Here is a 144,179-nt window from a genome sequence, read left to right on the forward strand (position 1 = left end):
AGTCTGCTTTATAATAGGTTTCTGAAGATCAGTGTTGTTTATTTTTTTTCCCCAATAGATTTTCTGCTGGCTAAAGAAAAAAGTAATTGCTCCCAAGCTTTTCAGTCTCTACCACTTCATTGTTTTGAATTTGATCTTCTAGGTCTGGACAGCATGACTCTGCAATCTACCTTCAACTGCTTCAAAAATTTCCCATAAGAACAAGTTGTGGAATAAATCTGTTACCTTCTCATCTAGTGATCTTTTTAAATACAAAAGGCTTCCACAGAAATGTTTACTTTTTTTTTCCATTATCTAAAGTTAAACCCAGGTTCTCTTATGGGTGGTAGTGGAATGCTGGCTGCCTCCACATCCTCACCCCTGCCCACTTGTAATTTCTGTGTCTTGTCCAAGTACTCTGTGTTCACTGACTGTGGTTTCTTGTAAACTTTGCTTCTGCAGAGTCTCATTCCAGTAGGTGCAACTCTAAAGTCAGGACAAGACTGTAGCCTCAAGTATTTAGAATATAACTTGTGACAGGAGCAGGTACAGTTTCAGAGATGGGCTTTAAAATTGGAGATTGAAGGGAAAGTTAACTTAAAGATGGTTTTGGTTTTGACGTGTTCACCTAACAGTTGGGCTCACAGAGTTATTCACAATGTGCAGATGTTTAATTGGTGCCAGTTATCCCTTTGCATTGTTTAAGCTACAGCTTTAATCTAACTCATGTTTCAGGTTGCATGATAAAAGCTTAAGGCTTTTATATAATTATTTTATAGTCCCATTGATACAAGAAAAATTGCAAGTGTATATCCTAATCTCACAAAACCAAGCCGCTGAAAAATGTATAAAAAGTGGTAATTGCCTGATGTTTCTCCTGTGATGTTTCTTAACCCCATTTGCTTGACAGGACTTTTTCCTGCTGCTGTGTGTTAGTGGCTCAGTGAGGAGCAGCAGTGGTGCAAGTATCAGGCCAAAGAGATGTGCTAATGAGGAGGTTTTTATACACAGCTTTCAAAGCAGGAGCTGCACTGGGCTTCAGCAGTGCTGGTTGTGCAGTAGCATGACAAAGACAAGTGTTGCAAAGCTGGCGGTGTGTGCCTCAGCAGCAGAGCTGCCTTGCCATGTGGGAGAAGGGAGGTTAGTGGGGTGTGTCTCCTCTCAAAACCTGTAATGTTGTGATGGCTCCTTTGACCACATCTGCATTGCTGTGACTGCAGAGTTGCTCAAGGGTGTCTTTGATCTTGTCCTCTTCTATTTCTTGTCTCAGATCACCTGAATGGGAAATGAAATGATGACTTTTGGTTATCTGCCATGGCCTAGTGGCTCCCAACAATTGTTGCAAGATAAAAGTTTGGAGTACTTGCTGTTCGTAATAAGCTGCTTCAATTAAAACATTTGTTTCAATAGATACCCTTTCAGCCATTGGAAGTATTGGCCAGATTAAGGTTTTTTCCTCTTACTTGACTTCTAAGAACTAATTGACAGAAAATAAAAGGAGATTTTGAAATTCTAATACAGGACAATTTCTGGCACTTTTTTGCCTGTCTGCTTTTTGCTACCATTCCATGTTAGTTAGACTCAGCTCTTAGCCTTACAGTTAGTCTATAAAATGCTAAGTATATACATCTCTAGGAAAAAGTCTTATAGATTGTATCTGTTATGTCAATACTTCATAGTAGCACTGGAAGCTACAAGTTCTTTATCCCTATTCCAGTATCTGTGTGGCTACAGGGATAAAATAGAGAATACTGCAAAATGCAGCTTGTCTGTCAATACAGGATTTAAAAGGCAGCTCACCTTGTGATCCATCCTTGCCCAACTACAGTTGTTATTTTCAATTTATGTAATTTTTTTTTGTTAAGATGTGAGAAACTGCCACAAGATTTTTGGACTCCTGTTTTCAAGGTGATTGTTTTCATTTAGTAGTACATATCTGGGATAGTCCCATCCTGCTGGAAGCATTTGAAGTCTTCCCTGACCATGGAGTGAAACTGAACTGGTGCCTTTCACATGCTTTACTCAGTCACTGTGTGAAGGCAGCATTGCTAAAATGGCAGCTTTATCTCAGCTTCTGCTTTGCTCACAGCGCAGGCAGAACAAATGTCTGCTCGCCTATGAGCATGGTACAGACTTTTTCTTGGGACACAAAAATGCTCTGGGACTGCCAGGCATTTGTGCATGGTGAAGTTGGACAAAGATGCTTTTACTCCAGGACTCTAGTTTTGCTATTTTGAGACTTGGTAATGCCACTGACTCACTGGAATGAAGCCTTCCTCTCTTTATTTTATTCAACTAAAGGTTAATCACAGAGAAGGAAACTACTTGACTCTGATTTTTGGTGATCAATACAGAATGAACCTCTAATATCCTTTACTCATTCACTAGAGCATTGCAGGAAGCATATTTTGGTAACAAAAACCACTTTTCTTCACATTTATCCTTCTGTCACAGACAATTTAAAATGAGGTTACCTGAATTAAGAAGTCTGCACAAAAGGCCCATTGAATTGTATTTCACCTCAGGACTTGTGTTATCATCTCGTAGAAGTTTGTGTAAGCTCTGAACTAGCTGTGATTCTTTAAAAGGTTCTTCAAGAGTTTCTGAAAAATAAGCAAAGAAATGGTAACCCTGAGCTGTTATCTGAAAAGAAACTATAAAGTGAATATGTTTCCTTTTTTAAAGAAAATTCTGCACTGGCTTCATTTCAAACTGGCTATACAGGGATGTCTTGAGCATCTCTCTTCTGCACTGAAGAATTTCTGTGCTCTTTTCTGTACAGAATTTCTTTACTGGCCTTATTCTTGAAGACAGGACCAGTCTACTATTGACTGTATATAATTAACCTTGTAGTAAATTAAAACCTGCAATGTTCAGTGCTAGAAAGGTTGCCTAAATGAGTTGGAGAGTTTTAATGGTAGACAAGCAGTAAAATGGGCTCTTCAGTCTTATGTGTTGGTAAAGAAAATTACAAATTTCAAGTGTATTTTTCTTTTCAGTTTACCTTTTGAGGTACATAGGTCTCTGTGGTGTCTCTTTATTGTAATAAATTCAGACCTATTTTCAAGTTATACAGGAAAAGTCTGAAAACATTTGTACCAAAGTCTGAAAACATTTGTACCTAACTCTGAAAATTAGCTCAGGAAAAGTAGTTTGAATCTTGACCGTTTTCTCACTTGTTTTATTTGCAGCTTCTACAATGCCTTTTTATTTATGCTTCTGCTTTATTCTTTCTTCACGTTTGTTTGAAGATTATTTCTGCTACTTAGTCTTCATTGTCCGTTTGGGTGTATTATTTGTCCTTCATTTAGCTTTTGTCATATTTTTTTATCTCCATCACCTTCACTTCCCTCTTTTTTTTGTAGGTTTCTACCATCATATTGTGCTACTCAAATAGTGCCTGTCCACACAGCATGATAATTTGACTGTATCCTAAATTAAAAAAATCCTTCAGACCATTCCCAAAGCCTATTGATTTTATCATCTGAATGATGACAACCTTTATTTCATTTTGAAGAGCTAAATCTAGACACGAAACATGCTTTTTTGTACATGTTACCTAGAATTAACAGCATGACAGTATTTCTTAATAATTGAGGATCTTACACAGATAAACGCTTTTAGGAGGAAAATACCTAAATCGATGGCAGATGCTATTGCCAAGGCATTCAGAGCCTCATTCTGCATGGCAGCTTGTTCACTTGTTGTCATGGAAACCAGATGCTTCACTCCTTGTGCTGCCTGGATGGCTTTGACCACTTCCTGTGAAAGCAAAGGTAAAACAGATGGAAATCTAATATAGGAATGCAATAGAATGAAGAGGGAAATGAGATTGCACCCTTCAGCTTCTGAATAGAGTGAAATTTTGTTTGCTGCAGTGCAAACTGACAATATTCAAAGACTAGGGATAACATTGCTTTTGGCATTGATTATACATGTCTGCTTGGGGCTGGTCTAACATACCTGGAATATCAATACTTAGAATTAACTATAGATGCAAATCTGTAAGACAAATATATATTTTGTCTTGTTTCAATTTGTCCTTATTCCACTCTTCATTTCAAGCCATCAAACTAGCAAGGATTAATTTTGCTTTATCAAAGCCTGTGCAGAGAGTATCTACTTTTTTAGTCACTACCTCATAGTAAAGCACGGCTGGGATGCTTGTGTGTAATAGCACAATTTACAAAAACCAGAAGCCTGTTTGAAAATGCCAGCATGTAAAGATCATGCCAGATTTGTCCATCATGGATAAGTGGGCTCTTTGGAGTTTCCAGAGGACTGACATTTAGGACAGCTCTGGATTATTACTTTTACCATTTTAATTTGAAACATATTTATTGCCATAGAAAAGCTTTACCTGCTCATTACCATTTGTCAAGCCTTACTAGAGCAGGGTCAGTGTTGGCAAGTGACAGTAAGGGACCATGGTGCTGGTTTCTGTGAGGTGTCTGTGCTTATGGAGTGCACAGGTCTCCCCCTTAGTGGTATTGAGGCAGACCAGAGAGGTTCTCACTGTGAGCCTTCCTGGTTTTCATTATAGAGCTGCATGTGCTGTTTAATCCCTAGCTCTGTCTACAAGCTTTAAAAGTACTTGAGAAGGATGGAGTAGAAAGGTGTCAGAGCAGGGTTCTGGTACCTGGGATCTGTTGTGGTGCAGGATGGATGCCAGCAGCCGGTTGGCCTCTCCGCAGATGCCACTGTGGTTGCTCCCACTGCACCACTGCACCAGCCTGTCGAGCAGCAGCGGGTCCTGGCCCAGGAGTTCAGCTGCATCAGCTGAAGAGAAGAGCATCACCAAGAGGCATTCAAAATCAGACCCCTCAGTCTGTCTGCCACAGGAATGCCAATGTAGAAGTAACTGGCATGGTGGACCTGTGTTCAGCAACCTCCAAGAACTCTAATTGAAGCACTGAGCTTCTTTTAAAAGATCTTGGAAATATTTTCCAAAGGAATTGTGCAGGGGAAGGACAAAATAAGCTGTGTCAATAGATCTATTGTTTTAAAGGGGCTGCTGAAGTAGGGCTTAAAATAAGCAGCTTTCTGTCTTTGAAAACAAGTATTCTGTTGTGATACTTCAGGAGACCCATCCCTTTCCCACTTGGCTTTTGGCACTTGCACTTTGAGCCCTGCACAAATGTAAGTGTGGGCTCTGGGTGTGACAGTGGTCACTGGGGTCTTATGTTGAAGGAAGAGATGAGAATTTTGACTGTATGTTCAGAAGGCTTGATTTATTATTATAGATATTGCACTAAAACTATACTAAAAAGAATAGAAGGCAAAGGTTTCATCTCAGAAGGTTAGCTAAGCTAAGAATAGAAAAGACAAGAATGACAACAAAGGCAGCTGCCTCAGACTCTCTGAGCTAGCTATGCTGTGGTTGGCTATTAATTACAAACAAGCACATGAGACTAATCACAGATGGACTTGTTGCATTCCACAGCAGCAGATAACCATTGTTTACATTTTGTTCCTGAAGCCTCTCAGCTTCTCAGGAAGAAAAAATCTCAAGAAAAAGATTTTCACAAAAAGATGTCTGCAACACTCTGGGGAGCCTATTCATACTGTTTCGGTGATAATTCATTTTGGTGATAATTCATTACTGTTGGTAGTGTGGGAAGCCAAGGCTTAGTACAGAATGGCAGCATGTCAGTAATTGGATGGCCTGAGTCTGAAGAATGTGTGTTGAACCATGTATAAGGCATTATCAGAAATTCCCCTTACTGTGTAAGAGCCTTTTAATTTGCATTCCCCTGCATTTCAGGAACCCTATCTCAAGACTTGCTAGAAATATTTGTGTCTGTGGTTGACATTTGAAAAAAACCTCACTAGATAACTTGTCCTAGGAAGTGGAACTCTAATTATGTGAACATCTGTAAGTGAAGGGTTACAGATAGATTTGATAGAAGCACCACCCTGCTCCTGTTCCTTTACCTGTCCCTTTCTCTGTACACTGCATTTCTTTTGAGATAGGCTGGAAGAATCAGATGGAGCATGTACTAGAAGGTCCATGTCAATAAACCCATGATGACTCTGGATATTTTCCAGAAGCTGTAAGTCAGCCCATGCTCTGTCTGTTTTGGGGGAGGGAGGTGGGGAAGTGTCCACACTTGCTTTTTAATTTGTCCAGTATGCTAAGGAACAATCCACATTTCAAAATCCCACCAGGAATCTGGGAGCTTATAGCCTAGATGGCATACTTTGTTTTGAGACAAGAGTTACTGGGTATTGCAGAGCTACCTTCATGTTATCTCCTGTAACACAAAACTTGTTTCTAGTCAGATGTTCCTTGTTAGTCTGTAGAGATCACAGTAATCCAGTTTAGTACAGGATGTTGAATTAAGAGGCTGGAGGATGGAACCAGTTTGAGATTTGTGGCAGAGGCAGTTTCTTTACTCAGTTTGACAGGCAGTAGAGCTCTTTGAGATAAACTCCACTTAGTTACTCTTAACAGGAAGATCTTTTAACTTATAATTTATTCAAATTTGTCATTTTATAAGGTTGAACTTTCAGTTGTGCTGAAAGTCCTTTGGCTACTGAAGTGCACAAATTATTCTGCTCCTCTGAGGCCGAATGGTGGGAGAGCCAGGAGTTCACATCTCTTTAGAGTAATGAAGCTGACGGATCTGCCTGCAGTTTTCTGTGGTTAGCAAGAAACCTGCCTCTTCTAGTCTGTGAGCCTCAGCATGCCTGCTGATAGTCAGAGTAATGAATTTATACTAGATAAGGCAATTAACTAATTTAGTGTGGACTTCTTAGTAGATATGTGTTCATAAGAGTTTCAGGCTGAGTTAATTAAAGGCAATGTTAGCTCATGGGTAAACAGAAGAGAAGGTAAATACAAGTGGGAGAATTGTGTGTTCATAAGTGGGAATGGATAAACATTGAGTCTCCTACATATTTTATTCTACTTTGCAGTTTGATAATTAATTTGTTTCAGATTCAGAAGTTGTACCTTCTGCCAAATTCTAACTTTGTATTAGGGCTGGTAAATAACATTTTGAAAGATAATTTAGTGTTTGATAATTTAGATCTATGTTACTGCAATGTCTCAATTTTAAATGTTTATTGCCTTGTCACAATTGAGATATGACTTTGGAGAAATGACCTTACAATGACTTCTTCAAAGCCTCAGAACAAGAAGATGCTAGGTTTCTATGTGTCTTCCAATGTTTAATTCCTACCACAGTGAAATGTAAGTGCTTTTCACTGGATTGGAAGTAGTGCAAATTAATAGGACTAGATCTAAATTTTCTATCATGCATGTTAATTTGATGAAAGATGCAAATAGTTCTCATATTAAGTGGTGTCTGCAGTAGTGCAATGGAGTGTAGCAGAGTGAGGTTTTATCCTCTTCCAAATAACTAATGAAGTATGTCTGTAATTGTCCTACATCAGTTATCACTTCCCATCACAAAATGGTCATAACTATTCTAGTTTTAACTTATGTTATTCCTGCATATCAAGGAATCAGTACTGATTAGTGCTGTAGAGCAGCTGCTCTGGCAATGTGAAAGACCATACCAAACCACACCCTTGTTTTGTGTCACTGTCTGGTAAGAGCTAAGTAAGCCCAAGGATAAATTAAGATATTGAAGTATATCTTAATGTAATTCCAATGTTGTATTTTGAGAAACATGCACAATGATGTGCATGGAAAGATTATTGTTGCTTTTGCATACCCCCCTCTGTGTTAAACTGAATGAAGTTCAAGTAGATAATCCAATACATTAACATGAAAAGTAAGTTCAACATTTGAGCCACATCAGCAAGATAAAACGGGCAACATTTATAGAAAGGCTGGTAGAAATTAATTTCTCCTGCCTTGTTCCTCCCCAGCTTCCTTTATTCCTTTTGTGTTCTCTAGTTCTTTATTGATTTGCTGTCCTGTGATTTGACATTAAAATCTATCTCTTTTTCATCAGACTCCTGCCTTGCTGCTGCATCTGGTGAAAAACATCTTCTTTTTAGGCCTTTGCCCGTTTTCACTGACTGCTACAGATTTGTTCCATGTGGTTTGTTTCTCAACCACCTCTGAGGCTAACTGGGGCAGTCTGGAAAGCGTGCAGCCTCTGGCAATAATCTCTGCTGGAAGCTCTCCAGATGGAGTGGAATTGGGTTAGCAGGACACTCAGCCTGTAGCCTAGCACAGCCTGTTTTGCAGGGGGAGGGAGGAGGGGAGCTCAGGGCTGATGTCAGTGAGCACTGGCAGGTGCCTACCTTGACCATCTGCTAGTGTCCGTAATGTCCCCAGGAGTCTGAACTGCACAGGAGGGCTCTCTGACCTTAGCAGCGCCTCGATCCGCTCGGCAACACCTTCCTCCAACATCTGACCCTTGCTGACAACTACAAAATGGGAAAGAGGGGTTGATGTGAGGCTCAGTAATGGCACAAACATCTGAAAATGTAGATATGACGCAACTGTTGTGAATTGTGTGCTGTGTTAGGCTTCTAGTGAAAAGTCCAACTTGTTAGTGAGCTCAGAAATTAAATCAGGGCTACCTGATTGCTTAGACTTGTTTTTTGGGCTAAAGCTTTCATAGGAACTGCTCTTGGGTAGTTTTGGTCACTTTTGGTCTTAGCCCTGCCCAGAACAAAGTACATAAACCACAGCATTGTTGGTTGTTTCTCTTCCTTTTTCTAGTTGTAATAGATTGTCCACCCACTTGGGCAGTTGCTGGAAGAAGCCTGTTCTGTGCTAGCTCACTTTAACTGAACTGGGGGCAGAAGTGATTTACTCAGCCATATTTCTTGGGAATCGATTTTCTTTTTGTATTTGAGCTCACTGATTCCCTGTTGTTCAAGCCTTTGTTTCTGTGCTTTCCTCTCCTCGTTTTTGTGTCTTTGCTCCAGTGGTTGGTGCAGTAAATCCCTTGTAATAATCAGAAGCTTGTCTGCAAGGAGTCTTAATACTGCTTAACTGTGCTACCAAAAGCTGCTTCCTCCAGAGCAATTTTTTTCTATCTTCTGCATATATGATTGGGGGAGTGGTGAGGAAGACTGGACAGTGAAATGAGGGAATTAACTGTTATATCCCTCATCCTTTTATTGGGCAAATGGAGAAGCACAGTCTATTAGGTAACTTGCTCTTAATGTTCTTGTTCTTCAGTGGCACAGACTGACTCCTTTTACTAGATCATAATGACTTCTTAATTTTTTATAAGCATCTGTTATCTTTTAAGATCAATGCTTGAACTGAAGAGTTTTCTATGTCTATTTCCAAGTGTTCACCCAAATTTAATTCATGTCTATGGATTTGCACTCAGTGTCTCTCATTTTTCTTTTTCAGGTAGCAGATTATATTGTTCAAAGGGATAGAGTTTGTGTTTCTAGAAGTGTTTTTGTTAGAGAATACCTAACAGGTATTACAGATAAATTACAGATATTTTTATGAATTGATAACGAAAAGTATATTGTAGGAATAGCATTTTAAGTGTCCACACACTTGGACACATCTAAAATGGTTTGTAATAATAACTTGAACAGAAGAGATAATCAAAATGCTGTATATTGGTGTAGCCAGATTTCTTCTCACAGAGAAAAGCAAGGCAATCTTCCCAAGAATATTTCTGAGATTCACATTCTCTGAACCTCAGGGAAAGGAAAAACAATTCTTATCTCATTTGCTGTGCCTGTATTTGTGCAAATGTAGAATGCAATATGGAGATTGTTTACCCAGAGTGATGGTGTTTTGTTTCCTTGGCCTATCGGGGCCAAGCGTGTGTGTGTGTGTGTGTTGGGCCTGTCGGTCAGCAGACACAAGATGCTGTGCAGTGGAGTGCAGTTGAGTGCTTGGCAGATTCAGTTTAGATGTAATCTAATATAGTATAGAATAATATAGCATAATAAAGTAATTAATTAGCCTTCTGATAAGATGGAGTCAGATGCATCATTCTCTCCCTGCATCACTCTCGGGGGTGAAAATATCCACTATATATTGGTATTTTACAACTGAGTTGAGCTTTTTAAAATCCAACTTTAAAGAACAATAAGATTTACTAATTCTGTGTAAATGAATATTAGCTTTATAGAAGAGAAAGTTAGACATCCTTACCAGGTGTCTCCACCCCATTCTCTGTATTTTAAGCTAGGAACCCTGTTCTGATTTTTTTTTCATCTTGAGCTGCTGTGTGCTATTAATATGAAAGTACATCAGCAGCTGGTAATGAGATTACACTTTATGATATTTAAACTCTTTATGTACATGAGGAATTGTGGTGGTGTTCACAGGGGTCCCAGGAAAAGGGAAGAGATAAGGATCTGACTCCATGTTTCAGAAGGCTGGTTTATTATTTTATGATATATATATATTATATTAAAACTATACTAAAATAATAGAAGAAATAATTTAATCAGAAGGCTTGCAAAGAATAGAAGTAGAATGGAACGATAACAAAAGCTTGTGACTCAGAGTCTGAGCCAGCTGTGATTGGCCATTAGTTAGAAACAACCACATGAGACCAATCACAGATGCACCTGTTGCATTCCACAGCAGCAGATAATCATTGTTTACATTTTGTTCCTGAGGCCTCTCGGCTTCTCAGGAGAAAAAATCCAAAGGAAAGGATTTTTCGTAAAATGTGTCTATGGCAAGGAATTCCTGGTGAATTATTCAAATATATGTTTCTGCAGGGGAGGGGGGAAAGGTTGATTGCCCCTCAAACCACAAGGGCCTGGCCCTGATGATGGGACAGGGCTGCAGGGATGCCCCGTGTGTACAGAGGATGGCAGTAGGGCGAGTCAGGGGTGTCCAGCTGTGCACCTGGAACAGCGAGGCTCTGCAGGGCGCTGAGCGCAGCCTGTTGGACAGAGGTGTCCCTGCTCCGCACGTGCTTCTCCAGCAGGTCCAGGAGCTGGTGGATCACCCCCAGCTGGAACAGCCGCAGGCAGTTCCCATCTGGAGAGAGGCAGAACCAAGCAGGTGAGAGAGGTAAGAAACAATGATGCAAATTCAGTCTTTGCCTTGACTGTTTTCATGTCTTGCTAAGATCAAGACTATGGCTTTTGCATTGTTTATTGCAACCTTCAGCTCTTTAGAGAGAAGTGAGCATCAGCTACCTGTAAACTGATGCTGACACAGACTCCAGTGGAGCTTAGCTTGAGAGAGCTTTCAAGGGACAATCACAATTTGTCAAATTCAAAACTATAGGTTCCCCAGTCCCTTTTTTTTCCCTCAGTGCTGCTGCATTTTCTACTATACGTGTAGAATACCAGTGGCATTTTCCATTTCTCACCAGGACAGTTTTAATGCTTCTTTAATTTTGCTATTCTACTGGTTTAACACTATTGTGAAACCAGGGATCTTACCCACCAATGGTAAATCTGATTACTAGTTCTGTACTGCTGTTATTTGTTTTTCATGAGATAAGTTGTCATTAATGACTCCTTGAAAGAATTAGAGCTAGATTTTTCTTGCCTCTTGAGAAACCCATTTTCTGAAATGAGAAGTCTATTTGTTTTGCACTCACATGAAGCTCAGAAAATGAGTTGACCTGGAGAGATCTGGTTTATTAAATCCCAGTGAAAGAGCAGATTTGTACATTCCAAAAAAACGACCACTTTTGCCCAGCAATGCTCTGCAGTATTTTGTCATTGCATGTCTGGATCTCTCCTCTTGTCTTTGAGGTGGCAGCTTTGTTTTCAGAACCTGTTCAGCTCACCTTGTTAGGAAATGAGAAGGTTCTGCCAAAGAGCAAAAGGAAGCCTCCTATGCTACAGATTGCATCCTTTCTGAAAGAAGTCTTTTGAAGATGCCATTTGGAAAATAACTTTATTTTGCTTTATGCAGTTTCTTATGCCTCAAGAGAAGTATATGCCTGACACACATGAACATCTCCTTATTGTGTGCTTTTACCTTGTGAAAGCTGTATTTTAAAAATGGCAAAACAGTGTGAACACTAAATAGAAAGACATATTCACCTGGAATAAAGAGTTATCCGTGGAACTGTACACACCTCATGCAAATACATGGTCTGGCCAAAAGTAGCTCTAGTACTTTGCTGCAGTAATAAGCAGATGGGACTCAGTTTCTTCATGCAGAAAAGCCAAATGTTACAGCTCATTTTGGTACAGTTTTCAAGAGCTCATGTCTAACTCTAATTGGTTCATGACTTTCTTTCCCCTCAATTAATTAGTTAGAAAATGCCTGTGTGTGTATGTGTAAGACTCTCTCTTTACCCAGGTGTTTACATATTTTCTTTGTGGATTCTCATGGGATAGACTCTTTGTTTTTTGCAGGTGCAAATGGTTCTCTTACCAGAATAGTTAGTTTTGCTAACAGCTTCACATTCCTCCAATTCTTTCTTATGGGAGCTTAGAGGCTTATCTGATAATTCAGCAGAGCAAGGCCTGATTTTATAAGGCCTTTCTTTTGTAATTTCTCTACCTGTATGCAACAGTACTTCTCATGGTTCTAACTGAATTTACAGACTGAGGTGTACAGACTTCTAATTTTTGTATGTATAGCATGTTAAAAGGGCCTCAGTAGTTTTAACACTTTTGGTTTGGATGTTATTTCCACCTCAAAGTCATAGACATTTCTGTTGTCTTTTGAATGAGTGCCTATTATTTTTTTCATCTCTTAACATTTCACTTACTAGCCTGCTTTTCCTCTGTATTCTTATATATGTTAGATCAGAATTTGTCAAATGCTTGTAAAACATAGTTGGATATTTTCATGAGAGAACTGTCAGTCTGTGAAATAGTTAGGATTCTACTCACACAGAAATCTTTTGATACCATTTTATGCATACATTCTGATGGGTTTGCTTGTCATTCTTCAAGTGTTCTCTTGCCTAGTTCTAATCTTTGGAGATCAGAATATGTGAGGAAAATTGCCCAGTCCTCTTTAAAAGCAGGTTCCATAGAAATAGGTCACCTCTTTTGGTCAGATAAAATTCTACAGGGGAAATATTTTCATCTTCATATAGACTAACCTTAATTGAACTTAATTTTTCTCCTCCCCCACCTCTCAAACTGAAGAATGTCAGAACATTTTTTTTTTTTCCCCTCATGTAGTAAAGTGCAAATAGGCAGAGCCCATTAGTGGTTACCTTGCTTTGATTGTCACAGAACTCCAAATTGCTTTTTTCTCCTATGGAGTTTTTGCTTGGATAGCAGCAGAACATTCAATTTAATGGCTCATAGTTAAAGTCTGATAGGAACAGCTACTTTTCATAGCTGCAAAAGCTGTCTGTCATCTTTTTCACTGCCTGGAAGTCATTTGATGCTGAGAACAGATTTCCATAGGATTTTTTTTCTCTCAGATTAAAAACTGTGCATACATCAGTGGCACACACTGAGGCATGAGAGGGATTATTCACTTCTTCCACATGAAATATCTCATGCTGTTGTGGGGAAGATGGGGGGAGAAGAGTGAGTGACAAAGCAAGCCATTGAGCTGAGTAAATTGAAATAGCCAGTTCAAGGCACTGGGGGCACTTGTGTGGCCTTTGGAGAGCCCTGATGCACAATGGCTGATTCAGAGCAAGGTTAAGAGGCAAGGAAGAAAGGGACTCCAGAAAGGTTGTGAGGTGGAGGTGAAGAGATGTGTGGGTGATAGGTTGATTTAAAAAAAAAACAAAACAACATTCAGATGTGAGGGATTTTTTTTCTAGTAATTAAGCACCTATTAATGCAGAAAGTTGAGCAATTTTGTTAATTGAGTTTGAAGCCAACACAGTAGCTATCAGTGAGATAGGACAGGAAGTGTGGGGTGGGGGCATATCTTTGGCTGACTGATAGAGCACAGCATGCTTTCCAGGAGTCTGCTCAGAAGAATATCTCTTTCTCTCTGCAGAGTATAAAGGCTCATTGCTTTTTATAATAGGAAATGAAAGATAAAATGGCTTATCTTGAGATTTCTTCCCATCTCAATGTCTGAGTAACCCTCCCTTCCTAAAAGTGATTTAAAATATAAAACAGCAGTAACTTTGTGGATTTTTTTGTTTGGGCTTTTTGTTTGTTTGGGGGGTTTTCTGTGTGTTTTTGGTGGTTTTTGGTGTGTGAGGTTTTTTTGGCATCTGTTTGGTTTTTTATTTCTAGCAAATATATTTGCCCTTAAGTATTTCCAGAGTCTCCTCTCTAATAAAGTGTGGCTTAGAAAAAAAATTGCAAAGGCTTGCATACTTGATCATCCTTTTTTTTTTACAATTATGCCCCCCACATTATTTTAGTATCAGTAGCATCTGTAACTTAAAAGTATGCAAGTCTCTAGTCTGCAGAACAGAAAGTAACTATTTCAGAACCAGGGAGTAGTGAAATCTGGTGGTGTTGGTTTCTCTGCACTCACAAACAGTAGCTTTGCATCTTTGAAAGGTAGAGAATAACCAACCTTACCATCTCTTTTGTAAAATTAGCAATAAGCCTTGCCCAGTCTTGGTACCTGCAAGTGTCTAGATGTGGTGCAAGTAGCTGTGTTCTAAGAGATGATGCCTTAGCCCTTAGCAAAATAGAGAATATCTCATATCTGATTATAAGTAACCCCCAAACTGAACTGTTCTATCAGTCAGTGATGACTTAGTTTGATGTTAAGGTTAATAACCTTATAGACCTTTATATTGTTGATTGCTTTGGGGTTGAGGGTGGTGGCATGCAGTCTAAGTGGCCAGTTCTTGATATTTTATTTTTTAATTCATATTGCCCAAAATACGGGATAGCTGTTATATAAACTAAGTTACTGCTAGGCACAAGCACTGGGCTATAGGCTATAGAAATGAAAAGTGTCATGCCTGAGAAGAATTCCTGCAAGGATGATAAAAGGGATTGTGAATAGGTCTCTGTTTAAGTAAAAGAAACCAACAGAAATGGAAACTCTTCTGCTAAAGAGACTTTTGGATGTTGATTCTTTATGTACCTGGCCTGTAATATTCCCCTTTTTACCTCCAAGGAGCAGAGAGACAATGAGATCTGATGCAGCCTTCACAATGCATGTATCTTCAGCCTGGGAACTGCCTTGGAGCCTCAGCAGGATCTCAGACAGCACCTCTGGCACACCTGCATCCACCAACTGCACTTTCAGAGCATCTGTAGAGGTCACAGTAAAAGCACATTAAAAGCTGCTTATCTCTTTGTGGAAGCATTTCAAGCAAGAAAGCTAAATCCTTGAACTTTAGCCAGTTGTTTTTCAGGTGCAGTCACTGTTACGGTTTTGTTTGTAACAGCTTTCTGGAGCAAGGATGACACTTAGGCAGAATGAGCAAAGCTTTCTGCATTGGTCTTTGACATGTCTTGTGTTGCCAGTCATGAACATTCATGTTTTTAAAATCTGTGCCAGATATCTAGATATTTTTAGTGGAACAGTGTCAGTGCTTGTTGCACTGCTGCTAAGATTATCCATCTTCACAGAGTCACAGAATATTCTGAGCTGGAAGAGATCCACAAGGAGCAGCGAGTCCAACAGTTACGTAAGTGGCCCAAACAGGGATTGAACTGGTACCCGGTTGTTCTGATCTTTAAAATGAAAAAAATCATCTGTGTTGCTGCTTTCCTCTTACCCACCATGGAGAGTAAGTGTGAATCTGCTGTCTTTTGGATCTACTGAAGTGCAGTGGAATGGTTCTCTCTCCTTCCTTTCTTTGTTTTCTCACATGTTTGGGCCAGGTTCTCGCATGTTCTAGGGGCTTATTTCTCCTGAAAGCATTGCTGGTTCTGTTAGCAGGATCCCATGGCAAACTTGGAACCCAGAGCTTAAACCATTACAATACCCAGTCTCCCCCTGTTCCACCCAGACCAAAAGGAGCCTTACCATTTTCTGCAAGTGCTTGCAGGACTTCAAAGACAATTTCTAACCTCTCATGGCTCTCTGCTCTCCTCAGCTGTTTCACCAGTTGTTCTGCAACTTTTGTCATGCTTAGAGCTTCCTTGGCTGAATCTGTGTTTGTGATAAAGTCAGGATTTTGAATTTTTATTTGATTAAATGTTTAAAGATATCTCCCTATGATCTGAAGTGATTAGACACTGTCTTTGAAGGCTTTTTCTGTTTCTGTAGACTCTTGTTTCTTTGGACAGCACAGAGACAGCAAAACTCTATCGCTTCTCCCCCACAAGTTCTTTAACTCTTTCTCTGTAATTTCTGTAGACCTCACAGGTGTCAAATTAATCCTGGCTAAATTTCACTGACTCGTAGAAGTCCATCTGTAGTTTGATTATTTAATATAACAATTGGCACATGTCAGTTTGCTGTAGCAGTATATTTTTTGCCTTGATTAGGTGCTTCTAGTCTTGCTGCCATCCTAAGCATCTGCAAGATGTATGTTAGCAAAGCTTGCCACTCTTTGACATAAAATACATTTCAATTAAATATGGTATTAAAAAGTATAACAGATATAACAAGGACAGATTTCCTTAGGGAATGTGACAGTGTGATATCCTGTCCCCTTCCATGCATATACCCCTAAATGCAGGAAGCAGTAGATGAAATTTTAGCCAGACCATATATAGAGAGTAGTAATAACTTTGTACTTGGTCTTTTTCTTCCATTACTACTCACAACTTGTGTAAAGTAGGGCAAATATATTTTAAATTAGTGGAGATGCTTTTGCTTTGAAAATTGTGTAAATGAAGATGGAAGGTGTTTTAGTAAGGTATAGAAACTTAATTATTAAATAGAAATTAAATTTTAATAAACAAGCTTTAAATCTGAAGTAGTTGAAACTGTCAATTTATCATGTGAAGTTATGCCATCTCTTCATTTGGGGTCAAAAGCTGGCTGTTAAACTTAATTGTTTTGATGTAGTATAAATGATTGCTGATACTCCATAAAAGAAATAACTCCATAGTTAGTTCTCCAATCCAGATACTGTGGCCAGTTCCTGATTAGACATCAGCAGTGTTTTAAAAACAAAGCCCAGACACCAGCCCTACCCCATCCCAGAAACAAAGCAGGAAACAAACAAAGCCCACAAAGCTGTGGGCATGGAAAGGCAGTGACAGTGTGGAGATATTTTGCTCTAAGATGCAGAAACCTAAAAAAAAAACTTTAAAAAAGACCTTACTTACCAAGGTCTGCCAGATTGTACAAGGCCAATAGAGCAACGTGGACAAGTGGTTCACTCTCTGCATAGTCAGTTAATATTCGAACCAGTGATGGGATCACTCCAACCTTCACCAGCTCTTCCTGAAGGCTGCCTGGTCAATGGAGCAAAGGTGTTAGAGGTGGTTAAATCAGGAACTGATGAAATCAGTGGAAAGGGTCCAACTGAGATGCTTAGCACCAAGGTACTCTGGTTCTTTCTCACACTGTTAGAACTTGTAAAGCTTTTGGTGGTGACTCCAGGCTAATATGAGTGGAGGAAATGCAAGTTTGGGACAGGTTTTGCTAAACCTCCTGGTTTGACTTTGACTTAAGGTATCAAGCCACTGTCTTCATCCACATGTACTTGTTGAGGAAAACCCTGATAACTGTTTTCTTTCTGTTTGCAGTTTGTTTTGTAGTGAATGAAAGCTTAATATCTGAAGATTTTGAGGGTGCCGAGAACTGTAAGATACAAAGTTGGTCAGTGATGGTCGCTTAACAGCACAATGGCACTGCTTTTGCAGCAGTGTCTTGCTGAGAGCTGGGCTGCTGCTTGGGCGACAGAGTGCATGGCAGACACCAGGAAGGCTCTGGGGCTATTGTAGCACAGGCAGTTGGAATTCAAACAGGGAATTGGTGAAGTTAATTTTTCTTCTCTTTGATGCATTTATTACTGTGTTAGCAATAGGATTTATTAAAGCATGTCACAGTTGTCTCGGCAAATCTGTGCTGAGTCTGTGCTCTGCCAGAAGGGAAGCAGATGTGCAGGATGGCCATATGCTGCAGCAGTGCTGTGTACAGGAGTTACATGAGCTGGGAATGTAACTTTAGGGAACAGCTTTTTTAAACTATTGTGTAATTCCCTGACAAATACATGTAACTCGCAGGGAGCTTAGTGGAATCTATACCAGGTACCTATCATGCTTGGATTTCATAAGAACAGTGAAGGAGGCATACCCACAGATTTCTAAGTAAAGTTGTGCAGATCCACACTAGAAGGATTAGAGAAGATAGGCTGAAGGCAGAGATATGAGATACTGGGTGAAAATTTCCATGTTACTTTCAGTATACAGTAAATATTTTGGGCAGTCTGGGAGTTAAAGGTAAAAAAAATCTTAAACTGTTTTGGGCAAGTAAATGAAAATTGTTTAACTTTTGAGCCTAGCTAGTAAGCTGGTATCCAGGGAATTTGGAACACCAAGATCTCCTGCATGCAAGCAGTGGTGCTCAGAGAAGGCTATTCGTTGCATAGATAAATATCTCAGTGTGTTAGGAAAAAAGAGATTAAAAAATACTTTTTAAACAAGTGCTTTGCTTTTTAGATGTTCTTATTACTTTGGAAGAAGACCAAGCTATTCGGGATTTGGACCCAAGGCAACTCTGCAAAATTGGTTAAGATATGTGTGATGCTCTGCTCCTCTTGTGCTTTCAAAGCAGTTCTGACAGAGATGTGCCACTTGAAGTCAAAAATGTAGGGGGGAATCCCAGAGTTCAGGCAGTGCTTGGGGTGCATTCAGCCCAGTGTCTGTGAGCTCTGTGAATTGCATACCTAATTGGAGGCTGAGGTGCATGATATGCTCAGGACTCATAAAGTTATTATGAGTTCCAGGTTGCAATGCCTTTTAAAATAAAGCCCTTTAAAGTAATGCCTCAGAGGCAGGGAAGAGCAGATTGCCTCCAGAGGATACCTACGGTTATCGTAGCAGATGCGGCCAATGGCCCTCCCAGCGTGCAGCAGCATTTCTTGGTCTGTGCTCTCCAGCAAAGGTATCAGTGCTAGAACCAAATCTGCTTCAATACATGGTATCTTCATTTCCTCTGTGTAGATAAGAGAGGGAATGAAACAATTGCAATAGCAAGAGCTGGTAGCTGTGAAACAAAGTTCAAGAGTGAAAAGATGAAGCTGATGTGCTGTAAGATGCCTTGCAGTAATATTTGAGCATGACTTACCATTTTTGGCTATCTCTGAGAGCATGTGGGCTGCTTTCACTGCACATCGTGGATTGCCCTTCAGGATTTTTGCCAAAGTTGGGAAGATCCCACTCCCTCTGAGTAGGTGGAAGGACCTCTGCTCTGCAGTGATAAGAGTGTTAGCAGTACCTGCAGTAGGATTGCAGCTGTTTTATTCACATGTTTCTTTGTTTCCTAGAGTTCTTAGTGGGTATCTGTGGGATCCAAGCTTCCAATTTAACAAGGTCCTTAAAGGCTGTCTGAGTCTGAATGTATGGGCACAGTCATCTGTTTCAATTGCAGCAAGTGTGGTTCCAGCTGATTACTCTGCTTCATGCTGAATTGAAGCAGGGGGTGGCCAGGCAAAGAAGAAAACAGTTTCATCTTCTCTGACTATAAAAGGATGCCTGCATAAGGCATGGGAAGTCAGGGATTAAGATGCTATTCCTGAGGCATGGCCTAGCAATTAATTCTGTAGGTAGGCACAATATCTTTTATTAGACTAGCAATTAGAACAGACAATTCCCTTAGCCTTTTTTCATCAAAAATATGGCCAGCTGGCCTGAAGATGGTAAATCACCATCTGCCAGGAGACTCAAATAAATGCAGGTTGATGTCATTTTAGGAGAATGTGCAAAGGCTTAAGGGACTCTTGAATGAGTAGACTAGAAACTACTTTTAAAATGCCTGACCTGATAGGGTCACCCTAAATTAATCCTAGGAGTTTGTAATAAATAGAATATTAAACCTGGAACTTCCCTGGAGCTTTTGGTATTTTAGTGATCAGAAACTTTATCTGGTCACAGGTAATTTTGTGAGTTTTATACAGAGAGAAAAGAAAGCAACACATCCTGAGGACAGCTATAGTTCCAGCAGCAATCACTTCTTGGAATAGAGATTATCACAATAAACAAAACCTGCCATGAATTTTCTTTTGAATTGTGCAAATGGTTAATAGGTGATCCAGAGTGATACTTAACTATCTTCAGTAATAGCCAGGAGAATCCCATTCAAACTTTCAAGGATCTGATCTTCAGCTTCTGTGTCATCTCCACAAAGCCCAAGGTATTCCAGGTGCTTATTCAGGGTTTCTAAACAGAATGGGATAGAAAACTTTGGTGAGCCAGCATGGAAAATATTGAGTTCCTTGTGGTAGTTCTTTTCAGTACTAATGTCTTAATATAAAATAATTTCCTGATGGTTCAAGATCTAAATATGCTCATTTATTCCAAGAGCATGAGGTCAAAGGTGGGGTCACTTCTCAGCACACAGCTCTTGTGCAGGCATAAACATGCAGGGATAAATTCTATCTGGAAACAGAAATTAACAAATAATAACTGTGGCAGAGTTTGAGGTGGGGAGGAGAGAGGAGTGATTACAGGACCCACATCAGGCCTGTCATTTCTAAATACCTGTTTATCATAAAGAAAATACTTGCAACTCAACAATTTACTGTGGCAGTGGCCAGTAGCAGCCCCTGAAAGGATGCAAGAAACAGATGGGCTAAAATACTTCTCCCTTTGTTTCTGGCAACTTTGGCCTTTAGAAACATATTAAGTAAATACTTAATATTTACACCAATATATATCTAATACATGTTGATCAACTTTTATTTGGATTTTTTTTCCCTATATAAATGAATTCATAATTTTAATCTCCACATCACAAAGTTTTACTGTTGTAAGTGGAAGATAGTTCCCTTTGTTTTAAAATATTTACCAAAAAGGTCAAAGTTAATGGCCTTTGAGTTGCTGTCATAAGAGAAGGGAATTATCCTTCACTATTAGCTCTTCCATGTCTGTCATAATCAGATGGATTTTGATTATTGTCCTCTTTTGTAATTACTCTGTCAATATGCTTAGTATTTACAGAAAATCTGCTATTTCTAGGTCATTTATGAATATATTGAATTGCACAGGTTCCACCAAAGGTAACCTCTAATAATTTTGCCTTTCTATTGTAAATGCAGCCTTTATTCAGCTCTTCAGACTTCATCAGATAATCATCTCTCATATCCCAAGATAACTTAGATAAAGGTTATTGAAAGGTTTGTAGAAATTGAAATGCATTAACAGTATCTCCTTTATTGACCTTCTTACTGGCTGCTAAAAAATATGTTCAGAGACAGGTTGAAAGAGGTAGTGGAGGTGAACCTCCACAAAAGTCAGAGAGACTAACCTTTTTCCTCATGTCTGTGTTTAGCATCTCTGTGCTTTACTATAATCCTACAATTGACTTGTGCAGAGATCAGACTTCTGCATGTTAATTTCCCACATTCCTTGCAACTGTTTTTGTAAACTCATCCCATTCTTACTGCTTCCAACTTGATTAATGCTGTTGTTGATCTCAGTGCTGTTCTGCATGTCACAGTTAATGATGTAATCAATCATCTTTTAATCTCTAATAAACTCTGTAGTATCAGAACCAATTCTGACAGTTGGTTACCATTTATTTTATTGTTTTGTTAGGAATTTTCTGTCCTTTTAATATGAAGATTCCTCCATCTGCTTTCTAGAACAAAAAGACCTCAAGTGGCTGCAATTAATGTAAGAAATATTGCTGGAAATCTGATGTCTTAAGCAGTTAATCTTTAGGATATAATGTAGAATGTTACCAAAACTGTAGTAAAATAGCATTTCTGCTTTACAAATGGTATCATTGAAAATGCTGGCTCATGAATCATGCCTCAGAAATTATTTTATGAGGATTAATAATTGATCACTTATTTTTGTTTGGTGAACTCGCTATATTCTCTGTCCCTAATGTATCCATTAATTAATGTGAGATTTTTTTTAAAATGAAAACCCACAAATTCAGTGCATACAGGAATTTACCTCTGAGGAACAGAAGTGTCCTGAGCTGTTTTGAAAAGAGTATGAGGTAAAGGGAGTTGAAGTAGAACATAATTGAAAGCTGTTACTACCTATTAGGAAGAAAAATTATTTGGCTTAAAAAATTAAAACCATGTACTTAAAAACAGATTTGCTTTTGTTCTTTAAAGAAGCTGCCATCTCCAGAAAAATAGCTGAATTCATCAGGTCCAGTTCTCTTGCCAAAATTTGCTGAATAAATAATTTTGTGTAAATGAAGTACAGTAGAATGCAGCTTTTTTACACAAAAACAGAAAAAAACCCAAACCACCTGAGCCACCTGACAGTTGAATCAGGTTTGATCTTAAAGATCGAGTGGGAGTGGGCAGAAGGCTACAGCTGCTGGTTGAGCAACATGAAATAAATTAGAAGCCTGTGAGACTGAATTATCTACTGAATTCTGCTATCATCTTATCAAGACCCAGAGTGTGTTGGCATTTGACTTCTAGCACTGTGCTCTCTAATTAGAGCAATAGTGATGTTTGCAAATACATTGCTAAAATATTTCTAATGAGGATCTATAAAGCTATGGAAAGGCAGGATTTCTTAAGATGGAGGAGGTTGTTTTACAAATAACAGGGGACAGTCTATACTGGTCAGTACAGTGGTAACTAGAAATCTGGATGCTTTGTCATTTCTCCAGAAAACAGATAATAGAATAGCACCATATGCATGATGACAGACAAAGTCCTTGTACAACACCCCTCTGGTTTTGGTCTTTGGTATTTTGCAATGAGTAGTATGAGTGGTGGCTGACTGAACAGTTACTTCTAAAAGCCTCACAGAAAGCAGCATTTAACTATAAGAGTATTAAAATACTGAACCTTTTTCTCAGGGATTCAGAATTTTATCATGCTTGTTATTCATAAAAACTTGATTAGCATAACCAGCTTGGGACTGGTTCCTCAATACTCCTTGTGTTTAAGGCCATGCTTCTGCAGGGGCAGTGAAGCAGACACTTAAGACAGTTATTTATGTGAAAAAGCAGTACAACATATACAGATTGTGACTAAAACTAACCAGAAAACGGAATTTATATCTGCTTTGTGAAAAATTCTGTGGTGCTGACATCTTGTTTCATCCCATGCTGGAATAGATTGTTGGCACAGTGGAGCTAGAGGCAAACCAGAAGGATGTGTTTCAGGTTTTTTGCAGCAGTGGTTCTTGGCCAGCCGGGGCTGCGTGGCGGGAAGCCAGGCTGGAAGGGTGCCAGCCAGGCCAGCCAGCTGCTCACACAGCAGGGACTGCCCGCCCCCCTGGCCTCTGAGGAGGCTTTTAGCAGAATAAACATGTTCTGAAGGAATACTATTCGTTCTCTTGAATCAGCATTTTTGCTAGAATATCACTCACCAGCTTTAGTGATTCACCGTAGAAGAGAGGGAAATGGGCACTCATTGCCTGCAGGGCCTGAGTTTAGAAATCTCTTGAGACTGAGGTACAAAAGGACTTTTTCTTGAGCCGAAGGCATAGATTATTAATTCATACATAAATCTCTACATAAGATACTGAGTAAGAGACAGAGGAACTGGGCTTTTGCTGTGGGAGTTGGCTTTTGACCATCCTAATGAGAGCAGAGACAATAGTGCAGAAACGTGCTGTAGCACAGCAACTTCATCAGGCTTCTGGAGTGGGGAAAGAGCCATGAGGAGTGAGCTCTTTGGATCCCTTGAACCACTGCTGTGTCAATTCTCAGTGCTAGTTTTTCACCTATCAAGTCCTCAGGGAGTGAGAGAATCCCATACATCTCCCTCTTTCAGCAACTGATTTTGCCCCTTCTAAAGCAGCAATGGCTTCTGATTTTTTTTTCTTTTTATAGCCACTCCCATGTGTAGAAATGATTTTCTCTTTTTTTTTTCTAGAGGAAGTATAGATTCTATACTTGAATATAAATGCTTCTCATGGTATTACTTATTGTTATTTGGGTCTTGAGCAGTGTGAGGTCAGTATAAGCCAATTTGAGGGCTTGAAAGAACTTAATCCAGTCAAATGCCTTGTGTTTTGCTGCCTCATCCTTCAGTAATTTCACATACTGAACTTATTCTTCTGTCACTTAGTATATTTTAGAAGGTTCTTCCATGGGTTATTATAATCAGCATTATTCAAAGCAGAAAAACAAGATAATGTGTTTTTCCAGAGTATAAAGATGAGGTAGTTACAATAGAGGTCTATTTAGCTTTGTGTAGTGTCTCTGGTAATAGATGATTAAAGAACGGTACAAGCAGACACTATATATCCTTTCCCAGGTATGTTTTCTTAACTTAGTCATCAATTCCACAGGGATCATCTTTGGTGGAAGTTTCATGTTGTTTAAATGCACTTAAATTCATTAAAGTATTTATGTTAAATTTGTTTGTAATTTAGCTTGCAGAACATGGACTACAGATAAGTGCCACAAAATAACTTGGATTGAGAGAGAAAATAACTAACTATTGTTTTTTTCTTGTTTAAATTGTCATTTCTTGAATGTAGTTTTTGGTAAATTTATTGTCTCACCAGGGCAGGAAACCTAAGTCTCTATTTTGAGGTATCCTGTGTAACAGCTGAGGGATGAAGATTAGGACTGAGAAACTCCTAGAGTTCTGCAGCTCAAGAATAGCTGAAAAGCCTAAGATGTAGCCTGAAGAAACTAAAATTTCAACTCATAATACTGCAAAATAGCTGATAGGTCTGTCTAGCAATATAATTAAAACAAAGCAAAAGTAATAGTTGACCGGCATTCATGTTAGGGTGGCAGCCTGCAAAATCATGTAGCTGCAAGTCTCCATCTTCTCACAGCATTTTTTTAATGCTCTTGCCTGAAATAGATAAAATAATTCCTGGTTTGTTGTGGCATGTCTTAAATGAACCTATGGTAATAAATGTACCTGTGTGCTGAGTAGAAGTATTACTGTATAGTAGTCAAAATAAAGCTCCAGGTCTCCTTGCCTGGGAATATGATATTGAATTTGTTTCATATGAGACATAAAGGTGTAAACTGGGGATGGAGAAGTCCAGGAGGGCTGATGAGTGTATGTGTGTTCAGAGCAAATAAGGCCTGTAAGGTCAAGCACATTGCTGCTGGCTGTGAGTGCTGCAGCTCCATGATTGTAGCATTTTGCTGTAACCAAGGGTAGCAAAAGCTGCTGCTTTTGATTTTGTTACCAGGGAGGGGAGGAGAAAGATACAATTCAATCCAAGGAAGGATTTTTTTTTTTTTTTTTAATTTCTCCAGTGGTGAATTATTGTATTTCATCTCTAGAAAGTCATGCAACTGTTTTGGGACTGGGCTGACTTACATTCTTTCTAATAGAGCTATCTTATCTTGGTACATGAAGTAGAGTACTGGAGGAACAGATCCTCCATCTCTTCAGGCTTTCAAACCCATGGCAAGGAAATTGTCCTATAAATCAGATAAGCTATTATCTCTGTCTCCATGGAAAGCCACTTATGGCCATGTTAAAAGATACATTTTGTGTCTTTGTCACTGCACTCAGGGGTGATGAGATGTAGGAGAAAAATCACGAGATTAAACAGGACCTGGGGAGAGAATTTAAAACTAATATCCTGAGGATGAAAGGGATATAATTATGAACAACTCCTGACCTGGCTGGTTTTTAACTCTTGTTCCTCTGCATTCTTCAGCAACTCTCTTCAAGGAGGAAAGGAGTAGGAATGTATGAGTATAGCTTTTCCTAGGAAGCTGGAGCCCTGTCATTACCTGGGAATTGAAGTACCTCCTTCCATCTACTTTCAGAATCTGAAAAGGCCCATATTTTCCCCAATATTCTTTTCTTCTGGTCTAGACCATAGGTAATTTTTCTCCATGTTAATGGCAAAATACTTAAGTGTGCACTAAAAATACCTCTTGCCTAGAACTGGAAAACAGGGGAAAGCCCACTGTGTTGTCCCCAAAATCTGACCTTGGCTCATTGCTTTTGCAGCCTTTCTGGACTGCATTGGCCCATCCTGAGCTCTTTAAAATATTCAAAGCCTATGATACTGTGGGCTGGATCTTTGAATGTTTTACTATTCAAAGAACATGAGAAAGCAGCAGATTTTAAAGGAGATTTTCACTGTTTAGCCTGAGCCATAGGTGGAATGGCTGATGAAGACAGGAATTTAAGCCTGACTGGCTAGTACTTACTGTAATGTTCTCTATTAATCACAAGGATTTAAAAAACTTTGTATAATCCATGTCTAAAATTCTCTTAATTGCCACAAATCAGGTAGGACAGCCACAAAAGCTCTCTTTGATGTGGTGTCCTGCATGGCTTTTTTTCTTAATTTGAAAATGAGGTAAAGAAATCACTTAGCAGTAAAGTAGAAAAAGAAACTGAGATGGACAGAAGAAGTTTTCAGAAAACTAGTTGAGAAATGCAGACTCAGAAGCCCTGGTAAAAGGAGATACTGATATTCTTGTGGTAACCAAAATTGATAGATTGTTGTGGTGAGAAAAAAATGGCAATTGATTGTGAAACTGAGATTGTTTGGGAGGCGGGAAGCAACTTATCTTTTTATTATTTTTAGCTTTATTCTTGGGTAATTGAATTCCACCGAGGAGGTAGTACAGTAAAAAGTGTGTGTGGGGAAAGCAGATCCTCTTGGCTTGTGGCTGATGTTATGCCCTGTGGAGTCAACAAGAAAAATGGCTGCAAAACCCTGACTGAAAGCAGATAAGAGGAAAAATATGATAACCTAAAACAGGCCAGTGAGATAAGTCAAAATAAAGCCAGCCCAGTGCAGTCAGGGAGAACATGTGTGCCAAAGAGCATGAAAAGCTGCTTAATTGTATTCCATTAAACTTGTTCCTTTTCTGAGGGATGGAGAATAGGGGTAAAATTCACTTCAGTGTAAAGGTATCACAATGTTGTAAACGTGTGTACCAGTATGTGCCTTTTTACCTGCCAGATAATTTAACTGACTTAGTGCTTAGGGGATAGGTCAGTTGGACATAGCCCAGCTTCATAGGCTAATGCTGAGCCTGAGCTCCCAGATACTCCAATTTATTGTGCAAGATAAGGAAATTGTAGATCCAAAGGCTGGAAGTCATGCTTGCAGGAATAGCCACAAGTGTGCTGTGGTCAAAAGCAATGAGTACAACACCATCAGCACAATTTGTGTTTGGGTAATATTTTCAGGTAGGCTTTTTTTTTTAATAAAAAAGGGGGCAGGAAACTTGATGGTTTAAATCAAAGTTCAGCTTCTTTCACAGTTGTTTGGTTCCAGGAGGTGCTGGTTTCATCATGTATTGTGAAAGAGGAGTAAATTGTCAGTGCAGCAAAGCTACATGTGAACAGATAAGCAGTCAGACAAATTGTGACAGCTGGGGATAAATTGGATTCATTCATGGAAATGAATGAAATTTCTGTCTTGCTTACTGGAGATCTAGCTTTCTGCATTTGTTGAGTGATGTTGGTCTCTAAAGATACCTTTGATCACGCAGTTAATATACATGTTAAGTTTTGCAGCATACAGTGAATTAAAGGAACCCTTCCCTATGGTTATCATGTGTATATGGGAAGTGGACCATAGTCTCAGCCAAATAACATTCAGTGTAATTTTCCTGGCTCCCTAAATTTAGCTTGAAGAGCTATCAGTGGAGAAAAAAACAATTAGACTCCATGGCAGAGAAAACACTAATTTCCTTTGGCTGACAACTCCTACAAGGGGCTTTTTGGCCAAGCAAAAGAACAGCTGTGAAAAAGCAGAAGCCTTTTTGCTGCTATGAAAGCATCAGGCCAGCCCTCAGCTCTGCCTGCTAAACCATCTCCTGGGAGTGGAGGTGGATGTTGGACACGGCTGGCAGAGCAAGGAGGCCCCACCAGGGAGCCAGGGGCAGGAGACCTATGTGGAGGGATGGCAAATAACAAAGCAAATGCAATTATTGGCCTTTTGTGCCTTGACTCCACCTAAACAGGCACAGCACAAAGGTTCCACTGTCCAGATTAAAATTCCTGAACTTGTAGGGTTTAATTAATGATGGCTTCTCTGCAAGTAAACTCATAGGCCTGAGCATTTGTTCTGCTTGTGTGTGACAAATGTTGTTTAAAGAGCTACAGTACAAAGATACATTGTAGGCCTGGAAAGGGCATTCATTTCTCTTTTGCTTCTCTGGTACAATGCCAAAGAAGTGTATTTTGTCTGCAACTTGTCCTCTACCTGCACCTGTCTTGTTCTTGCTAATTGCTTGTATGACTCCAGTCAAGATCTGGAAAAAGCCATTGAGAGAGGAAGATTTTGTTCCTGAAATGTTGAAGATAAGGGTATTGCATGACCTATGGAATGAGGTACCTTATTAATCACAGAGATCTCCAGAATAAAGTAGACAGTAGTGGGAATTTGCCTAAATTCTGTTAAATGTAAAATTTTTTTGTGGCACTGTCTGAAATTTTGTAGTGCTGAGTATTATGATTTTGATCCTGACACGTGCATTTGACCTATTTTATAATGAGAGAGATGTGAAGAGGGTCCTTGGAAGACAGGATTGAAGTTGGTTGCATAATGGACGTGTCAGGAATATCTTTTCTTGCTTAGTGGGTGTGTGTGTTTGGACATTTTTATGCAGTATAAGAGACTTTGTACCATAAAAAAAGATCATTTTCAGTTCTGAAACACATTTTAAAAGCTATGGCCTTATGAGCTCTGTGGTGCTTAATGCAAGTAACACACTGCTGTAAGATGTGACCTACCATTTAGAGCTCTGCTCCAAACCCAAGTTGCTCAGCAGAATCTGCTTACTTGTGCATCCCTTTTTCAATACCTATAAAGTGTTACTTTTATGCTTGTTTCCAGCAGAGCAAGAAGGATCAGATTTTAGGTATGCAGGTGGACACAGATGCCTTAGCATCTTTAAAAATTGCCTTAGCAATTTTGAAAATTCGATTTTTTTTTTTTCCTCCTGACTAATTTCTTGTTTGTTTTAACTTAATGATGTTGACCTGGTTACTTTTGCTGTGTGAGTAGGTTTGGTGTTGCCTGGGCATTGAAGGTTGCAATAAGATTTTCCTGGATAAATTCATCTTTATGTAATGCTGTGCAAGCTTCTTTGACATTACCCAGAACTATCTGGTTCAAAAATCTTGGCAGGTTTCTCTCAATTTTACTTGTCTGGAAGAAATGCTTGCAATCATTAGAAATTATCTAAATAATTTTATTAATATCAAAATTATTGAAGTGGGTGGGAGGGGCTTTTCAGAAAAAGAAACATTTAATAAGGGGAAGGAGGGACTGTCTCTGAGCAAGTCCTAAGATTCTTTTGCTGTGCTGAGCTTGTCTTGGCTGAATTTCTTTGTGGCTAGATTTCTTCCAATTGTTCTTCTTTTTTTGCACATAAAAGTTAAAGAATGATAAAATTATTTAGATAAAATACTTTTGGGATGTTAGATTCAACATCTGCATTAAACAGCACTGATTCCAAATACTTCTGATATTTCTACTAGTCTTAAAATATTCTCTAATTTGTAACGTGGGGTAATTTCTTTTAAATGGATATTTGTTTTTCTTGTCTGGAATTGGTGTTTTTGAAGGAGTTTCTACAGATCTTTCAGTGAAGCTGAGCTGCTTTTATTCCCAAATGTTTTTAGACTTGACAGGATATAGTTTTGTACTCTTAACTACAAAAGACCATAGCAAAGTCCCCATTCCAGTTTATAAACAGCAATATACTGTCACTGTCCTTCCCTGGACTGGGCCCTCAGTGAAGTACTTTTTCTGTATAGATTTAATTTAAATTGTATCTCCATTATAAAACAGCTCCCCTTGAAAATTTGATTTTGATATTAGAATAGTGAAAAGATAATTTAGCTCTTTCCAAGCAGCACTGTATTTTACTTACTTAATTTAGGGTTTTTTTAAGCATGTGGAGAGATCCCAAAGCACAAGAATGATAAGTTTAGGCAAATGGATATTAAGCTACTTGGGTTGCAACAGAGCAAGAAGACAGGGATTGTTTTTTCTTCTTTTTTTTTTCCAGATTGTTGGAGACTGTGATACAAACAAGTCCTTAGAAACAGAAAAGATGGACATGTACCAGGTCTGAGCCTTCAGACACAATCTCATCCTTCTTCAAGTGCAAGAGCTTTGTTTTACAAAGCACCTCAGAAATGAGGCTGAGAGCCTTTGAGGAGTTGGTTCAAAACTGCTTTTGGGACCCTGTCTCGCCTCCTGCAGCCTGTGCAGGTCAGGATGGCTTTATTGCCTTTGGTGCAGTCTATTTCTAGTTCTAAAGAAGAGTAGCTGAATTTTCATTTGGTTCTAGACAGCAATAAGTTTGCTGACTCTGATTTATTTAAGCGCATCTGATAAAATGCTTTAAAATCAAGAAGGAAAAGCAACTTGTATTAAAAGCAGCAGCTGTGGGATTTCCCTATGGTATTGATGTATTATGGGTTTATAATGCTGTTCAAGCAAATGGCAAGGTGCTGGGGAATGCTGAAAACTTCACACACAAGGAATTTGTAATATTTTCCAGGCTGACTTTTAGTATTTTTAGCTGTAAGGAAGGTAATATATCCTACATCTAAAAATTATCTGAATTGTTTTATGATTTTAAAGGAATGAATGGTTTTGGTTTTTTTTTTTAAGTTTGACAAACCTGTACCTAGAAGTGTGTGGGTTTCTGTTTGTCATTTCTGATTATCCTGCCCAGAGTTTTGTACTTGGGCAGCAGAAACAGTGCTGTGTGAGTAAAATCAGGCTGGAAAGAGTGGGAACAAAAGTGGGCATAAAAACTTTGAGCCACAACCAGCAAATAGATCAAAAGGATAAACCTTCTGAGCAGAACATTCAGAAAGTAGGACAGGTACACATAAATGATGTAGGAGTAGAAGAAACAATCCACTAAGTTCAGCTGTCTCCACCTGAATTGCAATAGGAAGTCAGTCCTATAGAAATTACCTGTGCAGTAGAGGTAGTTTAGCCAGAAGCAATACCTGTCTAATACTAGTTTAGTCCACTTATGTTTTGTGTCCATCTCTCTGACTGTTTAAAGTGCTTTTAAGTTAAATTTTGACCTGCTTTTTTTATCCGTGTCCCAAAACTACTGAAATGTTTAACCTTACTTGAATAATCATTTAATTGACTAGGAAGGTAATTACTGTAAATGGCATCTCAGTTGTCATACTGCTCTTAGAGAGAGATTATTTCACCCTTAAACATATTGAGTATTACTAAGATTAGTTCTGCTGATGTCATGAGATCCAACTGTGACGTGAGTTCATCACATGAATGAAAGTGGAAGGCTGAGCCCTTTGATCCAGTTAGGCAATACCTTGGAATGATCTGGAAACTAATGGAAATTGAAGTCTCAAAGGTATATTTTAAATCCAGTATGAAAGATATTCCTTTCACGTGGAAAGGTCAGAGCTAAGGGCTTGTACTCCAGCTTTCCCTGTGCTGAGGGTTGAGTCATAAATAATTGTATTCAAAATCTGGACCACCTAAATGCAGCTCCAGTCCTTCCAGTAGTGCTTGGCAATGTGCAGCACCTATGCAGAGGCACATGTGAGCATATTTGCTTTGATGGATGTTGTACTGTCAATAGAGAGGAATGAATTTCAGCTTGCTTTCAAATGCTTAAATTTCATAAGAACTCATCATTTTCCAGTGCTTTAAGTTCCCTTTTCATTGCCATTCTTATAATTTACTAGTTTTCTTTAAACCAGCCTTAATTTTCATGTGACTTTAAGTGTTAAGTATTATTTGAAATAGAAGAAACAAGAATTTTAGGTCACCTATAGTATTGCATTTATCATAGAACTACACTTGTATATTTAAACGAGCTTAAATTAGTTTTCTATTTCTGTCACATACATCTGCAATTTGTAGATGAGAGAAAATTAAGCACAGACTAGAGATGGTATCTATCTATAGTTAACAAGAGCTTTACTTACCCATAAAAGCTGTATCTCTCCAGAATGGGGACAATAAAGAACAGCTGATCTGTGCTGTGAGTCTGTGTCCTTTACAGCTACCACGCTGTGAGTAAGGGGGAATATTTTATAGCTTTCAAGCTGATGAGCAGCCCACAGCATGCTCACTCTTTCCTCCTCCTGCCTTTTTCTGTGACCCTGCTCTTCAAATGCATCTAATACTCCATAATTACTTAATCCTCCGCCACTACTTTTGTTTCCAGTTCTTAGATGTCATTAACAGAAATGGAAACATGGTAATTATCACACTGGGAGAGATACTTTCAGATCTCCAAAACAGTTTTTAGTGAATTTCCTTTTGCCGTCATTCAGAAGAGTGATTATTGAATCTAATAAGGGACAGAGCTCCAAGAGAAACTAGATTAGGATTGGCATCTACTTGCAGACAGATTTAAGAGTGTTCCTAAAAGCTGATTCTAAAGTCTAGCCAAATTTTATCCATACCTGGGCCTCACCTGGGAGGTGCTAAGTGCTTGAGAAATGGTCTAAGCCCTTTACACTCATCTTTCAAGTCTGTGGCTAAAATATAAAAGAGGATTTTTTTTTCCTGTAAAGGAATCTTTAGAGTCTGAAGGTACCATCTCTGGTTTACTGTTTTTGATCAAGTAGAATGCTTTTAGAAATGTTCTCAATTATTACTTTATAATGGTTATTAAAAAAACATGGCTTTTCCAAAAAAATGGTTATCAAAAAATTGCTGGGTTTGAAGCAATATTTTGAACATAATGGTTTGAATAATAATAGAGTTGTTTTTTTTCTTCCTGTTGCCTTTCCAATCCCACTTTAGGGGAGTTGAGTCTCTAATAAATAAGAGCCAGTTATAGGACAGCTTACGAAGCATGTGCTGTGTTCTATTTGGGATGCATTACAACCCCCTAGTGTTGCTGCAGCCTGAGCTGGAGGAAATGCTGTCTGCCAGCTAATACTATTTAAAGATTGTTCCAGTAAGCAGATTGAGCTTCCCAGTGTGGTGCTGCTTGGTGGGGGCTGTGTGGTGCAGTCTGTGGTTGTAACACTGGCTCCAAGTCTGTAGTGACCTAAAACTTCACTGCACCATGGAATTATAATCACTGTGGTGATTATAACGCTGGAGGGAGTTTCATTTGCTGACTCTTAAAAAGCAATCTGATAATGAGTTTGGAGCCTGAGGATCCTGTGAAGGACGTGGAGATGTTTTACTGATGCTCGGAGCCTGAGGATCCTGTGAAGGAGGTGGAGATGTTTTACTGATGCTCTTGCTGGATAATTAAAACGCCAGTCCCTTTGGCTGGCCTTACGGAGAGGGAGGATGAGTTGAATTCTTTCTGGCATAATTTGTTTTTTCCAATTGAAACGACTTGTCCTGCAAAGATGCAGGAAAATAAAAGTCCTAAGGTAAAGATTGTTACCTTACATCCTGTAATGGGGAAAATTCTTGTGTGTATTGCATTATGTTTGCATGGTCACATCCAGGAAAAAAATGCTCTTTACAGGTGATGGAGAAGTAGAGCATGTATGCTTCACTGTTTAAAAGGGACCAAGATCAGTCATGGATGAAGCTGCATGTCACAAAATGATGAGACCCTCCTGCTGGTTCAGAGATTGACAAGATGAGCTGGTTCTTGTTGGCTTTTGGGTATCAAAGGTACCACTGTTTATTGAGGTCAGAGTGCAGGCTGAGGCTTAGGCAGGAGTGCCACATGCTGCCAGCATGGCCAGAGGTTGGGATATTTCTGAAATGCAAGCAAGGAGGGTAAATGTTAATGTTTTATTGGCAGAGCTGATAAAGTGTGAAGCCCCAAAACAGACAAGAACCAGAGAGGATGAGTAGGTGGTGTTACTGCAGCATTAGGCATGCCAGACACATTCATCCTCCATAGAGGCCAGTTCCAGTGTGTTCTGAAGTCAATAGGAATTTTTTCAAAGAAGCTGGATATGCAGAAAGTGGTAATCATGAAAAAAAAAATTAACAGTTTTCCTAGGTAAAAGACTGAAGACAACAAAGGAAACAAAATGAGGTATATAGTAAATGGGTGAAGACAAGTAAGAAATTACATCAGATAAACACATCTTCAGTGTCGTTCATCATCTTGCTGCAGTGAATACTAATGGGGGAACAGAGGTTCATAACACTGCACAAAGCACTGACAAGCAGCCAGGTATGGAAATCCTGTGCCAAATGAACTGTGATTTTATATGCAAACTAATCTGTTTCAAAGATTGACAAAATAAGATGGTTTGGGAATCCAAATTTATAGAACAGCACTGTCAAGCTAAAATGCTCTTTCTGTTTGCATATAATCCTGGAAATCTGTTGTAAGAGACACTGCACAAGGTTCTTACCATCATCAGGTACTGACTGAGCTGGGTGCTGTACAAATGCACAGGGAGCAATTTTTGCACTGGAAAAGTTTACACTAAACTGGAAAATCAAAAGATATCTCATCAGTAACTTAGTAGAGGGTCAGTGGCAGAGGCAGTGAGAGGAACTTGCAGTGTCCCTGCTCCTCAGGTGAGAAAGAAGCTCAGTTCTGGTGAAGCATTAACTGGTCAGCACTGCTGAGAGGGACAATGTGCTCAGGTCTCAGGCAGGCCCTGTGCCTCTACAGCTTCTGAGGTAAAGCTGGACTCCACTTGGGGGTCCTGAGTTGTATTTATGCCTCCTCTTGGAGGCACATGCCAGGACTGATAGGCAAGCAGAAATTATTTTCTCTGCAGATACCAATGAAAAACCTTCCTTTCCACAAAAGAAATTATCTAGAATAAATGGATGAGTCTTTCTTCCTTTCTTAGTTGATGGATTGCTTTAAGTTAATCTAATATTCTGCTGTGTGATGTATCTCTCATCTGCAGTTTAATTTTCTGCTTTAATTTTTTACAAGGTGGAAATGTGATTCATTTGATAGTGGCTTCAAGTAAACTGTCCTCTTCCCGGGGAAAAAAAAAGTGGACAGTGTGTATCTGTGTTGATTTGAGCAGTAAAATACCAGAAAAAGACTTATTGGAAAGGAATTTCTGCACTGGGGAAGATAATCTGATTTATATAGCACTGTTTATCTTCTCTGCCTTTGAATACTAGTGAAAGGGTATTTTGGTCTGGTTCACAGGTCTGGTAGATGCAGTTATTTTGGGAAACATCAAAAGATTTTTAGAAAAGGAACTATCATTTTACTTGCTCAGCACGAAACTTCTGTAACTGTGATGAAAATAAACCTAACAGAACAGAAGGGAGAGTGGAGGAGTTAGAGCAGAGGGTGAACATATCTGAGAGGAGAAGCAAGCTGGAGCCTGTGGTCGTGCTTCAGTGAACTGCTTTGGGGAAAGAACTGGGAATAGGCTGATCTACAGCAGCACATTAGGATGCACAGCAAGTGCCATCCTTTTCATGGGGACACATCACCACACAGGGAGCAGTGCCCAACATCACAGCGCTCCAAAAGATGGGACTGCACCTCCCTGCATGCTGCTCCAGCTGTGTGCAGGGCATCAGAGATGTATTGCTCTCTGTAATTCAGATTTCTCTGAAGTACTTTGATGGGGAATCCATGTTAGCAAATACCATTATTGAGTTTAGAGGTACATGTCTGATTTATTATGAAAATCGTTATGTATTCTTATAGGTAAAAACATGTAATTACACCTACCAGAGTTCTGTCCAAGATTTCCTGAAAAGAAGCACACATCTCTATTGTGCACTGGATTTACTCTGCATGTTCTTGTGCATGTTGGATTTGATCTGAGCATGCTGTTTCTCTTGTATTTCTTGGTGTTTTATATTTCTCTTGTAACTCCAGGCCTGAGTAGGCTGCAGATATCACCAAATCCAGGACAAATTGCCACTATGAACATGTAGTGCTCTGGTCCCTATGTACTCACTGGAGACAGAATTTATGCATATCCAGGGACCATGTTTGGAGTTCTGGCAGTTTGGTCAGGGTTTTTTAAATGGGATATACCTAATGGCCATATTCCCGAATGGAACATTTCCTGATGGTGAAAAAAGACTTATTGAACAAGTCTATGAATTGCTACTGTCACTCTTTCACTTTCAGACTGACTTAGCTCGGTATTCTTAAATAATTAAAAGCAGTAACATTTATAGTGACACTCACTTCAGGTGTCCTTTTCTGTAAATCCATAAAGTATCCTGTAAATCTATTTATTTTTCAATAGTTCTGTCTGTCTCTGCTCTCCCCTACTGCAACTTTTATGCACCAGTTCTTGCTTTCTGTTTTGTTTGGTGCTGGTGCATTAAAAATATACGTACACCCACAGATTTTTATGCTTTTTAGTACAGAATAAAAATACTAAATGGAAATCATCAGATGCCTGTCAGCCTGAGTATCTTCAGCTGAGGAAAAAACTACCACCATATCCTGCCTTTCCCTTGACTCACATTTCAAAGAAGCTTATCTGGAGATCCTTGTAATGGTCAGAGACTTGATGAAATTGAAGTCTGTGATTTTAGGAATGAGAAAGAAGCTACCCTTTATAAGAAAAGGGGGAAGGTAGAAAAGATGTCATTTCAGTCCTCATTATGAAGAGATGCTTCTGGAAAGCAAGAAAGGACTAACAGGAATAGATGTGATAATTTATGATCCTGGCAGAATTTAGATTTAGTCTGGAAGCTTGCATGTGAAGATTCAAGTTGTTAGTAAGGCTGCAATGCTCTGGTTTCTACTCTGTGTGAGTCACTTTTATGAGTCCCACATGCTAATGTTTCTCAGAGTTTTCAAAACACTATTCTTAATTTTGTTTAGTGCTGGAACAGTGTCATGGAAGAAGGTCAGGTTAGCTCCAAGGCATGAGCACCATTAGTCTCAGGAGGATGGCCAAATCACTCTGTGCTGAGGAATAAGAGTTCTCTGTGCAATGGATTTGGATTGACTATCCTTCACTTCTGCAACATTTTAAGGGGTGCTGTTGGGACAAGTGGTTTCTGTGAGCTCAGTCCAGGTCATTCACCTTCTTGAGTTTCACTTCTACTTTGCCAGTCTTGCACTTCAGACCTAGTGGGACAATACCCACCTGTGTTGTGATGCAGGCTGCTGCTGCTGTGTGTTTGTGGCAGTCGGGTGGCTTTGTGCAGAGGCTGCTGCTGTGTGTTTGTGGCAGTCGGGTGGCTTTGTGCAGAGGCTGCTGCTGTGTGTTTGTGGCAGTCGGGTGGCTTTGTGCAGAGGCTGCTGCTGTGTGCTTGTGGCAGTCGGGTGGCTTTGTGCAGAGGCTGCTGCTGCTGTGTGCTTGTGGCAGTCGGGTGGGTTTGTGCAGAGGCTGCTGCCCACAGAAGTCCTCAGGCTGCTTGAGAGGCTGTGGCACAGACTTGCACAGATGCAGCTGTGTCTGAAGGCTATGTGTGAAGATTTACTCTGTAGGTTTTTGTTAAAGGGGTTAAAGCAGGGCTAATACTTCCCTTTCTCCCTGGAGCACTGAGGCCTTAGTAATTAGGTAGTGAGTCTTTGTGGTGAATTAGAAATCTGTGAATTGCATGGAGGCATTAAAGCCTAAGCAATCACAGAATTTCACATTCCTGAGCTCTGCTCTGTGGGGCAGGAGCTGGGGATCTGTGTGACCAAAGGACAGTATAATTACAAACCATTGCCACTCTCTTTTACCTGGGAAGCCTTTATTATCATGAGTACAGGCCAGTTTTCCATTCCTTGGTTCTCTCACTGTAATGTTTAGCATAGTAGAAATCCTAGCCTGTCAGAGGTTAACTCTCTTGTGAAAAAAGAAAGGGGGGAAAAAAAAGCAAGAGAACTTTTCTATGGGTTCCCTAGTTTTGTTGAGGTTCAGAGATGTCATGTCCTTTCATGTAACTTACTTTCAAATTGTTTTTTTTTTTCGTCAGGACCTTGGTAAGAAACTTTGTGAAAGAAAATTAATGAACTTTTTTTAGACACTAAGCCATGGTTAAGGGAGTATCAATGATGATCTGGAGGGCAAATGAGCGAATCCCTTGTTTAGGAGAACTGTTCTGCCACTATGCATTTGGAAAATATTTTAGATACTGTGTGGAGCAGGCAGATTTTAAATTAGCTATAGATTTTTCATTCTTCCTGTCTGGTTCAGTAAAAAGATAATTTGCTTCATAACATGTGTCCCAATAGAGGCTGGCTACACAACAGAAACTTGGTTTCAGAAAAGTTTTTTGATGTTTTGACATTTCATTTTCTTCTACATTGGAAGATTTCAGCTTCATTTTTTATGCTTCCACAACCAGACCTGGGCTGGGGTATCATCTCTGGAATTGAAACCTTGGTATTTCAATTAGAAGGCTGCAGAGATACCCAGCTAGGCTCACAAAGCTGGTTTGGGAATGGGCTATGATGCACACACCTCTGTTCTGCCTACTGTCTGCAGAGTGTAGGTTTAGATGAGAATTCATTCAGGTACATCCAGGATTTTAGTATTAGGGCCAGAGCAATAAGAATGTCTCACTGGCATAGACAGACCTAGCCCCAACCAGCCTTTCTTAATGAAATGTTTATTGATATATCTCCAAAATACTTAGGCTTTCACTGAACTTTTTTGAGCCAAAACTCTTCTGATAAATGCTAATTATTTCCATCCATGTGTGACAACATGTTGAGCACAAAAGGAAAGCTAGATCCTGCTTTCTGCAATTAGTACATTTATTGCTCAGGGATAAGGCTTAGAAGCAGCTATTAGATTCAGTTATTTGTGCTTTATCTCTGTCAGGCTCAGAGAACTCGTGTATTTGACTGCAAAATTCAAACAACACTGCAAGAACTAACATCAGTGAAATATTCACTATCTTCTATGCCACTTTTTAATTACCTATTGTTATATAAATCCTGCTGTTCTTTTTCAGTTTATAATGGAAATCAGAGGAATTTCACTGCTGAGATTAATTTTTGGTGTCAGTTCTTTCTAAGGCCCTCTGAGTATTTGAAGGTTTGCTTCCAATAGTTTTCATTAATAGCTAGAGGTTTTTTTAGGCTAGTTCTCCTTTAGTTGCACATGCTGAGGCTCAAGAGACAGATTCAAAGCCCAGTGAATGAATTCTGACTTGAGCTGCTCTATTTCCAGCTCTCTGTCTCCTGAGGCACTGAAAATTATAATATCAAGAGAAAGAGGCATGTAGGTCCTACAGCTCAGCTGTATAAAAAATGACCAGAGTCCTCACCTAGGGATATTGGAAGATCATTCCAGCTGACCTTTGGAGGGACTCTAGAACATATAGAGAACCCAACCATGCTTGTTCCTTGTGAAAGATTCCTGAAATGAAATAGTCTTTTTCATAATTTGAGTGGAAAATTCCCTGTTCTGAAGAGCAGCAAAGCAATCCAGCACCCTCGTTCAGAGAAAAGGGTTTGTGCATTTTGCTCGTGGTATTCTAAAATTGCTTGGGAGGTAAAAAAATGGCTTCCTTTTTTTTTTTTTTTCCGAAGAAAACCAGAAATTATTAAAACTACCTGAAATTCTGAATTTGTAGGGCATAGAAGAGCCTGTAAAATCCACAAAAAAAGACTTGTTGCTGATGCACACGAACTTAGAAAGAGAAATGACAAGGGAAGGAAATGTGCAAGTATTTATGGTGCTCAGAACTGAGTGTGTTCTTCTGAAATTCTTGTGAATTTTCTTCATCTCATCCACTTTGGTGATGACAATATATAATTAGATATAGAAAGTGATGAAATTAGGATTGTTCTTTTGAGTGGAGTTACATATATAATTTTTTACAATTCTTGTGGGATAAAGCAGTGTGTAAATACAGAAACATATCCTTCTATATGATTTTTGTTTCCCCTTGGCATGCCTGTTGTAGCTGCAGTGTGCCTGGAGCTCTGCACAAGTTTTTGGACAGTGGCCATGGCACAGAGAGCTGGGCCTTGGGCTGCACTGACAGCGGCCATGGCATGGAGAGCCTCAGGCTGCACTGACAGCGGCCATGGCATGGAGAGCCTCAGGCTGCACTGACAGCGGCCATGGCACAGAGAGCTGGGCCTCAGGCTGCACTGACAGCGGCCATGGCATGGAGAGCCTCAGGCTGCACTGACAGCGGCCGTGGCACGGAGAGCTGGGCCTCAGGCTGCACTGACAGCGGCCATGGCACAGAGAGCTGGGCCTCAGGCTGCACTGACAGCGGCCGTGGCACAGAGAGCTGGGCCTCAGGCTGCCCTGACAGCGGCCATGGCACAGAGAGCTGGGCCTTGGGCTGCACTGACAGCGGCCATGGCACGGAGAGCCTCAGGCTGCACTGACAGCGGCCGTGGCACAGAGAGCTGGGCCTCAGGCTGCACTGACAGCGGCCATGGCACGGAGAGCTGGGCCTCAGGCTGCACTGACAGCGGCCATGGCATGGTGTGCCAGCCTGGCTTTGGGCATGTGAGGAGAGCACTGAGAGGAGGTTGAGGATGAAAGAGCAGTGAGCTGCTCTGGAGTTTGGAGCAGAGCAGTGCTCAAGGCTTCTGCAGGGTGTGCTGGTGTGACAGGAGCAGGGCTTGCAGCTCTTGGGTTGTGCAGTTGGGCCGAGGGCTCTGTGGAAGAGATGACAGGGCCTGTCTGGAAGGCAGCTGCTAGAGAGGAGTGTGGTGATTAAAGCTTGGTACGAGACAGCAGAACCCTAAAATAAGACAGGAACTGAATCAGGGCTATGCTAACAAACTTCAAGGATATTCCAGCTGTGATAGAAGTGGATCTATGGGCAGCTGCAGCCACTTGGGAGTGGCTTTCAGCTGGAAACTCTAACCATTACAGGCCTGTGACTGGAGTGTACTTTGGTGGCTGGATCTGAACCCTATTGCAGATTTCTGAGGGCAGCTACCAGCAGGTTCTGTCTTCCAATGCTTTGCAGGGAATGGAAGAGATCCCCACTGCTGATGATCCATATGGTTAACAATAAGAGAGTAGAAAAATACAAAACAGTAGTAGGGATACATCACCTGTCCCCTGGGCAGCTCGCTCATTGCACCATGGTTAAATAAGGAGGTACTTAGAGAATTCTAAGATGAGCACATGTATGTGATGCTTGTTTGTCAATTAGAAATCATATTTTTTTTTTAAACTGAGGGCATGAATGTAGCTTAAGATGACTTACTAAAGGGATAGAAAGACCTGGAGCAGTAGCCATAACCTGCTTGAATCCATTGCCACTCAGGAGGGGCTAGAATATTTACCCAGCTCATGTAATGTCTCTTTGCATGAACTAGCTTGCATGGTACAGTGTCAGTTACAGCAAAGCAAGAGTTTCTGTAGGAAGAAATTCCTCAATCAGCTCTGAGTATTTAGTCATAAATATTTATATTTAGTCATTTTGTGGTCATACTGTACAATATATTTAATATAATGGAGTTTATTACCTCTGCATATTTGGGTCTCAGGGATTGTAGAGGGGCTCATCTTCCTGTTGGGAGAGGGAAAAGTTGGGATGCCATGAAAACACTGCAGTCCTCTGTTGCAATGAGTGGAGCAGGGATAAAATTGCTTGAGCTGGTCATCCTTCTCAGGCAGGAGCTGCTGATAGTGGGCAAAGGCTTAGTGCAGGAAGCAACATAGAAATATAAAAAGAAGAAACTTAGAAAATAAAAGCCCGGAGAAGTGCAGTGCATGGTACTGTTGGAAAAGAATCAGGAGGTGACTCTCATGACTGAGGATATGACAAGGGCAGAGAGAATGAAATAGAGCTGCTCTTACTTCATAAGTCTGCCATAAGGGATTGATAGGGACATATTCCTATTGTGAAACTTGGATCTGTCATAATTTTGCAAATAGCTTTGAAAATGGTGTTTTCTGTCAGGTGAATAGAGCACAGACATGAATGCCAAAGCTATGCAGGCTTGTATTGTGAAAATGAGCCAGTAGGCTTAATCCAGGTTTTGTGGTTTGAAACTGTGAAGATGATTTAAGTTAAAAAAAAAAATCAAGTAAGTTTCAGGAATGTCCTGAGCTACTCTTTGTTCTATGGTATATGACAGCAGTGGAGAAGCTCTTAATAAGACTTCAAGTAAAAGGGAAGGATTTTCAAAATCCTTTAGGTGCTGCTTTTTAAACTTTTGAACAGCACCTCAGTGTCAGGACATGGAAAGTGCTGAATGTGATCTGCAGCAGCAAGTTAGGCACTTTTTTGCAGCAGAGGTTTTGCTACCTTAGGAGAGGGGCAGCAAGTGAAGCTGAAAATAAAAGAACAATATAATAGAACAATATATAGAACAATATAAATGTTTGTGGATTTTTCCATCTGACCCTTGAAAACAAAGAAAAGGCTGGCTTCTTATGGTGAGTGAAATGTTACAATTAAAAAAAAGAACAACAGAACAAAAACAGACCCACAAAAACTCCCATCAGAATCAAAACTACTTTTGTCTAGCTGGATTTTTATTAGGTCTTGCAAACAGGAGCCTGATAGTCAAAAGAAATCCTTTACAGTCAACATTCAGTTTATGCTCTGCCTTTTGTAAATCTGTAGGACTGTACTGCAAAGATGACAAGAATAAGAAGTAGCTTAAAATGCTATGGCCTGACAGTAAGTCACTTGCATGGTGCCACTAAAGCAAGATATTTTGTATATAAAGCTGATGAATCACTTAAATGATTAAAACTTTTCCTATTGGTGCCCTTCAATTGCACAAGCAATCAATTCAGCTGCCATAATGAAGTGTCTGATATGATGTGAAGTTGATATGCTACAACTGCTGCATTATGTAAAATGCAGCTGAATGGTACCAGGGTGTATATTAAAGAAAATTAGCTCTTACACGATATGTTCTGATGCACTTATGGTGAGATGGAAAAAAGTGAACTTACTGAGCATTTTCATTAGTTAATATATATTTGAGAGGAGAAACTTGCATAATGCAGAGCATGATATCTCTTGGGTAGCTCATTGTAATGAAGTTCACTGAAAACATACCAAATGCTGGAATAATTTCATGTAGCAATTAGGTCATGGAATTCAAAGGTCTCTATGGGCTTTGTGGATACACAAATCAAGTAATTCATATGGAGGAGAATGCTGAATTCCTGCTTGAAGATAAGTGTGTTGTTGCTATGCAGACAGCTGGGTCTGGAAAGGTGTGTGCTGAGGGGCAGGGAAAGAAGAGCAGACCACAGCAATATTCTTCAGGCAGCTGTCTGCACTTAGAGTTTCCTCCTTGGTTAACAGATCATTATAAAGATCAGATAAAGGTAAATCAATAAAAAGAAAAGGTGTATAGACCCTTAAGAAAAGCCTATCACTCCAGGGTTGAAAGGAAACCATTTCTGCTTTGAAGGGTCACGGATGGCCTCCTTCAGTCTCCATTGGAGACTTCTGCTGAGAAACAGATGGGCTGATGTGTTTTGTACTTAGCCAGCACAAAGCTGGCCTGCAGTGTGCAGTGTAAGCACAGGCTGTGTTCCATACAGTGCAATATAATGTCCTGATGTGAGCAAGGAAGTGTAAATAGAGCAGGAGGCAGTGCATTCTGCATATTGTTTTGAACAAAGGAAGTTTTTGGAGGCTGTTAGCAGTGTGCCTTTTAATCTGACAAGGTTAGATCCTGCAGACACTTGGTGAGCTGTAATTGCTTCCCAGGTTGAGCCTGCTGCCTGCCAACCAAGTATACCCCGTTTGTAGCTGAGAGCCCAACCTGAAGAGCTTGATTACTGTTTTGTCAATGAAATACACTCCAATTGAATCAGACAGCACAATCCCAGGGAGAGGATGGTGAAGTACCAAGAACTCTGTTCTAGTTAACTGCAGTGTGTGGGAGTGTTCTGTCATCATCTTCTGCCCTTCCTCTGCAAAGTCTCTCTCTTCAGTGGCTGGCTTAGGGAACACTGGTTGTACCCTTTTTACCATGTTTTCTCAGATCAACTCTGCCAAGGAACCTTGGCTTTTTTTTCTGTTTGGTTTACTTTAATCACTATCGTTCTGAATTATTTTAATAGTGGATGCTTTATTCTCCATTTAAAAAATTATGATGGGACTTGTCAGCTCTTTGTTGTGTCTTGCTATTGTTAGTGTATTAGTAGCAATAAACATAAAGTATATATTGTTCTACATACTTGTCAGACCTTTGTAATGCAGTTCAGAATTTGGAATATCTATTATAAAATTGAAGAAAAATCAAAGGGCTGTCCTTTCCACTTAGGTCCCCAAATCCCTAATAAATTGTGCTGAACCTTGAAGGCATCACAGGCCCCCGTGTAATTGTGTGTGTGACAGCTGTGGCACGGAACACAAAGGGTTAGCCCTAAAGTAATCGTGCTGGGTAGGATTGCCACGGTGCCAGGCAAAAATAATCACTGATGGGACTTCTTCTGAAGGGCAGGTAGTGTTGCAGAGTACAAAACTAACCTTGGGAGACCGGAGTAATGACAGATGGCTCTGCTCTCTGCAGCCCTGGACTGCAAATACTGCTTTCCCTGGGTTAGTGCCCATCCCTTTGCTTTCCCTACTGTAGGTTCTCTCTATAACTGTGATTGTCTGATTTCTGTGTGGAACTGAGGAATAACAGATTTGAATTAAAATAAAACCAAGACAAAACCCATCTATCTGATGAGACTCCTGCCACTGTAAATCTTCATTGCACTATTAAAATGCCCAGTTAGCATTGTTTCACTTGCAGCTGTAAGACTGACAGTATAAGATGTATTTTCTCGTGGATTGGTTTGTAGCTCTCTTGCTGCATTTCATTTCATTAAGATGTGGTTTTAATCTATCTATTTAATTCTTATTTTGCTATGCATATCTTAGTTTTTTTAATTTTCCTTTTCTTTGTCGTTAACACAGTGCCTTGCAGAAATAGCAATCTTTAATGAGTACAGAGAGGATGATGAGCATGCAAAGCCTGCCCATGTTCCAAAACACGCTGCAGTCTGATTTACTGATGTTACAGCTCTATTGAAAAGGAAGGTCTGGAAAAACATACCCTCATTTTTGCTTTATGTGGTGCTTTGTAATGGAATAGCAGCTTCAGGGAAACAATCATTCTGACTCAGCTGCAGATTGTGCTGCTGAGAAACACATTTCAGCCCTTAGAGGGAGCCACAGACTTGACTATGGAAACGGAGTAAAATCAGGCAGGTTTTGTTGTGCCCATCTGTGATAGAGGAGGTGGGGAAGAGATGGTTCTCAATTGGTTTTTGTTTTTTTCTAGCTTTTAATTAATAGCAGCTTCAAATCAGACATAAGGCTAGTTCGTGGGGAATGCCAAAGCACATTTGCTTTTGTAGTGACAGATTTGTAGGGTTTTGGAGACCTCAACCAAATGTTAATTTTACCTTTCCCCTTTACATGGTCAGCTCCCTCCTGCACCATTCGGCTCCAGGTTCTACCGTTCTTCTTTTGATGCTGACACAGCAGGACTTGAAAAATTAAGATACTGCATGCTCCTTCCTCTTAAAAAATGAAAAATATTAAGACACAAACCACAAGAAATTGATTAAGACCATGGAGTTCAGAGTCTGAAAAACATGATTGCCACATTTTTTTCTTTGCTGGGTTTTTTCTTAATAATTTTTTCTTTACTGGGTTTTTTTTTCTTAATCCTATTAAGAATTTTTTTTATTAATATTTTCTTAATCATATAAATCTTTAAGGAGAGAGATGCATTACAGCCCTCTCTTCCCCTGTAATGTGTAGGTTATAGCACAATATTTTAATGTAAATTATATGACTAGAGTAGATTATATGGCTGTGTCATAAAACACAAATGCTGCCCTCCTGGCTCAGTAATAATCAGCATTGCCAGTGAGCTGTTCAGTTCAGGGAATGGAAGGTGCACATGTGTGACAGTGTTCACAGGGGTTCTCGGATGAGGGAAGAGATGAGAATGTTGACTCCATGTTTCAGAAGGCTTGATTTATTATTTTATGATATATATATTACATTATAACTGTACTAAAAGAAATAGAAGGAAAGGTTTCATCTGAGAAGGCTAGCTAAGCTAAGAATAGAATAGAAAAGAATGATAACAAAAGCAGCTGGCTGGGACAGAGAGCGAGAGCCATCTCTGCCGTGACTGGTCACTAAATCCAAACATCCACATGAGGCCAGTCACAGATCCACCTGTTGCATTCCACAGCAGCAGATAATCACTGTTTACATTTTGTTCCTCGAGCCTCTCAGTTTCTAAGGAAGAAAAAATCCTAAGAAAAGGATTTTAATGAAAAGATGTCTGCAACACACATGCTCAGAGGAAAATGGATGAAGAGATTTGCAGCCCTTAGTCAATAAAGGACTTCCCCTTAAAAAATGAAATGAAAATGTTTTTCTGTACCTTTTCCTCTCCCTCCCTTCCCTTCCCCCAGCAGATGATTCTAGTGTCAGCATTGAGGAGTGCTTAGCCAGATGCTACACCAGAGGTAGGGCAGAATGTGTCTAGTCCCAGAAGATGCCATTTAAGACTAAAGGAAACTCCAAGCTTAAATTTTAAACACCTCTGGGCTTCTTGCGGAGACTGCTACTAATTAGAGCATCAAATTTTGTGGCAATTATTGTAAGGTTATAACTGCCAACAAAGAACTCCATTAATAGCCATTTTTATTTTGTGCCTAGGCTGTTGAGTTGTAATGTTTCTGTAATGATTTTAGCTTGGACTATGGAACTAGGGTCAAACAAGGTGGAAAAACAATGGGAGAGTTCATTGTCCCCCTAAACTATTCAAAATACTTCTCAGAAGGGTGGAAAGATGATGGATGGCCAAAATCAGGAAGCAGGCATCCTTAATACAAATTTCACTGCTCTTCTCAGTCTTTAATTTATCTATATATTAATTTGACCTGGGACAGGAAGGGGAGAGAGAATAATTATTTTGCAATAAAATTTTATTTTTTTGTTTTGCCTGAGTTATTTCCTATTCCTGAGTTTTCTGACTCTACATTGGTTAGAGATGCAAAGCTCATCACTTTACAAAATATGAGCTACTCCTAGAAATAGCAAGATTATAGTAGGTTTGGTGTTTCTTCAAGGTTATTTTGGATTTCATAGATTTGCTTAATTTTCTGAGAAGTCAGGAGAGATCATGAGAATTTTTTTGTGATAATTCCATCTATATATTTGGAATATTTGTGGAAACATGAACTGCAATGAGAATCAGTGTATAATAGGTTAAAAATTAATGGCAAAATTTATGATGTTTGTTTCTACTTCTGTTGGATGTTGGCTTATATCAAGTGGGATGTTTCTTTATCTTTCTTCTCCTCTGTATTTCCAGTTTTTTATTTTGGGATTGCTGCATCCCAAAGAGAATCTACAACAAGGAAATTGATTGGATTGGCTGCTGTGATTAGATGATAACTCTTCCACATGTGACCTTTTACTTTGTTAAAGAAAAAAAAAATTCTCACACAGATGATTTCCACTTGATCATTTGGTTACCATCCTCAAACATTTTTGTTGAATAATCTTCAGGCAATGGGTTGTTTGTGAAGTGTCATTCCATCTATTTGCTCTTGCTGTTTTTCTTGTGTGGTTGCTCATTGAACATTATGAGTAGTTGCCCGAATATTTGTTTGCATTCTGTCTTGTGTCTTGTATCTCCATCCTGAGCTGCTTCTGCAGCTGAATGCTGCTCAGAGATGGTGCTACTTGTCATGCTCAAATACACATAATCCATGATGAAGAGTTTGTTCTCTGCACCGTGATAGCTTCTGATCAGGATTTAATTTCTGGTCTGTGAAGTCAAGCAAAATAAGATAAAGAATGATGACAAATGAGTAAAACAGTGAAACTGCTTGCCCTGAAGCATTTGCAAGGGTGAGTCTTTTTCAATTAGTGCCAAAATGTGGAGGCACAGCTCTAATATAATTGAATAGAAGCAGAGAAATAAGAGCCAACCCCCTCAGGGTCTCCCCTTTCTATACCTGACTAAGTAAAATAGAAGAGCATAACAAAATCTTTCTTACTCTAGGTTTTTTCTTGCCAAGCTGTATTTCTTAAAAAATAATAGTAATAATAAAAGCATTTTGTTGTAGGAGACAAAATGTGAACATAAGACCAATCCTGAATGGCAGAGTAGCATGTGGATTACACTTGCTACAGCCCATACATGATGGGTTCTAAAATCCTGTTTCAGCTGAAAGCATCATTCCAGCATCTTTGGCATTGTGTTTCCAGGTGATAAAATATCTTCATCAGAATTTTGGTTTACATCAGTTTGATTTTCCATCTAAATTAGGGCAATAGTATTTTATATTCCTCAAAAGAAGGACATATAGGTGCATTAGCAAAATGTTTTCGAATATGAGGTCTTGGAAGTCATACAGGGCTTTGATAGCTCCTTATCTATAAAGCAGGTTTCTCATGAGGAAATATGGGCCTGGTCTTTCTCTTCCTTCTTGTGTAAAAATCAAGCAGTGGGATGTGGTTCAGCCTGCTGGTGTGATCTGTGTGTTGTTGTGCCTCTGAGTGGCCACACTTTGGTTTGTCTCACAATCCAGCCCCCTCCCATAGAGTTCCCTCACTCCCCAGAGGAGCTGAGCCCCTGCCCAGTGAAAATAGGCTCCTGAATCCAGAGGGTTTGTTTTTTAGTGTGTTTGCTTTAGTTTGGTTTGGGTTTTTACATAATTAAGTGGCTGTTGTCCCTAGTGCTGAAATATTATTTTTGCTGTTTTTGATAAAACTGCTACATAGTAAAGACTATAATCTCCTGGAAGAGCAGCATTAGAGCAGCAGTAACTTTCTCCAGTCACCAAGTGGAAAGTGAATTAACATCAGGGCTTGCATAGCCTGCGTGAATTGCTGAGAACTTAGTCTTGTTTAATTCATATTGATTTATTTATAAAGTGATAAAAAGATTCTTGTGGCTTTTGTAACATCTGCTTTTAATTTTCAAAGCATTTTAGTCAATTTACTGCATGACAGTATTTGTCAACACCAGGTAACTATGACCTCTAACATGCCTTACTCTGTTGAGACTAGTTAACAGGCTAGACTGAGAAATAATATGCAAACTCCTCTCTTATCAGGGGAGATCAATTCCCAAAGTGACATGGATATTGTGGGTGTAGGTGATACCTTTAACCATGACATCACTTTAAACCCCTGGGCAACGCTCACGCCCTTGGGAGTATACTGCTGCTGAAGGGAACTGCTTGACCTGAAACTCTGAGACTCTCTATGTTGAATTTCCTACTGCTCAAGGGAGCAAAGCTGCTGGGTTCAATCAAGAATCCCTTATTTTTACCGGCTTGCAGTCAGGAGCACTCAAGTGCCTTTTACTTTTTTCCCAGCCTTTTCATTTTATGTTTTTTCCCTAGCCTTTTCTGTTCATTTTTCTCACATTCACTTGACACCTGTCCCTACATTTGGAGGATGAGATAAGAAAAGAACTTTGTCCCTGTCAAGACAAGGAGCAGAATATGCCTGCACAAAAAGGGCCAGAGCAGGAATCAAGCCTCTCCTGGGCAGGCAGGTGTGGGAGAGCTCCTTTGCTGCAGTTTGCTTTCTGGAGTGCCATCAGTGGGCTTTTGTCACTGTAGTGGGTATAATTGGAAGCAGGTTTCTCTCTCTTTTGTTTTTCCTTATCTTTTTTATTTTTATTTTTTTGGAGTCATCATGCTGCAGCAAATTTTGCGTGATATGTATATTGACCCTGAGCTCCTGGCAGAGCTGAACGAAGAGCAGAAGCAGATCTTATTCTACAAGATGAGAGAAGAGCAGCTGAGGCGCTGGAGGGAAAGGGAAGAAAAAGCCCGAATGGAGGAGGCTGTGCTGAGAAAGACAGCAAGGCGCAACCAGAGTAAGATTTCTGACCCCCTTCTATGCTTCAGAGCTGGGGATGGTGGGCTTGCAACTGGCTGTGGTGCTGCAGGCATCTGGAAGAGATTGCGAGGCTGAGTGCCAGCTGTCCCCATGGGCAAAATGACAGGGACTGGAAAAGCAACATGTTCCTGCTCCTTGTATCTCCAGGCTAGTCCTTTGTTTTGGGACTATCTTAGTGATTGAGTAAGGGGAATTCTTTTGAAGTGCCTGTTTCAGTCGGGAGTCACTGCTGATGTTGTCGGTGGTAACTGATGTATCATGACCAAGTTTCTCCTCTACTCCTAAGGCTTTTTTTTTTTTGTCACCTGACATCCTCATTCTAGGTCAGACAAAAGCCTATGCTGTTGCAGTTTCATGACTTGGCCTTAAATATTTCCATCTGGCTGTAGAAGAAATAATTTTATGAATTTGAGCTTGCTATGAAAGGCTCTTTGTGAATAAATGTAACACCAAAAGAGCCATACTATATGAGACTAAATTTCCAACTGCATTGGTAAATAGTCTCCAAGAGATTGTTTAGGGAATAGGACAATAGTGTGGCAAGCCAACAACCAAAACCAAAGAGAAGAATCCAGAAATGTGTTTGCATGCAATATGTAGTTAAAATATGGAGCTCCACCCAGAGGCTGCTATGAATGCTGAATGTGTGTGTTGACTTGAAAAGCAAATAGGGCAGTGATGGAAGAAACATCAGAAAATAACTTCTTCAAATGTCTTTTCCAACTTTGGCCTTGGGTCCAAGTGGTTTCAAGTAAACAGAAATACTTAATTTCTTGCTCTTTTCTCTGAGTTAGTGCCTTTCCAGCTCTTTCCTCCATTCATAAGATGAAGCTGTTAGGCTGGTGTAACATAGAAAACCTTTTCATCTTGGAAATGTAACTGCAGTGATTCCTCACTCAACAAGGAGATGTCACAGAGATATGTAAACCACTCATTTCCCTGCCAAAGATCTTATCATATCTTTAAATCTAGTAAAGCTTGAATATTCAAAGTTTCTTATAACTTCTGGTAGCTGATTTTGAGAAAGCTCTATAATGGTTATGAGACTGCAATCCCATTTCAAATGTTGCTTGTTTGAAGACACCCATGGTAGAAACACCTCAATACAGAGACATTGCTGGATTCAGTTCTCAGACTTGAAATATCTAGAGCTTCTGAACCTTACAAAGTGCCCCTTAGATAGTTATCAATTCCAAGACTATTATTAGAAAAAGTGCTTCAAAGCAAAACGATTTTCCAAGACTCACTTTAAGCACAGACCTGCATGGAATGACTGGACTAAGTTACAACAGTAGCCTTAAAATGAGGGGGGAATGACCAGAACACCCTAGCTGGCCATAGAAGAGTTGAAAATGACCCTCAGAGATGGCAAGGTGGATGTTGGAAAACGTCATTCTGTTAAATTTTTAGTTTTTTCACGTTAGTGCTCTCACTGCGAATGGCCCTCTTGAGAAGGATGGCATCAGAACAGCTTCTCTCATACAGCACAAAAGCCTTGTTCATTTTGATTGATTTGTAGCTGAGAAAAAATTAAAAATGCAGTTCAGCTCCACATACCAAAACATCACATCATTGAGATAATCTGTATCATACTCATTCTTTGAGGGAGACAGATAGAGAAAACTCTAACTGCAAAAAATATTTATCTGATGAATTGTCAGTGTTGACACCTACATTTCCATATATAAATTATACATTAAACCTTCAGCTTCCTACTACAGGAGACCATTTTCTGGGTAAGTAATTTTCTGATTAGTAAGTAATAGGAGAAAGGAGAGCAGCAGAGTACCCTATAGATTATATTTGCTCTGACAAAGGTAGTCACAAATAGGCATTGAGTTAAATTTCAGAAAAACCCATTTCCATTTTACCTTCTTAAATTGCCAATTAAAGGTATTGCTTAGGTTTGACTTTTACCCACTGTTAGGAAATTTCTACTTTCTTCAGAACTGTAGTGAAGAACTATTGGAATCAGATTTGCAAGTCAGACATCTGGTTCTGCTGGAAATATTTTTTTACTTTCATGAACTGATGTGCACCAGAGTTGGAAAATATAACTCCTTTCAGGTGTGCTGATCATTAAATGTACAGATACTTGTAACTGATTTCTACTGCACAGCTCCACAATGTGATGTTAAATGGTCTCTCAGTGAAGATGGTTTCTTGTTTAAAACAAAAAAGATGAAAAAGCCAACTGCAAATTATGGATATAAAATAGTAATTACTGTGCACTAGTCTTGCCTATAGACTCAAGGGGTCAGAGTAGATGACAATAATATTTTTTTTATCTTAAGATATTTTTTTCCTTGAAGACAATTGACATCAGCATTTTTTGGACCTTGACGCTGCTTAATTTTAAGTTGCCCTTAATATATAAGTGAATTTCCAGACCTTCTTTCCATGCTACACAGTGTAGACTGTAGAGTGGTTTTATTCCTGTTTTAAATTAGTGGCTACCAAGAAATGCAAAGCTACCCCAATTACATGTTCTTTATTCCCTTGAAACTGAGGGATAAGAGTTTTCTCACCTGTAGGTTTGGTTTTGACTCTGCTGCATGACATGTTTTATGTTCTTGCTACTTTTTTTAGGCCAAGAGTTGCTCTGAGTTTGTAGATATCTTTGTAGCCTGAAAGAGTGGAATAGATGTGAGACTTCAATATTGCTAATGTTGTGCTGAGTTTCTGAAAACATGGATGTTGTTTGAGAATACAACATAGCATTTATATAAAATAATTTTATACTAATTTAACTGGAATTATCTTTATAGCACTGCCTTTCAAATCCTTCTGCTTTCCTCAATGTTTGAATAGCCACATATGAAAACTTCTTCCCATCTCTTTGGGATGGATATGATGAGATTGAACAAAAGCTGTTAATGGGCACTTCTCTAATTAAAATGCTCTGAAAAGTGCCTTCTGCTTGATCTAGAGTTCTATACCCCAGCTGCTGCAATTCCCCATGGATTCAGGAGCTTAGCTACAGTGGGATGTGTGCACCCAGCAGCACAGAAAAAGGATTACATTTTTCAAAACAAAGCAGTGATTGTGAGTTCAATTTTGATTTCCTATGGTGACTTAAGGATGAAGTGTTCTTGTGTTTTAAGTGTGCTGTCTTACTGAAACCACTAGTGCAGAGCTGGGGGCAAAAGGATTGGCATTTGCAGGTCAGAAAGGCCTTGTGATAGAGTTAAAATCATCCTCAGACTTAAGGAATGCTCATTAACATGATCATTCTTAATTGTTTGGAAACTAACTAACAAAGGCCCCAAATCTGCATTTTTAAAGCAGTGCCACTGAATGCAGGTTGTCCATAAATGTCCTATTCAGTACTATGAAATTTGCCATTTAGAAAACAAGTCCAAACCATGAAAAAAGATGTTAAGTTGTTGAGAGTGTTTAGCAAGCCAAATAGTGCACCCATCTAAGTAGTCTTATTCCTAATTTCTAAAAAAATATTAGTCACCTGCAAAATGTAATGCTAAATGGTGCTTGCTTCTTTATTTGGATTGTTTGGTTCCTTGTGTCTTGAGGAAAAATTAAAATTGAAATTAGTATCAGAATGAGTCAGTGTTGAAGGAATTATTTCACTTTGAGGGTGAATGAAATGTGTTCAGATTATTCAATGGTTTTAATTTCTTTGCCAATTAAAAAACACAGATTGATGTCTAAAGGGAAGCAATGCATAAACATCACTTCAGAATGAAGTATTTCCTTTATATTTATTCCTATACTGAATAAATTGTTCCCATTTTTTTTTTTTTTGCTTTTTGTACCTTGCCTAAAATTATTAGTAGAATTTGGGCATTATATGGGTCCCACCAAAATGACAGCATTTAGTGAGCTTATTCAAAGTATAGGAAACCTTTTGTAGTTTTAATTGAATAATGACTGCTGGCTGGTGCTGGAATAGCATCACAGGTGAGCTGAATTCTAGGAGGTCCACCTTCAATTCACTTACAAATTGTTCCTGGGCAGATGTTTCAGGAACATATCTTCATTGTAATTAAACAGTTTGCTTGTTCCTACTGTGCTAAAATCACTGAGAGAATTCTCCTCAAAATTTCAAGATCCTTTGGGATATTCTGAGATTTGACTGACAGGCAGCTTTGCAATTTGCACAGAAACATATTTGTGTGATTAGGCAGGAGCTCTTTAGCCACTACAGCTGAGCTGGGAGGAAGTGGAGGGCCCTGCCAATTTCGGTTTTGACACTGATGCAGTATCCAGAACTGTCAGCATTCCCAAAATGAGATCTCAAAAACTATTGAGCATTAGGTAGCTGAAGGACAGTCATGTGGGAGGGGAGACAATGCTGGCCTGCTGCAGTTATTTCTGCCATTTATTCATTGTGAACTGCAGCTTGTGGTGCTCAGATGGGAGCTATTTGTAAATGCTCTTATTTACCTGTCCTTAACAAGAGAAGCTAGGAGAAAATAGGGTAGGCTTATCACAGCATGGCTAGAAAATAATTTATCTATCTAAATGACATTTGTGTTAGAAAGGTCATTAGAGAATAGATGATGCTGTTTGCAAGCAAGTATCTCAAATATACCAAGGGGATGGCTGGAGAATACATCAGTGTCAGAGGAAGGCCAGTGAGTGAGCATGTGTTTCAGTGGGTGGACATGCAGTGACATTTTTCTGACTTTGAACTTGGAAATGTATTCCTTATTTATGCTCAGGCCTCTACAGACCCTGGAAATACTTAGCTAAGATTTTATCTCCTGTGGAGACAAGCTCCTGTCAGTGTTCAGTGTCTCTTTCTCTGTATCACTGGATATGGATCTAACCAGGGACATCAGACCTCAGTATTTCTGAAATTACTGGCATTATGTGATCTTGAATTCTGAACAGTCCTGTCCTTTGTTTCCAATTCAGATATAGATGGAAAGGTAACAAGAGAACAGGAGCAAGAACATTAAAACCATTTTTGTTAGGGTACTGAGCCACCTAATTTGAAGTCATTGGACAAGTTTTAATGTAACACTCACAATGTAGAGCAGCTTGAGATAGGCTGCAGCTTTGTTATGCTCTGTACCTTAGGCCAGAACTGAGCTGCTCAGGGCCTGTGCCTGGTGTGGCTGAGTGCCGAGGTAGGGTTAGAGAACAGCTTCTGAACTCAGTTCTCTGAACCTGGGGCTATCAAGAGACCTCTAGCTGCTGGATGACCTAGGTGTGCACCAGATGGAACAAATCCAGAGGGACTTCACTCATGTCCTATGATCAGCAATAAGTCTGTGCTTTTCCATTTTCTGTCTTGTCCTGCAGCTGATTTCTCTGTTTTGCAGAAAAGTGACAACAGAATATTGCTGCCTACCTGAGGCCTTCTCCTGTAGACATGCAATCCTCAGTGCTCCTGTTCCCTGAGACATCTGACATCAGGCATTCTCTGAGAGAGGCTGCTGGCTTAGTGAGCCTCTGGCATGGAAGGCATTGCTGTGTTTCTCTGCAGTGTCGTGTTCCTCTGCCTGTCTGGACGCAGCAGTGTTGGACTTTCTCCCACATACCGTGCCTCAGTAATGATATGAGGTGGTGACTGTCTGCAAACTCATGAATACTTGATATGGAAAGAGGGCAGAATTGTGGCCAAGGGGAGAATAGGATATGCCCAAGCTAATTCAATATTTTCTTGCTGATTCTGCCATTTTTTTACATAAATGACTAAAACATTCAAGGACAAAGGAACCAGGTTTTGAGAGCAGGATTTGGAAGGTACAGGAAAACTCAATGTGTTCAAGTCAGCAGTGGATTTAGCCAGACACTGATGGCAGTTCAATAACCTTTGAGTCCACTTGTTTGCTGTGGTGCCAAAAAGCCTCACTGCAGGGTATAGTTCTCCCTGCTTCCATGGTCCTGTGTGCCTGACAAAGGGGTGAGTGCAAACCTGGCACGCTGCATTAATCAGGAGAGCCTGGTACAGAAAATGATCCATAGCTCCCTGTTCATTCTGTGACACAGAACCCTTATCCTCCTGCTTTGAGTTTCCATCAGACCATGAAGCTGCCATGCAGACTTGGTTTTATTTTATTCTCAAAGGGAAAACCTGGAAGCTTTGTGATAGGTCTGTGAGAGAAACTAAACCTTCTATATAGCTTTTACACTTTACAAGATTCAGTTTGGATGAAGAATCAGAAAATATGGTGCTATGTTCTTGAAATTTTTTAATGAAGAAAAGAAATCTCAAATGAGCAATACTCATGGGAATGATTTTAAAACCTTCAGTTTTCCTCTGATGCTTACCTATATTTTTATGTTGTTTACAGTGAGAGGGTCAGCCATTAAATGGACAGACAAGATTGTACAAGGAGTTAGAAAAATGTCTTTAAAGAAAGAGTTTTGAATGTTACCTCCTGGGTAACAATTTTGGCCCCAAAATTGGGCCAAAATTGTTACATGTAACAGTGTGCCTTGGCCAGGGAGACACAAAGTTGTTTGGAACATACTGGGCAGATGCAGCTTAAATGGTATTTTATTTCTGTGTCTCTTTTTTCTTCTTCTTTTTGGTTTTTAACATGCAAACCCCTGTGTGTGTGTTACATATATACCTACCATGTCCTCATGCAAACCCACTTACCTTCGAGTGTTGTGTACAGAATCCCTGCTACATTTGTTAATTACCAGAGTCCTATGTGAGTAAATGCTTCCTCCCTTAATATTTGCTCTCTTCAGTCACTCTTCCTTTATTTGATGCTGCAGGGGTTTATTGCAGCATAATTATTTCCATGGTAACAGGCTGTAATTCCATAAACAGAAGATTGAGTTTGTTATATGATCAGGAAGCAGCTGGAGAGCCATAAAAGGCTGATTTTTCAGCAATGCTGAAATCCTGAAACCCTCATTGATATATTAATGTCATCAGCTGAATTTCTTTCTGCCTTTGCAAATCCTCCCCTCAATGGAAAGGCACATAACACAGTATTGAAATTCAAAGGTGTGTAAATTGAAATGTCAGGGGCAGAATTTCCCCCCATTCTTCTAAGAATTGAAATGAAGGGGTTTTTTGAAGGTGTTTTGGGAAGAGAGAAATTCTATGCTCCCTAGCATAGAATTAGCACAGGCAGAGCACAAATTAATTGTAGATCTTCAGTTTATTGTGGGATGATGTTATTTTCATTACTTTCCTCATTACCATCTAGTTCTTCTCTGTATATTTTAATGGATTTACAGCAGTTATTGTTTTGAGAAGCGCATTCTGTCCTTTGAATAGTCTCTCAAAAACATTCACAGTAATTTCCTAGGTTTTCTCCTTAGAAAGAAGTGAAATTCTGTTTGTGTGTTAGTAAAAAAAAGAAAAGAAACATAATTCAATACTTATATTGGCTAAGCTCAAGGAATTGAGAACAGTCTAAAGCTCACATCCTCATTTTCATCCTAATCAATGAGCTTCTAACACATGTCCTCTAGCTAAATGAAACTGTGAATGGAACCTCATCTACCCTGCAGACTAGCAAAATTCAAGCCTCTACTTGAAAGAAGCCATAAAAAATAATTTGCTTGGAAAGCCAAGAAATCTCAAGTAAAGGACATTGTGCTTAGACCAGAGTATACCAGATATTTGAATTGCAGAAGAACAAAAACCCTACAAACACAGCAAACTCCATGAGCTATGGTTTAGCTCTCCATGGCAAAAGTAGATCAGGCTGATCAGCTTTTAATGCACATGCAGCCTGTTTCAAATGCCTAAGAAATTTCAGGAGTTTTTTCTAGCCCAGAGAGAATAAAGAATAGAGATGTTTTCTGTAGAGAGTCAAAAGATACTTGTGTGACTGCAAAGCTTCCCAGCGGCTGAGGGAGGACAGTCAATTGCTATTGCAGAGATTTGTAGCTTCCAAGCAGGAGAATTATGGTGGGAAGCCCAGAGAAACAAGGCTGTTCATGGAAATAGCAGATTCTTTAGTACAACATTCAGCAGAATTTGAATGCTGTCCTGTGGTTGTGAGAGTATAAATCAGTGATCACAAAATTTTCTGAATTTATGCCCTGTGGTGTTTCCTACCACAGAGAGGCAGGAGGGTGCTTGGTGCTCTCTGTCATTTTACTGGACTAAGCAGGCAGGCTGGGTGATGGAAATCCTGGCACCAAATCCTGGCACCAAATCAGGCCTCTAGCCCCTTGGAATAGCTCCTGTGTAAACACTGGGGATGGACACAAATGGGGGCTGCTGGGGATTCTCTAACTGTTAAAGCAATGGTGACCAAGCTTGGAGAAAGGAAGCTGACTCCAGTAGTATTCTATTTGCTCTAATTGCCATTATTTCCAAAGCACTTTTATTTAGAGATGTAAAAAAGGAGGCCAAGAACCCATGAAACTCCTACACCCAGTGAGTGGTCAGCTCCTCTGTTCCAGCTGGCAGAGGCAGTGTGGAGCTCTGGTCTCCAGAGCTGTGTATGGAGTGTGTCTGTGTTTGTTCCATGACTCAGATACAGCGTGGAGGTCTGAGCTGATATGGTTGGAACCCAGTGTGCCTGAGCTGGGCTTCCCTGTCCTGGTGCTTGTCTCTGTCCCCAGGTATCCAGGCAGTGTTGGTGCTCCCTGGCAATGTCATGGCACTGACAAGGTGACAATGCCCTGCTGGCCCTGGGGCAGCTCAGAAGCCAGAGCAGCCTGTGGTGCCCCATGGCTCAGCTCTGATAGCACTCCAGCACTCTGTGGGTGGGATCAGGAGTGCTGCTGGCAGAGCCTCGTTGTTCTTATAGGTGAGAGCTCGAGTTTCCAATTGCTCTCTAGGGCATTGTTTTAAACTTTCATTGCTGTTACAGAATTGGCTGTGCAAATAACAGACAAATAGAAAACATGATTTGGTCTTATTTTTGATTGTATGCATTTATATGTACAAATTGAGTTGCTATTGTTCTGGCTTTAGGTCTCCGAGAAAGTTTTTGCTGTGATCCCTTTGTGCTGCAAATTTGAGAGACCTGGTTTTGCATTTTCTGACCTGGCATTTGTCTGGAGTAAGGAGCCAGAAGCCAGTTTACTGGCCTCAAAGCACTATGGGTGTAGATTTAGAGGCACTCCATGTGAGTTACTAATTCATGGATGAGCTTCAGGTGAAAAGAACATGTTGTCTTCTTTTGGGGCTACAAAGTTGTTTTAGGTGAAAAATGGTGGGAGAGTAGGGATGGCAAAGACCTAGTAAATTATTCAGTAGGTTTTCCTAATAAAGCATTGCTTGTTTCTAAAGTACTTCCACTTCTACTGTCCAATCCAGACTAACTTTGATGTCCACTGCTTCCTTAAGGTTATTATTTGCAGCCTGTCACAGTCTCTCCAAGAAGAACAAAGTACTTTTGTGGTCAAGGCACAAGACTGGGGCTCAAGAGTTTTAATTTTTGTTTCTTGACTCTGCATTAGGCTTTGTGACTGGGCTCAGAAGCCTACTGCTGACCAGTAAACATGAGGCTCTCTTGCCTCCTTCTTATCTACATTTCAAATTTGTTTAGTCAGGACTTGTCTCTTCCTTTTACATTTAGCTGAATTTTTCTTTTTTTGTATGTTTTTCTCTTTCATTTGGAAGTAGTGTATTAACAAAACATCTTATTTTGCAGAAAAAATTTAATACTTGACAGGCATTTTAAAGCAGGAATTATTTTGTAATAATCAGCCCTAAATAGTAGTAATTCTCTGCTTGCAAAGCAGACAACACCAGTTTCCTAAAAGTACTAGGGGAAATAATTTTCTGGACTTTCTTGATCTTGCCATAGGTTCTGCAGTTTAAAATATCATTAGCCTAGGAAAGCTGACTCTCTCACTGTGAATGTGATTCTGCAGGCCGCAGAGGCTTTTTGTATGGCAGAAATTCTGCTTTCACAGTGCCGGATTTTCTCTCTGAGGTGTTCTTTTTTTTTCCTGCACACTCATTTTTGATGTTATTATTTGTTAAGAATCTGAGTTTTATGATCAGATTGTACAGTAAAGCCCAGCTGCAGCTTTATAGGAGCAGAGGTTTAAGGAAGGTTTGCATGGGAGTCATTTCTTGAAGTAAATTCAGTCGTTGGATGTGAAAAGGCTTTCTTTTCTTCTAGAGAAAAATCTGAATTAAGGCATCTGTGCTCAAGCCGAATAATTTAAAAACTATATATATATATGAGGGGCTATCTGTTTAATGCTGAAGGTTAAAATTGCCACATTGTTTAATACACAAATCTTTCAGCTTTGACTGTATTTGAACATGTACTTTATGCATATACAGTAGTATGTGTATAGTGCTGAACCAACAATACTGATGGTTTCAAAGGAGTTTATTCATCTACTGGCTAGAACTTTATAAAAAAGATCCATTGTTTTAAAAGAAGAAAGAACAATTTCTCAAGACACATCGACAAATCAGCTATTTGTTTTATTGGGCTGGGTTGCAATGGGTTAGTTGTGCCTCTGAGAAACACATTAATAACCCTTTGGCACAGAAAACCTTGAGAGAAGCAAAGATAAAATTTGTCTGCTTACCTGAAAAGTTATATTTTTTTTTTTTCATTCCTGGTTCCCTCTGGTAAGCTCATAAATGAATAGAAATAGTGAAATTGTCTCAGAACTGGACTAGTATTTTGTATCCACCAGTTATGGTACAGATCAATTAATGGAACGGGTGTTGTTTGTAACATTTTCTTTAATGTACTAAATAAAGGAGAGAAACTAGGATATTCAGATTCCTCACAAGAAAGAAGACATGTTGTGCTTTTAAAACAAAACCTGCCTTTGGTTTTATGGAATTAGTGTTCCTGGGAGTACTCATTCCATACTCCTCAAGGTACTTTACTAGGAACTGTAGTAGGAGAAAACCTTGCAGGCAAGTAGTGATATGGCCAGTCAGGTCTCAGCAGATGGTATTCTAATGATGTATCCAAAAAATACAAGTTCAAAATAAATGTTGTGTTGACAGGAACACAATGTACAGAATAAGAACCACAATGAAATACATTCACAGTTACAACCTGAGACATAATCTGATAGACTGTGAAAAAGCAAATGCTTTTGAGAGTTATTGAAGGAAAACGCTATTAGCTTAAATTTCCACCCCTCTTTGAAGTTAGTACCATTAGGCTGGGGATTCGTATAAATTACATTTTCAAATTTGATATAGAATATCAGCTTTCGTGGTGAGATCTGATCCATTCATTGCCTTCAGTCTGGATTGTCAACACTTGTGAGTGTGGGCTGGTGCTGACATTGCTGCTGTCAACAGCCCCACTCCGCTGCCTCCTGCAGTTTTCTGCCTTCAGCCTGGGATGTCAGAAACACTTCATTGATTGTGCATTGGGAAACTTAATCCGGTTAAATGGATATGTCCTCACACAGAACAAGTGGTAGCTGAAGGTGAGAGTAGCTAAGCTGATGGTGCTAGAGAGAGATGGAGGAAAAGTGGAAGCGAAGCCTGCCTGTTCAAATAGGATGGGTTTCTTTTAACTCTTATGGGAACACTGGAAAAAAAATCCTTAGGAAAATGGTACTCTGTCCATTTCACCATGTTTTCAAATGAGACAAGATTTCTTTTAGAAGATAAAGATTTAGAAGTTTCCTTTTGTGATGCACAATTTTCTCATATCAATGTTTGTGTGAGAGGTTGAAATCTAGGGGACCGTAATATACAGGGAATGACGCAAACTGCTGACCCTTTAAGGCCTTGTAGTCTGAATTCTTTGAAATAAATGCAGTGTTAATTTGGCAATGGTCTTTATTGCAGAATTTCCTTTTGTGGAGGACAATTTTGCAAGAAATTTGCAAGAAATTAAACATAAAAATTGATGCATAAGAGGTGTTTCTACAAATTCCTTATTATGAATCTCCAAAATGCTTATAATATTTGACAGTTGTATTTATAAAAGCAGAAGGAAAAGACCAAACCACACGAAGTCAGGTAATCTAAATAACTATTAAAATGGATTCAGGTAGGATCTAATCTAGTGTCCTTTGTAGTCCTACAGTTGGTTCTTGTACTTGATGGCTCACCAAATGCAGTCTATTTTGTAAAGAGGTCTCAGGCCTTTTGTGGTGCTCTTAAAATCACTCTGTCAACACATTAACCATAGATTTTTGTGTAGTTTGTGTCATGAAAACTGAACCAGAAATTTAATCCCTTTCAATTGCCTCTGTGAGCAAGAATAGGCTCTGAAGCACTGAGTGGTATGCTCTGAGCATGCAGACTCCCTGAAACTCCTGCTTCACACAGTGTGAGCAGGAAATTCCTGAATTCTTTGAAGGTTTTCCCTTGAAGTTTCTCTAATTCAACACTGGACTGTGCTTTGTGCACAAAGCATTTTTAGTCACATAATATCACTGGTTATTGGTTTTGCCCCATCTCTTTTTCCACACTCTTCGTTCATCTGTTGTTGAGTGAAATGAGCAGATATAGCAATTAAAAAGGGATTATAATACTGGAATTCTGGGAAATGCATGCCTGAATTAATAATTTTTATTTTTGTAGGAGAATGAGTCTTTGAAGATTGCGTAATCCTCAGCATGAAAACCTTTTAATTTTTTTCCCTAGCATTTGACATGATTTGGTCAGATCTGAAGATTTCTTTGGACCTCTGAGCGATGTTTTCTTCCAAATTGTAAATGGCAAGCTTAATGTTTTCTAAGTTGCAGGTTTCCCACCCTTTCATGTCTGTCTGTGCAGGATTGGAGGCGGCGTTTACGTTGTGGTGTGCTCTCGGTGGTGTTGCAGGTAACGGCAAGCGCGTGCAGTGGCTGCGGGGCCAGGACGGTGAGGTCTGGGTCTGGGTGATGGGAGAAGCCCCGGGGGACAAACCCTACGAGCAGATCTCGGAGGAGCTCATAGCAGAGCGGGCCAGGCTGCAGGCACAGAAGGAGGCAGAAGAGCTATGGTGAGGATTTAAGAGTCTGAGTTCAGGGTCCACTTGGCATAATGGGAGGCATGACCTTGTGGAAAGGTGGGAGGTAATGGTGGGTAAAACTGGTAAGTATGTTTTGTGAACATTTGCTTTCACTTGCTTTGTCAGGTTTTCAGCTTGTTAAAAATGTCATTTTGCTTTTATTGAATATTGAAAGCCAAAAACCCTATTGGCAAAAAAAGTGGTGCCAACCTTTTTCTCTCTTGGGAATTTAGATAAAGCAATTAACCAGCCTGCAAATAAAGAAAAATGAAGCAGTCTGGTTTTGAGATGATTAAATTAGATATGTTTGTTATATCACAGTTCAGAGCCCACAATGGGGGCTTAGTACACAAAATCCTTTTGGAAATTGGTTTTATTTGCAATTTGCTTGTATTAATTTTTATTCCAGCAGTTCAAAACTCATTATACAAAGTGCCATGCGGCTGTTTCTAGTAGGGTCTCTTCCAGGTTTGGGGGAGATTCAAAAGTGTTTTGATGATTGATATTGTTAGAAATTAGGCCACCTGCCTCACACACTTCCCTTTGTAGTGCAGCACTGAAAAGTGACTCTTTAATATCAGGTTATTCTATGTTATCCTTTTTCATATGAGATTATTCTTGCTTTGAGTGCTTGCATACTTAAGCAGGGATTGAAACCTTCAACCTGTCCTCTGAATTCCTTTTACATTGTCAGTATGAATAAACAGTCTAGCATAAGAATTTGGGAGACATTTTTACTGGTATTTGAAAGACAGTAAATTCCCAACCAAGCTTTGCTAGACTAATAGAAAAATATAAGGTATGACTTCAAGACATCCAAGAAGTACTTGTCTAACTTAGAAGTGCCATTTTAATTAATAATTTATCAGAAATTGTAAATTGTCTGCTTTCTGCATGGTTTATTCAAATATGATTTGTGCTAGGTCTCTTGTTAAATACATTTTAATTCTTTGCTTGCATCTTTCCATGAAGTCTTATGCTAATTATTTATTGCAACCAGTGAGTAAGCATTGATCCTCAATTTAAGAAAATTAGTGCATTAAATTTTTGTTTTCACATCCTTTTCTGAAGGAGACAAAAGGAAGCTGAAATAACAAAGAAATTCCGTGATGCTATGGCTCAAGAAAAAGCCAGAATAGTGGCAGAAAAATGGAAAATAGAAATGGAGGATCGGAAAGCAGCCAAACTGGAGGAAGAAAAAATTCAGGAGGAACTGAAGGTTTGCATAGAGAAATTTAGGGGTTTTTTTATAGTGTTTTCATATAGATTCACAGTTTTTGTCACCTTCAGTGCATGCTTATTAATAAGCTTTAAAATCCAGAGTTGTAATTTTTCATTCTGGAATATACAGATAGTTACATGGTGTTCAGCAGAACAGCTGGGTGAGCGATGAGAAAAAATTACAGGTCTCATTCAGAAGTGCCAGAACAATCAAACTGGTTATTCAGCTCACACATTAACAGAATTGTTCAGTCAGCTGTGCTGGATGAATCATCTGGGGGAAAAAAATGTACAATTGGGAAAGATCTCATTTTAAGTTAGTTTGCTTGAATGTATTCTGTGTATTTTGGATGAGTTTGTTCACATAATGAACTTTAAAACTGTGTCACTACTTCCTTCAAAATAATAAGGGGTGGATCCTTCCCCTACTCAACATATGGGAAAAGTCCAGTTGGCTTTTCTGGGAGAAGTTAATTTGCTTGATTTTTTTACTTTACAATGAACTTTTTATGAGCTCAGTTATGATATTTTAATGTTTGTTTGGAATAATAATTTTTTCACATTTTTTAGTTGAAAATAGCAATTTCAAAACAAAATAGGAAACACATCTGTCCACTCTTTTCATATTACTTGATAAAGATAAAAAGTTGTTTAAAAATGAGAAAGTGAAATATAATGGGTTCATGTAGAGAAGTCAGGACAGTCCTCTGAGACTGGGATGTGCATGCTGGGACTGCATACAATTGGTGAGGCTGAGTTTCCATGGAGAAAGCTTTAGAAAATCTGACTCTGAGGATCCAGTAACTTCCATCCACCTTCCTCTCCCCTGCTGACAGCTTGCTATGTCTCTTCTTCCTTTCCTGGTGCAGTGATTTAAGGTATGGAAAGAGTGGATAGACTTCTCCCATTGCCCCTTGGTGATGGGAGGAATGCTGAAAACTTAATGTTAAGTTTGTGGTTTGATTGCAAATAGCAAATTTCTTGTCACTCTGCAGACTATGGGCCTGGGAGTTGAGGTGGTTGTGGAGCACAAAGCCAGGGCAGTTCCTGCAGAGGAGGTGGATTTACCTTTGCACAATTAATTTGAATTCACAGGAGAGAATGGGGCCTTTGAAATATGAAGTCAATGAGTAATGAAAGTATACCTTTCTGCTTTATTAATGTATGAATCATGAGCAGAGCAACTAATTAAACACTCTTTCCTCTGCTCTCTGGAAAGTAAAGCCCTCTTGAACAAAGGCTGACAGTGTTCACTCATGCCTATGTGGCTGACTCACAGGACACTTGATGGGGAAAATATCCACAAGCTCACTGTTACTGTTCTGTTTCAAAGAGTAGAGTGAGCAACTTCTGAGACTTTCAGTGGCCAGTATTCATAGCTTTCTATTAAGGGAAACTAGTTGTTCAGTTGTTGATAAAATGAAAAGAAATGGCACTAAATTCTGTTCATGTTCATATTGATGGAAAGGTAATGTCACAGTGATCTGTGTTTCCACTGTTTCCCAGGACATGAGCAGGTGTCCTCCATCCAGCTGTGTGCCTGGTAGGAGCACTGCTGGAAGTGAGATGAGATTATGGTTCAGTTTTACTTTGAAATTCAAATACTTAACTTTGTCTGGGATTTCTCTATCTCTCTTCCTAAAGTTGCCAACATATTTGTTCTGCTAAGGAAGATAGAAACCCTTTCTTTCCCAATGATTTCTCTTAAATCAAGCATTTGAAGAAAGACTTTGCAAAAATGTAAGTAAACGGACCAAAGTTTTCAAGACAAGACCCAGCAACTCCTGACTTAAAGAATTAGTTTGGAAACCAGATATGATGCAGTGATTGTTTTTTTAAATGCCCTTTATCAAGTGTTCCCCATAACTTCCGGTATTAATCCAATAACAGAGTGAGTCTTATTCCACTTTCAGCATAGGCTCTTCAATTAGGTCTATAATCTGAGATCTGCTGGGAGAGACGTGGTCTGGCATGGGGTTCCACCAGCAGAAATCCAAATGCAGTATTGATTCCTGGTACTTGGACACCACTCCTTTGCTACTCAGAAAAAGCAGCTTATCTGTTACACACTCTTGAAAGATCAGATCTTCTACGTTGTGCATGGTGCATAGACAGGGAAAGAAAGTTGTGTTTCCGGCATCCACGTCCAACTAGAAGGAAGGAATACAACTAAGGTTCAGGGAAAAAGATGAATTAATGAATCTACTGATATATGACAGAAGTAATTGATAGAATGAAGAAAAGGATGTGGAATTTGATGTAGATCTGTAGGCAAGCTTGCTTCAACAGATTTAAAATATTTAACACACTGGTAATCATCCTTCTGGGATGATGACCAGACCATGTTTAAAGATGTCTCCAGACTGAGGTATGGAAAGTCCACTCTCTGCTAATGCTTCATCCTCTTGAAGCACTTTGACTTGGGAAATTGAAACTGTCTCCTTTCTGCTGGCATGTTAATTTCTGACCATATTGTGTCACAAAAACTCCTTTCTAAGAAGCTTTTATTCCTCTTGACCAATCATGGGACGTCAGGGCTGTCTGCACTAGATAAATGACATCTTACATATCAAAGTGAGTAATGGTGCCTATTTCCTTTTCCAACACTATTCCAAAGGTATTGCTTTCCTTGGTGATTTTAAGTAGCATTGTCTTTAATTTATGATGCTAGAATATAAACTTTGACTACTCTATTTTTGCAGTTTAAGGACAGCTATACTTTTATGCACCTATTGCAAAGGACAAATAAGAGAGCCAATTACTATCATTAATCTTTTTGCTAATTCACAAAGGCTAGGAGCTCATAGGCATAATTTTCTATGGTTATCAGTAGCTGTCATTAAGAGTCTGAACAATGTGCAGAGCTAAGGCAAATTGAAGATGTGAGTGTCATCCAGCCAGGGGTTGTGTATCCTTCAGCTACATTTAGAAATAAGAGATCTCTCAGTTCAGTTTTCATGTGGTCTACATAAAGCAGGAGAATATTAATAGTAAAGTACTCTCCTTATGACAACATCAGATACGTGCCAAATTTAATAATATAAGCACAGTTGACAGCAGAGCTGGATTGCTTCTTAAAAATTCCCTGGGAGATGAAATGTGTCTCATCAAAGAAGATAGGTTCAGAGAACAGAACAATTAGTGCTTCTGTTCAGGAAATATCTAATTAACCTTATGCTCAGTAGAAAGAATACACTTTTTATTGAGCTTGGATAAGATTTCAACGCATGCCTGAATGCTTTACTGTGCCCCCAAGGGCTGTGGACCTTATTCTTCAGAAAATTGCTGCCAGATGTAGAGTTTAGGAATACAGTGAACTGTCACCATTGCCATTTGGAGTACTGGGGCTTCTTATGATAGAGCAGTGAGCATTCTGTCTTGATCTGAAAAAAACTCTTGTCTCCAAGTAAACGTCAAGCACAGTTATCTCCAAGTGCAAATAATCTGTAAGTTCAGCTCTGTGCTTTGCTGTGCCAAGGAAACATTGAACTCTTTCCCAAAGAGAGCATATTTATAATCTAGGAATATGACAACAGCTTCTTGCTGGGGTTCAGCACCCAGTTCATTCTGAAAGTGCCTTAGTTTTGTTATTTCAATGGCAATTACAGTAATTCATTTTGCTTCCTTTTGGGTCACTACAATTCAGTAATTCTTTTTTCCCCCAATGCTGTTGTCTCTTGAACAATGTTGTAAATGAGGAAACTGTTAGTTTTGGTTGGGAACTGGGTGTTCAGGTTTTCTCTATCCTACTTGTAACTGTTATTAATTTTAAAGGAAATTATCTTCCTCAGTGACATCAGTAATGATTGTGCTTCTGAAGCCACTGTCTTCAGTCTGGATTGCTGATAAAAACTAGCAAAGCTCAGGTGTTTTCTATGCGTAAATGGCAAAATCTGAGCCACTAATGAGGGTAGCTTACATGTTAGGAATTCAAGCTGTGAAGAGTCTCTATGCTTCAGAGACAAATTTTAAGTAGATGGTCACTGGATCTATGGCAAATTACATAAGCAGAGCCTGTTCCAGCATGTGCAGCAAATGTCAGATATCTCCCAACCAGGAACAGTTCTTAGCTTTGCTTTCCATCTTATGGAACACAGGGTCTTTGTGATCAGAGTAAGTTGGTACCTCCTTGCATGAGATGTGTGAATAGCATGTCCCGGGACACACCTATGGCAGGGATCTCATAGCTTCTGAATAAAGCATGAGTGCAGTTCATATGTTTGTCTCTGTGCAAATACATTCACAGTGAAGGGATGCAAAGCCTGTGTTCCTTTTGAGACACTGGTAGTGGAGCAAAATAATGCCTCTGCAAACACTTTCTTTTCTGATGCAAGTGAGAGAATTTTCTCAGAACAAGTCTGGGAAGGAGTTGGACATATTTCTGCCTTTACTCAGAGCTCTGTTGGCACCTGTCAGATGTGTCTGGAGAGACGTCTGAGCTCTGAACTCAGCTGGCTGTGTCAGCCTTGCTGAGAGCAGCCTGTGCTGCAGCTGGTGACCCTGGGGTTTCCAGATTTCCTTCCTCAGAGCAGAGAGTCCCTGAGGGCTCTCAGCTGTGTTTTTGGAGCCCTGACTCTCTTGCCTGGCCCAGGTGGTTGCTGAGCGGGCTCAGGAGGTTCAATGCAACTGTAGTGCATCCAGCTGGCTGCAGCTTTCAGGGCTGCCAAGGACACTTCCTGCCAGCCTGAAGCCCTCAGAGCATCCCAGGTAGCATTTGCTTCAGAGAGGGCTGTTGTAACAAGCACACCTTGGGTTGGGTTTTGCCCTGAGCAGCAGGAGAGTGGTCATTCAGCTGCCCTGCAACCTGTAAGACTCCCCAGAAAGACCCCAAGAGCTGTGGCAGCCAGAAGCCCAGTTGTCCTCTGTAAAAAACCCCACTGCTCTATTTTACCTTTTCCTCAGTGTATTTTTAAAATCTTTCTGCAGCAAAAACTAAATGATGACCTAATTTCCTCTCATCTGCCTTGGACTAAAACATTAAAACTTAACCATGGCTAATATTAAATATTATTTAGAGCTGCTCATAGTAAAGCTGTCAAACATAGTGAGATACACATAGACAGAAACAAGTTGGTGGTCAATTCTCAACTGCCAGAGGATATATAAGATCATTTAGCATGTTCAAATTCTGCAGTGGAGTAAAGGCTGGAGAGGATTACTGCTGCCTGTCGAATTGCCAGTGTGATTTGTTTCAGCAGCTTGGTATTTCTCAACAATTTGCAACTCTGAACTGAATTGTCACTTGCTAATTATTTTGGCAGAGCTAAAAGGGTCAGGCAAAGAGTACAATCTCTCTCAACTGTCAGGCAGAAGATGGTGTTTGTAGGTATTACAGCTCTTCACTCCCAGCTCTGATGTGCCGGATTAGATTCCTGGGGAGAAGCAGACAAACTGCTTGCTGTATTCTTCCAGTGGAGTAAATTAATTCAATTGTTGTTAATTTTAAATTTAAACAAACACTGTTTACCGTACTTGACTAAAGGATGACTGTTCTTTTCCTGTGTCATACCAGCAAGGATTGTTTCTTCTCACACACACCTTGAGGGAGTTGGGCAATATACCTGCACATCTCTGCACTAATTTAATAAATATAAGTTAAATCTCCTCTTTCTATAAAAAGGAAATCTCCTCTTTATGTGAAAAATTTTTGGTGAATTCAGAATCAAGTGCTCATGTTAAGCTTTTGTTATCTGTTCTTTGACTTAAATCTCCTTTGCAGTTAAAAAGAAAGGATTTTCTTAGTTGGCATTGTTGCCTTCCATTAAGAACGCAAACTCTACCTGAATTCTAGTTTTTGGTGTTCTGTGGGGGTGCTTTTTGTTTGTTTTCTTAGACCCTTCCATCTTTTTACTAGAAATGTTTCGACAACAGCTACATTAAAAAACAAGCCCAAACTTCCAAAAAAACTCTGGTGTGATTCAGGGAAACTGCAGTGAGATTGATTTCCCCCTCTCCTCTATTTTAAGTTTACCTTGTGGTTTAAGATGTTGAATAGAAAATATTCTGATAACCCAGGATTGCTTCTGTGTCTGTCCATCTTCCTGAAGGATAGACTGAATGTATTGAATTTTTTTAGGTAGTGAAGCTAAGTGAATAAATGTCCTCCTCACAAGAATAAAGAACAGTTGATCTCATATTTTTTTCAAGAAGAGAATAGAACTATTTACTTGCAGCTAAAATGTGCAATCCTTAATTCTACAGAGATACTAAAAAAGATAATTATTTTTTCTGAGGAAGCTGCTTGGCTTTGAAATTAGCATTGTCTGAAAGCATTGACTTCTCAAAATTACTGAACTGTCCACTCAGCTCATGTTTTTAGGAGCCAGGAAATAACAATGGAAGGATGATGCTAAAAATAATCCAAGATAGCAGCATTAGAATCCACTGAAGAACAATACTAGGCTTTTATTTCTTAGAGATATTAAGAGCAGTCTAATGTATTGTTCACAGACACATATAACATTAAGGGCTGGACCCTTAACCTTCACCCTAGAAATTTCATAGGATTAACGTTTTGCAACAATCTGCTTGGGTTTCCTGTACTTACAGTTTAGGTCAGGTAACTAGGACAGTAATTCAGGGTGATTTTACTCAGGGATTTATAAAATAATTCTTAACTGTGTGTTTGTTAGCCATAAGGGTATAGTGCTGGTTCCATTATAAAATTAAATAAAAACTGTTTTTATTTGTAGTTCAAGTTATTTCAATAATATGATTAACACTTTATGAAGTTCAGTTTTGAGGTTTTTGGGCTTCAATTAAACTATATGATATAAATCTGCTTCTTCACTACCTAAGGGATTTGGGAAAACTCATTGGAAAACAGATAGAGATTCCTAGTTCTGCATTAATTGAGCTCCTATGTTATTGAAAATGTGAGGGAGGCCAACTGAAGAAGCAATCTTTCTCAATTTCCATCTCTTTTAAGGCTTTCTTGGAAGGGAAATTTTTTGGCTTGCTACTCTTAGCTACATTTTACAAAGTGACTGTTTTGTGTTCAAGGATCTGCCTTTTAATCCAGAATATAGTGATCTTAATTTTTGGAAAATATTCTTCCCTTTATTGGTTATGATGACACACTGGGACAGTTGCTAAACCAAGAGCAACAATAAATCAGTTGCTGAATTCTAAGGTTCTGTGGATGATGTGTGTAGTGCTCAAAGGCAGCAATATCTTCAATGGGGGTACACATGGACTAAAACCAAGCTTTGCTTACAGACTGGAGAATAGCACAGGCTTTGGGGCCACGTGATAAAATGTTTTCTGTATAGTTTTCCAATCTTAGATGCTTACGTGTTCCTCATTCCTTTGATACCTGTGGTCTCAAAATGTACCCTCCTCAGGAATTCCTAGGAGGTGGGAAAGTTCAGTGATGGCACTTGTGAGAGGTGAGAAGCCCAAAGCTGGAAGAGAGAGTGATTTGTCCAGGGTAATGCAGCTTCTCTGAGATAAGGAGCAACTGAAGCAATGTCTCAACTTTTGGCACATTCTTCCTCTTTAGTCACTTCTGGCTTCATTTTCTCTAGAAAAGAGAAGAAGAGGAAAGACAGAAAGGTGAGGAGCTAATCAGGCAGCAGGAAGAAATCCGGGCAAAGGAGCTGTACCTGAGCCTGAAGCAAGCTCAGCAGCACAGTCAGCACAGCGATGATGACCAGGAGTGGGAAGAACAGTGTGAGTAAAATTACCTTCACAGCAATCATGCATTTCTGAAAGCAGATAAAAGGACACTTGCAGAATGGAGACGGTGTGGCCAAAAAATCTTCTACCTAGAGCAATACAAAGTGATGTATTATATTGGTGGAAATTGCCAGCTTAAAATTACAAACAGGAGTTTTGGATTTCTTCCTGAATGTGTGTCAATGCCTTATAGAAAAGTTTTTGTGTACAATGACTGAGATCATTAAATTCTGTCTAATGTACTTAATAAACAGTTTTGGCTTAGTAATAATAACTCAGGGCATAGTTATTTTGACAGCTTGTCCTCAGCTATCTTTGAAGAGATAGAATCTGTCTTCATCAGTATTTTAATTGCTTCCATATGGTAGTAGGGTGAAGCTATGATATCAATGCTGAAACTCACTTCATTCCAAAAGATTACAGTAAATCATACTTAGATTGTTACTCTTAAAAACACCTGATGATGATGATCTCATTCTATGGAAGTACTGTTCCTTTTTAGATACCCTGAAATTCTTCATGACTATCATAATTGTAATTAATTTCATTTTTTGGTGATTTTAAAATGTGTATAAGGAACAAAACAACTGTAATATTATATGGATGTATACACTAATACTGTAGATAAATAATGGCCCACATTATGAATAAATTTCAAAATATACAATTAGTTTATTTTATGGCTTTAGTCATCACTTCATTAATTCCTGAGGACTAATTACTGTAGTGCTATTACCTGGAATTGATCTGATAATGAATCATTCTGTACAAGATGAATTAAATCTATATGATACACTGGTGCCATTTTCCAAGCTCATAACAGAGTATGTTAATTTTGACCAACAAAACCTCTGCATATCACCCTGTCAATAAAGATAATTATTTTCTGGAGAATTATCCAAATCCAGGTGTACATGTTTATATGGAAAGGAAAACTAACTTTCTGTATTTTGGGTATGTGAGAGTAAAGTGAGTTCAGGAAAAAGTTGCCCTTTAGGTCTGCAGAAAATCAGCATCAGCTGGCAACCCAGCATAGAGGTTGGTGTCATGTACTTAAGGATTTCTTTCGTACTATATAAGGAAAGAAAATACATTTCAATCATAATGTTAGAAGAAAAAAAGTAATCCAGGTTACCTTTGCATTGAAATAAAACAAAATACTACAAACACTACTAAAACTAGGTATCATTTTCTTACTATTGCATTAATGAAGTAGCTGATATTTTAAATTGTTGCCTCTGTTTTCTTGAGGAATGCTGTTTGTGCAGGGATAGACATCAAAAATGCAGTGGAATAATTCAAAAAATGCAGTAGAATAATTATGGGAGAAGGGAGGGAGGAAAAGGAATAAGCTATGGAAAGTTTTGACCAGGAGTTCTGTAATGGCATTTTTGGTCTGTTAAAACACTTGTGACTGCATCACATGCTGGAGGAGATGTTCTGCCACCAGTACTTTTTCTTGTGGAAGCTCTGGGGTATTCTGTATGCTCTGGAGGAATTCTATCACCTCCAGTCTGTGTGCCTCAGTACCTGCAGGCCTGTCCCTTAGCCAGAGGTGACTGAGACCAGCTCAGGTGGCTCAGAGCTGCTGAGCCTGGTCACCAGCAGCTGCTCTGCCTCAGCACCTTCTCTCCTGCTGCTGGGTTTGCAGCCTGCTATAAATTCTGTGCTGCCAGAGTTATGCTGTTAGCAGTAATTGATTTAGCATTAAACTAACTGCAGACTAATGACTGGAGTGTTCCATATCCTTGTTTATCCTCTTATGCTTATCTCAGACTCTCAATTTATCCCTGTTGGTTTGAGGGATCAGAACTGTGCTCCATTAGCAAATGGGTGCAACAACTGAAGATAGGAAGATGCAGTGTTCATGCCTTCTCTGAGACCAGTTGCTGTCTGGTTTAGACTGTGCTATCAAACTTTGCACTGAGTTTCTTCAGGTGTATTAACATCTTCCATTTCCTTAACTTTACTGCAGGAGCCAAAATGTGCAGCAGATAGCAACAAATATTTGGAAGTGGGAACATCTAAAATTGCTATGAAATTAGGTAGTACCTCAGGCTCACCAGATTTTTCATTTTTTATTTCCAGATATATTTTTCTTTTTATGATAATCCTTCAATTTTGTCTGCAATATTCCTTTGGGACACTGAGAGGAAATGTAGTGAAGTTAGGCAAAGCTGTCCATGAGTCAGCTTTTCTAAGCAATAAATAAATGCATGAATGCATGAGAGAATTACAAGTAGATGTAGTATTTACATTTTTTGCCACTGCAAACCTGCAGTGGAGACCATATTGTCTATTAGGAACAAGGCCAGGCTCCTTTGGCTCTTACCTCCTTGAAGTGAGCCCTGTCCTGTTCCACAGAGCTGGGCTCAGTGGAACAGTAGTGCTAGAGAAGGTATTGGGGACAGGAATGTAGCAATTATATTGATGACACTACTAATTTGTTTAGTAGATGGAATTCAGAATGTGATGGGGATTCATCTCTCCTCATCACATTATCCCTCAGCTGTTTATTGCCAAGGCAATAAGCAAAGTGGTGCTAATATTAGTTTCTGTTGTTCAGTTCAGTTTGCTTCTGCTGTTTGCCAGAGAACAATAATGGCCCATAGAACTACTGTGTTAACTGAAATACATGATTTTAGGGCTTTTCATATATGAAATAACAAGTGTAGAACAATTTGGGAAATCAGTGCTAAAAGGGAAAAATTATGTTGTAAGAGCAATTACACACTTTGATTTCATATAAAAGATTTATATTGGGGCATTTTAGAGGGCAGTTGTAAGTTAGTAAGTTGAGCAGGGATATTGGTTGGCAAGTGAAAAGATGACTTGTGGAAGATTTATTCAAAGAGTCTGCTGTTCAAAACTCTTATTTTTAAAACTGAAACACAAAACTAAACTTGGATAGCAGAGGATACATATTCTACATATTCTCATTAGTTTTGGACATTTCTAGTGTGCTGTCTCATTTTCAGGTTTCTAGTTTAAGTGTGATCTCTCTTTGAGAAAGCAAAAAAAGAATCTGTGAAACATGATAGGAAAATCTGTAGCACAAATATTCATCTGATTGAATATTGTAAAAGGCATTCTGTTAATACACTTACAAAGCCCTGCAAACTGCATCAGGTAGGGAAGTGCTCAGATGCCATCTGACCAGCTTTATTCATCTCCAGAAAAAAATTATTCCAGTAGAAATGAAGACAGAGATGAGTGAGTTGATCTATTCTTTTGCCTTTCCCTGAGTACCTACTTTTGGTCTCTCTTGGAAGAAGGATACGAGGCTGACTCATTATAGCTTCTTTTATATTGTTGTATTTTTATGTTCTTCTATGAATGTGTCTATGGATTTGTTTTTGCCTGGCTTTTAAAGAAATTCATTGGGTATTTATGTTCCCCAAAAGTTCAAGTGAGTTTACCGCAGGAACAGTGATAAAATGCTGAATTTTAAAGTGAGTGGTCCCCAGTTCAGCTATGCATTAACTAAGCAAGTGCTCAACCTTACATATACATGTGCCCTCTGAACTCCAATAGGTCTCGCAGTGCATTGTTGAATAGGAATGAGAATATTCATGTGCTTTTAGATAAGATTACTGAACTGAAGCCATATTGCAGAGTATTTGTGGGAAGTTATATTTTCCACTTAGGAAAGGGAAAAAAACACTGAGTGATTTGTATGTGCACTCAGAAAATCTGAAGATTGAATTTTATCTATTAGTTAGTCAATTTGAACAGCTCATAAACAAGCTTCCAAGAATTTTTAACAAGGGGAAAGCTTAGACAAAAAAAACCTTAAAATTACAATGGATATTCATAGCATATGTTTGGGTTTTTTTCACGCTTTCACATATCTGACTGTAAATCAAAAATAGATTGATTTAGAAAATAGATTATAAAAAATGGAGAGGTCTTAGTCTTTGACAAACTATTTGATCAAGTTCAGCAGCAGCGTAGTATGAATTAATATTCATCTATATCAAAATATTTGGTATTAGAACTTTGCCAGGACTGCTAATAGGGATTTCCCGAAGAAAATATAGAAGACAAAAGGCACCTTAGGTTAGCATAGAGAAAGAACAGATTCTCATAAACTGTTCATGGAAAACAAGGTGATCCCAAGCCAACCCCTCCAGGACCCAAAGAGCCCCTGCATACCCAGCTTTGTGGTTTGCTCTTTGTTGGTAAGAGGATGTTCACACTGCATTTCACAGAGACGTCTCTGAGCTGGCTTTTTACTAGAACTGTTCATTTCTAGTATTGACAACCAGACAATGGTGGCAGCATGGTCCAGTCTTGGATGTATTCACCAGTTTTCCAGGAGGGCTTGGTCACCCATTTTTGGCCTGCTGTGCTGGGGCTGCAGTCACAGTGGTACGCACCTCTCTGAGCAGCTCAGGCATTTCTACACAAGTTCCAGTTCCAGAAGGGCCAAAATTTCTTCATTTTATGAGCACCAGAGGATGTACCTGTAGTTGGTACCACCAACACCAGAAGAGAAAACTGGTCTTGGAGCTGGTCTTACAGGGCCTGCTGAACTGTAAATCTCCCATGGGCTTGACAAATTCCTAATTTCCCCACCTTGTCAGTCCTTGCATTATTCCATGAAATAAAAGAAATATGTAATTATAGATTATTATTTGTAGTAATTCTTTATGCTATATATATGGATCTGTTATGGTGATCAGAGCTTTTAGGTTTTTTTCCAGATATCTAATCTCCCCACTGAGAATACTGACTGACTACACTACTAGTGTTTTTCACTGGGGTCATGCCAGAAGTAAATTTACTGTAAAGGGACAGCCAGCTAAGAAAATGAATCTGTTTCTACTTAAGTCAGTACTAGAAGTCCTGAATACTTTTGCTTTCTTGTTACTGGAAAGGTTATGATATGTCTAAGAATAAAAGTAATGTAGAATTTTGGCTTCTTCTATCTTAAAATATTTGTGCTAGACTTGATCCAGATGTAAAGTTCTCCCTCCTAGTGAGATGGTTCTAAGCCATAAAGAAAAATATGAATAGTAATGAAATTCTATTGTAAGAAAAACCTTCTACAAAAATATACCCAGATTTATCTTCAGAGTCTAAATGACTTTCTCAAGATACATAAATTTGTGGGAAGTGTCAGTATGGGAGGATGGTTCATGTGGTATATATCATTTTGTCTGGGGTGTAGTGATAAACTTTTCTGTAGATTCCTGACTGTGATGGCTTTATTCCCAATACTACTTCTAGTCACCAAATATGGTGGTTATTGATACCAGTGACTGTCATTATTTGCTCAAAAAGCCCCTTGACCAATCAGAGATTAAAAGAAACTTAGGACAACCTAGGAACACAGGTCCACAGTTGAAGCTGTACTAGACAACATCTAAAGGTAGAGGAAAGAGAAGGATGTTTTTGGGAGTAACTACAAGGAGGGGGAGAGGGAGAAAATCAAGAGTCCAGTAATGAGAAAAATGGATTAAGAGATCCTATGTATCCCTATGGTTAATGATACAATTCAGATACCTCCACTGGCAAATTTCAATAAAAATTCTTCATAACATGAAAGAGATGATTTTGTATATAAAATCTCAGTATCTATATGCAGCCTTCCCTATCCTTATGTGTACACAGACACATACACACATGTATGAGCATGTACATAAATTTAAACACACATACATACATGTCTGCATAGAGAGGGCTACATGTCACACTTTCACAAGGTTTTCTGAATATTGATATTTAACAGTTGCTATTGATATTTAAGTATGCTACCTCATGTCATACATTTTGTGATAAGAAGTACTAAAGTTTGGTAGTTTGGGAAAATATAGTCTGGGTCACTGACTTCTGATGGTACAGATTTGTTGGCTGGCAAAAATACAATAGGAATGACTATTGAAAAGAGTGCCTATTATTGAGGAAAGAGGGACATGATATCTTACCTTTCTCATTGCCAGGCAGCCTGTACATCAGTGGAAAAGAGTTCCAGAAAGCTCCAGACATTCTGCCCTCAAAGTGAATATTGTGATGGTGGCAAACAGTGGAGGGTTTCTAGATGTCTTGCAAAGTTGCATAACACTCATCTTCCTTGCAGTCTCTCCTTGTGCTGCAAGTACAAAGTTCATCTTTAAAGTGACCGTTATGAGTGGCTTTATAAGGGATAAATCACAGAAATACTGGAGCCATTGAAGCACTATATGTAAATGACATTATCTACCCTTAAAAATAATGATCTCTAAGAGAAAATAGTAGTCTGTTACTTATGTTTCCTGTGCTGTGCATTTGTTTGTTACTGTGTTTAGCCAAAACTGCAGGGTATGTAGTTAAGTGAAACTGGAATCCTGCCAGTTGTATACACATGAAGCATCTATGACTCGTTTATTATGCTATCTTGATGAGCTTTTAGTCCTGCAAATCTTCCTGCTTATATTATTATATAATTCTCAGCTTAATATTATTATATAATTCTCAGCTTAAAGGTCTTTTCACTTTCCCTCATTTGCCCGCAAGGTTTTATTTCATTTCATTTGGCTTTAAGTGCTTTTATTTCTTGATTCCATTAAACCTTCTTAGAATTTGGGAGTTAAATCCAGTTATACTTCTGCTTGCTTTAAACTGGGAGTGTAAACCAGAGAGATGCAAGCAGACTAATGAAATGCAGCTGTCTGGTATTATATCATGCATTCCTAGTCAAAGGTACAGTCACAGGGGAGTAGGAAATGGAGTGTTCACTTTATGAACTGGGTATGATCTGAGCCAGGATAGTCATGGTAAGATTGATAATTGCTACTGGAGGCCATAGCTAGCTTCTTTAATATTTGCTTCACTGCATGTTAAAGGTTTGTTTTGCACTGCAATAATTTGCCTGCCTGCAGTTATTTGTTCAAAAACATCATCCAAATAGGGCTTGAGGCACCAGAAAAGAGCTGATAGATGACGAATATTTGCAGTAGAATTCTTGGTGCGTTTAAGTTATACCATGTCAAAGACAGGATTGTTGGAACATTAAAATGAAGAAGCTTTAGTGAAAGATGCCTGAGCCACAGTGGCCAGAACAGCAGTCTCATTGCAGGTTACAGAAATGGGTAGCTCCCTGGTCAGTGCCATGGTTAGGTGTGTATTAAACCTTCCAGTACAAGTTCTGGCTCTCCATATGCAATTTCAGAGACTGAAATGTGAGGCAGCCCCATCCATAGCATTAACATGCCCTTTCCAATGGCTGTTAATTTATCCATTGTTACTGAAACCATTTTTAGACTGCAAATTTCAAGTTGGAAATGTCTGTGACTATAAGTACCATGACAAAGATAGCATAGGCCTTTCAGAAAGCAAACAGCACTGACAAAGTGCAACCTACATGTCAGTTTTTATAATGGTAAATTTTGGGAGTTGACTCTTCAATTCTAGTTATGTTCATAGTGGCCAAGAACACTGTTAGACACAGACTTAATTTAAAGCAGTGATTAACATCCTTTCTTGAAACATAGAACTTGGTGCACTTCCAGGGGAAAAGATATCCCCAAGCAGAATTTCTCTTACGGCCAAAAGAAGTGTCAGATTTAATCACAACATGTAGAAGCTCAGTAATTGCCAGCAGTGGTCAGATCATTGATAATTTGAGACTCCTTCTAGAGGTGGGCCTGTGTTTGAAGCATCAGGGAAGCCATCCAGTTAACTGCCTTCTGTAATGCGTTGTAATTTATACACTCTTAAAACCAGCTCATGTAGGAATAAGGGCACTAAGCTGCTCTGTAAGCAGAGGGCTCCATGGCTGTTGGTAATCCTCAATCTCTCCTCCCATTCATTCCACCCAGTGCGCCGCTCCAAGGCTGCCGACGAGGAGAGGAGCCACAAAGCGCGCAGGGCGCGGGACGAGTACCGACGGCAGTCCCTGCGCGCCATCCAGAAGGGAAGGGTGGCTGGCCTGAGTCATTTGTTCCAGGGGACAAACCTGAGCAATGATCAGGACATCAAAATGAACAACAACAGTGCGAGTCCTTTGCTGTCTCCTGCAGCGTCCAGGTTGGTTTGTGCTGGAGTGGTTTTGAAACAGTTTTCTCTTGGATTGCTCCCTCTCCAATCCCTACCATTTCAACAAGCTGTTCTTCTGGTTTTGGGAGTCCTCAGTCTTGCTATTTCCTTGTGATCAGAAAAAAGAATGTTTAAAAGAAAAGAAAAACGTATTTGATGCAAACTAAATGTCATTTATCTTCAGGCTGATTTCTTAGAATTCACACAGAGATGACTCCTTGAGAAGACAGTATGAGATCAGTATGTGAGGCTGAAGTCAAATGGACAAATGTCTTAAGCCTCAAGCCTAAAACTGCCTGCTGCTTAACAGCTTTTTTTTTCTTTCTTTCTTTTTTTTTTTTTTTTTTTTTACAGACAGCAGTCCTAAGTTTCAGAGGCTTTTAGTTTTTTGTGGTATTTTTTCAGGCAAAACCAAGTATCTTTGGTATTTTTTAATCTTTCATTTGGCTGTTTAGGGAGCACAATTAATTGCAGGAGAGGAGAAGAATTAAACTGGAGGATGATTCCTACTAACTAAAACACATAGAAAGTAGTAGAAAGAGTAAGGCAGACTGTCAAGCAGAGAATGCAAAGGAAACATAAAAGTTTAAACTAAACATTCCCTCTATTGCATTTACTGCTTCCTGTTTGGAGACACAGTGTATTATAGCTGATAGTGATTTAGATTTTTTTGCCAGTAAAAAGGAATATACTCAAGAAAAAAGAGTTGCTTGTCAATATTTACATTGGAATAAAAATGAGCTGGAAAAGGAAAGCTGACTGAAATGTCCATTGTAGAAAATTGTTTTTTCAGTTTAAGTTCTGTAAGAAAATGTTTTTATGGAAACCACAGTAGAAACACTACTGTGGTTTCCATAAAAACACAAAGTAAATTTAATAAATTTTAGAAAGTTATTCAGTGAGTTGTACTGAGCAGAAGTTACACTGACCATTTTGCAGCTGTATGCTTTATCAATATATAAAAGAGACTATTATTTATGCTGTCCCTTGTTTTCCCACCCTGCTGTACTCTCTGTGCAGTAACATCTGGGAGCGCCCTGCTCGGCCCTTCTCCCGAGACGTCATCATCCGCTGGTTCAAGGAGGAGCAGATTCCTCGGCGGGCTGGCTTTGAGAGGAGCACCAACAGGATTGCTCAGTGGTTCCATGGTAATTCCTTCATCTCTCATTTTGTGTATAACAGGGCTGTGAGCATCTGCTTGGGAAATTAATCTTGCCAGCTTCCATCCCAAAAAAAAAAAGGTTACTGATAAGGTGAAACCAAGTGCCTGTTAAAACAAGACTTTTGCATCTTTCCTACTATTAGCATACAGTTTTCCTGTTTTATATTTACTAATTAAGTAGACTAATGTGGGACTCATATCACCAAAGTTTTATTCAGGAATATTTGGGCCAAAATATACTTGCTGCAAAATAGCAAGTCAAGCGAGAGTACTGAAACCAAGATAGGGTGAGAAGAGCTCCAAAATTAACTGGAAAATACTGCAATGATGTGGTAGGTAGATGACTGAGGTTCAAGCTCTTGCAAGATTTGCAAAGAATGACTTGAGCTCATATCTTTTTAATCATTGTTTTACTTTATAAACAGGGGGAGTATTTTTTGTTTCTTGCTTTCTTTTCAAAACAAATTTTTTTATTCCTCAAAAATAATTGATAGTGTATAATTTTAGGCAGTTTTCCTGAAATGGGACATATGCAGATCCAAAATTTGCTGTCTTATCTGCTGGAGTTGCTAGCATCTCTGAGACTTTTGCTTTGTATAATGTTAGCAATGCAGCTGAATCTTTGATATCAAATTCACAGGTAAGATGTCTTATTTTCATAGGTATTAGCAATGATCTTTATATTCAGTATTCTTAGACATGAAAAAAAAGTTCTGGTTTAATAGCTGACATAATTGAAGGACCAGCAAGACTTTAAAGTTAAATCTGTTTTTTTTTCATTGCTGCTTTTGATGAGTCTATTGCTTTGTTCAAAGCACTGAGCTGACCCTCATCTCATTCATGATTCTCTTAAGGCTAGGATGATGATGTGTGGGTGTTCTGAAGTGAGTCAGGCAAGGAAGATTTTTGAATAAGTGTAGTGTTTCATGTATTTCAGATTTCTGTTTATGATACACAAAACCTTATGTGTTAAAAGACATCAACAAGCTACTATTTTCATTGGCTCAATTGGTCAAAGACACTGAAGTCAGTCATGTACAGCTTGTAAATTCTAAATACTTTCATTTCTTACAAACAGTGATGCAGACAGTGTTGTGTGTTTCCTTAGGGAAGATATTAGGTATGGTTGCTTTCTGAAAGACAAACTGATTAAAATTTCATTTGTGGACATTTGCCAGACGTGCTTCCAACCAGGATGTTTCTGTAAAAGGAGGTATCTAGGCTTGAGCCAATGCATGTGCAGTCTTTCTACTAATTTTGGTGGCTTTTGGATTAGTTTGTTAATCACTGAAAGGATTTAGACATTCTTGATCATTTATTAATTTCCCAGATCATGCTCTTCATATCTTGAGAAACTGAATGCAATGACTTATAAAAGTGAGCAAAGTACCTAATTTTTCCTTCTCTCATTCAAAGAGCCAGACAAAGACAGTCAAGTTACACTCCCAGCCTAAAGCTCAGTTGTTTTCTTTGCAGGGACTCCTGTATGTGCTGTTTTGGTACCTATTTGCTGCATGAGTTGTTCCGGCTTTTGCAGCTCTGGTCAGATTAATTGTAACAATTGTAAATTGTGAGCAACTCAGCCGCCTTGTAACTCTACTGCAGTGGTGGAATCTAAAGAGGCTCTTACACGTGCAATAATTAGTGTTTGGTAGTGTTAGCTGCTGTCTGTGTTACTGTTTGTAATGGACAAAAAATCTGAGGAAAGCCAAACAAACACAATCACGGATCCTGCTGAGTTGGAAGGGACCCACAAGGATCATCGAGTCTGAATCCTGGGCCTCTTGTTATTCTGTATTGTATTCAGGGAATCAGGATACATTATGAATTATTTTTGTCTATGAGCAAATATGCAGCAGAATATATTTGACTCGTATAAGAAATTGGCAGTACAAATGAAAGCCATTCTGCAAAGCCCAGAATTACAGCTGACAACGCGATTCACTGGTTCACCTCAAGCATCTCTCACAGCAGGTATAATCAGGTCCTTCACATCCTTGAGCAACTTCTGTATTTTCTTATATCTCAGTTTTGGACCACAAAATGGGAGTTTAATATTCTGCCTCACGTTAAGGGTTTTTTGAATGCAATGCACTAAGAGAGCTATTACAGCAGTACTGAAAAAGTAGATACCAGTTTATTACAGAATTACATGTTTTGGCCAGGGTCAGTGGAGCTTGGCTTGCCTGCTTTGACTGTCAGGCTGTTCAGCTTTTTAGCTGAAGTTAAGCATTAGCTGATTCACTGTCTTCAAATTGTGCTGTGGACATATAACTTATTCTAGTTATGCAGAGATGAAGCTTTGAGACAGATGTATGTAGCTAAAGTAGCAAAGTACAAATCATAATGCAAATGTCTTTATCCTCATATATTTGGCTTATTTTCCACTTTAAGTCATCAAACCAATCTGGATTCTGTTTAAAAATACACATTGTCTGAGGCATTTTCATGGTACATGAAACACGGTAACATATGGCTTGCTTAATGTACCTGAAGTTTTCCTTTTGTCTTCATTTGAAGAATCACTATAAAATGTTTCATTTGAAGCAGGGTAGTAAAATCTGTAGTAACAAAAGCTCTTTCAAATCAGAACATTTCTTTCTTTATTCACAAGAAGTTCTTAAATAAATATCAGCTTCAACTTCATCCATCTCTATTTGTCTCTTGAAATCATCATCAGTTATCTAAATTTCAGCAGATGTTTTTTAGCTCATTTGAAATAGGCTTTACTGTTTTCTTCATTAAAAAAATTGATGTTAAGGATACAAATTGTAACATACAGCTGAATTCTGGATGTAAACTCAGTTATTTTTTCCTCTGTTTGAATAATAGATCCCTGCCAAAACCCAGTTCATTTGCCCTTCTAATCTAGAATGATTTTCTTAAGTTTACAAAGAAAAAAAAGTATCTATTTTCAAATGTTTTATATAAATTAAACTCAACTTGAATTCTGTCCTAAATCATAAAATTATCTTTACTTCATTTGGGTTGTGAAGCAATGAACTTTTTTTTAAGTAGCTTATGCCCACTTTGTGGCCACAGTGCTCAATGCTCAATTCTCAAACGATTAAAACCAAGAAGAATTGGAGCCAGTGATTAAGGTGTCACCAGGACTATCTTGGGATTGAATCTAATCAGTGACTATTTATTTTGTATTGTCTAATAGTTTCCTTAGGTTTAAGTGAAAAGAAATATTTAATTGTTTGACTACGAAAGCTAAGAAATTGGTCTGAATTTAATTAAAGGTAAATTCTGTACAATGTGATAACCAGAAAATTAATAATTGTATTCTGATTTCCTACCTGCTAATTGATGACTATAAGCATATTAATCAAACTTATATGGGCATCCTAATGTTGTATCAAGTTGTATGAAAGGTTTTTTTTCATTTAAATTAAGAGCATTCTTCGCCAAGATTGCAGTTGCTGATATGCTTTGAAAGCAGGGAAATAAATTGGGGTTTAGGATGGGAGAGCTGTCTCTCAAACAGGCTGGAAAGGGGGACACATTCCTTGTTTTTCTAAGTTTAGCTTTGAACAGGATTTTTCTTTTCAAACTCCTCTGGGACCCATGCTGAGTAAAGGGAAAGATATCAGTCTTCCCTATACAGTCTTCCCCTTCTACCTGTTGAAGAGTTTTGCCAAAGTATCACAGACATTAGCAAACTGTGGTTTTCAGTTTACTGCAGGCACAAGACACTTGGGATAGAATTCCATAGGGCAGCAAATCTCAAGACTCTTCCTCCCCTAAGTATTTGACAAAATGTTGCTGGTAGCTGAAGTGTGCATTATTTCCATATTTGCTCTTCCATTTGTCTTTCAACCTTTCTCTTATGCTTGCAATCTTCTTCTGAACTTTTTTTTCCCGTTCCAATTAGTTTGTCAGCTGTTACTTTTGACAGTTTTAATATTTTTAACTTCAGATGTTAGACTGTTCACCCTCACATACTTTGTTCTGTGTTTGGTTATTTTCTATTCAGAATATAGGGGTGCTGGTCTTTGCAGAGGGTGTTGATTGCAAAATATTTCCCCAGGTTTAGTTGAGAGCAATATTTTATGATTGTTGCTGTTTATACACAATATAACAGGGATCTCTCAGGTGTGTTGTGAGCACAGTACAGATTTTATTCACTGCCTGTCTGTGGGTGGCTGTGGGCTTGCTTGCCAAGCATCTGCTGCAGTACTATCAGATCTCCACTTGCCTTCAGGTTGAAAGGAAAGTTCAGAGGCTGATATCACAGATCTGGAAACATGAGGTAGTTGCTCTAAAGGCTGTACCTTTAAAATGTAATTGCAGGAGCATGGGTGCTATTGTGGAGAACCATTTCACCAGGGGAAGTCAGGAGGAGTTGATCAGAGCAGATCAAAGGATGGATTGAAAGAATTCTGAGAGATGCAGGAGCTGAATAATCTCTGAGGTCACGGGAGCCAGGGAAGAAAATTTTCAGTTTATCAGGAATGTGTTGCAAACGTTTACAGAACAAGGTTTAACCCAGATGGCTAATGCTGTTTTCAGGAAGAAACTTGTTTCAAGAGGAAAATCTAGCACACCAAAAGAGTGATAATGGTTCTGCAAATCAGGTGTTCTCAATAAAGGAAAGTCTAATTATTCTGAGTCCTTGAACAACAGCGAGAGCACTCAGAATATTCATATAGCTGAATATTTCATATAGTGGGAAATATAACATGTAGTCTGTGTTGTAATATTTTTAAAAGACACAGAAATGGCAGTGGTTTGTTTGAAAAACACTAACAGTGAATAAAGTTTGCTGCTTTGAGCACAAAAGCATGCTTTTTCTTCTGCTCTTGAAGAGGAGCTTGTCAGTTTTTCAATAAATGCATTTTAGGAAGATGTAAAGCAAGTGTTGTAAATCTAGCAGAAGTATTGCCTTCTTGATATTAATGATCTATTTTCTAATTCACTGTTTTATCATTATCTAGGTTTTTCCATCTATTTGAGAAAGCGTGCACATAGACTATCTGCTTAAGTAAACTGAGCCCTAGGGGTCTGGGATTTTTTTTTTCTCTTCTAGAATTGTAGCTGATGATAAAAAGATACAAAGTTTGTTAAAAATCTCCTGAATTCACTGAGAGCTTTTCACTGTCTTCCACAGGAATTAAAGGATGCAAAAAAAAAATAGCTATATGCAAGGCTTGGTATCTAAAACATTCTGTGCCTGGGAAACATCTGGAATGGAATCAGAGAATTCCTGACTCAAATGAAAATTGTGAATATCAATGCACCTGTTGCATACATTTGCAGGACAGATCCAGTTCTCTAATTTAGGCAAGTAATGAAGAAGGGAAAGTTAGATTTAAAAAAGGGGTTACAGAAGTAAAAAATTATTTTGAACCATTGTCTGGGAAAGATTAAAAAAAAGGATTCTTTCAAGATGATTGATTTAGAAGAGATTATGTCTTACTTCCTTTATTAAAAAGAGAGTTCTCTCTTCTCTGCCAGTCATTTCTGAGAGAGGATGGACACAGTTGTGATCAGCAGTTCAAATATCTGTAGGCTTTGTGGCTTGTGGTTGCTGCAGGGATACAGCCAGGTCAACACAGGCTGCCAGATATTGCCACCTGGTTGATTTTGTGTAAAACAAGTAATGCCACACTCAATTAGTATCAATCAGCATCCCAAATCTGTGTGGTTTTCTCAGAAAAATTAGGTAGGGATGGAAGTCACCTTTATTGGGAATCTTGGCAGGAAGAATAGACATGGAATAAGTTTGGACACCAAATTACACTCTCATCACATAAACCTACATTAGAAAGTGTGTTGAGAAGTAGTTAGGCCTGAGTGGGAAGGCAGGCTCAGCTGTCACCTCTGCTGTCCCCATCCTGTGGTTACACAGAGCACAGGAGATTCCGAGGCTGCTTAGTCCTGTGCTTTCCCCCACTGCTGAATTGAGGCACAGGATGATATTCCTGTCACAGTGGTGCTACAGGATGAATGAGAGCCCTCTGGTGTATTATACAGAGGGGTTGCTAAACCCTCTGTGAGGCTGGAAAATCTGTCTTGCATTTCAAGGACTGAGGATTGGCTCAAGCTGGGTTTGTACCATTGCCTTTAAATAGTAACACTATTGTAATTTTAATTCAGAATTATTATAAAGCAGTAATTTTTATAACCTACACATACAGGTTTTAATGCAGCGCCAGACATGAGCCAGTTTGTCCTTGTAGTTTTATATATATTCTTTACATGGGTGGATATGAGCATGAGCTGTTATTAGAGTCATGATAATTTTTACTTCTTTTGCTTCCTGTGAGATGGAACATTCTTTTTCTGTATTTCCTGAACATATTCTTATCAAACATTTATCAAAAATATTCTGATAATATTTTTCAAAGATCACACAGTACTTGGAGTTAAGTGTTGAAGTCCTATGGTGGATTCTGGTACTTGATTATTTTTGTCCTCAGTCAGACCCATAACACGAAAAAACTCAAATGCTTCCTCAGCTTCAATTCAGCTCTTGGCTTCTTTTTTAAGAAATGAGAGGTGTTTTTCTGTTTTCTGAGAAATAAGTTGATCCTTCACACACTAATTCATTCCACTTAGGTCATAATGATTGTTTCAGTCTGTCAGTTCTTTTGAAGGCTTTGGAATTGTTTTTCTTACACCATTAGAGTTCCAAAGTGTCTACGCAGACAGGTTATTAGCAAACAAAATAAATGTTTTAGACTCATGGCTCCTCTTGAAAGGGAGCAAAGTATCAAAGTGAGGTAATGTGAGCTGTAACAGGCCGCAAGGAGAAAGGAAGCACAAAAGAACAGCAGGGAAATTGTAGAATGAGGCAGTTGAATAATTAATGTAAATAGGCTAATTGCTAATGTGAAATGAGCTTTCTTATTCTTTTACAATACATTGTCCTTCTTGACTGCTTTTTAACTGGAAGCTATATTCTAAAGATTTGGCATGTTCTGAAGATAGAAGGCAGCAATTTTTCTTGGCAGATATGGCAGACATTTAGAATGAGAGATAATAAAGAACACGTGAGCACAAAGGGGAAACAGGTGTGGTGTGCTAACAGTTTCACTGACACAAACAGGTCAGGTACAGAGCCCAGACAGTGCAGGGTTAGTTAAAAATAATAATTTTTTAAAAGAGGCTTTTCAAGTTTGTCACAGAGTTCTTTGCATAAGTGAAGAATATTGAGCAACTTTTTCAGAGAGTTTACTCCCAAGTGAATTTACTGAAAAAATATTGAAAATCAAATTACTCTACATTTTGAAGACATCTTCCCCTTTCACTTAAAACACTTTTAAGATTTTCTTCTCCATCTGCTATGGTTAGAGCATGCCATTGTAAGCAATTATGATCTTGCTCAGTAAGCCATCAGGGCAGCTTACAGTATTTACCTGTATTTTTTCATTACAGTTCTGTCTCCATTTTGAGCTGGTCTGGGTGTGAGTACATTTCTCTGTTACTGCAGCTCCTTCAGGCTTTATCACATTGCATGAAACAAAGAGAGGTGTGTCTGGACAGAAAGCTCTGCTGTTAGTGCTTAGATATGAAGAATCATTTATAAAAACCACGTGATATAAGAGCAAGATTTATTTGGAAGAAAACATATGTAAAGATATAAAGTCCCATTTTACACAAAATAGGGAGTGTTACACACAAGTAAAAATCCCAAAGGTTGCTTATAGTAAGACTGAAAGGAATTCTGATTATTTGATGGTGACCAAAACAAATGCAGAAGGCCTTATTCATCTGTCCAGCAGCCTGAATCTGAGCAGTGGCACCCTTTCCAGGTACTGTAGTCTGGTTCTTACCTGCTGGATCATGCTTTCTCATTCCAGTGGCATTGTGGATGCGTCTGTTGGAGTTTATCTATGCACAAAGCACCTTAAGATATCAGACACTACCAGCACAAGACATTCAGCTCATACTGTGCACCTTTAAGTGCTGTGTCTGTTTGTTTCCTGATCACCCCCTCTAGCATACCCCAGGTATCCTGTGCAGAACCTTGTTAGTCCTGGATGAATTGCTCATATCCTGCTTATTGTTATCTATATCTAAGTGTCCATCAGCCATGCCTGCAGCTCTTGTTCCTTTGCCTGCATGCTTACAAGAATGTGCTTTCTCTTTCACAGGCTTCTGTATATTTTTTCATCAGCTTACAACAGACTGAGTTATATTTATTATTTTATCTATTTAAAGCCCAGCAAAGACTTGCAGACCTGAGGTCAGTAAATTTCCCTGATTTCCCAGAAGCTGGATGCCTTATTGGTCCTTCTTCTTGCTCTGCTAAGCATTGAACCTGCAGTCCTATTGATCTAGCCTCAAGGGAAAAGATTACAAGTTATTAGTTTGACAGCTCCTCTGAAGTAATACTATTTTCCTGCTAAGCAAAGACAACTCTCTCAAACAGAGTACCAGCAGGTATTATGTGTAGCCATGCAGGGGGGAAAGCATGAGGCTGAGAGAAAATATGTTGCTGGTTTAGCTTAATCCCAGTTCACCCAGTTAGAAGCAGATCATGACACTTGAACTGCTTTCCTTGCAGGAGATAAACAGTAGGAGATGGTAGAGAAAGGAAGAGATTTCTGTGACTGAGGCAACCAACCTGCGTGTGTCACTGCACGGTGTGCTGCTGGCATGGAGGCAGAATGGGGTGGAGTGAGGGAGACAGAAATTTGCCCTTCCCTTGCAAATATTAAGGGAATGACAGCTTCCTTCCCTTTTCAATTTCAGAAAGGTCAGTTCTTCCCTCTTTTCCTGGCCTTTCGGTGAATAGAATAGTCAAATCACAAACTCATGACTCTCTTGAAAAGCTTCAAAAGAGCCATGCAAGTTGGCACACTGATTGGCATTGGTTCTGACTGCTTCAAACCCTAGCTCTCTATCCAAGATTAACATCCATAATAAAATACACAAGAATTTTTAATCCACAGTGGAGAGGATTGAAATCTAAATTATATGTAATTCCATGGCCATTCTGCCAGTGCTGCTACCACTGCTTCTCACAATTAAACACAGCATGGATCTTTCATGAGTGCATGTGGCTATTATAAATTCATTCTAATATGCTTCTTTTTGACTTGAGGTGTGCTATAAACATTTATAGATACTCAATCCAAAGTAAAAGAAAGTAGTAGCTCATTAGTCATGGGACAGAATTCCCTCTCCTATTTTCTCTCTTAACCATGCTACAAATACCCTGTTTACAGGGTGTTGACAGAAATTTTGAGAACCTAGATAGTGGGAGGAACAAATTGTTCTGCACTGTTGCTGTATGAGTGGAGTTCCTTTATCATGTTTCATTAATGAAATTTACTGTAGATGAAAGACACTGGATTAATTAACACAATTAATTCCAGACTTTGGATTCAAAAAGTAAGTAAAAATTTGTGCCTGCTTCTGTTTATAACTTTTTGGAACTTGAGATGAAGCTGGTTCCTCCATTGAAGTAATTTCTGTTTCTGAGTAGTGGCTTCAAACCCCTCATTCAGATTATCCTGCTGTGAGTTTGAGCCTAGCTGCTAACTCACTCACCTTAGCTCTACTGCTGGTAGGAAATGAGGCAATTTAGTGCCTGGTTTTGGGTGGCTTAACTGAGAACTGTGTCAGACCCCAGGGGATGTCCAGAACTGGGTCACTGGCAGAGCTGCACATGGGTACTACACTGCCACTTGTTAGGTGTGAAGTTTTTACTATCCCAATGTTGTTCTCATTTGACTTTCAACGGTGCTTCAGTGTCTGGCTCACTTTATTGAGTGATTAAAGGTAACTTTTCCCCCTGAGGAACAGTACAAGAAATCAATGCTCAAGAATGCTGCAAGCAGCTAGAAAGCAGTGTAATTTACAAAGCTAGCCTAAGGTTCCCAAATCTAGCCAAGTGTGTGAGAAGAAAAATTAGTTATCAATATTATGCCTACATTTACTTTTCTTTGAGCTAGATAAAGAAGTACAGTTTCTTAAGCAGTTACAGAAAATGCTTTGTAGAAATCTATCTGGACCTGCTGTTTTAATTTGAATATGGGAAATTACTCCAGATGTACCATGATTTAAATTTGTACCCCTTTTAGCGATAAAGGTTCTAATAATTACTTGATTAAAAAAAACATGTAGAATGATTTCTTATGAGATCAGTGATGTCATCTGGAAGCTTCTCACAGATAAAAATAGAATTGAGATTTCAGATTGCTAATGTACCTATAAAATAAATTCATTCTTAAACTTTACACAAAGGGAATATATTTAAGGAAAAAACCATTTTCCTTTACCTGAGAGAAAAGCATGTAAAGTAAAGAACACAGTATATTTTCTGCCTAGTTATCTGTTGAAACATTCAGCTGTAAAATTTGAATTTTCCAGGGCTCCGTGTCAACTGTGGCTTTTGTTTTTCTCCTCCTTTTGAGTGAGCTCTGCTGACACTTTGATTTACTAGTACACTTGTCATTTAAGTTTATGGAAAATGTGTCTTGACAGCTTCTTCAACACCCTTGAGATTATAGCATTCTAGGTGAGCTGTAAGATATATGTGCTTTTAAAGACCATTGTGAGCATGTGTTTGTGGTTATATAATCAGGATTTTGTACTTTTTGGATCTATTAATTTAAGTATAGAAAGGAGAAGGGCTCATCTGTAATTTTTGATTGTGGGCTATATTTTTTCTTTAAAACTGAGGGCTTCCTTATTAGATAAAAGCAAACTGAGAATGCATTCCACTACTTTTCTTCTGTCTAATTAATGGCCAAGAAGGGTATCAGTAAAGCCTCCTGGAAAGCTTCCTTGCCTTGTACTCACACATTGCTGTGGTGCCTGCAGAGCCAGTTGCACCATGTGACTGCCTTTATCAGCTGGTATCTGCTCAGGGTGTTCATGAGAGGCTATAAACTGTGGGCCAAATCTGTGGCACTAGTCTAGGTTCTTCCTGAAATTCAGAGTTTCACCTGGGAGCATGCAGCAACCCTCAGCTGTGTCATGAAGCACATGGAAAGACAATACATTGAGAAATGGCCCCAGGATCTAAAAGCCACCCCTTGCTTCTTGAAGTTAAACTACAGGTCTGAAGAATTCTGTTGGATGCAAGAAGAATCCAAACCTACCTTCCATATAGTCAGATAAAAAGCATAGATACATCAATACAAATCAGTATCAATATGTAAGGGCTAGTGGAAGACATTAGCAACTCTTGCAAGTTAGCAGCTTGTCAGAGGCTGTAGTGTAATATTTTGTTTACTACCACGTAACTCAATTATCTTCTAGACATTTCAGTGTTTGTTCATTGGGCAAATGTTTTTACAGTGAGACCACTGAATTAATGAAGTTTAATTCATAATGCATTCCCTGTGTACTGAATAGCAAATCAATATTAGCATAAATAAAGCATTTAAGCTAGCAATGTAGCAGGAAGGCTCCCAAAGAAGGCTGAACATTCATAATGCTCAAAAAAATGACCAGCCTAGGTATCACCTCTCTGTTAGCAATCAGTAGAGTTACAAAACCTTTCCTACCCAGGTGTATTTTGTGTTACACTATTGAAGACATTTGTTCACAGCAATTTGACATGTGAATAAACCTTACTAAGCATGGGTGTCTGTGGAGAGCTTTGGGTTTCAGTTTACACACAAGCAGATTTTGAATATCTAAGAATCATTACTCTTGTCAACATTTTACTTCGCTCTTTCATTGAAGTCATTATGAAGCTTGTAGGTTTTAGGTAGAACAGCAGATTAATTGACTGTATGGAAAGTAATTCAAGAATTCATTTAGAGATGCATCATACAGAAAATTATTTGAATCCATCTGCCAGTCTAAAGCCAATGCAGTTGTTTTCGTCCTGATAAACACTAACATGGTAACTTTTCTTCAGTGTTTTAAAATGTGCTTTCATTCAGTGCATCTCATTTATTTTAAGACTTTTCCTAAATAGGACTAAGATATATTTCCTGTTTGCCTGAAGCTATAGTCTATATTTTGGTTCTGTTGTTACATCCAAGTAAAACATGTGAAACCTCTGATAAAGACAGTGAGTTCAGTTTCTAAGTCCGAATTTGAAGTGTTGGGATTTATCTTAATTCAACAAAATCATGAAAAACTGGAATATGTATTGAAAAGATTCTTAAGCATTCTTTGTTTTCATAATGAAACATTCTATTGCTTTTATACAAGACATTGAAAAGCTTTATAACAATGTGAAGAAGGAAAGAATGCCTGAGAATGACCTTTTTCTAAAATTATTTTCCTATTTTTCAAGAGATGAGCTTGAAAAAGTGTCACTCTTGTTTTTCTCTGAGCTTTAGAGCCTAAGAATTGCAGGCTTTTTATAATTTGGCTCATGACTGAATGCACTGCTTTTCCCTCCAGTTTTTAGTTGTTGTTTTTTTTGTTTTTACCTTTTGTGTGTGTTTGTGTGAGTGGGTTTTTGTTTTGGTGGGTTTTTTAATGCTTAGTGGAGATGACATGATAAAGGCAGGAATACTCATAAAATGTAGTGTTACAGACACATCTGCTTTGCTTTTGTTTGCCTTTGTATAGTTTGTGTCATGTGGCTGCCATGATTTCAGAATATTCTTGTCCATTTTTCTGCTTTTCGCTTGGCTTGATGCAATTTGCCAGTAGCTTCCTATTACCTAAGCAATTAATTCCTTTTCTGCATTTAGTAAATACAGTTACTCCCTCTCCTAGCCATTTACAACTATGGCAATAGTGACACGGGGAACTGCACTAGGACTTAATGTTGCTGTCTTGTTAATTTTGATAGAAAATCAGAGCATGTTACAATTCTAAGTAATTTATTGCTATTATTATTAGAAAGCTTTTTGGCAGCTGATTGTCTCAATCCAATCTGTGTGGACATGGGCCTGATTTTTTAATTCTTCTTTATTTTCTGTACTTAATTACATGATGGAAAAGTGGGTATAATGGGTCAAAACCTGCCTCAGGATAAATGGCTGCACAGTATACAAGGCGAGGAAGTCTAATGAGGGCCCAAGCTGTTTTGCTGGAGTTTATGCTGATTTATTATATAATTTATTCAGGATAATATCAGCCACAGTGTAGATATTATGAAATCCATGGGTGCTGAATTAAATCCCATTTTCCTCTACAAGTGGTATACTCATGATAGAGCATGCAAATGGTGGGGTAATGTCCTGCTTTTGGCTGGGATGGAGTTCATTTTTTCTTAGCCCACAGCAGCCTTTTAAAATGAATGTTCATTATTTACTGTCTCTTCAATATATCTGTAAATGTGGCTGTGTTTTTAGAACAGGTTACACAAAGGAGCCAGTCTGCATTGCAAATGTAAATGTTTGTGTGCCTAAGCAACCAAGTATTCACAATTCAGAAGCATCAAAAATAATTTATGTATCAATACTGTAAATGAAAAAAAATATATTTGGTGTTAGTATATAGTATTTTTCTTATCTCAAAATTATTTGAAGACAAAAAGAAGCATCTTACTTATTAAGAAACATCAATATGTTAAATGTGTAGTGCAGAAGAACCTGGTGCTAAAATAAGTAAATATATATGTATATCCACTAGTATTTAATTTTTAAAATAATGATTATGGATTTACATGTCCTGTAAAGTATTCCACACTTCAGTCAGTAATGCTTTTTTCAGAGATAGTAAAATACGTAGCTGTTTTAAAAGACTGCACAGTTGAAGTTTTGTGCTTGACTTGTCTTTCTTGTTGAGATTAAACACCTATAGATTTGCAAGTACAAGTATTTCTTCTGACACTGTTTTTAAAAGAAAATCCTGGTGGTTAAATGTACGTATAGCCTTGAGAGAAGGAAGATGCTGCAAGTAAACAAAAATCTAAGGAGACAGGTTTTTTTCCAAAACAATCCCTGAGATTGACAGTAGTTTTAACACTTACAGTTTTTCACCCTTGTCTTCCACTTGCAGGCAGTGGGAAATGGTAACATCTCCACACACTGAGTGAGCAGTGGGTTGAGTTCCAAATGCAGCTTGCACAGCAAGTCAGGGAACTGGCACTCAGTCCTCATCATGGTGCCTTCAGCGGGTGAAGTGTTCAGTGACTGCTGATTTTGAATTGCAAATAATTTCTGCTTTTACATATTTATTTAAATTAATTTTTAAAGGAGCCTTTGATTCCAGAAAGAATTACCCCCAGCTTCACAAAGTTTCTTATTCTCTGTGTATTCAGAACTGTGCCCCCCATGTCCCCTACTGCAACTGCCCATCAGCCAGTGATGGACTCTGAGATCTCTGCAGGAAGGTTACCCCAGCCAAGGCTACTTAGCAGCAATGCTGTTCCATGCACTGTTCTTGCCTTTGGTCCACGTGCTCCCCCTGGCAATGAGAGTCACCTGGCAATGTTGCCTTGGAATCAGTTGTACAAACCTAGGAAGGTTCTACTGAAAGACCAGTTTAATTCTTCTACTTGAATTTTTCTACTTTCTACTTTTCTTCTATATTTCCTTTTTGCAGAAATCCAAAGTCAACAAGAATCTCACTCTGGGCTTTGTTTTGTTTTGTGCAATCGGTTTGGTAAAAGCTCAGTCTTTCATGTTTGTTCATGTCTGTGTTTCCCTCAGAAGTATTTAGGAGAAACAAGAGCCTAATGATGGCTAGAGTTATGAAAACATAAATAGGTCCCAGGAGAGCTTTTCCTCTTCCGTCTTCTTGCACATATCAGTCTTCTCATCTTTTTCCTTGATTTAGATCTAATTTGCATACTAGAAGGTTTTTTTTCTCTCATTTTCAAACTCAGTAAACTTTGAGAATTTAGATGAGCAGTAACAAGTTGAGTAATGTAAACAAGTGAAATGCTTGCAAAAGATGACCACAAACTAGAATTTCCTGTTTCTTGCTTGCAAGACCAAGACTGAATGAATGCAAGCATTCTGTCTGCCTGGTGAAAGGATGATGAATACTGCCCACTAACCTTTTAAAAAAACTGTCCCACTCTTCAATTTGCACACAAAACACAGTATCAGTGACTATTGTACCAGGACAGAGGTGTTTCAGTTTACTGAGCAAGGATCAGAGCATAAATCAGTTTCTTTGCTCTGTGTTTATTACTCCACTGTACAGTTTCTAGCCCTGTCAGGTTTTAGTGAGGTATTTGTGTTCTTTACTGATTAAGCAAATTTCAATGTTTCAGTAGATACAGCAAGGTCTTAATATCCACTGCATGTGTCACATCCTGCCCCCATCACAGAACTTTGTTGATGATCTGCATAGCTTGCTATAACTTTTTGTACATAATAGAAATAAAAATTCAATCTCATCTGTATTGTAACGAGGTGAATGCATCCTACAGGAATAATATTTGTAACAAAATTCCCTGCTTGGATTAGTGTACTGATATTTTCTCAAGTTCGAAGACATTCTCATGCATATATTTATTTTCCATGCTACTTGCAGGAAATGGCAGGTATCTATAACAGAGTGTAGAAGGTTTAATGTAGGATTGGAAGTATTTACTGATTTAAAAACCCAACCAACAGAAGCAAAACCAAAACCCCAACCTTCCTGTTGTTGATCTTCCATTGAGTTCACTGGAACATTGAGGCTTCTGACTTTGAAACATGGCAATGTTCCAACAGGGAAAGCAGTACAAAATGAAATATTCCTGACCCACAATTTCTGACAATTTACTGATCATACATACTAAATTACACACAGGATTTTAGTTTAAGAAGCCACTGAAAATTGAATGGTTAACTGTTCAATCTTTTAGCATAAGATTCTTTTTAGAAGCTATTTAGACAAGAAGAGAAAACTAACAAAAATTAAAGGGTAGTAGCAGAGATTTAATGCAGGGATTTCAGGTCAGAAGAGCCTTTATCTAAAGCAAAAAAAGTAATATATATATCAGGTAAAAGGTTAAAAGTATTTTGTGCTATATTCTAATACATGACAATAATGTTAAAAGAGAAGAGAGAGGTTAAATTCTTTTCCTCACAGCTAATGCATTCTATAGGCTGTATTGAAAAGAAGGAAGAAGAGAAACCAACATGAGGCTTTGAGGAGACATTAACAGCAAAATTTACAGCTTTATTATACACTGGTATATTCAGACAAGTAATGCCAACACCTGTCTTTTATGTGCTGCACTGCTTGCTAGTGAATAAGGTGTAAATGTTTTGACAGTGGGTATAAAGGGTTTTTACAGTATTTGATAGTTGGATGTAGAATGAACTCTGAAGGAGACAATTAAGAGGTATATTTTCTGCAGAGTGCATAGGGAATTAACTGTGAGCTGCACTGGCAACAATGGATCTAACACACCCAATTTTCTGTAAACCTGAAGAAAAATACTCTTTATTACTGCATTATTCATTTAGATGGGATTTTTTAAGATTCCCAGGGGAGTAAGGCATCCATTCCTTTCAGAATTTCAGTATGTTTTTAATTGCTTTAGAGAATCTTATTCTTAGCAAATTAAGAAATCTTCTGAAGACTGAGTTTGCTTTATTCTAAGAACTGTTGTATCCTGACAAAACAGGGAGCTGAATCCACATTAGAAAAAAACCCCAAACCAACCAATCAGAAAAACACTACAAAAAACCCCTTTAAAAACTCCACCCAAACAAAACCAGTCCTATATATTTTTACCTATAATACTTTTCCTTGAATTTCTCCTGTATAGAGATTCAAGATACGCATCAAGTCTTCAAGGAGAGCTCATTTAGCACATGATGAATTATCAAGGTGCCTCATCCTTGCCTAAAGGGATCTCTTGCCATCAGAAATACATTATCCCTCTGGGCCTTGGTTTGCTATAGTGTCTGTGCATAGCCCAGGGCATAGTTCCTATAGTGAGCAAGGCACACTGGAGAGTTGGCTGAATCTCACTGAGGTGTTGCTTCCCAATTCTGCATATGCCAGAAATGTGCCAGGATGGTTACAAAGGAGAGGAATGGTGAAGAATGGCTAATGGGCTCCTGCTCACCTTTCCCCAGCACAGATTTATCTCTATCTGAGGTATGTTACTCATGCTCGACTCCTGAAATTGTGCAGAAGAGGTGGTGAGTGTGGAGCAGAGAAAACTTTGTGCAGAGGCTCCCTGGAGAGTCTCACTTTGCTTTGCCTATGTAGCTCAGAGAAGATGCCCCACACTGGCCCCTGAGTCCTGACAAAACTCATCTGTGTGTATATTTCAAATGTGTGTTTTACCTGTTGATTTCTAAATACAACCCAGCTTTGTCTACCAGTGCAGTTCTATGGAGACAGGAAGGTTTGATTTACATATATTTATGTTTTGCTTTTTGTGACCATAAATATTACTAGTTACTAGGACTCACATTACCAACCTGCAGCACAGCATGAAAAAGCTGCATTCTTACGAGCTGCAAATAGCAAAAGCATTACATAGGAATTCAGAACCCCTTGGCTCTTGAGTTCTTGCCATGACACTTCAAGCCAGAGTCTGGAAAAACAAAAAACCACAATTACCTCCCAAAACTCAACAAACCTACCAGTTGTTGTGCTGGTTTTGTGTTTGGGTTTTTTATTGAATTTTTGTTTTCTTATTTGTTGGTTTTCTTACTAAGCTTGGCCATTTATTTCAATGTCTAAATGGAAACAGAACTCTTTTGAAGATCTAGTCCCATGTGAGTTTGTTCTGTTTTAACAGCAGATGGTGAATAGCTTCAACAGCTTTGTTTCTATTACCAGATGTCTTTGATTTACTCCCTTGCTTTGCTTTCTGGCCTTTATTGCTTCTATTCTGAAATAGCAGAGGCAGAGCTATTGTTACCTCTCAGCTCTAGCTTTTCTCACACAATACTATTGATCTCTTCTTGTGGCATTATTCAAAAAAGCATTGTGACTAAAAGGAAGGAGAGGGTGAAACCTCTTCAATAGCAGTACACTGTATGATCCTATTGCTGCAAATATTTGTGGGTGTATTTAGTTGTGCATGCTACTTCTGCTGGAAACACCAGAGAAATGACAATGTATGACTTCTATTTGTATATATTTATCATTAAAGGCAGAATGATTTTTTTATATAGGCATGACTATTATATGTGGTACTTTAGGCCCTTTGTTATTTTTTGACTCTTTCAGTTGCAGCACAGTCCATACACCACTGTACTGATAACAGCGTTCTTTAAATTCTGTGTGACGTTGGCAGTCTCAAGGATGACATAAAGTATTTAGTCTAGACATCACCCTGCTGTAGATTGTGTCCTTCCCAATGAACAACCAGAACTATATTCAGTCAGTTTCAGAGTCCATGTATAGACTTGCACCTGTGGGAGAGAATTGGAAAAGTCAACCTGAGGAAACTTGCTCTGAGTGATGCTTTTCCTTGAGAGTATAAACCATAGCTGCTCTAGTTCTTCCACTGCAGGGAAGCCATCAGTTCATCTTCCCTGCTTTTATGCTTTTGGTCTTTCTGAGTGGCTGAAGGAGCTGGATTTTTCATCTTCTCACCAGAGATGAGATGAAAGACCAGAGATTGTTGCTAGTGTCATTTGAGTGTTTGCTCCAAGCCTTTACTATCCCACCTTATTGTGGGACATCAAAAAGGTCAGATCTATTCTAAGTTTTAGTTCCCCAGTTTCAGTTTTCATTTTACCTTGTATTGCCTCCTCATGAGCATCTCCATCTTCTGTGGGCTCTGGAAGCTCTGCCCCCCTCCAAGAGGTTCACAGAGCGTTCTCAGAAGCTGCTCTTGCTCCTCCTGGCAGTGGCTTATGTTAACACTGCCATGTGACACAGCCTGTCAGCTCCTCTGAAACCACACTGGCTGCACTTGGATCTATCCCTTCTGAATTTCTGTTTACTTTGATTATTTCTTTCAAAACTGATTGCCTTCATTCAGATTTGGCCCCAGGCAGTTTTGATCTGGGGGCCGCATGATTTTTTAACTGCATGATTTTTTAAAATCATAATGAAATAAGGAGAAAAACCTATGACCAAACTTTTGATCAAAATGCCCAAGACCATAAAATCTGTTCTAAACAAAGTTATTTTCAGGCTTCTATGGTGTTTTCTTTTTCCTGAAATTTACTTGAGCTTTTTTCTTTCTTTCATTTCTTTCTTTCTTTGTTGTAACCTTGGTAGGTTACAACAAAGGATGTGATGTTACTTTATCTGTATAATCATGAAAAAATAATTCTAGACTTCTATTACATTGTCTATCTTGTTGGCAAAATTTATCAGCCTTGGATTCATGCTTAGTGTGGCATTTTTTGCAACAAATACATACATATATCTTGAGTTTCACTCAAGGATGTATGTAGGATAACCCTGAAAGTAGAGTGGGAAGCTGAGGTGTCATTGCAGAATATTGCAGAATAGCACTTTCTACTGCTGAGGCTCCTGTAAACTTGGAAGGCAGCATTAGGATTTTTTAGCTGGGCTTAATAATGAACTCACCACTTCTCACATGAGCTTAATACATCCTAAATGTTAGGATGTTCTTTTTCCTGTTTGAAAGATTGGTGGCAGTAAACAGAACATAATTGCAAAAAAAATGTTAAGATGTGCCTATCATCATCTAAAACTTGTCCTGTATTTTAAAAATGAAGCTGTTAGTTAGGAACATGTCAGTTGATGATGAATGTTCTATGATTTGAAATAACTGTCTTAGAAAATGTTATTTTCTCTGCTAAGAATCCAAGCTGTTAATATCTATAAGCATCAAAAACTGGACTAGGCTTTCCCCTTGTTTAATCTTTTTAAGAGATTAGCAAGAATGAGAGTGAGGGGAAATTAGTTTTCAAAGCATCAGTGGTTTCCATTTAATATATGTCATTAATGTCCTAACTAGCATGGATAAGAGCATTTATGATTCTATACCTCATATTGGAGCCTTGGGAAACCAAAGATTCTTGATTTTAGTTAAAACAATTTTAAATGTAGGCGTTTCACAGATGTTGTCTATCTTTCTACAATCATCTCAGGAGTGAACAGTGCCACTCTTTTTCCAATTGTCTTGAGAACAGGATAATGTTTTTTAAAGGGTAGAGGGAAACTTTCATTGCTGTAATAACCACCCTCTGAAGAATTGAACCAGAGAAAAACAAAATAACTGGGAGGCAGGGAGAGGGAGGAAATTGTGGGGAGAGATGGTTTGTTGTGAGCTATCAACAGAATCAGGACAGTAAAAGGGAAGAGAGTGGCTGGCTGATAATATATTAGACCATCTTTAGCAGAAAAGTGAATTAAAACAAAAAAAGAGCTTGGCTTTGAGCGATGCAGCATTTCTTACCTACTCAATGATATGAAGTGCCCAGAACACAACTAAGGTCTGGCAAAGAAGATGGCATTGTGTGGAAGCCTACAGTGTTTTAGCTCCACTGGTGGGAGTTGAGAGCAGGTGAACAGATTGTTTGCCATTAAACTAATCAATGCTAAATGAATTTCATATTATATGCCTGATAGTGATTCAAACCCTAGAAATATCCTAATAGTGTTCACTGTATAATACAGCCACTTTTTTTTACAATTCTCTTTGTTTTACAAATTCTCTATATTCACCAAGGCTGAATTGTCTAGTCTACCTCATTCCCTGTCAGGGATGTGTAACAGTTCTGCCACTGTTTGGAGAAGAGGTAGTTATAACAACACCCACTTCCTATCTCAAAAGTTATCAGCATGCCTTCAATCTAAAACTACAGTGTAAATACTGATTTATGGTAATTAATGTAGTATTTGCTGGTGATGGCACTGTTTATCCTTTCCTGTCATTAAATGCTCTGAGATTGGTAGTGTGGCTCATCTGCATTTATTTCCAGCAGAGATTTGTCATGGAAGTAGCCATCATAATCACTAATAACACATTTAATGCATATTTAAATTAGGTCAGTTTGAGAGAAGACTGGGTTAACAGATACTGTGATTTCAGAATGGGGTTTTGTGTAATTCTTGGGTACCTGGTATTGGGGATGTGGTGGTGCAGCTTCCCATAATACGTTTCCCATAATATCATATGAATTCATACTGGCACTGTATTTTCATTTGAACAGAGTTCAAAAATTTTTAATAATTCATCTTGGAACACCTCCAAGATAAGTACTTTGAATTTTGGGAAGTGCATCAATTGACACTGTTGCTGAGCAGTTAGTTACTTGCTGTTTCTAAACAAATGCTTATGTTTGCACTGCCTGTTCTTCATGTCTGGTGCAAAGATGATGCAATATCCTTCATAAAAGAGAAATGGGTGTCATTCAGCAGACTATATATGTGTACATTTCTTCTTAGTACTGAGGGTATTCCCAAGGGGACCTCTGAGCCCCATTGAGATTGAGCCCTTTGTCACTGCACCAAGTAAAATTGTAAAAGAAATTCATATTCTCAAAGTAGACAAAAAATTGAAAGAAGGAGATGTTTTTCTACCTTTCCAAATATCACACAGTGCTTGCTTTTAATACCCAGACCTCCTCAGTCCCTTCCTATGTCTCCCAGATGCATAATTTTCCTTAAGGACTTAATTAGAGCATTCCAAATATCAGGTAAACCCATCTCTGTGCAAACTGATAATCCCTGAACTATGTTTGTTATTACACTAAAACAAGGTGGCTTCATGGAACTCTCTCTAGGACATGTGTAGGTTTCTACGATGACAAGCAGTTCCATTAAATATTACATACATTGTTTGGAGAAAGTTATCCCCACAGAGAGTAACTTTGGAACATGTACATACATTATTTACTGACGTATGGTGCCATGTTCACACTCAGGATGGCCTAATTCAACATCTGCTCCTGATGAGAAGGAGCATCTGGTGTTTCACAGATAATTGAGACATGAGCTGACTGTCCTCTAGGCTGACCAGACAGACTGGAACCAGGATCTCTGGGTGGATGGTAAGACCTGGTTCAGTGCCAGGTGTAATTCTGATCACACCCTTGTTATGGGTTGTGATTAGGATAGGTTTTACCTGTTATAACTTCTATGCAAGCAGAAAAACCAGCAACTTCAGAGTTGTGCCCCAGAATCAGAAGGAACAAGAGAGATGGAAATTTTTCCAACACAAAAGAATAAAATGGGAAAGTTTTTGAAACTCTACTCCCATTAAACCTTTCCCTCAAATTTACCTATATGCATCTATTCATGTGTATGTGTGTGGATGTACAAAAGCAGAGAAATTCTTTTTCCCCTGACATTTGCTTTACATTCCTTTTGTAGGACATATTAAGCAGTTATAAGACAACAGAGTCTGCAGAACTGCAATACAATTGCAAATATCAGCAATGCATTGCAAATTCAAGCTGCAATGCCTAGCTATGCTAGTCTGCTTAAATGACAGCTTGTCCAGAATTTGCTGGTTTGATAGGCCAGTTGCATTTATTTATCCTTTGAAAAAGAAGTAAGGATGGGAAAAAGCAAGTCTTAATCATCAAATTAAAAAGCATATCTCACCAGACTCCATCAAAACCCTTACAGCTACCCTCCAGAAGCAAACAGCATAAACATTGTCTCCATCTCCTCCTAGAAACATTCCAGCCTTCAGAAGTTATGCCATTGTGATTCCACTTCTGTTCAGTGTTTGCTGCATTTGATTGCCTCTGGCAGACCTGTTACCTGCATAACCATGGGGTTTTTTCTTGCCAGGCATTATCAGCCGTCAGGAAGCGGAGGAGCTGTTGATGAATAAATCTGAAGGCGCGTTCCTGGTGCGAGTCAGTGAGAAAATCTGGGGCTATGCCTTGTCCTACCGCCAGCAGAACGGCTTCAAGCACTTCCTGGTGGATGCTTCGGGGGATTTCTACAGCTTCCTGGGGGTGGATCCAAACCGACACCCAACGCTCACTGACCTGATTGATTTTCACAAGGTAAAACTTGCTAGGTGGAGATCAATAGCTGAGTGGAATGGATTAATAACTTAATGAGGAGCCATGTAGCTTGAAACCACACTGGAAAATAGGAATGACCATAGTGGGAAAGAATATTGTACACTAAGCCCAGCTGTAACATTCACACTTCTGTTGCAGTGAATCAGAAGGCTTTTCCCCTTCTTTCAAGTGCTCCAGTATATACTTGTGTCCCTTTATACAGCGTGTACTCTCCTTGGCTACAAATGGCCTAATAAGGGCTGACAGATGTAACGCTTTCTGAGCCTTTTTGCTGTGGAAAATTGGATTGGAAATACCATAGAAAGGTCTTTCAATGAAATTTCAGTATTTTTCTACCTTTGATGTGAGGGCTGTAATGTGCAAAAGCAAGAGAGTGTGACCCTGCACTAAAGAAGGGAACATGGAGGGGCTCTCTTTTAGGGATGTATTAAGGGTCACTTCTTATTACCCAAAACAATCTTGCAAGCGAATTTACTATTTGATTTTAGATGGATTTGAATTACTTTACCTCTAGGTTCTGTTTCTTGTTGCCAGACTGTAACTAAATAGTAGCACTGTTTCTGAAAGCATAAATTGTTTTCATCTGGCATCTCCCTATCTTCATCAGTTTTAATTCTGCTTTTTTCTTAGCCACTCTTATAGTTCCTCTTCATCCTTTCTTTTCTAGTTCCCCATCCTATTTTATCTTTTTCTCACTCTAGTCTCAGAGTTATTCTACAAATTTTTTCTTCACAGCTTTTAATTTTTTAAGTATTCAGTCTCAGGTTATTTTTCTTCTAAATTCCCTGTCTTTTAAATATTGCTTTTATCTCACTTGTTTTGCAGTATCTGTTTAGTGTTGCCTTAATGTCCCCTCAGAGATCACTATGACATTAAATGTCCATGAATTATATTTCCACATGGGGAGATCGTAGGTGTCACATTTGACTAAAATATATGTCCTCCCCTAATTTAAATAAAACCTTTCTCAGTGGCCACCTTGGAAGCTCAAATCCCTGACACCCTTCTTGTACACAGTGTCCTTTTGGCCAGTTTGGGTTAACCAACTGGGCTGTGTCCCCTCCTAGTTCTCCCTTATTTCCAGCCTACTCTGCCAGCAGGGCCTGAGTGGGAAAAAGAGAAAGCCTTTGTGCTGTGCAAGTGGTGATCAGCAATAGCCAAAACTGTAGTGTGTTATCAACACTGTTTTAGCCACAAATTCAAAACACGATGTTACAAAACTTCACAGGCAGCTGTGAAGTTCCATGCCATCTAGCCAGCCCCGGTGCACCTGGAAAGCGTGTAACCAGGGCTTTGTTAGGGCAAGAAAAGCAAACATACAACACCTCAAATCCAGATTATCACGTGTTGGATGTGGAACCTCTGGCTAATGTAGTTTCCCCTCTGCCCCTGGTGATGGAGACAACCAGTTCCAGCCATCTGTGCTCCAGCTATATTCCTGTATTTTCATCACAGCTCATGTTAGGCAATCACTGTATTAGGAACACATCTATTTACAGACAGCAGTAGAGCACTTGTCAGAAGCAGAATGGCTTTTAGTTCCTGCCATTTAAAAAAAGGAAAAAACTTGCTTAGGTGTCCCATGATAAGAGTTAATAGCTGCCCCAGCAGTAAGCCTATCAGGGAAACCAGTTCAGCTTTAATGCCAACACACAGTTCTATTTTCTCTGTCTAGCTTATGGCTGTATTAAAACTGGTACGTTTGGCAATCACCTCAGGAGGTATTTTATCCTGTCTGTCACTTGGTTTTCTTAGAGGCTTTTCTGTCTGCCCTCTCTGGTGAAGTACACTGTCAATTGTCCCAAAGCCTCCTGGTAACCCCAAGCAATCTGTATATGACTGGTTGTGCTGTGGGCACATTTTCCCTTACAGCTATTGCTATATATTTTGGAAAAGGTGCTGCTTTCCTCATGGCTATTTTTAGCAAGAGTATACTTCCCAACCCCAAAGATTGCCCTTTTTTTAAGGGCCCAAGGAGGACTGATGTAACTAATTTTTTACTTGCTTATACTGAGTGACTTCCTTTTGTTTCATTTTGATTAAAAAACTGAGAGGTCACTCAAGCAACTCAGCTGGCAGACATGAGGAGGTGGTAACCATTAGTTGGAAGAACAAACCTTACAGAATATGATGTGAATGTGCATCTTGTGTGCATAGGTGCTGTGAGTACAGTCTGCCTTTTCCTAGCAAGGGCAATGTCTTTCACCTTGCTGTCATCAGTCAGAAAGCTGTTCCTGTGTGTGTGAGCACTCAACACTGAGCTCCTGCTCAGTCTGCCTGGGGGTAGCAGCATGGTAAGACTGGCATCTGTCTGTTGAATTAACCCATGAGAACACCCTCTATAAGCATCTGTAGTTGAATTCCTAATTCTGTTGAACATCCCACAGAGACAGCTGGGCAGTTTCTGTACTAAGTAGTGCAGCAACTTACAGGTAGTACAAATCAGAGTCTCTTGGGTGTGCTGATTTCACTTCTTGATAATAGCACAAGTTGCTACCAGCATAAATAAGACAAACAAAGGATGAAGAAAATGATTAACCTGTAAGATCCTTTTGCTGGTCTGTAATTATTTTATCAAGTGTTTAGTCATAGTTGCTAGCCAGTTACAGAGGAATGATGGCCTTCATTGCTATTCTTAGAAGGTAGGTGCAGTTTAGATCTTTGGTATTTTAATTGGTTTTATCATTCCAGGAAGAAATCATCACATCCTCAGGTGGGGAGCTACTCCTGGAGCCATGTGGACAGCAGAAGAATCCACCAGACTACAGCCCTTTATTTGAATAACTGATCCAGGACCAACAGGAATGCATTCTGGATAGCTGTAGTAATAGATAGTTACAAAAGTAAACAATGGAAGTAGTTAGCCCACTTTCAAAGCCACTGGTCTTGTGGCCAAAAATTATCCTCATTAGGAGGCCTAAAATATTTCTGGTTTGCATCTGAATTATCATCATCATTATTCATACTACTAGCACTTAAAAGGTGAGAAATTACCAGCAAATTGCAAAAGAGGACTACTTCAAAAAAAATTTCAAGAGGTTGTAGCCAATTGCACGGAATGCTAAGTTCCTGTCCTAATTTTCTCATGTTTTATACTGCAAGAAGCATGGGCAGGAGCCATTCACAGAGTACTGTATCAGTGTTGGTGAACAGATTCCGTGTTCCAAAGCAAGATTTGACAGTTTCTGCTGACAATTTCATTACCCAATGGTGCACTTTGATGACAAGAGAAGCAGCCTTCAAACATCCCTGTGAAGTTTGTGATTGTGAATGTAATTAGGTGTAGCTTGAAAGTTGCCATTATGCTTTTGAATTCAGGCCTACAAAGTTCACCACAGCAGAGACAAAGGTCAGACACATTTTATTTACATTTTCATGAAGCCCAACAGCCTTGGAAGGAATCTTACTCCTGTACAGTAAGTGGTCAGTTTATTCTAAAGGAAACTGTTCGATTTGCTGCAATTCTCTCACTGGTCTTGTAACACTTTCCACTTTTAGATGTACAAGAGACACAGTAGATATTGCTAGCTTTACTTTGCTATAGGACTGGGTATTTTCCTTTTCGGAGTTATGAGAGGGTGGGGCTGGTATATTTATACATAGAAAAGGTACAGCTAATTACACTATCATCATGCTATTTTATACATAAAACCAAAATGCACACAATGTGCTCCTGAGCAATTTACTATAAATATTAACCCCATGAAAATTGAAGAGAAGCCTAGATCTGTGTGGCAGTTGCTTAGTGCTTGGACTAGAAAAATAATAAACTCTCATCACAGTACACATAGGAAAGGCACACTGAGCATATTTCTATAAGCTACTGCTTTGGGCAGTCTCTGAACCCTGTGGGGTTCTATGCAAAATCCAGGTAAGACCTCTCCTGAACCCTTTCTCCTCAAACAGTCATTTGACTCTTGACTCACTGGTACCTTCTGTACTCTGTCTGATCTAGATGGTAAAATCAACCAGGAAAAGAAACTTGTCTTATCCAAGCCAATAGAGCACACTAAACATTTCAGGTGCTACAACAGTAAATATCTGTGGTAGTAATAACAGTATTTTTTTATAATTAATTTTATGGCTAACTCATATTAAAGTACAGATTTTTGTACACAAGCCTCATTATTTGTCAGGAACATTTTTTTCTATTAACATTGGGGTTTGTGTGATTTAATCCATCAGCGTTTGTGGCCCATGAAAAGAAAATTCTGTTGAATGTCCCACAGAGACAGCTGGGCAGTTTCTGTACCAATAACTTGGCACACTGGCTCAGGAGGTTTTAAATAGTTAGCACCTCAGAACAAAGCAAGTCAGGACACAGCAAATAAGCAAAAAAGATCTGCTTTCTCTGAGCAAACCAGCTCTGCACTTTCTCCCTCCTTCAGAAGCATCTCAAGAACCACCTCAGCCTCAGGTTATTCACAGCTGCACAATTTTTTCATGGAACAATTCGACCTTTACTTAAAGGAGAATGGAAAAGGACCTTTAAAATTATTAAAAAATATAATTATCCACAGACATACCTCTGAGGTCAGAAAGCAGTAGACTTTAGTTTAGACTGTACAGGATTAGACACCAAGGTGTCTTTACAGACCAGTCTTTTGCCTTTATGCACTGAAGAAAACACCCCAAAAAACCAAGAACAACAACAAAAAAACCCCATGAAAAAAAACTCCCAGACCTTTTCTCTGGAAAAGGCACTAGGCATACTAGAAGACATGCAAATTCTAAAGTTTTCAGAAGATTACTCAACGCAATGCTGTGAATGTTTATAGACAGAATATTGAAGAACTTGTTCCACATGCAATTCACATTCAGAAGCTGATAATAATACTGCTATTTGTTTCTAGTGACACAGTTCCTAGCAACTGCTTGTGTTTTGTTTAGCATTAAGAAGGCCTGGAAATAATAGCTCTTTAGCTTATGTGGCTCTTGCGATGTAATTAACATTATTTTCACTTCAGAGCACATTTCCTAATTCTAATTTTCTCTTTTTTTGTCTGTCATCAATTTCTCACTCTAAGTTTTACCTAGCTTTATTTTAAAGTCCTTTTAAGTTCCCCTGCAAATGATATTACTTGAAATACTGCAATTTCTCCTGAGAGTTTTACTCTCCTAATAAATGGCAGAATTCACAAGTAAAGGAATTGCTTGTTTTTTCTCCCTTAAGCCCCACAGAAATAATAAAAAGTATTCAGCCAATTCATAGAGTTACTAAGAAAGACATCTAAACAATATAAAACCAGAAGCAGCTGCAATGAAATACTGTGCACTTGGCTGAAGATAAGTTTTGAAGGAAACAAAAGGAGATCATAGCTAGCAGAAATTAACAGAAGCTTTCCTTGGTAGAAATGTGCAGCTGTTGCCAATATACTTGAGTGAAGTACAGGCGTGGAGATGTTTTCTAAGTTAACAGGTGCTTCTTGTTGCCTAATGGGGTAACAAGACAATAAGGGGACTATGAATATGTAGCCTAGTTAGTAGGAAGAATAGGAGATAAAGCAGTGAAAGAGTAAATATGGAAAATTAGGAAAATAAGAAAGGGCAAAATGTGCTTATCCTGTTCTTTTGAAAGCATTTTGGATTTTTGCTGCCCTGGGAGGAAGACCAGGCACTGCTACCTCTTCTCTCTGCAAGTCTGGAAGCTTTCAGCTTTGAGCTAAATCTACCTTGGAGGTAGATTTGGTACCCTTGAGTCTGTAAGAGCTGGGCTGGTCAGTGCTGCAGCCTTGAATGCTTCCCTCTGTCTGCCTCTCCATGTAGTGCTGGCTGCAGCTGTTCCTCACTGGCTGAAACAATGGTCCTGGTGCTGCCATTTACTTGGCTGCCAGGGGGAGATTTTGCTCATGCCCCTGGGACCTTCCAGTCTTGCTGCCTGACCTGTTTTTCTAGTGGTAACTATTGGTAAGTCATAAGTGGGGCGTGTTATGGAATTTCCTTACAAGATTCCCTGTCAATGTTTCTTGCTGATGCAAGCACCAGGAGTTCACTGAGAGGTCTGCGATGGTAATTGTGTTTCATAAAGAAAAATGCCACAGCTGTAAGGTAAACTTTTAAACTTTAAAATGAATTAACTTTTCTCGTATCTGTTTCACACCAATAAAATATGGCACACAAGGTCCAAAGCTTGTTTGCAGGTTTCTTTGAAAAAAGCATCTCTTGAGGATTTATTCTTGCTTCTTCATAGATCCACAGATTCATCTGTTCTTTTGAATTTTGTTTTAATCTGTTATTATACACAGACATCTCAAATTTAATACTTGCCTCTTCTCTCAAAAAGAACAAAAGTAAAGAAATTGACAGTAATCACAAATGAGATTTCCAGGGCTACTCAAAGAAAGTAGATGCCAGTGTAACTCTTGTAATTAATGGAATAATGATGTAGTATGAATTTTGCATACTAGTTTTATAATAGATATCCTGGATTATTCTTTTAGGTACTAAATCCCTATTCTGAACAAGTCCTAAGCTAAATAAAATAACACCTCCCTCCTGAAGGAGATACCTAAAAATTGTTTTTATAACAGAGATTCACTTTCAGGCTGAGTAGAAACTATTTCAAAAAACCAGATTCAGAGGGAGAATTTCCACTAGATTTCAGTTACCTTGAATCAAATTAAACCTATTTCTTGGCTGAAGTGAGGCAGTATTAATACAGTGACTACAGTAGAATACTTCAGTTTTGTATGAATTAGGAATCCACTTCTGCTCAGACTTCCCATGAAACACCAGAAACCTGACTATTGAGCATTAATAAAGTTACACCACATTTCACTGCAGTCTAAATTCTTCCTTTTAACACAACACAAACCTGCTAGACTGTGGTAGTTTACAGTGGGAGAAACTTTTCTCTTTCTATTAATAAATTCATTTCCATGATTTACAGGTCAGAGCTTATTTTTCAAGGATTTTCAAGGACTGGCTTTCTTTTATGTCTTATTGTGGCTTTGCTTTAAGATTCATTTTTCCCTTCCCAAGAGGATGGGGTAAGTGACCTCTCTGAAATGTGTCCCTGGCCAGGCTATCAATTGCAGAATGAGGTGTTTGCACTTGACCAGATGCTTGCTTTGTGTTTCCTGAGATGAATCTCCTGGATACATACTGTCAGATGATAATGATGCATAATTGATTTTTATAGCTAATTTCTTGCCATGCAAGTGTTGTGTGAAAGCATCTCTTCAAATATTTGTTTACTGCTAGTGATTAATCCTGTAGCTTGTATATTTACATGATGGCCTGTAGCTAATGCAAATTTTCTACTAGGCTGGAGCCTTCAATGGATTTGGGTTCTTCTCTCTTGGAATTTCTTCCAGTAGTTTTAAATGAAGGTAACATTTTATGGTATCTTTATACAACAAAAAGTTACTTTTCTTATGGAAGAGAAATAACTTCAAAAGAGACTGGACATTTAGTTTGGTCCTATTTGTGTCCTTGTGATGTATGTACAAAGAAAACATTTGGCATGTTAATGTCTCTTTTAAAGTTTAGCTGCCATTTCTCTCCCGTTCTCAGTTTTAATGAGAACTGTGGGTGGGAGAAGGCCCTAAGCTCACAAGCCATGGAGAGAAAAGAGAGGAGGTAGGACTGGTTTATTCCATACAGATTTTCATATAACAGCAGGCAAGGCTTGGATTAAGTACTTCCTGGGATGCACAGGTTTTCCTGCTTACCATTCAAGCTAGTGTTGTCACTACTTTCCCCTCACACAACAGCAACAGGAAGCAATTCCTAGTGGTTAGAAAAAAGCCCAAAGTTGTTCAGTAAGTAACATTACAGTGCCCCAGGAATGATACAGAAGGAGTGTGGACGAAGAACACAGTGAAGACATATTTTGTTTATGGGTGTGTAGAATGGGAGTGATTGCAAATTCTTGTTTGGTAGAAGTTAATTCTTTTAATGATTGTTGTCATTAATGGTCAATGCATGTGAAGATGTGGCCAAGTGTAATGTACCTTCTATTCCACAAGCTGGTAGAGGACTGCCTGAAAGGAAAATCAGACATTGTTGTCTTAGACAAAATTACTAAGTATTCTTGTAGTTTATTTGGGGCAGAAAATTGTAAAATGTATAATGCATATCAGGATTTACAAATGTAGAAACCATGTACTGCTTACCATGTGAAATATGATGAGTTTGCCAGTGTAATTTTCACAGCACTTAAAAACTCAGTGAAGAATAAAGGTATCCCTGGTTATTCTGCTCTCCCGTAGGAAATGTCAGCATTGTAAAAAAGAAAATATCTTCCCATCTAGAAATTTAATCTTAATAATGGACTACAGCAAGTCATTTCTGAGACCTGTACAGTGAACACTGCACTGTAATTAGTAAGATAACCAGCCTGTTGCACTTATGTCTGTTCTTGATTATCAAAGTCTTTTTGCTCATGATAACCAGATGCTAATGTGAAATATCTTTTTAGGAAGTCATCCAAATCCAATGTAATGAAGAAGCATTAAAGTATATGTTTCATTATAATTTTTACTGTTGCCTTTTTCTCTCAAGGAATCCAAGAAAAAAATAAAATTCTAACAGCAATGCATAAGTTCTGGTCTGTCTTCTAGACAATATTTTGCTACCTGTTATATGCTGTACTCACATAATGCTACTTAATTTATTTTTAATTTCAGTAGTCTATAAGATATATTAGAATCTGATTTTTAAATAAGAAAGCAGTAGAGACAGATGTGGGCAAGCAAACCATTCTGTGGGACAAAAAATATTCACTGAATTCCAAAGCTGAGATCCCACACCATTTGCTGGAGTTCATGTGGCAATCCTTAGTTGATAAATATGAAAATTTTTTATCAGGGCTGCCTGTTAAAATCACTTTTCCCTTTCCCCAGAGCTACTGTAAAATCTTCCATTGACACTATTTGATAGAGAAATGTTCTGTTTTCAAAATGCCAAGCTTCATAAAATTGTTTCATCTCCTTAGAGTAAAAAAAAAAAAAAGAATAAAATTATCTAAGGGCATTTTTAATTGCAGAAAATATGAAAAATGTGCTCAAATTTAACAGAAAAAAATTATATTTCTATTAATCTCTAAAAGAAAATGTACTATATTATGCTCCAAATTCAATGTAGATATTCAATGTTTTTGACATTTCATTAGGTATCCATTCTCTCCCTTAATGCTAGTTTCCTTTTAAGGGAGAATTAAAATACCCAGGGAACAGTTACTCAAAATGTCAAGCCCATTAAATATCTGATCTGATGACTGAAATAAATTTGTTAAGGTTTAAATAAGACCCCAGATAATTTTCTCCAGAAAAAAAATGAAGCTAGGAAAGTGAGTTTAGAAAAAAAAATGTGGATGCATTTTGTCCACAGTTTTGAATATATTGTGTTACATGCTTGGATCCTTAGAGTATGATTTACATTTATACACTGCTAAAAAGTCTGAGCATCAAAAAGTAATTAATTTAAATTGAATAATAAATAACATAAAGGAAATTAGACCTACTGTTCCAGTTTCTCTGCAAAGGCTAATTCTATCAATGGTTATGTAAAAGACCAAGCCTATTCATGGACATTTGTAGAAAAAAAGTATCTAATTTTCCAAGTTGTCATTGTGATCAATCATAATAGAAATCTCCTCCTGGATGAAAGTTTGTGATTAAGAAGTACAAAGTTCAGACTACACATTCAAATACCAAATGGAAACATTTGCAATGTAACAGCTCCTTGCAAAGGTGAAACATCCCACAGAACAGCTGTGGTGGTGTAGCAAAAATGAGTAGCTTGGATTCCAGTTGTTCTCCTCGGGCTGGGCTAGAAACAGGCACTTCAGAATTGTATCAGCTCCTCTGCTAAAGACCACTGATTATTTGAGAAGGCAGGATCAAGAGAGAGTGAGAAAACTTGTGAAACTTGGAAATATTACTGTGAAAGGAAAAAAAAACCAACTTCCCCTTCCACACCCTAGATAAGAATCAGTTTGTAATGGGGAAACAAGGAGGCGTTGTGAAACTGGCAGACATTGTTTCCTGTTGGGGAGGAGATATGTACACAATTTGTAGAAGTCAATGAGATGGAAGTGGGGAATAAAGATTTCAAGCCAGGTCATTTTTTATTCATTCTGTTCTACAGCAGTGCACATACAGCCATGAAGTGCTTGGAGTGCTAACCCATCTGTTCTCGGGAGCAGCTCACATCCAGTGGGCTAAAAGGAGACAGTCGAGGTACTTTGAGATGTCTTGGATGCTTTTACTTTGGGCCACAGATAAAGGTGATAAATTAAGAGGCATCGGGGTTCTTTTTTTAAAATCTTTTTTCCTCCCCCAGACCTATTAACCTATAATGAAGCAAATTCAAAACAACAAAGGAGAAAACTGGCTGCTGGCTAAGACACTTCGTAATCCTGGGTCTGCACCTGCCCACCATGCTAAAGTTCAATTCAAGTTACACTGCAGTAATTGATGATCACTTGTCATATCCCTTTATAAAGCTTTTTCATCAATGTCTCTTGTGGTTCATTTTCTATCAGCAGCAAATCAATGAAATTTTAATGGAATAGAGAGCCTTCTTGAGACTGAATTATGTTGCTTTACCTGTTTTAATATCAAGTGAAGTTCTCAAAGGCTCAACAGATAATAGTTTTTCAGATTTTTTTCTTTGATAACTTTGTTTCTGTACAATGGTGGCATCTTTGTAATCAGCTGTAATCAAGATTGAAGGCATTAATGGACTGTACTTTTAGAGACGATAGGAAAATGTGGGGCTTGAAGCTGACAGCCAGATCCTTATAAATGCTGTAGCAGCATAGTAGGGAATGCATTAACTCCTGGATGTGGTGGTTCAGGGAGAATCTGAAATGGTTTAAAAATCTCCAGGGTAATGCAGTAATTACCCAGGCACAGGGAAGTACAAGGTCACGAATTGAGTTCCCTTCTTGAAAACTGCAGTGGGAGCTGTATTGTTCTCAGAACAGTCCCACCCATCGCTCTAAGCGCAAAGCTGCCCCGGAGCCGGGTCTGCGAGGGGGGCCGGGCAGCACTGAGGCCGCCCCGCAGAGAATATTCGAGACAAGTATCAGTCAAACAGCACATCTCGCTTTTCCTGGGGTAAAATTCACTGGATGGATTTGAGCCCGCTTGAAGCGGTCAGGATTGGTTGCCTGGCTTTGCTGTATGTCTCCGGCTCGGGCCGCTCCCCGAGCGCTGTGGCCGGGAGCAGCCGCGCCCCGGCCCCGATGGGTGCGTGAGGGGCTGCGGGGGCTCCCTCAGCCGGCACAGCCTGCAGCCTTTGGGGCTCTGGTACTGCTGTGCCCTGCGGGCCCTGCCAGCCTGACCCGTCCATGGCCCGTGAGGGCTCTCTCGCATCCTGAGGCTCTGCCGCAGATGGCAGAGGAGCGGCGGCCGCAGCCTTGGAGAAGGAGCGTGCGGGATGGAGCGGTCCACACTGCGGCGCTTCGCAGGGAGGGCTCGGGGCTGAGGGCCCGGTCTCGCAGCTTTGCTCCAGGAAACTTTCCGAGCAGCTGTCCTCGGCCCAAAGCCTCCTGTTTCCCGAGCCCTACCCAAAGCAGCCCCCGAAATACAGGCGTGATAAAATCGTGCCCCGTGGGCCGATTCCTCTCAGGTCGAACAGAAGTGATAATTTACAAATGGACAGGATGAAACTGATAGGAAATGCCAAACTGTCCTGGCTTTTGTCCTGGTTTAAGGACTCTTCACCTGCTGAAGGCTGGGAAGCTCCAGGGAAGGAAGCTGCCCTTTGTCCCCAGGACAAGGGAAGGAACCCTCTTCTCCAGTAATACTTACATGATGGAGGCAGACCAATAGGTAAGAGGCTTTTTTTTTGCTCTAGTTTGGCTTAGCTTCCCTCAATTGCCAATGTAACAGTGGTGGAATGCAGGAAAGGTACCAGCTGATTGCTGAAACAGGAAAATCACCCACGGGCATTGGTGAGGACATAATTGTTCACTGCCTTGATTTGTTAACCAAGTCCAAAGTTTGAGTCTGATGTAGAGCAAATCTAAAGGAAAAAATTTCCAATGTGTTTGGATCTCCATGAACCACTGAACACAAATCACATATCAGTTAAGTATCAAGGATGTTTACAAAAATGTGAATGTTTCCAATTATTCCAATGGGTCTTGGGTCAAGCCTTGAAAGCAAAAGAAAATAAACCTGCCTTCTCATCTTCGCAGTCACAGCTGGGGCACACATTATCAGGGCAGTTTGTGTTTCCCTTAATGGAACTGTTTCTATTTGATGAAGTAAACTATATCATTCTCTGAAACTCTAAATTTAAATATCATTACTACCACCTTGCTCCAGACAGCACTAAACACAATTTCAGATACAGGAGAGGGAAAACTGTCTGAAGACTTAGAAATGTCCAAAATAGGATTGTGCTAGAGAGTGGAGTAGCAAACAGCTGTGTTCTGGTTGATTTGATGTGCTTTGATACAGTCTATAAACCTTCAAAAACTATTTAACACATACTGAAATAATTCTCAGAAATGTAATGCAATAAAGATTTGTATAAAAAGGAGTAAATGGATATCAAGAATGCAACGTTGCCTGGTTTTCACAATGAAATTATTCTGTTTTGATTTCTTTGTCTAAAGTAATCTCTGTGCATCCTTTTACGACAGAACAAGCTGGAGAACATCTAAACAAATTTAATGCTTTCTTAAGTAGTTCAACTGATATGTTTATGCTTATTTAATATTTTGTGAGTATTTTTCATGGTAGTTTAATTTTTAATAAACCAAGGAGTCCAATAGAGAAAATAAAATGTAGACTTATGGCACTGTAATTGTATTTGATGAGAAGAAGCAAATAAAAGGTGAAGACTCTACTGCCCTCATTCTACACAGCACAAAACTCAGGTAAAGAACTTTTGTGATATGAAAGAAAGGATGATGCTTTTGACTCAGCATGGATGAATGGTGGCATTTTGAATAATTTGGGGCTTTAGGGGCCTTTGGAAGTCATGTTTGTACTAAAATTTTAGGATGGTGTGTCCTGGATTTTCATGGAATTCACTTAATTTTCTTTACTCTTTCGGCATCTGGACTTTCATTTCATTCCTTGTCACTGCACCCTCTGGAGGACTAATGCTGTCTAATTTATTCATCCAACTAACAGATCTGCCCTTTTATTTTTATGAATGTCTGTCAGGCTTTCAGTCCTGGAGCTCATTGTTCAGTGGAGCTTTTGCTGTACACCCATTTTTTTAAAACTTTTAGTTTTAAACTACAGTTTAGATGCTGGACCTTGTTATGTGTGAATATGGGCAAAAAGTTCCATTGAAAAGACTGAAAAATATTTTACATACCCTAACTTGAAATTCTTGCCCATCTTTTATTTTTGCACTATTAAACTTCTTTATGTATAGTCATAGAGCAATAGGAGAGTTGTTGATTTTGTTGTTTTGTTGAAGTTGTTACTATTGGTATTGCTTTTGTTTTATTTAAAAAAAGAAAACCTGTGATGGGATATGAGAGGATTTGTTGAAGGCTTCATGAAATTTCTTCTTTAATCTTGATATTTTACAGGGATTGTTGTTGCTGCATGTCTCATAAAATGCCTTTGCTTTGAGTTCTGTAACAGCTATGGACCTGACCTGACTGAGATTTTGGGAGGTATACAAAAAAAAGAAAAAGCAGCCCATTTCTAACTAAAGAATGCAAGGAAACAATTTGTCACTGCTGACAGCAGGAAAATGAATAAATATTACAATAGATACATGTATAGACAATGAATTTGTAGCAGCATCTGAGTGATGTCCTGTCTCAGGAAGGCAGGCAGACCAGGGTTATTAACTTCCTTTATGGAGAGCTTTCTTTTCAGGCAGGGAGTTTGTGGTGGAAATCAACAACTTGCTTTTCCTGTGTTCTTTCTCTTTCTAAAGTACTATGTACATTATTACACAGCACTACATTAAAAAACCAACCCAAAACCAAAGGGCTTAGTTGCCTGTCCAGAGCTAGGTTCCAAAATTCACATTTTGGCATCACAATAGAAATGGACAAACTGAGAAGTCTCAAATAGTCTATGTAGCTATGTATGTACAATATATGTTTAACATACTGGAAAAATTGTGATTCAATATAGTCATAAAAAAATAAATTTTGGCCTATGTTGAGGCACAGAAATTTCTGGCAGCTCCTGTCAATATATTTAGACACAGATCAGGAGTTCCTTATCAATATTAATCATAAGGCTATAAGAAGAATGGACCATGTCTTCTAGGACAATAAACAGCTAATAACTGTAGCACAAAGCCTGTGAACTGCCTCACTATTTCTTCATTATTTTTACTTCATTCTTCTTGTTGCTCAGTTTTAGAGGTCCAGGATCTTCTACCACTTTGCTTCTTTCAGAGACATAGACATCTCCCCTTCTTGATTCTCACCTCCTGCCCTCCTGCCTTTTCTTCTTTTTTTTTTTTTGTTTTTTTTTTTGTTTTTTTTTTGTTTGGTACAATCGAGTGTTTGCCAGTGAGTTGTCACTTCAGTGCACCATTAAACTGTGCATAACACATTCCTGTGGCAAAGGTGCCAGAACAGTTATTATAGAAAAGTTATTGTAGAAATAGAAGAGAAGAAAACCCTGGATAAACCATTTAGTTAAAGAAAACAGAACTATTTCAGGCAAACTGAATTCATTCTGGTTTTATAGGTAACCATAACAGAACTCTCTTGAAGTTTAGGAATAGTTCAGTGCTTCTACTTCCAGTCTTCCTTTAGGGCCTCATAAAGTTCCTGGTTCTCACTAGTTTTGATCTGAGTGCTAAAAGGATGCTCTGTGAGTGCCTGCCTGATCCAAAAGTCCTGAAACTCCATGGAAGTTTGCCTTTATCTTCCTTTTACAACCTGTAACAAGAAGCTATATAAAGAATGGGAAGTCTCAAAAGACCACCTTGATGCATCCCAAAGACCTCAATTCCATGAAACACTTTTAGATGAGGGTCTGAACTCCTGTGCTTCATATAAAAGCATCTGAACTTTTTGAGAAGAGATAATCTCTAATGAAAATGTCCTTACGTATTTTTTAATCTATTCTGCTATTTTGGATGCTAAGTCCTTTAAAAACTCTTCAGAATACATCAAAATGTCATGTTGTGCCAAACGCCTACTTTTTTCCCTCTGGATCCTAGTTTAAAAATGAATGCTGTAGAAGAGGAGATCATTTTGGATTACAGAACAACTTCTCAAAATGTCAGTTGTAAATAGTCAGCAAATCCCTCATTATCAATAAAATGGCACTGATATCTGGTTGAAAAGTAATTTGTAATACTTCAAATCCATATCCTTACAAGCCAGTTATCTTGTAGCAGTCTTAGCAGCACCAAGCAAAATACAGTTTCATGATAGAGGGATCTTTGGGGGTTTTGCATGCCTAATGAACTAAAGGTTTTAGAAACACCTGCTGGACAAAGTGATTTTAATAGTGAGTTTAATAGTGTTTTAAATGAAAGCATTCAAATTTGGTTTTAAGTCATCATCTTTCATCACTGTAATAGATACAAAATTCTTCAGTATGTGTTCAGATACCATTCATTTTCTGGATAAGAGTCATTATTGCTTATGAAACTGCACTGCTCACAATACAAGCTTGGATGTTAATTAATATTTTTGAGGTTTTTGATCTCTAACTTGTGTTTAGTTACTTTATCCGTTCACTCATATTCCTTAAAAGGTCTTTATCATGTGTGAAGTGAAAAAAACACCTCTCTAGTGTTACTTGTGTGGAAATTGTAACTCAATAGGCCTAAAGCCAGTATTTCTTCAATGTAGGTCAACTGTAAAAATCCCATTGACTTAATTGGCAGAAGAGTTAGACCTGTATAAGATGCAGAGAGAAAAAAAGAAGTCAGTGGAAAAATAGTATGAAAATTTTATACTGTGAGAGAAAATGTGGTGATGTTGAAGGCAGAAAGTGTGAGCACAGTGCTAGGCATTGGTGTTGGATTGCAGAGTGTAAGCTCATTTAACCACAGTGCTGGGCATTCAGCACCATGTTACTGCAAATTCATCTTGTTTCTGTAGATTTTATGGCTGGAATTTTACTCTGGACTTTTGACTTACCTGCTGAGGTTTTCTGACTGCTATTTAGGTAGCTGTTTACCCATTAATGTAACACAGCTCGTCTTACATTAACATCTGTAAGTGAGCAGCCTGAACTGAGCTGTCCTGGAATAAATGACTCCCAAGGGCAAGTCCAGGTATCTGGTTGCAAGCTGCTGGCCAGTCAAACATGTGTGAAGTATTAGGAAGCTTGTAAAGTAGAACTCATTAAGGAAAAAAAAGGTTTTCCAGGACATAAATGGATCTCTAATATTTTTGCTAAAAGAAAAAAAATCTTGTAAAATGCATCTGTTACATATGGTTCCTTACTAGCAAATATGCTTTCAGTAACATGCAGTACAGGGTCTCCAAATATAGATGTTTTTGAAAGGAAAAAATTCTCCAGTCTTTGAATAAAAACTGGCTAGATTTGACTTCCAGAAATAATCCAGTCTGAGTAAAATAGTGCCACAAATGTGTATGAGAAGAAGTTTTTCTCTAAATACCAAACCAATTTAGAATCAAATTCATGAATGGTAGCTAAGTTTCAAACACATACATTTGTTTTTAAAACATGGTACTCATTTGCTTATTAGAGAAATTTGTAGACCTCTGGTTGACTTCACTAAAGCCTGAAATACCTGCACAGCTTTTCTTGTTGTTCCTGAAAGTATTTTATAAGTCTTTCTCCACCTTCTTTTTTCTTCTCTGTCAATGATGGTCCATAATTCAGCAGTCAGCAATGCTGACAATGGACTGTGTACCTGAATCTCAAAATGCTTTCTGCCAGGAGTCCAGAGTAGATTATTGCAGTAGTATCCCTCAGCTAACACAAGCTGGAAACAGCTAAGGCTGAACTTACTTGATTATCTCCATCCAAAAGGATGGAACATGCAAGCTCCAGAGGATAATCTGGGCACTCTTCAAGGTGTAGAAAGTAGAGCTTTTAGAGGTAAAAATGTGGTCTAAGGTTTGGTGATCATCACAATATGTCCTCTGAGGTAAAAGTAAATGCAAGCCTTTTCCATAGTTTAGTCTATACCTTGGTTGTTTTGATTTTAGAGAATATAACCCCCAGCTTCAATTCATTCCCCACATGGGAATGATGTTTTAGATGATTTTCTCCCCTTCACATTGTCTGGTCCTCTTGTCCTACGAGAGAAAAATTCAGCCCCACTCAGAACACCAGCACACAGCCAATGCACATCTCAAGTACTGTTTTGAAGCTTCCAATCAGCTGTGTAGGGTGACTTGGTATCCTGGGAAAACTGTAATGTTGCCTTGCCATGAAGGCAGTGTGTCCTCAACCTGTAGAACAAGGCAGTTGGATGTGGGCTGGAGACATAATTGGAAGGATTGTTTGCTACATGATGGGCTGAATTCCAGTGGAAGACCACCATAGCAATAAGGTGATGATGGAAGAACTTCAAGTCAAACACAAAATACTTTCATGCAAAATGTTAGGTACCAAATATTTGCTCACTGGGAGGATATATTTAATGCTACACAAACAGTTTGTGAAAAGGTATGTGCTGCCTAAGGAGGAAAAGTGCAATTAAAACCTCATTAAAACTGTTCTAAAGGGAAGTGCTTTGAAAAACTGACTCTCTCAGAGGTTCAGAATAACTAATTTCTTTCCTTTTGAACCTGGAGTACAGAATCTGAGAAGGAGACTATAGTCTAAATACTGTTATTCACACAGATGTGAGTGAAATCTTTCACTTTGCATATTCCTGCTGCAAGCAGACACGGAAGTGTTCTTGTGCTCAGAGATCTGAAGGCAGTGAGCACAGTGTTGAGGCAAGCTGCAAACCCTGAAGCAAATGAGTGCATATTAACTCAGCTCTGACAATTGTTAACCCCAGCTCTTAAGTTTGGGGGCTCACCTGGATGATCACCTATAACTCATAGTGCTGGAGTCAGGAAACTCCTGATGGACCAAAGTTGAAGGAGGAAAGCCAGATCAATTTCTTTCCCATTTGTTCTAGGTATAATAAGACATCTTTAAGTAACTGGTATCATCCCCTTGTATTTACTTTTAAAATATATGTTATATATATTTATACTAAAATAAAATCTTTCTTCATATAAGATAGGAAACCTCCTGTTGCAATATTCTGCCAGGATTTGACAAGAGTTTGTAACTCATCATAAATGTGCAATGAGGGTACTTTTGACAGGCATGGAGTCAAGTAGGTTGCATTCAGTTTTCTTCTGGACATTCACAATTAAACCTTTCTCAGGATTTGGCAGACACAGCCAATTTAAAATGTTTCAGATCACAGTAAAATTGGAACAGGCATAAAATCCTCCTTAACTAGTGTGTCCCTGTCACTGCAAAAGGCCTGAGTTCTGAAATGTCAGTGAATTCACTTTCTCATCACCCTTCTGCTTAGGAGACAAGCAGATAGCACCTTCTGTAAAAACAAATATTTTAATAGCATTTGGTTATTTGGCTTGCATGTGGAGTTATGCCTTTAAAATTAAAGCCAGAGAGCGAGACAGAATTGACTTGTTTTATAGAAACAGTAGCCATTTATGGACCAGGGTGATTGTATGCCCTTCCAAGAAATATAGCAGACAGGGTTGATCATTTTGGCAGCACTCTGCAGTTCATATATTTGTATCTCAATTTCAAGCACAATCTTGATTTGAAACATAACACAGCCCAACTTTTCAAACACGATGAATAATTTTGCATTGTCTTGTTGTGTTAGAGATATTTTTATAAGGTTTTAAATTTGCTAGTGCTCTGCAGAACAATTCTTTCCAAATGAACTTGGGCAAAAAATTGAGGCATCCAAAATCAGTCATTTTTGAACAATCTTTCTTTCAATATTATTTGATAAAATCCTTCTCAACAGTTCTTGATTAGAGCTTCTAAGAAAAATAAGCCTCTGAATATGGTTATCAACAAGAATGATCAATTGCTAATAGTTTTTATGTGTGTTAAATATAGTACACAAATGCAATGCTGCAACCCAGCCTAATGAAGAGAGTGCTCCTATCTGTCCCACCATCATCCTTTTGAGAAGATGTGGGGATGTGTTGCCAAAACACAAAATGCTGCTCCTGATCTGGTGAGGTGTAGAGGAGTTTGTTTCTACAGGAACAGAAATGACTTTGCCCTCAAAGGAGAGGCATGCTAAGAAATACTTCAGCCCTTTTGGCTGACTCAGCCTCAGGTGGATGTGGAGCAGCTGGAGGACAGCAGCTGCCCCTGGTCCTCAGGTGAGAGTGATAAGAAGTGAGTGCTCTCTTGCCCCACCAGGCCATTGGGATCTCCGTGGGTTCATATAAACTTGGGACATGGCCTTGTTCTCTTTTCACTTTGATGGGAATGCATGGGAAATTTCAGTGCAAGGTAAAAAAATCTCACAGACTGAAATGAAGTGAAAAGAAAATCAATCCCTGCTAGCAAGTGCCTAGACAGTAGTTAATCTAGGAGGCAGGCTGTCCTTTCCTCATGATTTGTTGCTGGTGCTTCTTCTCTTCTACATTATCACTGCAAAGAGTTGTCCTTCTGACTCTGTGAGCTCTCAAGGTCTCCAGGTAAGTGCTATTAGGAAACTTATGTTGCTTTCTTAATGAATTACGTGATGGACTAAAACTATGATTTTTCTTTTGATATCTCAAATTAAATTTGGTATTTTAAAATTTTACTAAAAGTGTGAAAGAAGTTTATCCAGAGTTTCACAGCTGTGATGACTATAGAAAATATTTATATCCATGGATATCACTGAGAGCCAGCTTAAAACAAGAACTTAGAATATCAGTCTCTTACATCGGGTTGCTGCTTAAATAATTTGCAGGCTTTTGACTGTCTTGTCTGTGTTTGTCCCTTCCTTTTCTTTCCTTCAGTATTCAGAGAAACTGAATTTGTGTAACCAGCTTATCATCTTACTGTACCTTGCAGCCTTCTGGCTGTACCACCAGCACTGGCTGAAGACACTAGGAATAGATTTGTTGTTTGAGGGGGAGGAGTGTGTCTATGGGGAGGTTCTCAGGTTTTGGTGTGTTCTCCTGAGGTTTTTTCCCCCACAACTTGAGAAAGAGGTTCCTAACTGAGAAAAACTTAGATCATCAAGTTGGCCATGGTAGCGACGAAGGGTGATAGAAGTGACTCAGCAAGCAGTCAGGAGAAGGCAGGTAAATGTCTGCCTGCTTCTTTGTACAGCTTAAGCAAATACTTGCAGGGACAGTAAGATTGTTAAGGAGTCCTAAATTTTGGGGATATGCTTGTAATACACCACAGTACTGCCAAGGCTAAATTACAGACATAATGGTTTAAAGAACACAGCATTATTAGTCACATTTACTAATTAAAAAAATTGCACTATTCCCCCCAAATATCATTAGAGAGAATTTATACAGTATTGACATTTCCCTGAGAAATCAGCATTAAAACCAGTGTTGTTGTCCTCATAAAGCAAGTCATTAAATGAGGGATAAAATAGCACCAGCACATGTTCCATGGGCTTCAGACATGATTACAAGGGATGTTGTGAACTGGAATTGAAAAAAGAAACATGTCTACTGTGACTACTTCATATCTCTTTTACCCAATTTTTCTACAATACACCAGGCAGACTTAAAATATTTGTTTTGAATTGCAGAAAATAACTTAGCTGTTACTCGAACTCTTTCAATGGCTTAAAAATAAGCTTTAAAAATGAACAAGCTACTAATGGTAAAATTTTCTATTCAGGGGTGGTATACACATAAGCCTGGGAAAAGTTACTATTACCTATCATTCTTCTGTAAAGCTGCATGAATGTGTACTGTGCTCACAGCTTGAATGTGCAAAAGAATGTACTATGCAGAACAGGTGATGATCAATGCAATTTAAGCACTTCAGGGACCATCTGGGCTTTCAGTTATTTTAAGATGGAGAAAAAACACTTGACATGTTTACTGTGAAAACTGCAAATACCAGCACTGTACAATATTTTTCAGTATTTTGTTTTGTGTCTTTTAGCAAAAGAATGCTTACAAATCTTGGAAGTGTAGCACTAGAAAGGGACCTTTTTATCCAGCCTGGCTCCTTTCAGTGAGACAGCATTAATGACAGATGTTTTGTCCCTTACTGTCCAAGCAGTAACACAACTTCCCTGGACACTAATGATAGACATACAATCATTGTGAATTAGAAATTTCTTTTCCAGACTCCATCTGAAATCACTTCAGTAGGTAAAGTTTATTTTTTGTTTTTCCTCCTCCCTGTGAGACTGGGCAACAATTTATTGCTATAGCACTTATACCAGCTTTCATATTATAGAACTGTTGTCATGTTACCTATAAAATCCCTCTTCTCTAGACTAACCCTGCTGAATTCATGGCAGCCTTTCCTTTTAGTTCACATTTTTAAACCTTTTTGACCCTTAATGTTCTTTTCAGGATTTGGTAATTTGCTTTTGTCTGCCTTAAGCAGACAGGCCAAGCTACAGTCAGGGTTCTAGCCAGGCTCTCACCAGGATGATGAAAAGCAGAGAATTTCTCACTTTCAGATTTACAATATTCCTGTTAATACAGTTCAGAATAAGTTAACTCTTATTCAGGTTTAATCTTAACAACCAGAATTTTCCCTGGTAAAATCTGATGGTTTGTTTCTCTTCTTTGTATTTACACTCTTTATTTCTCTTTACTATGGGCAGTGCTTTGCTCTGGTCCTAATTGAATTTGTCTTGCTGTCTCTAAACCATTTTTTCTGGCTTACCAGGATTATTCTACATCTTAGTATTTTCCTTCAATATGCTTTTAAATTATCCCAGTACATGGTGATGTGTGAATTTTCTGCATTATTTAATTACTCAAATAATTTACAGGTCTTATGGCTTGAATAGTTAAAAAAAGTAATCACAGGGCAGACTTCTGAAAGATCCCAAAGTCTCTGATAAATCATAAACTGCTAATTTTTGAGATGATTTCAGTGGCCATCTCCAAACATTTGCAGTTTATTGTAATGCCAGTGTTAAATGCCTCACTAAATCTGAGAGGTGGCCCATCTATTGCTTAACCTTGTTCATTAAGCCAGCTGGGGGGAAATTCACTTGCTCTAGTGAGATGTTTTGTTTACATCATGGAGGAGATTATTTTATTTACTTATCTCTGCAAGAATGCTGCAAGTCTTCCAGGATCTTCCCCAATATCTCATTCAGCTGGGTGATCTGTAATTCTCAGGTATTTCTTACACTTTTAAAAATAGGTTTGCTTTTCTCCCTCTGCTTTTGCAATCTCAGTCATACTTTTCCCTCCATATCAAGACCAGTTTCTGATTTCAAATCACAAGTATAGGTACTGTGTTTCTGGGAGAGCTCCTTCCAGCTGTGATTTTATTCATCTTGCAGGCTCACTGCATTTCATTGCTGTCACTCTCTGCCTGCATGCATGTATCCAGGCACTCCCAGAAGTCTTTGTGTGAAAGAACTGAGTTCAGAAAAAGTAGGCTAGAGCCCACAGAGCAATAGAGTTTTTTCAAAACCTATCTCACAGTATCACTATTAGAATAAAAATAAACATAAAGGAATGTTTTCAAATACGGAAATTAACTTGTATGCTATAAAAAGGGTGTGGTGCTTGCCAAGGTTCCACATTATACATAGATGTGTGTGAAAAGTACTGAACATTGGATAATTATTTTCTTTATTTCCACATCCTAAATTTATGAAGGAAATTAACAGAAGTGTCTCAGAAAATTGTGAGCACTACCAGATTGGCAGTGCTCCTTCTCTGAATTAGGGCATGGAGACAATATTGAAAGGTGCTAGTACAGGAAAACCATAGTCCCAGCATGAATTCTGGAAGGGTTTGTTTACTATTAAACAAAACTAAACCAGTTTGTATAAGTCAATTTGGAATGGCAAACATACCCCACCATCCCCACAGAATCAAAAAAATTTGCCTGCTCCATAATGGAGGGGCAGGGAGAGGCAAGGGCACAGGTGTGCCTGTATTTTTAGTAGTTATCACACATTGTAAATGTATGCACTTTGATTGTAAGTTACAAGGCAGTGGGTAAATTATGATGTTTTTAGTGAAATACATGTTGCAGGACAGCCCCAGTTGAACGAGATGGTGGAAAATGGTAGCAAAATAATAAAGTATGAATTATGTAAGTTGCAAAAGCTATCTTTGCTCCATAATTTTCAGTTTAACAACAGACCAACGCTGTTGCATGGGTGGTTATTTGCTAGTATTTATTTATGGATTGAAACAATAGTGCCTGCACTCTTAGAGCCTGGATATTGTCGCTGGACATGTGCAAGCAAATAAAGTGAAAGCAAAGGTATAAAAAACCAATTCAGTTTATTTTAGCCTCTGCAATTATTTGGAGAAATTGATTAGAGCATGTGAAAATCCTCAGGGTTTGTCAGGGCTAAGCTGTTATGTGTATGGCACTGGTACATGAAGCACATCTCTGAATTCCATGCAAGGACACTTCAAAACAGAGGTCCTGCATAGGAACTCAGGGGAGCACTATGCTGGGTGGAGATGGCAGCCCTGGCTGAATGGTGCCCAAGTGCTGTTCCTGAGGTTTTTCTGTGTGCTGATGCAGTTCAACTTAGTAACCTGTTGAATTTAGGAGCTTTTTGTTCAACGTGCTCAGATTACAAAGAGCACAATTATGTTAGAATGGTGATAATGTGTGCCCTTGATGAGCTCTGGTGATAAGCCTGGGGCTTGAATTTTGCAGGTGAAGCATGTTGGTTTATAAGGGGATGGAGCAGGCCTTTGTCCATGTGGGGTTTTTTTCTGAGGTATTCCTGGGAACTGCCCTACTTTCAGTGAGAATCTTTGTTGGAGGCTGAGACTGCTCTGGGGTTAGGAAAACACTCTTCAAGCAGGATTTATTTTGAGGTAAATCTAAATGACTAATTAGTCACTGATTAACAGCTTAGAGGAAGGCAGCTAGGAGTAGTCAATACTCTCTTCTGAACTGGACTCTGTATCTCACAGCAGTGCAGAGTTTTGCAAATTCTCATTATCAAACATCAAACCTTCAGTGCAGGTTGCCCAGCTTCCATAGGATCAGCTGAACTGGAGCTGTGAACACCAGCTGAGATTCCCTCCTATGGAGCTGTAGCAATAGAAGAATCAGCACTAAGATAAAATTGGCATGTCAGGTTTCCTTTTTGGGAGCTACAGTTTATCTGGGATCTAAGTTCTAGCATTACAGGGGAGAAAAACTCTTTTAAACATTAAAATAATTAATGAACATTAAGCAGCAACTAAAGCAAACTTGGAAGTGGATAATCATGCCTTTCAGTGGTAGTTCAGATACAGCGTTGTTATTTTTCTTTCAGAAAAAATTCAAAAGGATAGAATTAAGGAAAGTAAAATAATTATTTTTATTGTAAATACAGATTTCTACATCAAAGACTCAATTTCTGCTTTTAGTAGTGAGTAGAGAATGTTTTGAGGATTTAACATCTTTTTCCTAAGCCTGTGTTTTTTCAACTCCAGCAGCAAAACTGATTCCACTCACCCAATATGTGGTCTTTCATCACACTGTTAACTCTGAGAAAAGTCTTTCCAACATTTCAGAAATTCTTTAATAGAATAAATGCCTACAGTTGCAATAACTGTTTCTTCTGACCCATGGGGGTTTGTGTGTCTGATGGCTGAGAAGCAAACATCTTTTTATGTGTTGAAAGGGAAGAATGACACATTCAAGCTGCAATACATTTTATTTCCTGAGACTTCATCATGTGCATTAGGCCTTGAAATTAAAGCTTCTTGTTAACTGAATGTGCTTCTACTAAGATTTGCCTCGATAAAAGCAAGAGTTGCAGTGAAGACAAAATGACTTTGTTTGTTTGCTTTGTTTTAGTAACATTGAGAGTTACAAGTCACATATGCTCATTTTTTCAGCTAAGTCAAAAGCTGCTGTTTAATAAAACATTGACACAGCTTTAGTGATAGTAGATCAACATGATAATTAATTTCCCCATGTTCTCTAAAGGACCTCCTTCATGCTGGAGATGTGGGACAGAAAGCCTTGTATATGCATCCTTTGTGGCTTCTACTGGCTTCTAAGTTCCTACTGAAACTTTGTGACTTTAATTTTGCAGTGTGGCTTGTTTATTCCTCATAAGAATATGGAGAGTGAGAGCTGAAAAGTTCTGGTGCTGATTTTTTACAATATCTATGTCTGAATCAGCCAAATTCTCAGGAGTCCTTTCATTGATTTCAATGATACACTATCAGCATGTTTTAAGGCCTGATTTGATGACCTGGGACTATAAAAGGACTTCAAAAATTCTTAATGATATCATTGTAAGTGCTGTTACTTTTATGAACATTGAGGTATTCATTCATTTTTCATGATTATGAATCTATCTATCCCTAAATGAATATTGGTGCCATGTGTCCTCAAAAGTATTTGATACATTCAACAAAAGCCTTGTATGATGATGGTTTTTAAATTAAAAATTGCTTTTGATTTTTATAAGTAGCTGAGATGAATAAGGTAAAAAAAGGAGAAATTAAAAAAAAAAGTGATATATAACTTTCCATTTTGTAGCAAATTGTCCACAAATTTTCCATTAAAGCAAAGTAATTTTTTCCTCTTGCTGTAGTTTTGAATTGCTTTAAACCAGAAGTAGTAGCTGAAAAAGGAATAACATTATTGCAGAGAGGACAATATTGAGTACATTTAGCTAAATAAATAAACTGTGTATCCCTGGGGATTTAATGTAGCACCAAGATTTTCTGTTATCACCTTTTCTTTTTTTTATTTATTTCTAGACTTATGCACACACTTGTTTGTGCACAACTTGCACAACAAGGTTTTCAATATATGTATATATATAATCAGCAATTACAACCATGGCATGTGTTTGAGACATGCAGGTGGAATTATTAATCTTGTTCTCAATCTGAGGTCTCTAATATTCTAAAAGAGCAAGGCATTATGTAAGCCTCAAAGTGAAACTGTTGTCTCTTTATCATAAAAATCAAACAGGGAGAATGTCCAAAAAAGGCGTTAGTAGCTAATACAAAAAGGAAATGGTGTATGTGCAACAGTCCCCATAGAAATAAAATAGAAATTCCCTGCTTTAAATTAATCCCACAAGACCAGATCATTTCCTTATACCTTGCTAAACATTTATTCAGAATGAGCCAAACAATCATTCAGAATGATATCTATAGATTAATAACTTTCAAGAACTCTTTGGTTAATTTTTTGGTTGACAAATCGGGAAGTTGTAGAGATGTACCATGAAACTACTGAAAAGAAATAAATCATGCTGGCTCAGTTGGCATTAAAACTTGGAATGAAACTGTACATGACTTAGATACCTTAAGGAATCACCCTTTTTTGTTATATACTAAAGTCATTATGAGTTGTAACTTCCCAGGAAGCTGCTAGTGCCATGCAGCTGCTGATACCTGAAATAGGTGCAGTGGAACCTGGGTATTTATGTTCCCCTGCTTTTGGAGCACATGCTTACCAGTAACTATTACAAAGTACACAGCACAGTGTCAGAGTTGCCATGTAGAGAGAGAGTTTCATGCTGCTCCTGCTGTGACTGGAGCTTGAGTGGAGTAATAAAGCTGGCTTTTGCTGTTTCATCTGGCTCTGACACCCCACAGTTAAGGGTCAAGACCCTTAATCAATTCTCTGGGAGTCCTGTGTTTCTGATTTCACACTGCCCTGAGCCCTTCCATAGAGAATTCTTGCAATCTCTTGCCTACTTCTATTACCATCAAGAATTTCTGTTGGCACCCTGCAAAATGAGGTCAGGAGAACTGAAAGCAAATCAGGTAAATTTTGGTGAATTTTAGGTAGTCAGTGCTGTACTTCAGTAGACATTTTTTAGGAACACAGAAAAATCCAGTCTCAAGAGCACTAAGACAATGCTGTTTATTTTAGCAATTCAACAAGAATAAAATGGCAATCTTTAAAAAAGATATGGCAGAAAGTTAAAATACACCTATTACCCATACATGGGGGAAAAGGCTAAACCTTCATGATAGTTTGACTCCAAATTTAGAAAAATAATCTTTCCAAAGATGTTTGGCAGACTGATGGTCATTGATGAGACTGAGTATGGGAAAACTAAAAAAAAATAAAAAAATTAAAGGAGAAATCCCAAATGCAGACTCATCAATAGCTTGCAAGATGAGACCTTGTACTGCATCAGATGTCTCTGATATACTGAACTTTTTCTCACTCTGGTTATATGAAGGACAATCCACTTTGTAATGGTGACCTTTGGTCCTTGTGTCCCCGCCTGCACAGGCATCACAGTCGGTAGTTGTGATTTTAAACTGTTTCCAGTTCCTTTCTAGTCTTTGCAGGAGTTCCAGAATTTTCTGCTTTGGTGCAACGTGGCAGAACAGTGGTAGGGTCAATGTGTCCTTTACATGATGCCAAAGCAGTTGTAAGACAAAGTTGTTGAGCAATGAGTCCTGTTGGACAAGTCACAAGTTTGGGCAAATTGCAAGGATGTCAAAAAAACAGATGACACAGGTGGAATTCATGGAAGCAAGGTTGATGGGGAATCAGATTATAGCAGAAATACTTGACTGGGAAGTGCTGTGGGGAATGTTGTGTGTTGAATGCATGTGAAATTCCTAGTGGGTGCATATTCCTGGTCAGGTTCTTTTAAAGATCCTGACCTAGAAAGACAGGAACTTTATTGCTGTTCCTTCTGTTGATGTAAATCCATAAATAAACTCACTGAGTCCTCTTGGCTGCAGATCATGGTGCTCTTATCCTGGCTCGCTCATTCTCCACATTGTTACTACTGTTCAAGTCATTTTCCTACACACAGTGTGTAGGCTTCCATCCTTAATGTGCTCTTCTGACAGCATTCTGCCTTCTTCCAATCAAATATTCATTTCATTTATTCAACATGGTTTTAAAAGTTATTTTCTAGTCTAGTATTATTCAGGAAATTTTCCTGTGACACAATCTTGCAACACTGATTGTGATGTAACAAACAGCAGTAAGGCTAGTGCCTGAGGTCTTAGAGAAAATTTATTAAGGTTCATATAGAATTTTACAAGAATAAATGTTTCAGATAAAATCCCAAGGACAAGGCAAACTGCATTTTAATAGAAAATCAGGTTTCTATTAAAGTTCTACAGGGAAAGCTCCCATTTGAAAGCTCTTAGTACCAAACAAAATGGATATTCTTACTATCTAGTCATATATTACAGGTCTGTTTGTTTTTCTTTGCACAGTCATTGTGAGAGAACTGAGGTGATGAAATCTACTTGGAATCTAATTTAGTAAGGTCAGCCTTATCAAAGGTTTGGTACCTCTGTCAGATTACCTGGGTTCTGTGGCTTGGCTTTGTTTGTAGAGTGGCAATAATGCTACCAGGTGGCAGCCCATGCTGTGAAAGGCTGAGGAGGGTGATACTGAGTGTGCTCTGGGTGCCCACCCCTGCACAGCCCTGGCTGCTGCTGAGACTGGGAATGCTGTTCTGCATTAGAGCATTATCTGCTTTCCACTGTAATGTTGTTCTGCGAATAGCCCTGGCATCCCTTGGCTGTGCATCAGGCTGCTCACATGCCTCACCAAGACACAGCACTGAAATTCCACAGAGAGAAGCTTTTCATTCCCTCTGCCAGCACCATCCAGAGGCAGAAAAAAGTTATCTTGAAAAATGAGTGAGGTTTTTCTTTGTAAAATTTTGCATAAATTCCCCTCAGCAGAAACATCTTTCCAAAACCAAGAGATTTAAAACATTCGCCCTGATATTGTTTTGGCAGTTAATGAGATCTGAAATTATAATGAATTTGAGCTCAAACAAATTGATATTGTCCCCCTTAGGAGTATAAAGGAAAACAAGGTCATAAATAAAAAAGATTATTTAGGAGTTATTTATATGATTATATGTTTGAGGTTATTCTGTCTATCCTCATTGTTTTGGATATGACTCCCTTTTTCCTTTCCTTCGTTCCTGGCTGAATTATACTATGAAAAAAATAACACTGACTTGAAGTGTAGGATTTGAGGGGTTTTTGGGTAGGATGTATGTCAGGAAACTTTAACACATTCTAGCCTGCTTATATGTATTAAATATCAAGGAAATGGCTTCTTCCTTTACCTTCCCACCACACAATTTATGCAGAATAGGATTCACTAGTTTGTTCTAGTTGCCTCTGTGTGAAACTGAATGGCTATATTGGTTTATTTATTTAAGATAACATCTTACAGAAGTTACTCCACTGACATTAGTGGTTATCTGCCTAGCTGATAATGCATATACTCCATGTGTACTTGTGCATTCACTTTTACACAAGCAAAGTTAAAGTCAACTGACAATGTCATTCTGATTATAACTGTAGGACAATTTCCTCATCATTTGAAACTAAAGGGAAAATTATATTTTGACAGAATAATCATCAGGGTAGAATTAGTGCAGATTGAAACACATCTAGGAAAATTAAGTAAATTCACCTGATAAATGCATTCATCTTTCTCCAAAATAGCTTTGCATCTGCTAGTATATGGTGAAAGAAATCAAAAAACCTGTGGTAAAACAGGACCTTTTTCTCCTTTGGAAGAATCTTCTTGTAAAACAGGATGTCTTGTATGGCCTACTAGAGACAATAAAATTAAAAATATTTATGAAAATAGTTCTGCATGTCACACATGCAAGCTTTCCCATACATGTGTTCTGTATGTACCCTGAAAGTTCATGCCACAGTTACACAAAGGAATAAAAATGGAAGGAAGACTGGGATAATACTGTGATGCTCAATGGTAGTGAGTTGATATAAATAGTTCACACACTGTTGTTATTTGCTATTCAGACTGTAATTCATTTTTCATCAGAGCAAAAAAGAGAACTCCGTCTCTTCCTTCCCCCTCCCCTTCCTCCCCAGGAAGATTTTAAGAAGTGAAGGGATGGCCAAGTCTAGAGCACCCTCCTATAGCTAAGTCATGTAGGAACTTGGAGTCTCCTGCATCATCACTGGACATCATTGCTGCTTCAGAACTGAACATTTATGTGAAAGAACTCCTTTGAAAAGGGGTGTAAACTATGTCCATTTAAAAGTGCCACAGTGGGCAAGGGGTTTTGGTGTTATGATTTCTTGGAACACAGCATTTGAAAGAAAAAAACCACCACAACTACACAGAAATGCCTTTATGAGAATGCTTGGTGCAGTGTTCAGTTTTCATTTACTCAAAGATCATGAGGATTAGAACAGAAAATTCAGATAAAATACAGTGGATCAAACCACTTAATTTTGTAGTTTTATGATTATTTAAAAATATGACAGATTTCCTTCACGAGGTCCAATTAATACCCTTTGTAATGAAATGTGAGTGACAAGCCTAAATAAACAGATTTTTCTCTCTCTCCCCCTGCCCTTCATTTTGTTTTCCTCAAGTACCTACAAAGAGTTCAAAGAGAATCCTTGGATCTGATACACTGGCTTCAGTGCAGTGGAAACTGGGTACTTTCTATGGGCGTGCTTTACATGGTAGCTTTGGCAGTTGACTGAGTTTGCCAGTTGCACTTTAAAATGTGTGGGTCAAGGTATCCTTCTTTGCTGTGCCTCTGGAGGCTGTGCCCTACAAACTCTGAGAGCTGCACTTGATTTTTCTCTTCAGAACACTCCCTGAATTAGACTTGCTAACAGGTGTTTCATGTAGGCTTCACTTCCACACTAGGAAATGCAGTTGCCCAACCATGAAACAGATCACTCTGTTTTCCTTCTTTATGCTTCCATTACTTTGGAAGATGATGTGTGGTTTGTGGTTTTTCCCCTTGTTTTACTTGGCCACAAGATGTTGCAGGGAAGAAAAAGCAAACTCATGCGCTTCAGTTTGCTGAATTTTCCCTGTTTCAGGACTTGGATGTGAATGTTGATCCTGAATACAGGCATAGAAGGATAGCAGGCTATGCCTTACAAACAGTAGTCCAAGTGTCCTGGAGATGCAAGATTTCTGTTGCTTGGGCTCCTTTCAGGTGCTTGAGGACATGTCCACCCCCTCCATTTCTGTGTGGCTGTGCCACTATGGTGAAATAAATCCAGTCCCAAAGAGGACTTCTCATCTCAATATTTTCCCTTTTTCAGTACTTGACCTTGTTTGTAAAAAATTTGTTTTGAGGGTTAATAGGAAGGTTGTGTTACCTGATGCAGAAGTTGAGCAGTGTTGACACAGAATGAGATTTTTTGATGTGAAAATACAGAAGACCTGTAGTTTCTTCAGTTTTGTGAGCTTGACAGTAGAAACTGTTTTGCCTGCTTCCTTTCCTTCCTTCGTACCCAGTGTGGTTTTGTCTCTCTCTGAAATAGCTTGTCTCAGCTGTAAAAAAGGAAAAGAACTCCTATTGCATAAACTACTAGGGATGACAAAAGCCTGATTAAGCTAAGGAAAGAGACCATATTAAGAAAAAATATGGAAAGATTTGAAGATGGATCCTTTAAATCCACTGTTGTAAATTGAGGAAGAGACAGATGGGTGATGTTCACCTTGTAAATCCACAGCTCGTTTACACTTAGGCTGAGTCTGATTCCTAGACAGCTGCCCGATAGACGGTGTCGCTGACAGAGTTTCTGAAGGAGAATGAACGCGGCCAGGGGAAGGGAGGGAGGGAGGGAGCCTTGCTGGGCGGTGTGGCACCAGGCAGGGCGGAGGAGCTGCTCGGTGCCAGCCCGGCCCCGAGCTGCTCGCAGCAGGTGGCGCCCTTGAGCTGGCCAGCCTGGCACCGCTCCTGCCGCGCCGGGCTTCTCCCCCCGCCTCGCTTTTTAATGAATTATTTCCTTCTAATATCATGCTGATGTCTTCCGCATGTGTCTCAAACTGCAAGTCATGGCAGGGTGGTGTTGTACCGCTTTAAATGCAGAGGGCAGCACTTTGTTCCTGCTGAAAATCCATTTCTTTCTGCAATCATGATAAAATCTGTTCTGATTCTGAGTAGTGCCTACTTGTATCATGTTTTTAAAGACTTACTTTATTCCTTGGTTTCAAGAAATTGCATGCATACTGACAAAATATATAATGGCACAGCAAACAGCTATGGGCAGAATTTAGGATGGTTCAGTCCTCCCAGTATCCTGGCCTGTGCACCAGATGCAAAATGAATCCTGTGGGGGGATCTTTATGAAAGCTGGCCCCAGCCTTGTAGGGAATTACCTACCGAGTATCCTATTGCTAATACTGCCAGTGTCATCCTGCACAAGTATTAATGTGTGAAATACTTTAAAGAATAGGAATATTGTGGTTGCTGTAGCTGCATTTTTAAATTTCCCTGCACCTGTGAAACCAGTTTCCAATGGTTGAATGCTCACATTTCACCCCTGCTGCTTCCCAAGCTATGAGATCTTAGGACTGTCATTGATGTAAAATGGAACATAATGAAGGTCTAATCTGCTAAAGTTGATTTGTATTACAGCATGGTTTGGGTTTAAAGGAGATAACAATTCCTGATTCATTCTTGTATAGCTGCTGTCTGAATTACATTCTTCCATTTAAATGTATGCTAATTCAGAGCTGTGTACTTTTTTTTTTTTACTTCAAAAGAGCAGCACCAATGACAGAAAATGAATAAGAGGAATCAGGAATAACAACTTAGAATAAATACCCCTGCAAAACCTCCCTCAGTCTAGTTGGTAGGAGATATTCTACATTGACTCAAGAGGAAAAAGAAAGATAACAGACTGTGACTAAAAAATGCTTACAACTGGAATGTTAGTATTCTTAGCAGGTAAATAATATCATCCTTCATACTTCCTCATTTATGTGTTAACAGGTGATAAGTTAAAAATAGATTCAACAACACAATTAAATGCATGTGTGTAACACACCAAGGGGTTGTTTCCACTCCTTTTTTATGTTGCTCACACCCAGTCTGGGCTAAACTCTCCGATAACACAACACAACACAGATGTGTTCAAGTTATTCCTGTTCCATATGATGTGTTCTTTGCCTCAGTCTTTAACAGCACGAGCATTTATTCTTTGGATGCCCAGCTCCCTGAGCTGGAAGACAGGGGTGGAGAGCAGGATGAAGCCCCATGTTCCAGGGGAAATGGTCAGGGTCCTGCTGAACCACTTGGACACACATACAAGTCTGTGGAGGCAGATGAGGTCTATCCAAGGGTACTGAGGGAGCTGGTGGAAGTGCTTACTGAGACATTTTCTGCCATTTACCAGCAGTCCTGGCCAACCAGGGAAACCCCCATTGGCTGGAAGTCAGGAAATGTGATGCCCATCTGCAAAAAGGGTTGGAAAGAGAATGGAAGGAGCTACAGACCTGACCTTAGTGCTAAGGAATATCATGGACTAGTAGATTCTCTTGAGTGTCACCATGAGGTATGTGCAGGACACCCAGGGGACCCCACCCAGCTAACTTGGCTTTAAGAAAGATCAGGTTGATCAAGCAGGACCTGCCTATGACAAGGTGGCATGTTTAGTGGATGAGAGAACAGCTGTGGATGTTGTCTGCCTGGACTCCAGTATGGTTTTTGGCACTGTTTCCCAGTGCATTTTCCTGGACAAACTGGCTACTTGTGGCTTGTTTATGTTCTAATACCCAGTCTAAACCTTCTGTTGTGCAACTTGAGGTCGTTTCCTCTCATCCTGTCACTTGGTACTTTGGACAAGAGAGTGATTCCCACCTTACCATAAATCCCTTTCAAGAAGTTGTAGAGAGCAATAAGGTGCCCCCTGAATCACTTTATCTCCAGGCTAAACACACCCAGCTCTCTCAGCTACTACTCCTCACTGCTCATGTGTTCCAGACCTTTAACCAACTTCATTGCTCCCCTCTGCACTGCTCCAGCACCTCAATGTTGTTCCTGTAGTGAGGGACCCAAATCTGAACCCTGTACTCAAGATGTGGCCTCATCAGTGCAAAGAACAAGATCACTGTGCTGTTCCTGCTGGCCACACTATTCCTGACACAGGCCAGGTGCCATTGGCCCTTGTTGTGGAAAGGTGAAGCTCAGTCTCCTACCAAGCATCAAGGGACACAATCAGAGGAAATGGCCTCAAGTTGCATGAGGGAAGGTTTAGATTGGATAACAGAAAAAATTTCTTCACTGAAAGAGTGACCAACTACTAGAACAGGCTGCCCAGGGAAGTGATTGTGTCACCAACCCTTAAAGTATTTAAAAGACATGTAGATGTGGTACTTAAGGACATAATTTAGTGGTGGATGTGGCTGTCTTTGGTTGGACTCAAAGATCTTCAAAGTCTTTTTCAATGTAAACAATTCCGTGGTTCTCTATATTGGGATGTCTTAGTCATTATTTTTAATACTTAAAAAAAAACCAAACAGCTGTATTCCTATACACAATTGTATGGAACAAGAACACATTGTATACTATGTGTTCAGTTTCCTCAACTTTATACAGGCAAGAAAGAAATTAAAAGTCTCTGAGGCATGGTCCATGCCATTCTGACTGTGGTCTGACCTTAGGTGCTTGAAAACCTTGGATGAGGCCATGATACATTAAAATGTATTATGAACAGCAGAATAACTGGCTGCTTTTAGCAAGGATCTTGGTATTTTCTTCAGAAACCATCCAGAAATCAGTTTCTGTCTAGGTTTTACACTTCATGAAAAAGAGTGTGTTTCTTTACTCATCACTTCTGAGACACTGGCAGCTTTCCAGGCAGGTATTCCATCTAACTGGAGACTCAAAAGGCATTTTGGAGCAGATGTTTCTGCAACATCTGATATGACTCATCATGGGTGAGATGCTACTAGAATATCAGAATTTATCCTCTCTTAAGACCAATAAGAAATCATCAAACTGCAGAGATGGTGCCCAGAGGTATGAAACATGACATGTTTCAGGGATGTGTCTCCAAACCTTTGTTGCTCAAAGGATGTATGATGCCTCTAGACAGAATTGTTTCCCAACACAGCATAGAACAACATCAGCACTCTCATAATGCACAGCTGTGTATCTTGTACCCTGTGGAGCTTAGTCTCTGCTCTGGAGAATTGCTTACATGACATTGCCATCTGGATGCATGCAAATTATTTTGTTCTTAGTTTTATAAAAACATTAGCCTTGCTGCTGAGGGGAGGTCATTCAGGGTGTCTTTATTTACATGTACATAAACACATATTCCCTGCCCAGACAAGCTTACTGTGTACAGTTGCAAGGATGTAAGAATTTTGTGATGCTATAGGCCTGAAAAGAATGTATTGGTTTGCTTATTTTATTCTACTAGTGGACACTGTCTTTGCAGCAAGCCTCTTTGAGTTGTCTTTCCCTTGTAGCAAACTACATCTGATCCGTGGCAAGCCCAGCTTGCTGGATGTGGGATGAAAATATCTCAAACTGTATGTTTTGATCATCCTGTGCTCTTGCCTCCTGCTGACCTTGCAATTGCAAGACATCCTCCTTGTAGGCATAGTGCTTGATTAATCACAATTCCCCTTCAGTCAGGCTTCCAGCAGAGTAGGTGCCCTGCTTATGCTTCTTCAGAACTTAGGGCTGTATTTGCTCTCTGGTTTCGTGGAGTCCTGAGCAGATAGCACCCTGTTTTTTTGGTCATCCCTATTTTGGCTGCATGTGAATTAGCAAACAGACTGCAAAAAGTATAAATAAAGTGCAATTCAAAATAAATGGTATTGTCCATTTGTTTTGTCAGTTGGTTAATTTTTTGGAGAAGGGTGACTTATTCAATTTTCTTTTAAGAAATGTCTTTAGTGAAATAATCTGCTAGGATGTGTTTGTATGTGCGATGCTTCAGGAATGTGGCAGGTTGCATGTGCATGCTGAGGTGTTGGCCCAGCATCAGAAAAGAAATTGTGTTTTCTTAAAGCTGTTCTTAGAATAAATGCTCTTAGAAAAGGGGAGGATGAGGAAGAATATTTCTCAGGTTGTTGTCATGCATCATTTTAATCTCTATACTTCATGCACTAAATGTGCATGATGTGCATGAAATCTATTTCCATGCTGGTTCCCCTGGTTCAGAGTACCTGACTAGTGAGGTCTGCTTAAACATTAAGGGATTTCACCCTGGACTCAAATTAAGGTTTAAATTCTTGAAACTCTGACACCAACATGTGACAGGTTATGAAGTTAAGATCAGCCATGCTTCTTTACTTAAAAGACATTAAGTAAGAGAGGTGATAGATTTGGGGTACCCATGTGACCTTTTAGAGGCTAGAACACTGAAACTTTCTTGCTGTTTTAGTTTTTAGAATACAGAACAAAAGAAATATGTACAAAAAGATAGTTGATGTTGCTTTTTAATCTCTCATAATTTTCTGGATTATTTCAACAGACCAAGAAATTATGGTTTTAATAGATGGTATTAATTTTTGTCCTTGTTCTACAGGAAATAAATAAGCCATCTAAGTGGTTTTCTTCACCCATATGAGTTCTCTTTTCTGCTCAACACAACCCAGTTCTCACTTCTTTTTGTAGAAATCGACTAAATTCTCTTTTGGCCAGAAACTATGAAAAAGAAAATCACATAAACGGAGGTTTAAGTAGAAAAGATTTCTTTGGCAGCATCATGGCAAAGCATTTCCTTAATTTCTCCCTGTCCCTGACATATTAACATGTTGACTTTTGTAAAACATGACTGCCAAGAGTATTTTATGATGCTGAGGAGAAATTATTGGAGATTATTAAGAGCTTTTAACTTCTGCCCTTGTATCAGTAATTACTTAAACTACTGCCCCTGATCAAAAAAATTATTTGATCCGATTAAAAGGTGTGGATGGTGAGTGTTAGAACTCCATGTGAGTCTCTATTTTCTCTGAAGTGGTGTGTTGTACAAGAAACACAGATGTCAGGGTGGGTAAACAAAAATGAGCTTTCAAGAAAAAGCTGTTGAAAGAGCTTTAAGGGAGTCCTTGGCTGTTTACAGTGGAGATTGGTGAGAAGGGAAGGACTTTCATCTCTGCTGCAGGTAAGAGTGATACTGAAATTCTGTGTGAAGTTGCAGTACTCATGCTCTTCAAAAGATGGTTGAAAATCTGACAGTGCAAAAAAGAAAAAAAAAAATCACAGTGTGGATGAATTGGAGTCTATTATTTATAGAGAGACAAAAGAGGTCAGCCTGATTAGTTGACCACCAGGCAAGATGTTTCCATCTGTTAACTCTTTTTTTTGTATAATTGAGAAAATTATATATTTCCATCTGACCTTCATGATCAGTGACTTTATATAGCCTACACTCATTTCAGCCTACACTGTAATTCAGTAAAGTTAAAATAGCAATGGTTTGAGATTTGGAGGGAATGAGTGCTGCCTTCCTGGTTTGTTTGTGCATGGAAACTGAAGCAAGGTTTCTGTGTCTCAGTCAGAGGACAATGACAGACACTGTTTATTAGTCTGAAGACAATAGAGGGTCATCAGACTCTGCCATGCCAGCAGATATGAAAATATGAAGAAAAGGAAGGCACACTTATTTAGCATTTTAACATGATAAAATATTTCTTTTTACATGACTGTCTTCTCCAGTGACTACCAACACTGCATAATAAATCACCTAAATTGTACCCAGGGAGTCTCACTGTTCTGTAACTGCTGCGATGAAGGTGTTTTGTATGCTCTGATTGTTTTTCTCCATGCTCCTTTCACTTGGAAGACACTGAACCTCTTCCACAAACAACTTTCCATCCTGGACTGTGTTTCATAGGCTGCACAGGAGATAGTACCTTTAAAAGAGTGAGGTCAGAGGAGGGAAACTGAGTGAAAAAGTCAATACTGAGAAGAATCTAAATACTTTGTCACACCAAGAGTAAAGCAGTTACAATCTGAACAACAGCTGGGCTTCTTATGATGACTTCTTTCCTTTCTTTCTTTGAATTCTAGACCAGCATGCAAGGTGAAAGCTTAACTACAGTGCTTTACTTCAGAGATGCTCATAGGCAGTGGAGCGTGCCAGACTTTATTGGAATTTGAAACTGCAGTCAATGGCATTTTCTGCTGTTCTGCTGCTCATCCTATTCAAAGAGTAAATTTACTATCTAATCACAAGTTGCATTGTCAGTCTAAACACAGTAATGCAAGGCTTTGAGGCATAAGGTAATCCAACAAGAATGACAGCCTGTGGAATTACTCTTGTGTTTGCTTTTGCATTATGGAGGAAGACTTTGAACTTTCAAAATTGGTGACCTTATATTCTTTGGGGCTTCCCAGGTGTGTGAGTCCAAGTCAAACATGGTTATCAGACAGCTGGTCAATTACTACTTTCTAAGGCTAAATAGTGCAATTGAACATTGATGAAAAGCAAAATGAAATCTTGTCAACACCCTGTAATTGCCTCATCAGAGGCAATAGGGCTTTCACTTTGGGCACTTGCACGCAAAGGATCTGTAATTCACCCAGGAAAAGAGTTCATGGTCCATGACCCAGTGAGTATTCCCTACTCACTGATGCCCATTTTAACATTTTGTGTCCTCTTGGCTCAAATTAAGGCTGACACAGAAACTTAACAGCCCTGGAGAATGGCTGATGGTGTTGCTGGGAAGTCATTATTGACCTTTTAATCTTGTGCATTATGCACCCTCAGGGACATCCTCAGGTTAATGGCATTTTAGAATAACATCAATATTTTGACATGACAACCTTGCAAGGACTGTAATAGAGACTTAAGTCAGGTTTTGCAAACAATTAATGTACAGCCAGATGCAGAAGGGGTATGCTTTGTCTTGGAGGCTACATACCATTCTGCATATTATTCCTTTTGCATGCTTGGTCTCAAATTTAATGTTGCTGAAGTAACTTATAAAGTACACTTCTAACAATTCATGCAAATATTTAGAGGGAACACTAAACACAACAGGTAAAACCAAATTTTGCTGAAAAATGTAGCTTTGAACTTATCCATTCCTCCCTCATACCTGTGATCTGATATTGGTACCTCAGAATAAGATGTACTTATCTAGATGTTGAGTAAGGTGACCTAACATACTAGACACCTGAAATTATAGTCATGTAGAAGTTTATTCAGTTAACTGGAATTAAGAATTTGACATTGTTTTCCTATTTCTGACACAGCCTTGCCTGGTAACTTAAATAATTTAATCTTGTATTGTATTTTTGTGCTAGAGATATAATAATTTCATCAGGAAGAAATGGACTAGAAATGAATTTTTTCACGTCTTGTGCATTTTTTATGACAGAAGTTTTTTAGGTATATCCCAAAATGCACACTTTAGAGATCAGTGGTCTCCCTTCTTGAGGGCAGAGGTTTCCCAAGCAGAATGCCATGCAGAAGTGGCTGTCTGAACCACTGCAAAAACCACCAAGTCAGGGTATCCAACACTGCACAAGAACAAGACACAAATGGTCCAAGAACAATTAGACTTACAGGACCAAGCTTCTCTGTGGTTCCATTTCAAGCCCAATACATTTAGGCAGATTATACTTCCACTGTTTATGCTACACCTGCCCTGAGATGCCTGAAGAATTTGTGCTCTAGAGCAGTTCATCTGGCAATTCTCACCCAGGAGCAGGATCCTGGAAACCTAACACCAGTGCTCCCACCATCAGGTTTGCCTTGACAAGTGGCCTTGTTTCTGCTCCTGTTAAACTGAACTAAGTGAAGTTTTAGACTGAGAGGTTTCTCTGCTGCCCCCCAGAGCTCAATGAAACCCAGCCTTCTTTCTCCATTTCTTAGTGCCTCATCCATGGGGTAGACACATTCAGTGTCACCTTCAAGTTTCCTTACAACCACTTTTTTAGTAAAATCTGAGCTCTTTGAAACAACACACAAAAAAACTATGAATTGTTAGAGAATATAATTAAATATATATTTAAGGTGTTAATGCAATACAGACCTAGGGTTGTTTGGGCCCTTACTGGCCAGAATTTTAGAAAATTGCGTACCAAACTAAAGCTATTTTTTAAGAGTCCGTTAACTTTTAATGCAATGACAGATTTCTTTCTCTTATGTGAAATAAATCAAGGCTTTAACAAAGGCTGACACATCCTACAAGACTAATGTTTGCATAACAAGTATCAGGAATGATGACAAAAATAAACATCACTGGAAAACTGATTTATGAGGCTTGTTTTTTAATCTGCCCAAATCTTATTAGTCTGGACTTTTTACTCAAAAGCTATTACCTCAGTTTGTAACCCTAAAGGAAACTGAAGAGAAGGACAAATATTTTAATACCAGGTTATAACCATTTATATTGATATACTTATGTACAGCAACAAGGTTTTGATTTATTTGATAGAAAAATAAACTCATGATCTAGGAAGAGGGTCTAGTGGTTAAAACCAAAGATGTGTTTTTATACTCTTCTTAATTGGTTAGGTGGCACTTCAAAGAAATAACCCATCTAGTAGAGAAAAGACATGAAAGATCTAAATCTAAGCAAAAAAAAGCCAAGGAATCTATACATTTGCAATTTAGAAGAATAACATCTAGCAGTATAAATCACTTCATACTTTTTTCTCTAAATTCCTCTTAATTTTAAAAACTACATGCAATTTGAAATCATTGTCCTTTAATGCCATTAACTATGTGCCATTAATGCTTAAATCTCCAAAATTTCAAGAAGAATAGGACAAATATTAGTCTAGTTTTCTAGTTTACTGTTAGAATGCTTTGAACAATGTTTATTCAAGATTCTTAGAGAGTTTGTGCTGACAAAACCAACTTTTCTGTCTGTCCCTTGGGAACAAAGTTCATATAGGTACATTTTTTCAAGTGGATTTTTTTGATGGCTAAAGCTACAAAATGTAAGCTATTATGACTTATAACATGTTTGTTTTTCCACTGAAAAGTTGGAAAATAATGCTTGTGACATATTTTTTACAAGATGGTATAGAGTTTATTGTATGAATATTATATCATTGTAAGAACTGCATTTGGGAAAAGAGACACCTTCCTAGTGTCTGCTGCTCTCTGCTGATCAACTACAGCTCTCCTTAGACTAAAAAGAAGGATATTTCACAAGAGTCATGGATTTGTCTCAAATTTGTGATTTCTTGACTTACTCATGTGACAAAAATGTAGCTGTATTTAAGCACAAACTGCAGTGCAGAGTTTTAAATGATTACACGAAGATGTTCTAGTGCTAGTAATCTACCAGTACAGGTGTGAAAGGCAGAATTTGTTTTCATGACAGATAATGCTGAGTGACAGCTGGAGTAACTTATAAGAAATTCACAACTATTGAGCTCCTTCAT

General features: G+C 38.8%; 2 protein-coding genes across 3 annotated transcripts; one reads left to right on the top strand and one right to left on the bottom strand.

The window, feature by feature from the left end:
• Positions 1-497: 497 nt before the first annotated feature.
• On the bottom strand, positions 498-31,823 carry LOC136559434 (rap1 GTPase-GDP dissociation stimulator 1-like). Its single transcript, XM_066554644.1, is given in 14 exon segments — positions 498-1,254; positions 2,454-2,582; positions 3,615-3,741; positions 4,619-4,758; positions 8,200-8,325; positions 10,742-10,876; positions 14,860-15,003; positions 15,725-15,850; positions 16,978-17,106; positions 18,686-18,811; positions 18,944-19,066; positions 19,924-20,034; positions 31,683-31,734; positions 31,737-31,823. Coding segments are annotated over 14 exon segments (1,689 nt in total). The 3' UTR covers positions 498-1,120.
• Positions 31,824-49,203: 17,380 nt separating this feature from the next.
• SH2D4B (SH2 domain containing 4B) lies at positions 49,204-105,848 on the top strand. 2 transcript variants are annotated; one of them, XM_066554963.1, is made up of 8 exons: positions 49,204-49,387; positions 62,072-62,231; positions 63,312-63,459; positions 70,988-71,132; positions 78,941-79,148; positions 80,178-80,305; positions 102,823-103,043; positions 105,756-105,848. In XM_066554963.1, exons 1-8 carry the CDS (start codon positions 49,204-49,206, stop codon positions 105,846-105,848), a joined length of 1,287 nt encoding a protein of 428 aa, XP_066411060.1. The 2 variants fall into 2 exon arrangements, with proteins under 2 accessions (XP_066411060.1, XP_066411061.1); XM_066554964.1 differs by having other exon boundaries at positions 78,941-79,142.
• Positions 105,849-144,179: the final 38,331 nt, after the last annotated feature.

The sequence above is a fragment of the Molothrus aeneus genome, chromosome 8, assembly GCF_037042795.1.
Source record: "Molothrus aeneus isolate 106 chromosome 8, BPBGC_Maene_1.0, whole genome shotgun sequence".
NCBI lineage: Eukaryota > Metazoa > Chordata > Aves > Passeriformes > Icteridae > Molothrus > Molothrus aeneus.

Coding starts and splice junctions, on each gene's coding strand:
- SH2D4B (XM_066554963.1), top strand. CDS start 49,204: ATGCTGCAGCAAATTTTGCGTGATATGTATATTGACCCTGAGCTCCTG. Junction 71,133..78,940: donor CCAGGAGTGGGAAGAACAGT/GTGAGTAAAATT, acceptor CATTCCACCCAG/TGCGCCGCTCCAAGGCTGCC. Junction 103,044..105,755: donor ACCTGATTGATTTTCACAAG/GTAAAACTTGCT, acceptor TTATCATTCCAG/GAAGAAATCATCACATCCTC.